The sequence below is a fragment of the Medicago sativa genome, chromosome 6 (genome assembly GCF_051527215.1).
Source record: "Medicago sativa cultivar Bolivia chromosome 6, Bolivia_mono, whole genome shotgun sequence".
Lineage (NCBI taxonomy): Eukaryota > Viridiplantae > Streptophyta > Magnoliopsida > Fabales > Fabaceae > Medicago > Medicago sativa.
The window spans coordinates 87,077,731-87,212,867 of record NC_140754.1 but is presented as its reverse complement, the minus strand read 5'-3'; the positions used below and the strand labels follow the sequence as shown (position 1 = coordinate 87,212,867).

At 34.5% G+C, this 135,137-nt stretch overlaps 4 protein-coding genes, 4 long non-coding RNA genes and 5 pseudogenes across 13 annotated transcripts; 9 read left to right on the top strand and 4 right to left on the bottom strand.

Moving 5' to 3' along the window:
- Positions 1–8,242: 8,242 nt before the first annotated feature.
- Positions 8,243–10,402, top strand: LOC146917808 (uncharacterized). Its single transcript, XM_085719579.1, has 3 exons — positions 8,243–8,939; positions 9,657–9,780; positions 10,124–10,402. The coding sequence occupies exons 1-3, from the start codon at positions 8,871–8,873 to the stop codon at positions 10,243–10,245; spliced, it is 315 nt and encodes a 104-aa protein (XP_085575705.1). The 5' UTR covers positions 8,243–8,870; the 3' UTR covers positions 10,246–10,402.
- A 3,377-nt stretch (positions 10,403–13,779) lies between these two features.
- On the top strand, positions 13,780–18,314 carry LOC146917807 (TMV resistance protein N-like; annotated as a pseudogene). The gene is made up of 3 exons (XR_015015884.1): positions 13,780–14,261; positions 15,756–16,385; positions 17,572–18,314. The product of XR_015015884.1 is annotated as a TMV resistance protein N-like (transcript).
- Positions 18,315–18,458: 144 nt separating this feature from the next.
- Positions 18,459–20,532, top strand: LOC146917806 (uncharacterized). Its single transcript, XM_085721935.1, has one exon. It carries the CDS (start codon positions 18,979–18,981, stop codon positions 20,530–20,532), a length of 1,554 nt encoding a protein of 517 aa, XP_085578061.1. The 5' UTR covers positions 18,459–18,978.
- A 17,393-nt stretch (positions 20,533–37,925) lies between these two features.
- On the top strand, positions 37,926–47,256 carry LOC146917805 (uncharacterized; annotated as a pseudogene). The gene is made up of 8 exons (XR_015016689.1): positions 37,926–41,075; positions 41,163–41,617; positions 42,646–42,931; positions 43,018–43,114; positions 43,780–45,034; positions 45,666–46,357; positions 46,569–46,731; positions 46,850–47,256. The product of XR_015016689.1 is annotated as an uncharacterized LOC146917805 (transcript).
- A 2,433-nt stretch (positions 47,257–49,689) lies between these two features.
- LOC146917804 (uncharacterized) lies at positions 49,690–54,319 on the top strand. The gene is made up of 6 exons (XR_015015888.1): positions 49,690–49,824; positions 51,100–51,935; positions 52,129–52,684; positions 52,831–52,952; positions 53,037–53,113; positions 53,369–54,319. It is a non-coding gene; the product is annotated as an uncharacterized LOC146917804 (long non-coding RNA).
- Positions 54,320–56,725: 2,406 nt separating this feature from the next.
- LOC146917803 (uncharacterized) lies at positions 56,726–70,512 on the bottom strand. Its single transcript, XM_085721934.1, has 10 exons — positions 70,449–70,512; positions 70,149–70,349; positions 69,959–70,024; positions 69,730–69,849; positions 69,581–69,625; positions 69,097–69,450; positions 61,142–61,250; positions 60,127–61,052; positions 58,822–60,024; positions 56,726–58,389 (listed from the first exon to the last, which is right to left on the bottom strand). The coding sequence occupies exons 1-10, from the start codon at positions 70,510–70,512 to the stop codon at positions 56,726–56,728; spliced, it is 4,752 nt and encodes a 1,583-aa protein (XP_085578060.1).
- A 238-nt stretch (positions 70,513–70,750) lies between these two features.
- Positions 70,751–71,819, bottom strand: LOC146917802 (uncharacterized). The gene is made up of 4 exons (XM_085719576.1): positions 71,771–71,819; positions 71,595–71,692; positions 71,090–71,509; positions 70,751–71,005 (listed from the first exon to the last, which is right to left on the bottom strand). The coding sequence occupies exons 1-4, from the start codon at positions 71,817–71,819 to the stop codon at positions 70,751–70,753; spliced, it is 822 nt and encodes a 273-aa protein (XP_085575702.1).
- Positions 71,820–72,338: 519 nt separating this feature from the next.
- On the top strand, positions 72,339–101,667 carry LOC146917800 (uncharacterized; annotated as a pseudogene). Its single transcript, XR_015016688.1, has 9 exons — positions 72,339–73,060; positions 75,918–77,040; positions 91,046–91,198; positions 91,837–93,823; positions 93,911–94,105; positions 97,752–98,025; positions 98,928–99,116; positions 100,441–100,689; positions 101,174–101,667. The product of XR_015016688.1 is annotated as an uncharacterized LOC146917800 (transcript).
- LOC146917801 (uncharacterized) lies at positions 95,298–97,142 on the top strand. Its single transcript, XR_015015891.1, has 3 exons — positions 95,298–95,559; positions 95,734–95,827; positions 96,116–97,142. It is a non-coding gene; the product is annotated as an uncharacterized LOC146917801 (long non-coding RNA).
- Positions 101,668–102,282: 615 nt separating the features above from the next.
- On the bottom strand, positions 102,283–103,876 carry LOC146917799 (uncharacterized). Its single transcript, XR_015014205.1, has 2 exons — positions 103,747–103,876; positions 102,283–102,582 (listed from the first exon to the last, which is right to left on the bottom strand). It is a non-coding gene; the product is annotated as an uncharacterized LOC146917799 (long non-coding RNA).
- A 14,630-nt stretch (positions 103,877–118,506) lies between these two features.
- Positions 118,507–129,454, top strand: LOC146917798 (TMV resistance protein N-like; annotated as a pseudogene). The gene is made up of 8 exons (XR_015015870.1): positions 118,507–119,220; positions 120,177–121,377; positions 123,632–123,886; positions 124,466–126,434; positions 126,522–126,738; positions 126,841–126,986; positions 127,254–128,562; positions 129,127–129,454. The product of XR_015015870.1 is annotated as a TMV resistance protein N-like (transcript).
- Positions 129,455–130,060: 606 nt separating this feature from the next.
- LOC146917797 (uncharacterized) lies at positions 130,061–130,813 on the bottom strand (annotated as a pseudogene).
- A 905-nt stretch (positions 130,814–131,718) lies between these two features.
- LOC146917796 (uncharacterized) lies at positions 131,719–134,290 on the top strand. Of its 2 annotated transcripts, XR_015015890.1 has the most exons (3): positions 131,719–131,806; positions 131,923–132,941; positions 133,479–134,290. It is a non-coding gene; the product is annotated as an uncharacterized LOC146917796 (long non-coding RNA). The 2 variants fall into 2 exon arrangements; XR_015015889.1 differs by having other exon boundaries at positions 131,719–132,941.
- The last annotated feature ends 847 nt before the right edge of the window (positions 134,291–135,137 follow it).

Below are 135,137 nucleotides of genomic sequence, written 5' to 3'. Positions count from 1 at the left end.
CATCGGTCCAGTGATAGTCCTTTTAATAACAAGATGGAGACACTCTCCTAATCTTAAGAATCAACTCGTGCTTACAAGCTTTGAGTGATTTCTAAGAATTACAACTCAACTACAAAGTTTATCTCAATGTATCAACATGATACAAGAGTGGCTCACAAATAACAAAGAACAGACTAAAACCCTAAATGACTCTATTTGAAATGACGACTTCAGTGAGCAATTAGGTCTTGAGTCTTCCTTTATATAGCCTGATTGTGAAATGAACTTGATGCACAAATCCAGCTAATCATAAGCTAAATCAAGAGATTTTCAACACAAGATATTCTGAAGCAAATCCGATGTTTCCTTAAATGTTTTAACAACATTCTTAATGATTAAGCTAAGTATAAACCGCCTATATTTGCTTCTAGAACTAGCTTCTTGGTCAACTCTTCGTGAATTAAATCTTCAGAGAATATTCAGGAAATCTTCATGTTTAAAATGAATACCCAAGAAAGAAGAACAAGGCACACTATGATGTTGTGCCAACATGTTTAAGACATCTTGCCCGACATCTTGCTAGAACTATTGTTTTAACAAAATGTAGCCAGCACGTGTCTACAAACTCAACATTCACCAAATCTCACCAATGCATATAATCACCAAATCACATAGTCAAATTTGATACGTTTCACAAATCTCAAGTGCATGCTATATTCTAGACACCTCTACATGCATGTGGTACCATGTTTTGGATTCAGAGATAATTTTACCAAGATTTCACCAACATAAACCCTTACGGAAAGTGTTCTTCACCATAACCAACGTCATTCTTTACGGAAAGTGTTATTCACCATAACCAACGTCATTCCTTACGGAAAGCGTTCTTCACCATAGACTCGATATGACTATGAATGCATGGACCTTCAAGTAAAGACTGAACAATGCACAAATCACCAATTCTATATTATATAATTTTCACCATAATATAATATCTTCAACAAATTCACCATTAAATTATCAACTATTTACATCCATACAATCACCAAGTCATAATCAACAAAAGAGTCATCATCAACATTCATCACGTCAAGGAAAGCAACATCGTCTTCAAAAAGCAAAATTCACATAATAGACGACATTTAACAACATCGTGATAACCAACATTTATACGCCCATCATTCATTTGATTCATTCTTATATCATCATATTATCATGATTTTAAAGCCACCTACAAGTTTTCCATTCATAAAACCTCAAGTTCGTCTATTTACACAAAATCGCCTATTTTCAATTTTTACAACAAAAGTAGGATATCGTTCTATTATTCATCATCAAAACATCCCTACATATCACCTAACATCTCATTTAATAAATAATAGCAAATTCATTTAACAAAGTTTCTCCTTTTTCTCAAAATCTCAAAGTTCGTCTCCTTTTTGACATTTTTCTTAAAATCCAAGTTCATGTTCATACCAATCCTATTTGGTTATTCTAAGTCCATAGTTACAGAAAAATAAGTCATAGCCTCATCAATTCAATCAATAAAACCAAGTTTCGGAAAATTCCAAGTTCATGAGCATTTTCACTCAAAGTTCGTCTCAAAATCATAAAACCAATTTTATCCAAATCAAATGATGTTCCAGTAGTTTTATGAGTTGGCAGCACTTAAACACATCAAAAGAAACACTTGGAGATGTCCAGAAACAACTCCAACTGCCCGGAACGCCCAAAACTATGGGTAATGTTCTTTCCAGCTCGCCATGGTGCACATACTCTCTACCGGCGAGCCTAACAGTAACAGGAACCTAGATTTTTGGGTTCATCTCGAGATCTCACACAAAATCCTCCCCAAAACCCCAATTTTGATCCCACTTGACCGAAAAACATTGCACAAACTTCTCCAACAGTTAACATATATCAAAATAACATTAAAGTGAATCCAAGGAATCTTCGCTCTCTCTCACTCTCTCTCCCCCTCCCTCCCCCCTCTCTCTCTCCCTTCCCTCCCTCCTCTCTCTCTCTCTCTCTCTCTCTCTCTCTCTCTCTCTCTCTCTCTCTCTCTCTCGCTATAAGTTACTACAATTATCAAAACTCTTAGCACTTAATTCTAAAAAGTTACTACTCACTTAACTTACTAAAACATCGATTAATTACCACTTCAAAATAATTACTGCAACTTACTACTAACTTAGTAAAAATAATAATTCACCTTAAAACACTAAAATATTCTATATTCTAAAATTACTAATTTACCCTCGCTCCTCAAATTACTAAAATACTCTTAGTCCTAAAAATGACCAAAATACCCTTATCGCCTATAAATCCACTAATCCCAAAACAAACACACAAATAAGCAAATAAACATATATAAACACATATACTCCCTCCGTCCCTTAATGTAACCCCCCTTTACATTTTTCACATTTCTTAAGAAAAGTTGTCAGTGTAATTAATGTGCCTGTTTTGTGTATTAATATTACCAAATTGTCCTTTGTTTGTATGTGTATTAAATTTGACTATTCATATTTCAAGACAAGTTAGTAGTATTAATTAGGGGTATGTTTAGGGAAAAAGTAATAAATGCATCTAGTAATTTGAAAAGGAGGTTACATTTAGGGACAAAAATAAAATCAAATGGGTGGTTACATTAAGGGACGGAGGGAGTATAATAAATAAGATAATCCTAGCGAAAACTTGCTGTTACACATATAAAGTGGAACGGAGGTAGTAGTAACCATGTAATAAATTAAGTTAACCAAATATTTACTTGTCATTAACCATTACTCTATCTGTTATAAGAGTATTCTACAAAATGATACTCCCTCCGGTCCTTATTATAAGAAACAATTGACTTTTTTGGTTCATAGAATAATTAATGTATCTTGTTATAAATATAGACTAGATACATCACTTACACAATGAACCTAAAAAGTCAACTTTTTCTTATAATAAGGACCGGAGGGAGCATAACACAACTCTCTTTATAAAAACATCCATCTGAATAAATGAAAGGCTTAAATATGTTAGGTAATAAATTTGTCTGAAAAGTGTGTGATAAATGACGATATTCATGGATAAACACTTTTTTTAAATAATAGGACAAACACTTTCTTGTAAGTGGTTTTATAATTTGGGTGCAAACAATAAACATGGGAAAATGCGATTTAAAAATTACTCCCTCCGTTCCTTTTTAAGTGTCATTTTTGAAGAATTTTTTTGTTCTTATTTAACTGTCACTTTCAAAGTTCAATGCAACAATAAATGTTGTTTTACCAACATTACCCTTAGTTATTTATTGTGGGGAGAGAAATATATGAAATAAGATATTAAATGACTAAGGCTATTATAGTAAAAGTATAGATTATTGTATAAGAAAAAGTAACATTTATTGAGTGTCTTGGTTTGTGTAAAATGTTAAAAAGTGACACTTAAAAAGGAACGGAGGTAGTAACATAAAGGGTGATTTATTTCTTTGGGGACAATTTAATTAGAGTAATAAATTATTATTATATTTAAGGACAAACACTTTCAGTAGTGGTTTTATAATTACAGATGAAAAAAATAGTATTTTCTTTTAACCAAATGATTGAGTTCAAATGGTTAATCGTCACTTGTCAAAAAAAAAAACAAGGGTGGTTAACCATCTCCCATTTAGACTAAATTGGAGAAAATATAGAGAAAAAATTAGAGTTGACTTGTTGTGTGTATCAAATATGTAGTTTGTTAGTTCCTTCAAAAAAAGAAAAAAATACGTAGTTATTTATGTTTAATTTTTTTGACTAACTTAGTTATTTTTAATAGATGGTTAATAAAAGTATTTTATATTTGAACATTGTTTTGACAATAGCGTTGATCATTTTTATTTTATTTTATGGTTAACACAGTTTGAAGATGTAGTTAATTATATTTAATTAACAATCAATGAATATAACATGTTTCCATAAAAAAAAAAATATGTCCTCGTGAGCTTAGCTCAGTTGTTATGGACAATGCATAAAATATGTAAGATCTGGAGTTCAAACCCCGACCACCACAAAAAAAAAATATATAACATGTTGTAATTTATTAACCATGTAATGAATTGAATTAACCATATATTTTTTTAACCAAATGATTGAGCTCAAGTGTTTAATCAGCTCCTATTAAAACGAATTGTTCTAGAGAACCTAAGTTCCATTCCTGTTTGAACTTTAGATTATTGAGTCCATTCTATTATAAATCAGAAAGTTAGCAAAAAAAAAAAAATAAGGAAAATGCTATTTATCTAGAAAAATAACATCAAGAATTTTTCAAGACACATGTGGCAAGTTTTAATTGCATGATTTAATTGTCTAATTCCTATTTTTCAGCCACACCTCCTTGAATTGTGGCAAATAGTGCATTGTGATTGGTTGCTCTTTATTCTTGAAGAATTTTTGATGTTTTTTTTTTCTAGAAATATAGCATTGCTCAAAAAATAAACATATGATTTTCCATGGTTGTAAGAAGAAAAAAACTAATTTTGTAAAAGGTATATAAAATAACTTATTAACCACATCTCTCTTAAGAAAAAACTTTTTAACGACATACTAAACTGAACTAATCATAAGTCGTTAACCACAATACATTTGATGAAGAATGAACAGTACCATATGCCATATCTTCTCTTCTTGCCATCGTGTGAACAGTAAATATGATGTGATGTATTTGTGTCAAAAGGATTGGGTTTGTGTGTAGTCACAACATGCATTCATGCAAGCCATATGAAAGAGTCTGATTGAGATCGGATGGTCCAAATTTAAACTCGAAAATTGAGTTAGAAAATAAAAATATGCTAATTTTTAGAACCGTCTGATCTTGATCAGATGCTTAGAGATCATCTAATTGCATGAGTGCACTCAGTACGAATTTGTGTCAAAATGGTATTTCTGGAATGAAAAAGTGTTAAAAATATCATCTGAAAAAGGTCCACTAAGATGACTTCATTTCTAATATTGGGCAGGCATGAATATGAATACAAGTTTATTAATAAGATTGTTAGAGACGTCTCAAGAGCAATCCTACCTTTTTCCTTACCTATTCCTGATTACCTAGTTGGGTTGAAGGACCAAATACAAGATGTATTACGGCTTTTGAATGTTGGCTCTGATGATCAAGTCTATATGGTCGGAATCCACGGAACCGGTGGAATAGGGAAAACAACTCTTGCTCTTGCAGTTTATAATTTAATTGTCGATCAATTTGATGGTTCGTGTTATCTTGAAGATGTAAGAGGAAATCCAGGGAAACAGGGGTTGATACATCTCCAAAACATCCTTCTTTCAAAAATATTTGGAGAAAATAAAATTGTGGTAACAAGTGTTAGGGAGGGAATTAAAGAACTTCAAATTAGGCTCAAACAAAAGAAGGTTCTTTTGCTTATTGACAATGTTGACAAGTTGGATCAACTACGTGCTATTGTTGGAGAACCCAAATGGTTTGGTAATGGAAGTAGAGTTATCATCACGACCCGTGACACACAAGTGCTAAGAAGTCATGGGGTTGAAAGAACACATGAAGTGGAAATGTTGAACAGGGATGAAGCTTACAATTTTCTTAGATGGAAAACTTTTGGAACTAATGAAGTTAGTCCAAGCTTTGAAGATGTTTTCAATCGTGCTTTAACCTATACTAGTTGCCTTCCATTAGCTATTGAAATAATCGGTTCTCACTTATTTCCAAAAAAAACAACAGAAGAATGGAAATCTGCACTAGATCGGTACGAAAAGATTCCTAAGCAAGAGATCTTTGACATTCTTAAAGTGAGCTTCGATGCTTTGGTCCAAGAAGAGAAAGATGTTTTTCTTGACATAGCTTGTTTTTTCAAAGGAGATAAATTGGAAGATGTCGAAGCAATACTTCATGCTCATTATGGTGACGAAAGGAAAGATCACATCAATGTGTTAATTGAAAAATCTCTGATAAAGATAAGCTGGCTTAATTTGTTGACATTACATGATCTGATAGAAGATATGGGAAAAGAAATTGTCAGACAAGAATCACCAGATCAGCCTGGAGAACGCAGTAGATTATGGTCTGTTAAAGACATAGTTGAAGTTTTAGAAGAAAATACGGTTAGTAAAATTGATATGAATGATCGAACTTTTCATCTCTAACCTTGATTTAGACCCCTTCATTAATGCTTATATTACTAATTTTTCCTTTATGTATAATTTTGTAATGTTATTTAAATATGTGTAACTAAATTCTAACGTATATACATATATTTTGATTCATTTTTACGCTGTTTTTGTTAACAGGGAACAAGTAAAATTGGAATCATGATGTGTCCAAATTCGAAATACGACATTGAAGTAAATTGGGATGGAGAGGCTTTTAAGAATATGACAAAGCTTAGAACACTTTTTATTCAAAGAGTTTATTTTTCTGAAAGACCAAAGCATTTTCCAAATAGTTTAAGAGTTCTGCTCTTGTGGAAATATCCATCAGAGAGTTTACCAGTTGATTTTTTTCCGAGGCAACTCACAGTATGCAAATTGAACTCTACATTTAATAGTCCACAGGAAGTCTTTTTCAAGAAGGCAAGTGTGATGAATTTATATCCAGTTTATATTAACAAGGTTTAAGTATCTAACTAAATGGGATGTTTTTGTCCTATAGAATTACCACCCAGTTTTCATTTTTTTTCTTATTTCGTAACAAAATGACATTTTTGTGTTCTTATAATTCTCCAATACGTAGTTTTACTGTCTACTTCATTTATACATCATTAAATTTTACATTTTACAGTTGAATAATTAGTTGAGATCACTCGCTCACTCATTTATTTGTTTTCTTGTTTTTGTTTTGCAGCACTTCAAGAATATGAGAATTTTACAGTTTCACGATTGTGATTCTTTGGGATCGATACCTGATGTGTCAGGTCTTCAAAATTTAGAAGAGTTTTCATGCTTGAGGTGTAATGATTTAATTACATTTGATGACTACATTGGGTTGCTCAGTAAACTTAAATTTTTGAGGGTCGTCAGTTGTCCAAAGATCGAAACTATTCCACCTTTCAAATTAGCTTCATTGGAGGAACTCTTTCTTTCAGGTTTACATAGTATTAAAAGTCTTTCTCCAATGTTGGATGAGTCATTGGATAAACTTAAATTTTTGAGTGTCCTCGATTGTCCAAAGATCGAAACTATTCCACCTCTCAAATATGCTTCATTAGAGGAACTCTCTCTTTCAAAATTACATAGCATTGTGAGTTTTTCTCCCATGTTGGATGAGTCATTGGATAAACTTAAAATTTTGAAGGTTGAAGAATGTAACACTCTCATATATATTCCACTTCTCAAATTATCTTCATTGGTGGTACTCAATCTTCTAAATTTATCCAGCATTGAGAGTCTTTCTCCCATGTTGGATGAGTCATTGGATAAACTTAAAATTTTGAATGTCATAGGTTGTCCTTGTCTCAAATATATTCCACCTCTTAAATTAGCTTCAATGGAGGAACTCTATCTTGCAAATTTAAATAGCATTGAGAGTCTTTCTCCCATGTTTGATGAGCCAATGGATAAACTTAAAATTTTGACTTTCCGCTGTTGTCCAAAGATCGAAACAGTTCCACTTCTTAAATTAGCTTCATTGGAGAAACTCTCTCTTTCAGTATTAAATAACATTAAGAGTCTTTCTCCCATGTTGGATGGGGCATTGGATAAACTTAAAATTTTGAGTGTCCACTATTGTCCAAAGATCGAAACTATTCCACCTCTCAAATTATCTTCATTGGAGGAACTTATTCTTTCAAGTTTACATAGCATTAAGAGTCTTTCTCCCTTGTTGGATGGATCCTTGGATAAACTTGAAGTCTTCTATATTAATGGTCTGCATGAGCTGTGGAGTTTTCCACCTGTCATGTTGCCTTCATTGGCAGAACTCGAGCTTTCATATTGTGAATGTCTCGAGAGTTTTCCACGTATGGTTAGTCGGTCAATGCCTAAACTTAAAATATTGAGATTTAAAGATTGTAAAAAGCTCAGGAATATTCAAGCTATCAATGTGGATTCCCTAGATGAATTCGATCATTCAGAATGTGAGAGTCTCGAGTTTACCATCTCTGACTGATGGAAGATATTAATGCAGTTTACTCCATTTCATTCTGTCAACTCAAGAGCACACTCCCATTACTAGGTAGCTCTTTAAAAAGATAATTATGAACCCTTTTTCTTTTCTTTTATAAGACTTGTATATCGTTGAAAACGTTGTTGATGATTATGATTTGAGATTTTTTGGCTACTGGTTATGCTTACCTTTTGACAACTCCTTTTCTTTGGGTCTGGATTGACTATATTTATTTTTGTTCTTAGAAGTATGCAAAAGAATTGATTTCATCACTTTAATTTTGATTTTGATTTTTTGTTTTTGCTTTTTGTTGTGGATGTCAGGGGACTTATATTCCAGAGGCCACACCACCAGATCCCTTTAGCCAAAGACCTTATAACTTGATTTTCAAAGATGGAACTGTAAATTTGTCAACAGAACTTTCATCAACTTCCAATGAAATTGAACTGTCACTGAACAACTTACATCTGAGTCCATCTTTTAAAAGACACTCTTAATTCTCAGAAGAATGTTGCCAACGACACTGAGCAAGTTCCGAGCTTTTCATCATCTGAAAACTCTCTCATCCCACGAATCTTAACGCAGAAGGAATCATTGTCCATGGGTACATAAGATCTCCCTTCCACATTCTGTTAGCCGCTTGAAAGCCCTGACTTGAAAATTGTTTCTTGTATGGATAGTTTGTTGACACACACTCCTGCACAGTCATCACCTGAGAGATTGTTGCTCGGTTCTGATGTTAAACTTCAGAAAATGACTGCCCAAAAGGCAGTGATGATTTGGACAATATAGTTTACATGTCTAAACCTAGCAGAGGATGTTCTGAGGACTTCAAATCTTTTGATTCTGTTTCCCCACCTCAGAAGGTATGTGCCTGCTATCTAGTTTTGGTTTAATTTTCGATTTATCCCTAAAATCAATACCTTGATATTCACTTATTATTCTATTTTGTACTTTTCAATCTATCCTTGCCGGAGAGCTTGCAAAGAAAGTAATTTAGTTTCCTAACATTTAGTAGTTTATGTTAAATTCTAACTAGTAAGTGGGGTACTCATCATATATTCATGCACGAAAAAGTGGAGCTTTAGGGATTGTTATAAGATAATGAACATATTGGGTGAGAAACTTGTTGAAGATTTAGAGTAAGTAAAACATCGAGGATGGTTATACAAAAACAGTAATGTTTTTATTTATAACACACTTGTAATATCATAGTTTAGTCGATATCTTAGATTGGCTGTGTCAAATAGTTTGTTTAATAGTTTTATAGTGGAGATGGTTTAAATTTTTAGAATAATCCTTTTTCTAGATTGACGACAAAAAAGGGATATACTATTCTCCCATGTTCTTGCTCCATTCGTATCTCTTGTTTATTCACAGTTCAGAAGTATATGCTTGTGCTCTGTGTTTACTTAAGCATATTCTTGATATCTAATATCCCTTACTTCCACACTTTGCATCTGATTAACATTATTTTCCTTAATTTTTTTTATTGTTAGTTTTTTTTTTTTTGAGGGAATTGTTAAAGTAATTTTTTTCTTGTGAAAGTAATCGATTTCTTGTAAATTGCTTTCTCGATGCAGGTAGATGAAAACCTTGGTCATTCCTTTCAGAAAATCAATGTAGATCAACATTGTTTGGATGCATCGGATAACAATCCTTCATCATTTGCAAGAAGTCGGTATCTTCTGGAGACACTATGTACTGGTGGGTCTCTTTCTTTTTTTCACTGATGAAACCTTTGTTCTTTTAGAGTAGCAGTCTCTTTTAGAGATGTGAAAATTTGTGTCTGACTTAACATGAAATTTCAGCCTTCTATGGGCTATTAAAAATCATAATTTTACGTATGTCATGGATATAATGGAATAATAGAACTTAGCAGTTTGATGGAATAGCAGAACTTTTGATGTTATTGGTTAGTGTTGTTTCCCTCAAAAAAGAAAAATTGGTTAGTGTTGTTGTGAGCCAAAATCCTCTGGTGTTGACTTCAAACTATTAATTTTCTCTGTGTTCTTATGCTTGTAGTTTATAAAACCTGTTATATTTGCAGTGTCAAGAATGCGTCAGATTTGGACTCAGTTCGATCGAGGCTTCTCAGCAATGCGAACAAAGGAGATGAGTGAAAGGCTTTTGTTGAATGATAGGGAGTGTTATTTGCGTTGTTGCAAATGATTGTTGGTAATGCTCTGCATTGCTTGGTAATTGTTGGTTGGATTTTTGCACTTACTGTTTTGGTTACAACAACCAGCTATAATGAATATCTTGGCTGGCACATAAGGGATTGTAAGAATAGGTTTTATAAATTGTTCTTAAGCTTTTTAGTTCCACATATTGTATTCTCTGTCTGTCTCAGTTTCTTTTTTGGTTGCTTTCTGTCTCACTGTTCGTGAAACGCTTATTTCACAGAGATTAATGAATATTATAAATGGAAAACGGGATAGTAATTTTTTAAGCCAATGGTAATTTTATTAAATAAACGTTACTTATTATTGGTGTATTAATACTATCAATAGTATATATATAAAGTAAGGTTTTTTATGCCACATGTCACTTCCACATTCATTCTCAATATTTTTATTTTTTTTTCTATTTTATTTAACATAAATATCTCAACAAACTTTTGATCTTATGCACTCAGTATTTTTTATCTCAACAAACTACACATCAATCAATCAATCAATCAATCAATAGTATCAATAGTATATATATAAAGTAAGGTTTTTATGCCACATGTCGCTTCCACGTTTATTCTTAATATTTTTATATTTTTTCTATATTTTATATGACATAAAAATCTTAGCAAACTTTTGATCTTATCCACTAAATATTTTATTTAATTTTATATTTAATTCCTAATATTTTGTGTAGCCAAAATATCTCAACAACCTATATATAATACATTCAACACTATCCATTAAATCTTCCTTTATTTTTTTCTTTCTTTTTTTTAGGAAAAGAAGTTTCTATTAGTTTTTTTCATTGAGGAAGAAAAGGCTTCGATTTATTTTTTTTTTAACTATAAATAAAGGAGAATTTTTTAATCACGTAAACACATATTTTGAGCAGAAACTGAAACTCAAACCTTCTTTTGATCTTAGCTTTTTCTTTCTTTAGGTTTGACAAACACATATACTATTGTTTCTTTTACTCATGCTTAAATTTTTGTTTTTATATATAATATGAGAGGGAACTAACACCTACGAGTGAGTTTTCCGATTGTTTTTTTTTTCTTTCAGGTCCTTGAACTATTGTTGCTGACATCCATTACAAACACCTACGAGTTTCAGGTCCTTAACCAACACCTATACTATTGTTTCTGTTTCAAGTCCTTGGACTAACACCTATACTATTTTTTTTCTTTTTGTTTCAACAGTAGCGTTTTTATATTATAAATCACCTATACTATTTTTTCAGGTCCTTTTCGTTTTAATATTATTAATCAGTAGCATTTTGATTTTAATAATAATATTTCAGGACCTGAAATATTTTTATTTAATTTTATATTTAATTCCTAATATTTTATGTAGCCAAAATGTCTCAACAAACTATATATAATACTTTCAATACTATCCATTAAATATTTCTTTTTTTTAGGAAAAGAAGTTTCAATTAGTTACTATCTAATCTTTTAACACCATATTATTCAATTAGTTTTTTTCATTGAGGAAAAAAAGGCTTCGGTTTTTTTTTGTTAACTATAAATAAAGGAGAATTTTTTTAATCACGTAATCACATATTTTGAGCAGAAACTGAAACTCAAACCTTCTTTTGATCTAAGCTTTTTCTTTCTTCAGGTTTGACAAACACCTATACTATTGTTTCTTTTACTTATGCTTAGATTTTTATTTTTATATATAATATAAGAGGGAACTAACACCCATGAGTGAGTTTACTGATTTTTTTTTCCAGGTCCTTGAACTATTGTTGTTGGCATCCATTACAAACACCTAAGAGTTTCAGGTGCTTGAACTAATACCTATACTATTGTTTCTCTTTCACGTCCTTGAACTAACACCTATACTATTTTTTTTTTCTCTTTTCGATTCAACAGTAGCGTTTTAATATTATTAATCACCTATACTATTATCACATATATTATTTTTCAGGTCCTTTTCGTTTCAATATTATTAATCAATAGCGTTTTGATTTTAATAATAATATTTCAGGTCCTAAAATATTATTATTTCACCAGTAGCGTTTCAATATTATTAATCACCTATACTATCATTTTTATTCGTCTTTTTGATTTTTTTATCTCAATATTTTATGTAGCAGAAATATTTCAACAAATTACACAATACTTTCAACAAAGTTTACATGTACGATCTTATTTTATGATTAAAAGACTTCAATTTGTTTATTTGTTTTTAGGAAAAGAAGCTTCAATTAGTTATTACTAATCTTTCAACACTATGTCATTCAATTAGTTTTTATGTTTGGGGAAAAAAATGTTCGTTTAGTTTTTTTTTTATAAAAAAAAAATTCGATTAGTTATTATGTTATCTTTTAACAGCATATTCTAATGCAAATGTTAACTATAAGTAAATAAATTTTCGTTAATCACATATTTACATATTTTGAGCACAAGCAGAAACCCCAAACCTTCTTTTCAACTAACATTTTTCCTTCTTCAGGTTTGCGAAACACCAATTTTATTATTTCTCATACATATACTTTGATATATATATATATATATATATATATATATATATATATATCAATAGATTTTTCTCTCTCATACGCATGGGCCACGAAACAAACTCATGACCACATGTTTAAGGAGACCCAAAACTCTTACCACTTGGACTAATTCATTATTGATTTTGTTACACTTTTTATTCTTGCATTGGACATTCATCTCATCATTTATATTTATTTTTATGATATTATTATAATATAAATTTAAATAAATTCAATCTAATATACTGACACGTGTATTCGTGCACACAAACTTATAAAACTTTTTTAATATCTAACCCGGGCAACGCCGGGTCTCTAAACTAGTTAATATATAAAATGAAAGATATGAGTAGACTTATATTGATTTCCTTATGAGAGTGTGCATAATGCTGATTTAGAAATTGTTCACTAGAGAGGATAAAATAGATAATGTGACTAAACAAAAATAAGAATTATGTAATTGTTTAAAATCAATAATGATACAATAACATCCACATTTTATAAATCGATCTACATGACATCTTATTAATCAGATATAAAAATATAATTATTCAATTGAGTAAACGATTGATTCAATTCACTGTTTTACGGTGTATGGAAAAATAGGTATCTCACAGTGTAATGATATTTAAATGTAATGATATATTTAAACAATATAACGTTTAGTACATTTTGTTTTTCTCTATTCTTATTAGACAAAAACAACAAGAAAGAAAAAAAAGGAGAGAAATGAAGTAAGAAAATAATAAAAGTATGAGAGAGAATTATCACGTGGTACAAATGTCATCTCCAAACATTTTTGCTTAATCCATACCGGGAAATTGCTGCTCATTATTACGAAATTTCAATTTTCCTCCAAACATTTTAATCATGCGAGCACTATTTCTTGACTTTAGATATCCAAAGTCTTTCTTAAGTTCAGCAGTACAGTCATTCACTCATCCTAGCTCAATTTTATCCAAACAACTGTTCCCTCATTTGAATCTGAATCTAAATACTAATATTCATCAAACCACACTCTTATCACTCATCATGGCTTCCCTCACAGTCACAAATCAATTCAAGTATGATGTTTTTCTCAGTTTTAGAGGCGAAGATACTCGCCATGGTTTCACCGGTTATCTCAAGAAAGCTCTTGATGACAAAGGAGTCCGAACTTTCATCGATGATGAGAAGCTTAAAAAAGGAGATGAAATCACACCATCACTTCTCAAAGCAATTGAAGACTCCATGATGGCCATCATTGTCCTCTCTGAAAATTATGCTTCTTCATCCTTTTGCTTACAAGAACTTTCAAAGATCCTTGATACCATGAAAGATACGGAGGGTCGTTACGTTTTACCGGTATTTTATAAGGTGGATCCTTCTGATTTAAGAAAGTTGAAAAGGAGTTATGGAGAAGCAATGGCTAAACATGATAAGGCCAGCTCCTCAAGTATTGACATCAATAACAAATTCAAGGCGTCTCTTCACCAAGTTGCTAGCTTGTCCGGACATCATTACAAAGGGTATATCCATATCTTTAGTTTTTATTTCATTGGTAGTGAAATATTCTCTCCGTCCTTAATTATAGAACGACTTACAAAAAATATAAGATCATATATAAATTTTTAAATGCATTCATTACTCTTTTCCCAACCATAAAATTTATCAATACTATTAATTATTCTAGAATATGAAAAATTAACATTAAATTCATTCATACGCCGAGGAAAATTTAGTAATAGTTACATACTTTTCGGATAAATTTATTACTCCAACAACTTATTTTAATACTAATGATTTTTATAAAATACTCTTATATTAAGGGATGGATGTAGTAGTCACTTGAATTGAAATGCAATAAACAATACTCCCTCCGTCCCTTAATGTAACCATCCTTTGCTTTTTTCACATTTCTTAAGAAAAGCTGTCAGTGTAATTATTATGTCTGTTTTGTGTGTTAATATTACCATATTGTCCTTTGTTTGTATATGTATTAAATTTGACTTTTTAAATTTTAAGATAAGTTAGTAGTATTAATTAGGGGTATGTTTAGGAAAATAATAATAAATGCATCTAGTAATTTGAAAAGGGGTTTAGATTTAGGGACAAAAATAAAGTCAAATGGGTGGTTAGATATAGGGACGGAAGGAGTAGTATTTTGTTTTAGATATATGAAACAACAATATTTATTGAAAACTCTCGGTTATAAAAAATAAATTTATTTAAATTGATTTATGCTTTGGATAAATTTAAGTAAAATTGATTCTTATCCATCAATGTTGTATGAATAGATTGAATTAAAATTGATTTTGAATGTATAATAACCAAAATAGATTTTAATGATAGACCATAAAATGAAAATGTTTCATCGATAAAAGGCAATTTATGAGGACAATAACAGTAATAAAGACATTTTTTATCAAAGAGAATATATATATTTTTTTTTACAGAAGATAGTAAACATAATGATAAGAAACTAAACAATAACCTTTTCTATTAAAAAAATTTACGATAAATAAATTTCTTAATTAACTTTTCAAAACCTTAAACGACAAATTTTGACCTTTCATATATCGAATTGTACGATTTTAGCCTCTTATCTTTTTTTGAACGATTTGGATCCGTTATGTTTTCCTCCTTTTTATGATTTGATAGTCTCATATTTTTTTCTCCAAATTTACATTGTGACACCATGATTTATTGACGTGACACTCAACTAATGACTTTTATTTAAAATTAAAAAATGCCAAAATGATTCACACCTTAATTAAAAGTTCCATTCGCTCTCAAGGGTACAAGCTGAACTTTGGTAAATATTTTTTACTTTGAAGAAAAATGACACAATTATGAGAGTTGAATGTTAATCAATAAGTGATTTTACACCAAGGTAAATTTTGGGTTTCCCAAAACATGGGGAGAACATAAGGGGGAAAATTCCTATAAAATACGTGGAGAGCGAAAAACACAATTAAGCCGAATATATGTACTTAAATGACCTCTTTTATTTTATTGGACAGGGATAGGCCTGAACATAAATTTATCAGAGAGATTGTTGAACAAGTCTTAGGAAATATAAAACCTATTGCCTTGCCTGTTGGTGATTACCTGGTTGGACTAGAGCACCAAAAGCAACATGTGATTTCCCTTTTGAATGTTGGGTCTTATGATGCAATCCATATGGTAGGGATCCATGGGATTGGTGGAATAGGGAAGACAACTCTTGCTCTATCCATTTATAATTTGATTGCCCACCAATTTGAAGTTTCATGTTTCCTTGAAAATGTTAGAGAAAATTCAGAGAAACATGGGTTGACATATCTCCAAAGGATCATTCTTTCTAAAGTAGTTGGGGAGAAAAATGAGTTAACAGGAGTTCTAGAAGGAATTTCAATATTGCAGCAGAGGCTCCAACAAAAGAAATTGCTTTTGATTCTAGACGATGTTAACGAGCTAGAGCAATTAGAAGCTCTAGCCGGAAAACACGAATGGTTTGGTCCCTCAAGTAGAATCATCATAACAACTAGGGGCAAAAGGCTGCTAACATGTCGTGGGGTTGAACGTACATATGAGGTGAAGGGGTTGAATGACAAAGATGCTTTTGAGTTGGTTAGATGGAATGCTTTTAAAAATGAATTTAGTCCTGATGAGTCATAGATAGTCTTATTTATTGCCTTATTTAGTTTAGTTTTATTTTAGATTTGATTTTATTTTATTGCATTTTATTTTAGTTTAGAATATTTTACTTCAAATTGTGTTTTATTTTATTTTAGGAATAAATATATGGTGGAAGGTGTCTTGGAGCAAAAGAAAGAGGACTGGAGCAAATACAATACAAGAATACGAAGATACGAGACAAAAATATGTCTCTACCAAGTCAGAAGCTTGGCACGGCCCGTGCCAACATGTGGCACGGCCGTGCCACCCTCCGGATGCTCTTTTGCTGCTTTTTCTTCGGGCCCAAGTTACCCTGTTGCAGCTTTACTGTTTTACCCTTTTAGTTGCTTAGTTTCTAAGTCAATTGTAAAGCTATAAATAGAGTAGCACTCCATCATAAACATTCATCTTTTGTTCTTGGAATAAAAGTTCACTTTTATATTATTGCTCTTTTATATTACTGTTTTCTCTCTTCTTCCCCCATGTCTACAATGAACGTTAGTGAGTAGACTTCTTCGTCTTAGGATTATTGGGGAGTCTAATGACTCAATCCTAAACAAAACAAGCCTAAACCCTAATTTCTATGTAACCCTAATTTCTAATCTAGATTCACCGTCTTAACGTGGATTAACAATTATCAAACTGTGGAAGCGAAAGCGGAGGGTTTGATAATCGTTAATCCATCATCCCAAACATCAATTCATAAAGCGAGAGCGGAGTCTTGATGTTGGAACAAGTGGACCTAGACAATAATTGCAAAACAGTGAAATAGTCTTTGCAATTATTGAGACAAAGAGTAGTTTCAATCCTCTATGCATCTTCTAGTAATCATGTCAGCGAAATAGGCTTGGTTGCTAGAAGTAAACTCTCACCGGACTTTCATCGGAAAGGTGAGGGGCTAAGGGAAACCGGTCTTTAGAAGTTAGTGTGTAAACCATGAAATTAGATGTTTAAGTCTTGTCTAGTGAAGGATTTGTTATTATGGCAAACCAATAATCCCAAGGCTCTTTTATATTATTGTTATTTACTTTCAGCAATTAAGCCCCCTTTTTTATAAACTTCTCTATCTTCTAATCATTCTCTAAAAGTTAATTGAATTCACAACTCCCTAGCCGAACGATACTCTTCTTACTACTATTACTTCGATAGGCCGTGCACTTGCGGTTTGGCTCTATCAAGTCCAAGCTATAACAATGTTTCATTAGCACAAGTGCATGTTTTAGAACGTGTTGTAGCATATGCTTGTGGTCATCCACTTGCTTTGGAAGTCATGGGTTCTCACTTTTATAATAAAACATTAGAACAATGCATAGATGCACTAGATCGTTATGAAAGGGTTCCTCATAAAAAGATCCAAACGACACTAGAGTTGAGCTATAATGCTTTGCAGGAAGAAGAGAAGACTGTTTTTCTTGACATTGCTTGTTGCTTCAAAGGATATAAATTGAAAAGGGTCGAACAAATACTTCATGCTCATCATGGTGATATCATGAAAGAATACATTAATGTGTTAGTGGAAAAATCTCTCATAAAAATAAGTGAGTCTGGTAATGTGGCATTTCACGATTTGATAGAGGATATGGGGAAAGAAATTGTTAGACAAGAATCACCAAAATATCCTGAGAACGCAGTAGGTTATGGTCCTCTAAAGATATAAAAGAAGTTTTAGAAGAAAATAAGGTGAGCTATAATGATATGAATGGTTTGACTTTTCATCTTTAACTTATGAAGCCGATGCATGCTCAAGTTACCCTTTTGGCTTTCTTCATTATTAATATTATTTATGGTCACAATATTTCAAATTTTTATCCTTGTATCAGTTTAATTTACATGTATTGTCAATGCAATTTTTTTCATACATTTAACGATGTATTTCTATATCATTTCATGAATTAAAAACACATAGTTTATCATATCATAAATTGACGTGATAACACTTTTTAACACAGACGTTGACGTTGTATATAAATTATACTTTTATATTATGTAAAAATCTTTACTATGTGGTATAAAGTTCTACCATATATTCATTTCATTGATTTGTTCTTGTTTGTTTACATGGAGCAAGTAAAATCGAAATCATACATTTCGACCGTCGGATCAGAGTAGAATGGGATGGAAAAGCTTTCAAGAAGATGGAAAATCTCAAAACACTAATTTTTAGTAATGATGTTTTTTTTTTCCAAAAATCCTAAACATCTTCCAAATACTCTGAGAGTGCTGAAATGTCGCAAACATCCTTCATCGGATTTCCATCTTCTCATTCGCAAACGCAATATCAATTGCAAGCATCCTTCATCAAATCCATTTGAGTGGAAGGCATTTCTCACAAAGGCAAGTGTAACATATTTATATCTTTGATCTTATGTTAATAAATCCTGTTTAATATTATTCATATATTAACCCACTTGGTCGGAGTGATGTTAGCTTGGGACATTGAAGTATACTCGTATAAAGATCTTAGGATTCATATATTATTCAATGCCAATTTTAGTCGATTAATTTGTCTTAAAATAATATTATTCATACATTTCTTATTTATTTACAAGTTTTTCTATTTCCATTATTTTGCAGAAATTCCAGAATATGAGAGTTTTAAATCTTTATTGTAGTGACAACTTAGAACAAATACCTGATATATCTAGTCTCCCAAATTTGGAAGAATTTACAATTAAAAATTGTTGGGATCTAATTACAATAGATAAATTGGTTGGTTTTTTGCGTCAACTTAAAATCTTGAGATTTATAGGTTGCGATAGAATCCAGAGTGTTCCGCCTCTCAGTTTGGCATCTCTAGAAGAACTTGATCTTTCATATTGTACCAGTCTTGAGAGTTTTCCACAACTGGAAGATGGGTTTGGGGATAAGCTTAAAACCATGAGTGTTAGAAATTGCATCAAGCTGAGGAGTATTCCACTTCTCAAGTTGGATTTATTAGAAGAACTCGATCTTTCAGATTGTATTAGTCTTGAGAGTTTTCCACTTGTGGTGGACGGGTTTCTTGGAAAACTTAAAACCCTTAACGTTAAAAGTTGTCGTGATCTCAGGAGCATTCCACCTCTCAAGTTGGATTTGCTAGAAACACTTGACATTTCACATTGTCACAGTCTTGAGAATTTTCCAATTGTGGTGGATGGGTTTCTTGGAAAACTTAAAACACTATATGTTAATAGTTGTCGCAATCTCAAGAGTATCCCACCTCTCAAGTTGGATTCACTAGAAACACTCGACCTTTCGCATTGTCATAGTCTTGAAAGTTTTCCAATTGTGGTGGACAAGTTTCTTGGAAAGCTTAAAACCCTGAATGTTAATCGTTGTAACAATCTGAGGAGCATCCCACCTCTCAAGTTGGATTCACTAGAAACATTTGACCTAACACATTGTCATAGTCTTGAGAGTTTTCCAATTGTGGTGGACGGGGATCTTGGGAAACTTAAAACCCTCACTGTTAATAATTGTCTCAATCTCAGGAGTATTCCTCCTCTCAAGTTAAATTCATTAGAAACACTTGATCTTTCACATTGTCATAGTCTTCAGAGTTTTCCAATTGTGGTGGACGGGTTTCTTGGGAAACTTAAAACCCTAAATGTTAATAGCTGTCGCAATCTCCGGAGTATTCCTTCTCTGAAGTTGGATTCACTAGAAACACTTGACCTTTCATATTGTCATAGTCTTGAGAATTTTCCAATTGTCGAGGACGAGTTTCTTCGAAAACTTAAAACCCTGCATGTTATTAGTTGTTGCAATTTTAAGAGCATTCCAACCCTCAAGTCTTATTTATTAGAAACACTTGACCTTTCACATTGTCATAGTCTTGAGAGTTTTCCAATTGTGGCGGACGGATTTCTTCCAAAACTTAAAACCCTGAACATTAATAGTTGTCGAAATCTCAAAAGTATTCCACCTCTCAAGTTGGATTCACTAGAAACATTTGACCTTCCACATTGCCATAGCCTTGAGAGCTTTCCAATTGTGGTGGACGGGTTTCTTGGAAAAGTGAAAACCTTGAATGTTAATAGTTGTTGCAGTCTCAAGAGTATTCCACCTCTCAGGTTGGATTCACTAGAAACACTTGACCTTTCACATTGTCATAGTCTTGAGTGTAACACCCCGTTTTCCCAACATAAAAATTTCATTTAAAATCAGAGTATTTTATTCCAAACGGAATGTCACACACTACTTTAACATCTCAAAACAGATAATAATAATTATCCTTCAAATTCAACATCATGAAAATCTTAAAATTGTTGCAGCGGAAAATAGTTCAACATTTAAAAGTCTTGGCACGCAGGCCTTATTGGAAAATCTCATAAATTAGTTCATAAAAGAGACACGTAAGGAATAGAAGTAAAAGCAAGCCCCCATCCCGTTACGTATCAGAGCACCTAGACACCAAGTGAGGAGTTCACTCACGAACGCCTCTAATCTTTATTACCTGCACATTACCCACGGTCGAGGCAACATATACGCAGAAGGGGTGAGATTTCATAATCAATACATTAAGCATATAATCCAATAAAATGCATTTAACAACTTAAACATTAATAACATATCAACAATTAACAATTAGCATATTTTTCATTTCATAACAAATACAATCATCAAATACCATTACTAATTTTCATCACAAATCATAATCAACTTAACACTCAACTTGACGACACAACTCACCTTTGACCATGCAACTCTATCAACTCAACAACAACTTGACAACACAACTCATCTTTGACCATGCAACTCTATCAACTCAACAACAACTTGACAACTTAAACATCATGAAACTTCTTGATATGCAAATGCATGTGGTACCAATCAACAACAAAATGAGCATAATAGGCTCTTCAACGTGTGAGCACAAAGGCTGCCGGGCCTAAAGCCCCCAACTTTAATGAGCACAAAGGCTGCCGGGCCTAAAGCCCCCAACTTTAATGAGCACAAAGGCTGCCGGGCCTAAAGCCCCCAACTTTAATGAGTATGCAATGAACTCAACTCTCAACAACTTAGACAACGACGTGTACAACTCATACGACTCATAATCATGGACAACTTCTTAAATTCCAACAACATAGACCGACTCATGCACCCTCAAGACACTACAGTCGACAACAGAAAACAGCAGCAACATACAACAATTGACAACACTGGAATGTGTTAACATTCGCATAAAGAGTTAATTACATCAATATAAATAGCACAAAACATCATTATAGCATTCATGTAGCAACACTTCTAATTTCAGTCACCATAACAGACTTCTGAAGCTTATGAAAGCATCCTAAACAGCTCTCTAACTTACTTCTAAGGTCATCTCAAGACTACACGTGCGAAAGGATCGCATCGGGACAATTTTGGGCAACTAACAGCCTAACTCGCAGTGGCGAGTAACTTCACTCGCAATGGCGAGCAAAGTGTGCATTCTGGGTTCCTACGCATTTACTCGCAGTGGCGAGTTATTCTGCTCGCAGTTGCGAGCTCACATGACACTCGCAGTTGCGAGTTGTGTTGCTCGCAGTTGCGAGTTCTGGGTTCTAGCTCGCAGATGCGAGTGTTCTTGCTCGCAGGTGCGAGCGATGAATGTCAGTACGGCCAGAAACCTAAAAATTCCAACTTTTCACTTAATCTCCTAATTCTATCCTCAATTCAACATCTAATTATCATCTTATGGTGTATCTAAGTTCTGTACACTAATTTAACATCAACCTAACATCTTTTCATGAATCAATCATCAAATTCGGTCTTAAACCTAATTCCCAATTCTCGCCAAAACTTAATCTAATCATGCTAAATTCATCCTATAGAATCATACTCTTAATAATATTGAGAATTAGTCTCACCCTTACCTTGTAATTGCAGAATCGATAGCCTCTCCCTCTGGTTCTCCTCTTCTGACTTTTCTCCCTTTTTTCCAAAAGCGTTTCACGTAAAAACGTTTCCCACTTATGTCTGTATTATTTATTTACCCTTATTACTCATCTCACCTATAAACTTACTCTTTCCACCTCACAGCCCAACTTCTAATATTTTTATTTTATTTCTAATATCTTATTTTATTTAATAATAAAATAAGTCACACTAACACAACAACTTCACAACATCATATACTCCACATAATTTATTCATAAATCATATAACCTACTCAAATCATAAATCATATAAATTACTCAAATCATAAATCATATAAGCATATATTTATAAATATATTCTAAACTTCATTAAATTAATTAAATAATTAAGACGGGCGTTACAACTCTCCCCAACTTATAGAATTTTCGTCCTCGAAAATTTACCTCAAGAAAACAACTCTGGATAAGACTCCATCATCTTACTCTCTAACTCCCATGTCAGGCTTTCACCAGTCGTCCCACTCCAAACAACTCTCACTAGAGGAATCTCCTTGCCTCTCAACGTCTTCATCTTGCGATCATCAATCCTCAAGGGCAAGGTCTCTACCGTAAGGTTGTCTCTAACTTGCACATCATCACTCTGAATCACATGGGACGGGTCTGGAACATACTTCCTCAATTGCGACACATGGAACACATCATGCAAATTTGATAAATGCGGTGGTAAGCCAACTCTGTAAGCCACCGTGCCAATTCTCTCTGATATCTGATAAGGACCAATAAACTTTGGAGTCAACTTCTTTGACTTCAATGCACGGCCAACCCCGGTCGTTGGAGTAACTCTCAAGAACACATGGTCTCCCTCTTGAAACTCAAGGTCTTTCTTACGCTTATCATGGTAACTCTTCTGTCGACTCTGCGATGCTTTCATCTTCTCTTGAATCATTTTCACCTTCTCAGTAGTCTGTTGAACAATTTCTGGTCCTAAAACCACACTTTCACCGGTCTCAAACCAACACAACGGAGTCCTACACCTCCGACCATACAAAGCCTCGAAAGGTGCCATTCCAATACTTGAATGATAGCTGTTATTATAAGTGAACTCTATCAACGGAAGATGACTATCCCAAGTTCCACCTTGCTCAAGCACACATACTCTCAACAAATCCTCAAGTGACTGAATCGTTCTTTCCGACTGACCATCTGTCTGAGGATGATAAGCCGAACTCAATCTCAACTTAGAACCTAAAGCCTCTTGCAAACTCTTCCAAAATCTAGAAGTAAATCGTGGGTCTCTATCTGACACAATGCTCGAAGGAACACCATGCAGCTTCACAATGTCTCGAATATAAATATCTGCCAACTGAGCCACAGGAAAACTAATATTAATCGGAAGGAAGTGTGCCGACTTCGTCAATCTGTCAACAATCACCCAAATTGCGTCATTCCCTTTAGGAGTATTTGGCAAACTCGTCACAAAATCCATGGATATACTATCCCATTTCCATTCTGGTACATCTAACGGTGTCATCAACCCAGCAGGTTTCTGATGCTCTACCTTCGACTTCTGACAAATCAAACAAGAGTACACAAATTGTGCCACATCACGTTTCAATCCAGACCACCAAAACAACTTCTTTAAGTCATGATACATCTTTGTAGCTCCGAGATGAATAATTAAGCTACTCCTATGACTCTCTTCAAGAATCATCTTCTTTATCTTGTCATTGTCTGGAATACAAATCCTACCTCGAAACCTCAACACACCCTGATCATCGACCCTAAAGTCACTATCTTCAGTTTGATTACTAGCAACCAACAAGTCCACAAACTTAACATCAGCTTTCTGCGCATCATTAATATCTTTTAAGAAATCATTATCAATTTTCAGCATTCCTAACTTAACGCTCCGAGACGACATCTCACAAACTAAGCTCATATCTCTAAACTGTTCAAGCAATTCAAATTCCTTCACCATCATAGCAGACATATGTAAACTCTTCCTACTTAAGGCATCCGCAACAACATTAGCTTTACCCGGATGGTAATTCAAACTAAAGTCATAATCCTTCAACAATTCGAGCCACCGCCGCTGTCGCATATTCAATTCTTTCTGATCAAACAAGTACTTCAAGCTCTTGTGATCACTAAACACCTCAAATCTCGAACCATACAAGTAATGCCTCCAGATCTTAAGGACAAATACGACTGCAGCTAATTCAAGGTCATGAGTAGGATAATTTCGTTCATGAGTTCTCAACTGTCTTGATGCATAAGCAAAAACTTTACCATCTTGCATAAGCACACCGCCTAAGCCCAGTTTGGACGCATCACAATACACCGCAAAAGGTTCCTCAGGTTTTGGCAAAATCAAAACTGGAGCCGTCGTCAAACGCTTCTTCAATTCATTAAAACTGTTCTCACAATGAACATCCCACACAAAGGTTTTACCTTTACACGTCAACTGTGTTAACGGAAGTGCCAACTTAGAAAATCCTTCTATAAATCTTCGATAGTATCCTGCCAAACCCAAAAAGCTTCTAATCTCTGTAACTGACTTAGGAGTCTCCCATTGTGATACTGCTTCAACTTTAGATGGATCGACTGCAATACCACTACCAGAAATAACATGGCCCAGAAAACTTACCTCGTTCAACCAGAATTCACACTTAGACAATTTAGCATACAACTTCTTCTCCTTCAGCACTTGCAAAACGATTTTCAAATGTTCTGCATGTTCCTCTTCTGTCTTAGAGTAAATCAAAATATCATCGATGAACACAACCACAAAGCGATCCAAAAATGCATGGAAAATGCGATTCATATACTCCATAAACACACCAGGCGCGTTACTCACACCAAAAGGCATTACCTTATATTCATAATGGCCATATCGCGTCCTAAAGGCCGTCTTCTGCATATCTTCATCCTTTACTTTAATCTGGTGATAACCCGATCTCAAGTCAATCTTGCTAAACGCACGTGCACCCACTTACAACCTATCAATTACTGTTTGATTCTCCATGGACAAAGACGCCATCGATGAAACATCAAGATTCTGTCACGTTCTAACTGCTTCAGCTTCTTAGTAGTCAAAAACTCTGCTCCACTTTCTTCCTCGACAGCAGAAAAATACGCCGACTTACTAAGACAATTAATATGGACATGGTTGTACTCAAACCAGTCCATACAAAGGGTTACATAACAAACAATATCAAACATGACAACTCAAATACAGTACAAAACTGTAATACGACACAACACGACTCTACTACTTGGCCAGATGGACCGACCTGCTCTGATACCAATTGTAACACCCCGTTTTCCCAACATAAAAATTTCATTTAAAATCAGAGTATTTTATTCCAAACGGAATGTCACACACTACTTTAACATCTCAAAACAGATAATAATAATTATCCTTCAAATTCAACATCATGAAAATCTTAAAATTGTTGCAGCGGAAAATAGTTCAACATTTAAAAGTCTTGGCACGCAGGCCTTATTGGAAAATCTCATAAATTAGTTCATAAAAGAGACACGTAAGGAATAGAAGTAAAAGCAAGCCCCCATCCCGTTACGTATCAGAGCACCTAGACACCAAGTGAGGAGTTCACTCACGAACGCCTCTAATCTTTATTACCTGTACATTACCCACGGTCGAGGCAACATATACGCAGAAGGGGTGAGATTTCATAATCAATACATTAAGCATATAATCCAATAAAATGCATTTAACAACTTAAACATTAATAACATATCAACAATTAACAATTAGCATATTTTTCATTTCATAACAAATACAATCATCAAATACCATTACTAATTTTCATCACAAATCATAATCAACTTAACACTCAACTTGACGACACAACTCACCTTTGACCATGCAACTCTATCAACTCAACAACAACTTGACAACACAACTCATCTTTGACCATGCAACTCTATCAACTCAACAACAACTTGACAACTTAAACATCATGAAACTTCTTGATATGCAAATGCATGTGGTACCAATCAACAACAAAATGAGCATAATAGGCTCTTCAACGTGTGAGCACAAAGGTTGCCGGGCCTAAAGCCCCCAACTTTAATGAGCACAAAGGCTGCCGGGCCTAAAGCCCCCAACTTTAATGAGTATGCAATGAACTCAACTCTCAACAACTTAGACAACGACGTGTACAACTCATACGACTCATAATCATGGACAACTTCTTAAATTCCAACAACATAGACCGACTCATGCACCCTCAAGACACTACAGTCGACAACAGAAAACAGCAGCAACATACAACAATTGACAACACTGGAATGTGTTAACATTCGCATAAAGAGTTAATTACATCAATATAAATAGCACAAAACATCATTATAGCATTCATGTAGCAACACTTCTAATTTCAGTCACCATAACAGACTTCTGAAGCTTATGAAAGCATCCTAAACAGCTCTCTAACTTACTTCTAAGGTCATCTCAAGACTACACGTGCGAAAGGATCGCATCGGGACAATTTTGGGCAACTAACAGCCTAACTCGCAGTGGCGAGTAACTTCACTCGCAATGGCGAGCAAAGTGTGCATTCTGGGTTCCTACGCATTTACTCGCAGTGGCGAGTTATTCTGCTCGCAGTTGCGAGCTCACATGACACTCGCAGTTGCGAGTTGTGTTGCTCGCAGTTGCGAGTTCTGGGTTCTAGCTCGCAGATGCGAGTGTTCTTGCTCGCAGGTGCGAGCGATGAATGTCAGTACGGCCAGAAACCTAAAAATTCCAACTTTTCACTTAATCTCCTAATTCTATCCTCAATTCAACATCTAATTATCATCTTATGGTGTATCTAAGTTCTGTACACTAATTTAACATCAACCTAACATCTTTTCATGAATCAATCATCAAATTCGGTCTTAAACCTAATTCCCAATTCTCGCCAAAACTTAATCTAATCATGCTAAATTCATCCTATAGAATCATACTCTTAATAATATTGAGAATTAGTCTCACCCTTACCTTGTAATTGCAGAATCGATAGCCTCTCCCTCTGGTTCTCCTCTTCTGACTTTTCTCCCTTTTTTCCAAAAGCGTTTCACGTAAAAACGTTTCCCACTTATGTCTGTATTATTTATTTACCCTTATTACTCATCTCACCTATAAACTTACTCTTTCCACCTCACAGCCCAACTTCTAATATTTTTATTTTATTTCTAATATCTTATTTTATTTAATAATAAAATAAGTCACACTAACACAACAACTTCACAACATCATATACTCCACATAATTTATTCATAAATCATATAACCTACTCAAATCATAAATCATATAAATTACTCAAATCATAAATCATATAAGCATATATTTATAAATATATTCTAAACTTCATCAAATTAATTAAATAATTAAGACGGGCGTTACAACTCTCCCCAACTTATAGAATTTTCGTCCTCAAAAATTTACCTCAAGAAAACAACTCTGGATAAGACTCCATCATCTTACTCTCTAACTCCCATGTCAGGCTTTCACCAGTCGTCCCACTCCAAACAACTCTCACTAGAGGAATCTCCTTGCCTCTCAACGTCTTCATCTTGCGATCATCAATCCTCAAGGGCAAGGTCTCTACCGTAAGGTTGTCTCTAACTTGCACATCATCACTCTGAATCACATGGGACGGGTCTGGAACATACTTCCTCAATTGCGACACATGGAACACATCATGCAAATTTGATAAATGCGGTGGTAAGCCAACTCTGTAAGCCACCGTGCCAATTCTCTCTGATATCTGATAAGGACCAATAAACTTTGGAGTCAACTTCTTTGACTTCAATGCACGGCCAACCCCGGTCGTTGGAGTAACTCTCAAGAACACATGGTCTCCCTCTTGAAACTCAAGGTCTTTCTTACGCTTATCATGGTAACTCTTCTGTCGACTCTGCGATGCTTTCATCTTCTCTTGAATCATTTTCACCTTCTCAGTAGTCTGTTGAACAATTTCTGGTCCTAAAACCACACTTTCACCGGTCTCAAACCAACACAACGGAGTCCTACACCTCCGACCATACAAAGCCTCGAAAGGTGCCATTCCAATACTTGAATGATAGCTGTTATTATAAGTGAACTCTATCAACGGAAGATGACTATCCCAAGTTCCACCTTGCTCAAGCACACATACTCTCAACAAATCCTCAAGTGACTGAATCGTTCTTTCCGACTGACCATCTGTCTGAGGATGATAAGCCGAACTCAATCTCAACTTAGAACCTAAAGCCTCTTGCAAACTCTTCCAAAATCTAGAAGTAAATCGTGGGTCTCTATCTGACACAATGCTCGAAGGAACACCATGCAGCTTCACAATGTCTCGAATATAAATATCTGCCAACTGAGCCACAGGAAAACTAATATTAATCGGAAGGAAGTGTGCCGACTTCGTCAATCTGTCAACAATCACCCAAATTGCGTCATTCCCTTTAGGAGTATTTGGCAAACTCGTCACAAAATCCATGGATATACTATCCCATTTCCATTCGAGTACATCTAACGGTGTCATCAACCCAGCAGGTTTCTGATGCTCTACCTTCGACTTCTGACAAATCAAACAAGAGTACACAAATTGTGCCACATCACGTTTCAATCCAGACCACCAAAACAACTTCTTTAAGTCATGATACATCTTTGTAGCTCCGGGATGAATACTTAAGCTACTCCTATGACTCTCTTCAAGAATCATCTTCTTTATCTTGTCATTGTCTGGAATACAAATCCTACCTCGAAACCTCAACACACCCTGATCATCGACCCTAAAGTCACTATCTTCAGTTTGATTACTAGCAACCAACAAGTCCACAAACTTAACATCAGCTTTCTGCGCATCATTAATATCTTTTAAGAAATCATTATCAATTTTCAGTATTCCTAACTTAACGCTCCGAGACGACATCTCACAAACTAAGCTCATATCTCTAAACTGTTCAAGCAATTCAAATTCCTTCACCATCATAGCAGACATATGTAAACTCTTCCTACTTAAGGCATCCGCAACAACAGTAGCTTTACCCGGATGGTAATTCAAACTAAAGTCATAATCCTTCAACAATTCGAGCCATCGCCGCTGTCGCATATTCAATTCTTTCTGATCAAACAAGTACTTCAAGCTCTTGTGATCACTAAACACCTCAAATCTCGAACCATACAAGTAATGCCTCCAGATCTTAAGGACAAATACGACTGCAGCTAATTCAAGGTCATGAGTAGGATAATTTCGTTCATGAGTTCTCAACTGTCTTGATGCATAAGCAACAACTTTACCATCTTGCATAAGCACACCGCCTAAGCCCAGTTTGGACGCATCACAATACACCGCAAAAGGTTCCTCAGGTTTTGGCAAAATCAAAACTGGAGCCGTCGTCAAACGCTTCTTCAATTCATTAAAACTGTTCTCACAATGAACATCCCACACAAAGGTTTTACCTTTACACGTCAACTGTGTTAACGGAAGTGCCAACTTAGAAAATCCTTCTATAAATCTTCGATAGTATCCTGCCAAACCCAAAAAGCTTCTAATCTCTGTAACTGACTTAGGAGTCTCCCATTGTGATACTGCTTCAACTTTAGATGGATCGACTGCAATACCACTACCAGAAATAACATGGCCCAGAAAACTTACCTCGTTCAACCAGAATTCACACTTAGACAATTTAGCATACAGCTTCTTCTCCTTCAGCACTTGCAAAACGATTTTCAAATGTTCTGCATGTTCCTCTTCTGTCTTAGAGTAAATCAAAATATCATCGATGAACACAACCACAAAGCGATCCAAAAATGCATGGAAAATGCGATTCATATACTCCATAAACACACCAGGCGCGTTACTCACACCAAAAGGCATTACCTTATATTCATAATGGCCATATCGCGTCCTAAAGGCCGTCTTCTGCATATCTTCATCCTTTACTTTAATCTGGTGATAACCCGATCTCAAGTCAATCTTGCTAAACGCACGTGCACCCACTTACAACCTATCAATTACTGTTTGATTCTTCATGGACAAAGACGCCATCGATGAAACATCAAGATTCTGTCACGTTCTAACTGCTTCAGCTTCTTAGTAGTCAAAAACTCTGCTCCACTTTCTTCCTCGACAGCAGAAAAATACGCCGACTTACTAAGACAATTAATATGGACATGGTTGTACTCAAACCAGTCCATACAAAGGGTTACATAACAAACAATATCAAACATGACAACTCAAATACAGTACAAAACTGTAATACGACACAACACGACTCTACTACTTGGCCGGATGGACCGACCTGCTCTGATACCAATTGTAACACCCCGTTTTCCCAACATAAAAATTTCATTTAAAATCAGAGTATTTTATTCCAAACGGAATGTCACACACTACTTTAACATCTCAAAACAGATAATAATAATTATCCTTCAAATTCAACATCATGAAAATCTTAAAATTGTTGCAGCGGAAAATAGTTCAACATTTAAAAGTCTTGGCACGCAGGCCTTATTGGAAAATCTCATAAATTAGTTCATAAAAGAGACACGTAAGGAATAGAAGTAAAAGCAAGCCCCCATCCCGTTACGTATCAGAGCACCTAGACACCAAGTGAGGAGTTCACTCACGAACGCCTCTAATCTTTATTACCTGTACATTACCCACGGTCGAGGCAACATATACGCAGAAGGGGTGAGATTTCATAATCAATACATTAAGCATATAATCCAATAAAATGCATTTAACAACTTAAACATTAATAACATATCAACAATTAACAATTAGCATATTTTTCATTTCATAACAAATACAATCATCAAATACCATTACTAATTTTCATCACAAATCATAATCAACTTAACACTCAACTTGACGACACAACTCACCTTTGACCATGCAACTCTATCAACTCAACAACAACTTGACAACACAACTCATCTTTGACCATGCAACTCTATCAACTCAACAACAACTTGACAACTTAAACATCATGAAACTTCTTGATATGCAAATGCATGTGGTACCAATCAACAACAAAATGAGCATAATAGGCTCTTCAACGTGTGAGCACAAAGGCTGCCGGGCCTAAAGCCCCCAACTTTAATGAGCACAAAGGCTGCCGGGCCTAAAGCCCCCAACTTTAATGAGTATGCAATGAACTCAACTCTCAACAACTTAGACAACGACGTGTACAACTCATACGACTCATAATCATGGACAACTTCTTAAATTCCAACAACATAGACCGACTCATGCACCCTCAAGACACTACAGTCGACAACAGAAAACAGCAGCAACATACAACAATTGACAACACTGGAATGTGTTAACATTCGCATAAAGAGTTAATTACATCAATATAAATAGCACAAAACATCATTATAGCATTCATGTAGCAACACTTCTAATTTCAGTCACCATAACAGACTTCTGAAGCTTATGAAAGCATCCTAAACAGCTCTCTAACTTACTTCTAAGGTCATCTCAAGACTACACGTGCGAAAGGATCGCATCGGGACAATTTTGGGCAACTAACAGCCTAACTCGCAGTGGCGAGTAACTTCACTCGCAATGGCGAGCAAAGTGTGCATTCTGGGTTCCTACGCATTTACTCGCAGTGGCGAGTTATTCTGCTCGCAGTTGCGAGCTCACATGACACTCGCAGTTGCGAGTTGTGTTGCTCGCAGTTGCGAGTTCTGGGTTCTAGCTCGCAGATGCGAGTGTTCTTGCTCGCAGGTGCGAGCGATGAATGTCAGTACGGCCAGAAACCTAAAAATTCCAACTTTTCACTTAATCTCCTAATTCTATCCTCAATTCAACATCTAATTATCATCTTATGGTGTATCTAAGTTCTGTACACTAATTTAACATCAACCTAACATCTTTTCATGAATCAATCATCAAATTCGGTCTTAAACCTAATTCCCAATTCTCGCCAAAACTTAATCTAATCATGCTAAATTCATCCTATAGAATCATACTCTTAATAATATTGAGAATTAGTCTCACCCTTACCTTGTAATTGCAGAATCGATAGCCTCTCCCTCTGGTTCTCCTCTTCTGACTTTTCTCCCTTTTTTCCAAAAGCGTTTCACGTAAAAACGTTTCCCACTTATGTCTGTATTATTTATTTACCCTTATTACTCATCTCACCTATAAACTTACTCTTTCCACCTCACAGCCCAACTTCTAATATTTTTATTTTATTTCTAATATCTTATTTTATTTAATAATAAAATAAGTCACACTAACACAACAACTTCACAACATCATATACTCCACATAATTTATTCATAAATCATATAACCTACTCAAATCATAAATCATATAAATTACTCAAATCATAAATCATATAAGCATATATTTATAAATATATTCTAAACTTCATCAAATTAATTAAATAATTAAGACGGGCGTTACAACTCTCCCCAACTTATAGAATTTTCGTCCTCAAAAATTTACCTCAAGAAAACAACTCTGGATAAGACTCCATCATCTTACTCTCTAACTCCCATGTCAGGCTTTCACCAGTCGTCCCACTCCAAACAACTCTCACTAGAGGAATCTCCTTGCCTCTCAACGTCTTCATCTTGCGATCATCAATCCTCAAGGGCAAGGTCTCTACCGTAAGGTTGTCTCTAACTTGCACATCATCACTCTGAATCACATGGGACGGGTCTGGAACATACTTCCTCAATTGCGACACATGGAACACATCATGCAAATTTGATAAATGCGGTGGTAAGCCAACTCTGTAAGCCACCGTGCCAATTCTCTCTGATATCTGATAAGGACCAATAAACTTTGGAGTCAACTTCTTTGACTTCAATGCACGGCCAACCCCGGTCGTTGGAGTAACTCTCAAGAACACATGGTCTCCCTCTTGAAACTCAAGGTCTTTCTTACGCTTATCATGGTAACTCTTCTGTCGACTCTGCGATGCTTTCATCTTCTCTTGAATCATTTTCACCTTCTCAGTAGTCTGTTGAACAATTTCTGGTCCTAAAACCACACTTTCACCGGTCTCAAACCAACACAACGGAGTCCTACACCTCCGACCATACAAAGCCTCGAAAGGTGCCATTCCAATACTTGAATGATAGCTGTTATTATAAGTGAACTCTATCAACGGAAGATGACTATCCCAAGTTCCACCTTGCTCAAGCACACATACTCTCAACAAATCCTCAAGTGACTGAATCGTTCTTTCCGACTGACCATCTGTCTGAGGATGATAAGCCGAACTCAATCTCAACTTAGAACCTAAAGCCTCTTGCAAACTCTTCCAAAATCTAGAAGTAAATCGTGGGTCTCTATCTGACACAATGCTCAAAGGAACACCATGCAGCTTCACAATGTCTCGAATATAAATATCTGCCAACTGAGCCACAGGAAAACTAATATTAATCGGAAGGAAGTGTGCCGACTTCGTCAATCTGTCAACAATCACCCAAATTGCGTCATTCCCTTTAGGAGTATTTGGCAAACTCGTCACAAAATCCATGGATATACTATCCCATTTCCATTCTGGTACATCTAACGGTGTCATCAACCCAGCAGGTTTCTGATGCTCTACCTTCGACTTCTGACAAATCAAACAAGAGTACACAAATTGTGCCACATCACGTTTCAATCCAGACCACCAAAACAACTTCTTTAAGTCATGATACATCTTTGTAGCTCCGGGATGAATACTTAAGCTACTCCTATGACTCTCTTCAAGAATCATCTTCTTTATCTTGTCATTGTCTGGAATACAAATCCTACCTCGAAACCTCAACACACCCTGATCATCGACCCTAAAGTCACTATCTTCAGTTTGATTACTAGCAACCAACAAGTCCACAAACTTAACATCAGCTTTCTGCGCATCATTAATATCTTTTAAGAAATCATTATCAATTTTCAGCATTCCTAACTTAACGCTCCGAGACGACATCTCACAAACTAAGCTCATATCTCTAAACTGTTCAAGCAATTCAAATTCCTTCACCATCATAGCAGACATATGTAAACTCTTCCTACTTAAGGCATCCGCAACAACATTAGCTTTACCCGGATGGTAATTCAAACTAAAGTCATAATCCTTCAACAATTCGAGCCATCGCCGCTGTCGCATATTCAATTCTTTCTGATCAAACAAGTACTTCAAGCTCTTGTGATCACTAAACACCTCAAATCTCGAACCATACAAGTAATGCCTCCAGATCTTAAGGACAAATACGACTGCAGCTAATTCAAGGTCATGAGTAGGATAATTTCGTTCATGAGTTCTCAACTGTCTTGATGCATAAGCAACAACTTTACCATCTTGCATAAGCACACCGCCTAAGCCCAGTTTGGACGCATCACAATACACCGCAAAAGGTTCCTCAGGTTTTGGCAAAATCAAAACTGGAGCCGTCGTCAAACGCTTCTTCAATTCATTAAAACTGTTCTCACAATGAACATCCCACACAAAGGTTTTACCTTTACACGTCAACTGTGTTAACGGAAGTGCCAACTTAGAAAATCCTTCTATAAATCTTCGATAGTATCCTGCCAAACCCAAAAAGCTTCTAATCTCTGTAACTGACTTAGGAGTCTCCCATTGTGATACTGCTTCAACTTTAGATGGATCGACTGCAATACCACTACCAGAAATAACATGGCCCAGAAAACTTACCTCGTTCAACCAGAATTCACACTTAGACAATTTAGCATACAGCTTCTTCTCCTTCAGCACTTGCAAAACGATTTTCAAATGTTCTGCATGTTCCTCTTCTGTCTTAGAGTAAATCAAAATATCATCGATGAACACAACCACAAAGCGATCCAAAAATGCATGGAAAATGCGATTCATATACTCCATAAACACACCAGGCGCGTTACTCACACCAAAAGGCATTACCTTATATTCATAATGGCCATATCGCGTCCTAAAGGCCGTCTTCTGCATATCTTCATCCTTTACTTTAATCTGGTGATAACCCGATCTCAAGTCAATCTTGCTAAACGCACGTGCACCCACTTACAACCTATCAATTACTGTTTGATTCTTCATGGACAAAGACGCCATCGATGAAACATCAAGATTCTGTCACGTTCTAACTGCTTCAGCTTCTTAGTAGTCAAAAACTCTGCTCCACTTTCTTCCTCGACAGCAGAAAAATACGCCGACTTACTAAGACAATTAATATGGACATGGTTGTACTCAAACCAGTCCATACAAAGGGTTACATAACAAACAATATCAAACATGACAACTCAAATACAGTACAAAACTGTAATACGACACAACACGACTCTACTACTTGGCCGGATGGACCGACCTGCTCTGATACCAATTGTAACACCCCGTTTTCCCAACATAAAAATTTCATTTAAAATCAGAGTATTTTATTCCAAACGGAATGTCACACACTACTTTAACATCTCAAAACAGATAATAATAATCATCCTTCAAATTCAACATCATGAAAATCTTAAAATTGTTGCAGCGGAAAATAGTTCAACATTTAAAAGTCTTGGCACGCAGGCCTTATTGGAAAATCTCATAAATTAGTTCATAAAAGAGACACGTAAGGAATAGAAGTAAAAGCAAGCCCCCATCCCGTTACGTATCAGAGCACCTAGACACCAAGTGAGGAGTTCACTCACGAACGCCTCTAATCTTTATTACCTGTACATTACCCACGGTCGAGGCAACATATACGCAGAAGGGGTGAGATTTCATAATCAATACATTAAGCATATAATCCAATAAAATGCATTTAACAACTTAAACATTAATAACATATCAACAATTAACAATTAGCATATTTTTCATTTCATAACAAATACAATCATCAAATACCATTACTAATTTTCATCACAAATCATAATCAACTTAACACTCAACTTGACGACACAACTCACCTTTGACCATGCAACTCTATCAACTCAACAACAACTTGACAACACAACTCATCTTTGACCATGCAACTCTATCAACTCAACAACAACTTGACAACTTAAACATCATGAAACTTCTTGATATGCAAATGCATGTGGTACCAATCAACAACAAAATGAGCATAATAGGCTCTTCAACGTGTGAGCACAAAGGCTGCCGGGCCTAAAGCCCCCAACTTTAATGAGCACAAAGGCTGCCGGGCCTAAAGCCCCCAACTTTAATGAGTATGCAATGAACTCAACTCTCAACAACTTAGACAACGACGTGTACAACTCATACGACTCATAATCATGGACAACTTCTTAAATTCCAACAACATAGACCGACTCATGCACCCTCAAGACACTACAGTCGACAACAGAAAACAGCAGCAACATACAACAATTGACAACACTGGAATGTGTTAACATTCGCATAAAGAGTTAATTACATCAATATAAATAGCACAAAACATCATTATAGCATTCATGTAGCAACACTTCTAATTTCAGTCACCATAACAGACTTCTGAAGCTTATGAAAGCATCCTAAACAGCTCTCTAACTTACTTCTAAGGTCATCTCAAGACTACACGTGCGAAAGGATCGCATCGGGACAATTTTGGGCAACTAACAGCCTAACTCGCAGTGGCGAGTAACTTCACTCGCAATGGCGAGCAAAGTGTGCATTCTGGGTTCCTACGCATTTACTCGCAGTGGCGAGTTATTCTGCTCGCAGTTGCGAGCTCACATGACACTCGCAGTTGCGAGTTGTGTTGCTCGCAGTTGCGAGTTCTGGGTTCTAGCTCGCAGATGCGAGTGTTCTTGCTCGCAGGTGCGAGCGATGAATGTCAGTACGGCCAGAAACCTAAAAATTCCAACTTTTCACTTAATCTCCTAATTCTATCCTCAATTCAACATCTAATTATCATCTTATGGTGTATCTAAGTTCTGTACACTAATTTAACATCAACCTAACATCTTTTCATGAATCAATCATCAAATTCGGTCTTAAACCTAATTCCCAATTCTCGCCAAAACTTAATCTAATCATGCTAAATTCATCCTATAGAATCATACTCTTAATAATATTGAGAATTAGTCTCACCCTTACCTTGTAATTGCAGAATCGATAGCCTCTCCCTCTGGTTCTCCTCTTCTGACTTTTCTCCCTTTTTTCCAAAAGCGTTTCATGTAAAAACGTTTCCCACTTATGTCTGTATTATTTATTTACCCTTATTACTCATCTCACCTATAAACTTACTCTTTCCACCTCACAGCCCAACTTCTAATATTTTTATTTTATTTCTAATATCTTATTTTATTTAATAATAAAATAAGTCACACTAACACAACAACTTCACAACATCATATACTCCACATAATTTATTCATAAATCATATAACCTACTCAAATCATAAATCATATAAATTACTCAAATCATAAATCATATAAGCATATATTTATAAATATATTCTAAACTTCATCAAATTAATTAAATAATTAAGACGGGTGTTACATTGAGAGTTTTCCAAATGTGGTAAACGGGTTTCTTGGAAAACTTAAAACTCTGAATGTGAATTATTGTCACAATCTCAAGAGTATTCCACCTCTTAAGTCTGCTTCCCTAGAAACACTGGACATTTCAAATTGTCATAATCTTGAGAGCTTTCCAATTGTGGTGGACGGATTTCTTGGAAAACTTAAAACCCTGAATGTTAACAATAGTTGCAATCTCAGGAGTATTCCACCTCTCAAGTTGGATTTACTATAAACACTTGACCTTTCACATTGTCATAGTCTTGAGAATTTTCCAACGGTGGGAGACGAGTTTCTTAGAAAACTTAAAACCTTGAATGTTAATAATTGTCGCAATCTCAAGCGTATTCCACATCTCAAGTTGGATTCACTAGAAACATTTGACCTTTCACATTGTCATAGTCTTGAGAGTTTTCCAATTGTGGTGGACGGGTTTCTTGGAAAACTTAAATCCCTGAATGTTAACAATTGTTGCAATCTCAAGGGTATTCCACCTCTCAAGTTGGATTCATTAGAAACACTTGACATTTCACATTGTCATAGTCTTGAGAGTTTTCCAATTGTGGTGGATGAGTTTCTTGGAAAACTTAAAACCTTGAAAGTTAATAGTTGTCGAAATCTCAGGAGTATTCCACCTCTCAAGTTGGATTCACTAGAATTATTTGACCTTTCACATTGCCATAGCCTTGAGAGCTTTCCAATTGTGGTGGACGGGTTTCTTGGAAAAGTTAAAACCTTGAATATTAATAGTTGTGGCAGTCTCAAGAGTATTCCACCTCTCAAGTTGGATTCACTAGAAACACTTGACCTTTCACATTGTCATAGTCTTGAGAGTTTTCCAACTGTGGTAAACGGGTTTCTTGTAAAACTTAAAACTCTGAATGTGAATTATTGTCACAATCTCAAGAGTATTCCTCCTCTCAAGTCTGATTTCCTAGAAACACTTGACATTTCAAATTGTCATAATCTTGAGAGCTTTCCAATTGTGGTGGACGGATTTCCTGGAAAACTTAAAACCTTGAATGTTAACAATAGTTGCAATCTCAGGAGTATTCCACCTCTCAAGTTGGATTTACTAGAAACGCTTGACCTTTCACATTGTCATAGTCTTGAGAATTTTCCAACTGTGGGAGACGAGTTTCTTAGAAAACATAAAACCCTGAATGTTAATAATTGTTCCAATCTCAAGAGTATTCCACCTCTCAAGTTGGATTCACTAGAAACATTTGACCTTTCACATTGTCATAATCTTGAGAGTTTTCCAATTGTTGTGGACGGGTTTCTTGGAAAACTTAAATCCCTGAATGTTAACAATTGTTGCAATCTCAAGAGTATTCCACCTCTCAAGTTGGATTCGCTCGAAATACTTAACCTTTCACATTGTCATAGTCTTCAGAGTTTTCCAATTGTGGTGGATGCGTTTCTTGGAAAACTTAAAACCTTGAATGTTAATAGTTGTCGAAGTCTCTGGAGTATTCCACCTCTCATGTTGGATTCACTAGAAACACTTGACCTTTCATATTGTCATAGTCTTGAAAGTTTTCCAATTGTGGTGGACAAGTGTCTTGAAAAACTTAAAACCTTTAATGTTAGTAGTTGTTGCAATCTCAGGAGTATTCCACCTATCAAGTTGTATTCATTGGAAACACTTGACCTTTCTCATTGTCATAATCTTCAGAGTTTTCCATTTATAGAAGACGGGTTTCTTGGAAAACTTAAAACCCTGAATGTTAGTAGTTGCCGCATTCTAAGGACTATTCCACCTCTCAAGTTGGATTTACTAGAAACACTTGATCTTTCACATTGTCAGAGTCTTGAAAGTTTTCCAACCGTGGTGGACAATTTTCTTGGAAATCTTAAAATCTTGAATGTTAGTAGTTGTTGCTATCTCAAGAGTATCCCACCTCTAAAGTTGTATTCATTAGAAACACTTGACCTCTCACATTGTCACAGTCTTGAAAGTTTTCCAATTGTGGTGGATGACTTACTTGGAAAACTTAAAATTCTGAATGTTAATAGTTGTCGCAATCTCAGGAGCATGCCACCTCTTAAGCTAGATTCATTGGAAACGCTTGATCTTTCATATTGTCATAGTCTTGAAAGATTTCCCATTGTGGTGGATGAGTTTCTTGGAAAACTTAAAACCTTGAATGTTAGTAGTTGCTGCAATCTAAGGACTATTCCACCACTCAAGTTGGATTCACTAGAAACCCTTGACTTTTCTCATTGTCATAATCTTGAGAGTTTTCCAATTATTGTGGACGGGTGTCTTGGAAAACTTAAAACCCTGAATGTTAATAGTTGCCGCATACTAAGGAGTATTCCACCTCTCAAGTTAGATTCACTAGAAACACTCGACTTTTCACATTGTCATATTCTTGAAAGTTTTCCAATTGTGTTGGATGAGTGTCTTAGAAACCTTAAAACCTTGAATGCTAGTAGTTGTTGCTATCTCAGGAGTATTCCACCTCTTAAGTTGTATTCACTAGAAGCACTTGACCTTTCACATTGTCATAGTCTTGAGAGTTTTCCAATTATGGTGGATGGGTTTCTTGGAAAGCTTAAAACCCTTAATGTTAGTTGTTGTAGCAATCTCAGAAGTATTCCAACTCTCAAGTTTGATTCACTAGAAACCCTAAACTTTTCACATTGTCATAGTCTTGAAAGTTTTCCTACTGTGGTGGACGGGTTTCTTGGAAAACTTAAAACCCTGAATGTTAGTAGTTTTGACAACCTAAGGAGTATTCCACCTCTGAAGTTGGATTCTCTAGAAACACTTGACCTTTCACATTGTCATAGTCTTGAGAGATTTCCAATTGTGGAGGACGGGTTTTTTGGAAAACTTAAAACCCTAAATGTTAGTAGTTGTCGCAATCTCAGGAGTATTCCACCCCTCAAGTTGGATTCATTAGAAACTCTTGACTTTTCACATTGTCACGGTCTTGAGAGTTTTCCAATTGTGGTGGACGGGTTTCTTGGAAAACTTAAAACCCTCAATGTTAATAGTTGTCGGAATCTCAGGAGTATTCCACCTCTCAAGTTGGATTCACTGGAGACATTTGACCTTTCATATTGTCATAGTCTTGAGAGTTTTCCAATTGTGATGGACGGGTTTCTTGGGAAACTTAAAACCTTGCTTGTTGAAGGTTGTCACAATCTCAGAAATATTCCACCTCTCAAGTTGGATTTGCTAGAAACACTTAACCTTTCATGTTGTTATAGTCTTAAGAGTTTTTCACTTGTGGTGGATGGGTTATGGAAACTCGTCTTGGATGATTGTAAGGAACTTCAGGAAATTAAAGTGATTCCTCCATGCTTAAGAATGTTATCTGCAGTAAACTGCATGTCGTTGACTTCGTCGTGCAAAAGCAAATTACTAAATCAGGTTATGATTTATTTTATTTTTATTTGTAATGTATTTTATATTCTTTTTGATATAGTTAAACTTAAATTAATTATTTATTATTGACAGGAATTACATAAGGCAGGAAACACTTGGTTTTGTTTGCCACGGGTGCCAAAAATTCCGGAGTGGTTCGACCACATATACGAGGCAGGATTGTCAATTTCCTTCTGGTTTCGTAACAAGTTTCCTGACATAGCTCTCTGTGTTGTTTCTCCATTCACATGGGATGATTCACACTATCGTGCTGTAAGATTGATCATCAACGGCAATACATTTTTCTATACAGATGATACAAAACCACAGCCAAATACGTATCATTTGCATCTTTTTCATTTGCAAATGGAAAATTTCAATGATAATATCGACAAAGCACTTTTAGAAAATAAGTGGAACCATGCAGAGGTTGACTTTGGATTCCCTTTTCAGAATAGTGGAATCCATGTATTGAAAGAGAAAATTAACATGAAAGATATTCAATTCACCAGAGAATGATGCTATTGTGTTACACTCGGGATGTTGAAGTAAGTATATTATTCATTGTCATAAAGGTTTCCGTAGTGTTGTAGGATGTTAATTTGTTTCATGATTTTATTTTAGATTTGTCTATGTATTTACCAAATCACAATTATAGGTTTGTATGTTTATGCTGAAATATTGAATTTTTGCCCTCCTCTCCCTAGAGAGCTCTTTCAAAAGATAATGGTGGAAGCTTTGATTACTCTTTTGGGATTTCCTTACAATTATTGAAGACCTCACATTATTTCCCTTAATTGTTTTTGGAGACTGTAACAGCAACAACTTATGGCACAAACATTTATGATTGAAGGTGTGTTTGGTGTTCGAACTGTGTTAGTGTCTGATACAACACCGACACATGTGGTTATAATGAATGATGTCATTTTCTCAAATTATTATCGATGTCGATGCATGAGTGTCCATGCTTCATAGGTTAAAATAATTTTACACCGACACATGAGTGTCATTTTCTCAAATTATTTTAGACTGAGTTTTGTCAAATATGGATTGCGCTGGCATACTTTTGACAACTGCCATGGCCAATTTGTGAAAGATGGGGGTGCCATGACATTTTGTGTCGATTACGGCCGTTCTAAACGGTATTTTTTGGATTTCTGTAATCGATGATACTGTTTTGTGTATGTATGGATTCATTGTAAGTTTGACAGAATGACGTTGTGCCACCGTGATTTTGCATAAGTTACGCTTTGGAGCTTTTACAAAATCACGGTGCCACCTTGATTTCGGCCAACTCACCGTGAAACCAAATATGCACTTAGACTATAAACGATCCATTTCCTAGCTCATCTACTCTATGCTGGAATGTCAGTCCCCTTTTAATGATAGATTAAGGAAGGGACTGATATTTGGAATACCGGTACTCTATGCTGGAATGTCTGCCCCCTTTCATTTTTATGGCTAATTTGAGGCTTCTTTTTAATGTTTAATTTTTGTTTATTATTTAAATTATATTTTCGTTCTTACTTATTTAACGGGAAATAACCTCTGTGCATTGTTAATGTACTTTGTTTAGGTATGCAAACACTTTTTGGATGCGGTAGAGAGGAAGCAATATGGTTGGTTTTGGTCATGTCCAAATGGTGGTAAGAATTGTATCTATAGACATGCACTTCCCAAATGAAGGCTTTGCTAGAGGAAGAATCTGATAAAATGCCAATTGAGGAAGAGATTGAAAAGCAGGTGAACTGTTTTTTCCCCTTACAAGAAGCATCGCCACTTGATTATTGCATCAGGACTATGGAAGAAGAAAAAAATGGACGAGAGTGATGCCAGTTTGGCTGCCCAACAGACTGTATGAGGTATGTCTGTTATCTGTTCCCGATCATTCACATATCAATGGTTTTTGAACGTGTTTTGAAAATGGGTATTATCTTCTTAAATGCAGAAGTCGCGAGCTGTTTTTGTCCAATACTAGCTTGTTTGTGCATGATGCTGAAGCATATGACAACTACCAAAGACAACCTGATGAAACTGAACAGAATGTAAGTTTCTCATAGTTTATGTCTCTTTGTAATTTTCCAGTTTTATACAAAATGAAAATTTAACAGTTGCGAATTTGGAAAATTTTAAGGCCAAACTGCCATTTTTTTGTTATGATGCTGTAAATAAACTAATCCTTTTTTTACAAGTTTTATGCAATTTTGTACCGTTCATCTTTGTTTCTTGTCCCATTGGATCTTAGTTTAGACAAGGGGTGTAGCTCATCCTGATTTGAATAATATGATTTGGACTTAGATGATAGTGTTTTTTTCTTTTTGGAATACCGGTAGTGTGTTTTATTTTCAGAAACTTCTCCTATGCTCATGTACTCTATGCTGTGATTTGTGATTCCATATGGTAGGTAGATGTAAACATGTCATAATTAATTAAAAATGTTTTAATGATAGTAATAAGGTATTATATGATATTTAGTTGAAAATATATTGATGATTATGTAAGCGTTAAGCATGTTATACTTGATTGAAAATGTTGTTGACAATTATGAGAAATTAAATGTGATTTTTTGGCAACTGGCTGTGCTTACCTTTTGACAACTGCTATTCTTTGGGCCTGGTTCTGCTATATTTATTTTTGTTCTTAGAAGTATGTAATTTTTTTTTTTCTTCATCACTTTAATTTTGATTTTCCATTTGAATGTTGATATAAGGGGACAGATATTCCAAGATGTACCTTCTAACTTGATTTTCAAAGATGGACCTGTAAATTTGTCAACGGAACGTTCATCAACTTCCAATGAAATTGAACTGTCTACTGAACAACTTACATCTGCTGAGTCCATCTTTTAAAAGAAACTTTTCTCATAAGAATGTTGCTAGCGAGACTGAGCAAGTTCAGAGCTTTTCATCATGTGAAAACTCTCTATCATCCCATGAATCTTTTTTTGATCAAAGCACTAAAATATAAAAGACAGGAGAGGCCTGAACCAATACAACAGAGTCACATAGTGAAGAATCTGTGAAAAGAAAATTCAGATCTATCCCCAGAAAGATGGTACAAAAAGTATTGATATTCCTAGCTATTCTTTGGCAAATGAACCAACTATTTCGTAGCTGCCAAGGCAACTTTGGAGGTACACTTTTGGGCACTGGTCCTCACTCCGGCTGAGTTAAAGTTAGCAGGCTTCACTTTGTTCACATGCTTCTTCGTCTTTTTCTCCTCCTTAGTACTCTCTGATAGACTTAGATAGTGCTGCTCAAAGTCTGATACGATGGTTTCAACATTGTCCTCTTCCATCTCCGGTCTCTTGTCATGGCTGAGAGTTTCCTCCATCACTGTGACCGGTATAACCATAGGAGGGATGGATGAGCACCAGCGTGTTAGCCCACTTTTGAATAACCTGTGGATCCACAATCTTGTTGGAAGACACAGGTGCCTCTGAGATGTGATCCTCACCCTCTTCTACTTCATCCCCCTAAAATTTGGAAAGAATCTGGACAATCTTGAATCTGACTGGCTGGTAAACAAGAAAGTGAAAGCACATGGCAGAAAGAATGTACACCATTGTCTAATTGTGTGAGTAACAATGTAAAAAGAGGCAAGCAGAAGGAATCACTGTCCATGTGTATTCAACGAAATGTTATTAATACACAAGTACATAAGATCTCCCCTCCACATTCTGTTAGCCACGTTGAAAGCCCTGATGAAAATTGTTTCTTGTATGGATAGTTTGTTGACATACACTCCTGCACAATCAGCACCTGATAGATTGTTGCTGGCTTCTGATGTTAAGCTTCAGCAAATGACTGCCTAAAAGTCTGCGCCGTGTTTTAAGCCTACAAAAGGAGGGCTCAACATTACACTCACAGAAGGCAGTGATGATAATAGAGTATACATGTCTAAACCTAGCAGAGGATGTTCTGAGGACATCAAATCTTTTTGATTCTGTTTGTTCACCTTAGGAGGTATGCGCCTGCTATCTAGTTTTGGTTTTAATTTTTGACTTATCCCTAAAGTCATAATCTGATATTCACTTGTTATTCTATTTTGTTCCTTTCAATCTATCCTTGCCGGAGAACATGCAAAGAAAGCAATTTATTTTCCTGATATTTAGTAGTTCATGTTAAATTCTAACTAGTAAATGGGGTACTCATCATATATTCATGCATGAAAAAGAGGAGCTTTAGAGATTGTTATAAGATAATGAACATATTGGGTGAGAAACAATTCGATGATTTAGAGTAAAACATCAAGGATGGTTATACAAAAATTATAGAAGTGATGGTTTTTATTTCTAACACACTTGTATTATTGGTTTAGTCAATTTATTCGATTGGCTGCATCAAATAGTTTGTTTAATGGGTTTACAAGAAATGGATTTAATAACAACTATATGCTTGTGCTGTGTGTTTATAATTGTTCTCACATGTTCTTATTATTCTCACATGTTCTTGCTCCATTCAAATATCTTGTTCATTCACATTTCACAACTATATGCTTGTGCTGTGTGTTTATAATTGTTCATACTTACCATATTCTTGATGTCGAATATCCCTTACTTCCAAACTTTGCATCTGATGCACTTTACCTTTCCAGGAGTTTGTGTATCGATGCCGAGAATACACTGCTAAGCCATTTTCTCACTAATGAGCAAGGATCTGCACTGGTGGATATGAATCACACAATCGTGTAGTGATTGTGGACTCGTACAAGGATATTGAGTAGACGGTTGATGTTTCAGACTCAACCCTATCTTTCGTAGCATGCATTCCCATCGGTGTCGCAACTGATTCGGTAAGCTACGTGTCCCATCCGCCGCTTACAGTTCTGGCACTAAGCCAAGGTTTCTATGGATTCAGCAGTTAAGAGACAGAGGGAAGGTGACGAAGGTAATCCTACTACGGCACTAAGACTAATTCAGTCTATTTGGCGACTATTCCCACAGCTACTACTACAGCTACTGCTGTAAGGAAGGCGATAATGTTCAATTTTCATAAGGTCTTCTTGACTCTTATTCACGCAACTGTTGTTGCAAAAACTGGGATTTTAGTAGTAGCTCTCGAACCTGTTCCGAAGTCAGTTGAGGATTCGGTTGGTGTTCCGAATCGAGGTTTTCTGGTAGCGCAGTGGATTTAGTCTTGAATCTGGTGCTGCTTTGGTCCCTATTCGTCACGATCTCTTGAGTGGCTCTCTATTCCGTCTCTATCATCGTTATAGAAGAAGGGGCCAGGATTCATCACTCCAACTTATGATGATTTGACGTTCTCTAGAGCTTAGCGGAATCTCTTGTAAGCGCAGCAATTAAAATTATTTTCCTTAAAACTTTTTTATTGTAAAAGAAATTTTTTCACAGTTCATACTTAAGCATATTCTTGATATCTAATATCCCTTACTTCCACACTTCGCATCTGATCGACATTATTTTCCTTAAATATATTTTTTTTATTTTGAAAGCATTTTTTTCTCTCATGAAAGTAATTGATTTCTCCAAACAAATAGGCGAGAACTTTACTCGTTCTTTTGTGAAAGCCAACATAGATCAAACTGGTCCGGATGCATCGGATAACAATCTTCATCAATGGTGGAACTGGTTAATGTGAATGACTCTATATTTGGCTCTGTCAAAAGAATTTCAATCACAAAAGAGGAGCTCTTGCTAAAGGTAATGATAAACTGTTTAGATTTTGTCGAGATTAGTATGTTCTAATTATATTTTATTATGATGTACACGATTTCTTAGTAATAAACAATTTAGCTAACTAATCTTGTCCTCCAAATAGGAGAAGCTGAAGAACAGATTGAGATTTTGGAAAAGATTGTGCCAGACTGGCTTTGCAAGAAGGTGGTTTCTTCTGGAGACACTATGTACTGGTGGGTCCATTTATTTTTTTTTACTGATTAAACCTTTGTCTTTTAGAGTATCATGGAGATAATGGAATAGTAGAACTTAGCAGTTTGATGGAATAGCAAAACTATTGATGTTATTAGTATGTTCTAATTCTCTTTATGTTCTTCTGCTTGTAGTTTATAAAACCTTTTATATTTCCAGTGTTACGAATGCATTAGATTTGGACTCAGTTCGACCGAGGCTTCTCAGCAATGTGATCAAAGGAGATTAATGAATGGCTTTTGTTGAATGATAAGGTATGTTATTTGTGGCATTGCAAATCAATATTGGTAATGCTTTGCATTGCATGGTATTTGTTGGTTGGATTTGTGTTGCTAATGTTATTCACTAATAGTGATATGGATGTTTTAGTTTTTCATCTTTAACTTTGATTCCTGTTGTTAATTCTAGAGTTCCCTTTTGGCTTTCTGCATTATTAATGTTACTAATTGTCATAAGATCACAATTATTTACCTTTGTATGAATTTAATTTATATTCATTGTCAGTGTAATTTTTTCACACACACACACACACACACACACACACACACACACACACACACATATATATATATATATATCCTCACTATAACAACTCCTCTCACTTGATATGCCCTCTATATTATACGAGGGTGTATCAAATGAGAGCACTACTTATAATGAGAGGTGAGAGGAATTAATATTGACCATTGGATTAAATCGTAAGGTGCAGATTCAAAAGCTTAACACAAGAGTAATTGCACATGATTCTATTTCCTTTCCCCTTTCTCTCACACGGCCTCTTCATCTCTTTCCTGCAGTGATCTCTAAACTTCCACATCTCTTCATCTCTTTGTTCATATGACATTTTCTTTTTTACATTTCTCAACCTTCTGAATCTAGATCAATAGCATGCATAACCTTTTCATGTTCCATTCAATTTTGCAAAACCATGTGTAATTGACCTAAAATACCAATTCTTCTTTAACCTAAAACACCAAAAAGGGGTTATTATTATTATTATTCTTTTGAACAAGAAAATGGGTTATATTTCTGAACAACGATTTGCCTCCTATGAGTGTTGCTGTTCTTACTTCCCAAGAATTATGATTTCCAGTTTTGTACCATTTATGCAGCTATAAGAATCGTTGTTGCTGTCGTCAATCTCTTCCCAAACAAAAATCAAATTAAAGACATAAACTTTTTTTCAAAAATCAATCGCAAAGCTTAGATATTCAACAATGGCGGCTTGCTATTCATGCTTTTCAATGGAACAGATCTCTTCTTGAAATAACATTAAATTCTCTTCTTTCATAATTTTTTTTTTTTTTGTAATTTCATAAATTATATATATATAATTATGTGTTGTCATATTATTTAATGAATTAAAAACACATGACTTATCATATCTCATTAACTCATGTGACAACACATCATGGAATTCATGTGTATAACGTTTTAACACTGACAATTTATATAAATTAGACTCTTAAAAATATTTAACGATCTTTAAATACGTGGTATAAAGTTCTACCATATCTGTTAAAAAAAGTTCTAGCATATATTCATTTCATTGATTTGTCCTTTTTTGTTTACAGGGAACAGGTAAAATTAAAATCATACTTTTCGACTGTCGGGTTAGAGTAGAATGGGAAGCTTCAAAAAAATGGTAAATCTGAAAAACACTCATTTTTAGTAATGATGTTTGCTTTTCTAAAATCACAAACATCTTCCAAATACTCTAAGAGTGCTGAAATGTCGCAAACATCCTTCATCAGATTTCCATCTTCTCATTCACAAACGCAATATCAATTGCAAGCATCCTTCATCAAATCCATTTGAGTGGAAGGGATTTCTCACAATGGCAAGTGTAACATATTTATATCTCTGATCTTATATTAATAAATCTGATTTAATATTATTCATATATTTCTTACTTATTTGCATGTTTTTCTATTTTCATTTTGGTTTTGTTGCAGAAGTTCCGGAATATGAGTTTTAAATCTTGATAATAGTGATCTTTTAGCACAAATACCTGATATATCTGGTCTCCCAAACATAGAAGCATTTTCAATTCAAAGTTGTAAGAAACTAATTGCAATTGATAAATCGATTGGTTGTTTTGGTAATTTCAAATCTTGAGACTTGTACATTGCGCCCAAATCTGAAGTTTTCCACCCTTCCGTTTGGCTTCACCAGAAGAATTCGATCTTTCATACTTTGACGCTCCAGAAAGCTTTGCTCTCATGGTGAATAGATATGTTGGAGAACTTAAAATCTTAAGGGTTATAAAATGCACAAAAATCAAAATTATTCCATCTCTCATGTTCCCTTCTACAGAAGAACCGGATCTTTCAGATTGTACAGGTCTTGAGAGTTTTGCAACCTATGGTAGATGGGTTTGGTAATAAGCTTAAAACCATGAATGTTAGAGGCTGTACCGATCTAAGGAGTATTCCACCTCTGAAGTTAGATTCACTAGAAACACTTGACCTTTCATGTTGTTGTAGTCTTGAGAGTTTGCCACTTGTTACAAGTTGTAGCGCTCTTAGGAGTATTCTACCTCTCAAGTTGGATTCCTTTGAAATACTTGACCTTTTACACTGCTGTAGGCTCGAGAGTTTTCCATGTGTGGTGGATGAGTTGTTGGATAAACTTAAATTCTTGAATATTGAATATTGCACCATGCTTCGGAGTATCCCACCGCCTTGGTTGGCTTCGTTGGAACAATTCAATCTTTCATATTGAATTTGCCATAGAGTATAGAACAAATGTGAGCCCAATGCAGTCTTCACATGTATTGAAAGAGAAAAGTAACATGAAGGATATTTGATTCAGTAACCCAGAAAATTAACGACGCTAACATTGCGTTACACCCAAGATGTTGAAGTAAGTATATCATTCATTTTTCCCAAATTGTCATAAATCTTTCTTCCTAATGTAGAATGTTAATTTGTTTAGCTATTTTATGATAGATCTTTCTATGTATTCACAATTATAGGTTGGACTATGCAATTTTTTTATGACAACTTGACATTTTTCAAGAAATCTTTAGTTTTTGGCTAGTTTTAATAATTGTTAAAATTCAACATAAGCTTGCGTATAGTATTTTCTTTTCACCTACACACTTCAGAAAATTATGGAAGAGTTTTAAATTATGTTTCTCAATGCAGGTAGAAGAGAGCATTGGTCACTCTTTTGGAAAACCAATCCAAACAATGCTAGTTTAAATGCAAGGCATGAAAAATCTCCATCATTGAAGGGTTAGATTAATGTGGTTTTACTCTATTACATTCTGTCAAAAACACTATGAACAGTTTGTGTTTTGATAAGATTAGTATGTTTGGATTCTTGTTATTAATAAATTGAGTAGCTAACTAATCATGTTTAGCTGTCATCTCTCTGTAGAAGAACTGAAAACTGGTTGAGTTTTTGGAGAAGTTTGTGCCAGACTTGATCTGTAAGTGGTAAGATTCTACTGGAGATGTACTATATATTGTAGATCTTTATATGCTTATGTCAAAACTGAATAATAACTTTTTTCAAGTTATAAATAATGTACAACCTCCTTCAAAAATAAAAAAATGCACAACCAATAGCGTGTTTATATAGAGTATTCTAACCTAATGAGCTAATGGGCGGAATACAGCTTACCGATAAAAATAAAATATTAATCCTACTAAAAAAATATTAACGATGCTAACATTGCGTTACACGAAGGACATGAAGGATATTCAATTCAGTAACATGAAGGATATTCAATTCAGTAACCCAAAAAATTAACGATGCTAACATTGCGTTACACGCAAGATGTTGAAGTAAGTATATCATTCATTTTACCCAAATTGTCACAAGTCTTTCTTCCTGTAATGTAGAATGTTAATCTGTTTCACTATTTTATGATAGATCTTTCTATGCATTCGCAAATTATAGGTTGGACTATGCATTTTTTTAATGACAAGTTGACATTTTTCCAGAAATCTTTAGTTTTTGGCTAGTTTTAATAATTGTTAAAATTCAACATAAGCTTGTGTATAATTTTTTTTTTCACATACGCACTTCAGAAAATCATGGAAGAGTTTTAAAATATGTTTCTCACAAATTATTATAGACATTTTTCTCTTGGAAATGATTTCGTTCATGTAACTTGGTTTCTCAATGCAGGTAGAAGAGAGCATTGGTCACTCTTTTGGAAAACCAATGCAAAACAATGCTAGTTTAAATGCAAGGCATGAAAAATCTCCATCGTTGCAGGGTGAGATTAAAGTGGTTTTACTCTATTAAATTCTGTCAAAAACACTATGAACAGTTTGTGTTTTTGTGCCATACTTGATCTGTCAAAGGTAAGATTCTACTGGAGATGTACTATATGTCGTAAATCTCTATAAGTTATGTGAAAACTGAATAATAACTTATTTCATGTTATAAATAATGTACAACCTCCTTCAAAAAAAAAAAATGCACAACCAATAACATGCATGTTTATATAGACTATTCTAACCTAATGAGCTAATGAGTCGAATTCAACTTACTAATAAAAATAAAAGATTTCTCGTAATAAAAAAATATTACCCCTAATAATAGTAAAAATACACTATTTTGTTAAAACAGTTTAAAATATGTAGCGCAAAGAAATTTGAACGAAATGCTATTTTCCGCGATCCAAGATTGTTAACATTAAAATGCACCATATTCAATTGAATTTTAGACTATAGAGGATCTTTTTCCTTTGATTGATGGTTTAAGGAAGTGACTGCGTCTGTAGTGTGTTTTATTCAGTTAAATTCTAGAGCAGAAGAAGTATATACTCCCTGAAGGAATAGAAATTGAAATGGTTATTTATGTTGATAAGAAGAGCTTATGTTTGAAGCCGGATTTGAAGATCAACTTGTTATTTGAAGTTGTACAAGATCACTCTGAAGTCGGAACAATCTGCTTACATGGCTATTAGACGATATTTTAATTCCAGGCTGATTAATTTCTATTATCTACATCCTAAGGTAACATTCTGATTAATTTTTATTGTGAGAAAGTATATGAGATTTTATGGCTACTGATTTTCAACTGCTTTTCTTTGTGTATTACTCAGATTTTTTTTTTCTTCAAGTAGAGAAGTTTGAAAGTATGATTTCTGAAAAAGAATTGATTTCATCAATTTAATTTTGATAATTTTTTTTTTTGTGTGGATATAAGGGTTCTGATATTCCAACACATCCTTATAGCCAAAGAGCTTGTAACTTTCATCAACATCCATTGAAATTGAACTGTCGGTGAACAACTTAGATTTGAGTTAGACTTCCTAGATAGCACAGAAAGTGAAAGCATGCGGTAGAAAGAATGTACAACATTGTCTGATTGTGAGAGTAAAATCTTAAGCCAGAAAGCGGTAAGCAGAACGAATCATTGTCCATGAGTATTTAACCAAATGTTACGAATACACCAGTATACCCTCCACATTCTGTTAGTCGCGCTGAAAGCCCTGATTTGAAAGTTGTCTCTTTTACGGATAGTATGTTGACACATACTCCTGCACAGTCAGCACCTGAGAGATTGTTGCTTGGCTCTGATGTTAACCTTCAGAAAATGACTTCCCAAAAGTCTGCGTCATGTTTTAAGCCTGCAAAAAGAGTGCTCGACTTTACACTCACAAAAGGCAGTGATGATATGGACAACCGTAGACATGTCTAAACCTAGCAAAGGATGTTCTGACGACTGCAGATCTTTTGATTCCGTTTCCCTAATTCAAGAGGTATACCTGCCATCTTGTTTTTGTTTTAATTTTGGACTTGGTCTTAAAACCATACATTGATATCCACTTATTATTTTATTTGTAAAAGCAATTTTTTTCCTCTCGTTTAAGTAATTTCTTTCTTGTTAATTGGTTTCTCAATGCAGGTAAAAGAAAGCCTTAGCCATTCCTTTGAGGAAACCACTGTGGATAAAACTGGTTTGGATGCATCGGATAACGATCCTTCATCATTGGTGGAACATGGTTAATGTGATTGACTCTATATTTGGTATGTTCTAATTCTATTTTATTATAATTCTCACGATTTCTTAGTAATAAACAATTTAGCTATCTAATCTTATCCTCCGAATAGGAGAAGGTGAAGAACAGATTGAGATTTTGGAAAAGATCGTGCAAGAAGGTAGTTTCTTCTGGAGACACTATGTACTGGTGAGTCTCTTTCTTTTTCTTCACTGATAAACCTTTGTTCTTTTAGAGTATCAGTCTTTTAGGGACGTGAAAATACGAGTCAGAATTCTGAATTTATGCTTGTTATTTATTATGGAATAGCAGAACCTAGCAGTTTGATAGAACGTCAGAACTTTTGATTGCAGAACCTCTGGCATTTACTTCAAAGTAGTTATTTATTAATTTTCTTTATGAAATTCTTATTCTTTTAGTTTCTATAACATGTTATATTTGCAGCATCAAGAATGCGTCAGATTCTCAGCCATGTGACCAAAGAAGATGAGTGTTAACTTCATTGTTGCAAATGATTGCGTTGTAATGTTGTGCATAGCAAGGGAATTTTTGTGTAAGAAAATTAAAGAGAGAGGGGGTGGGGATTAGAACACCATACACACAGCCAAGTGTGAAAAGTTCCTATCCCTCATTATATGGTGGAAGGCTATTAACTCGTTGGACGGGAGGATAGTGGTGTTGTACGTGGATGGTTATCAAACCCAATATCGAAGTTGGTCGAGAACTGAGGGGAAACATATCTCTGGTATAATAGTTGGAATGACGGTGGTTCATTGGCTTCAAGATTTAGTCGGCTTATATCAGTTTCAAATATTTGAAATGCATACGTGGAGGAGATGGGGGAGTGGATTGAGGGGAAGTGGGCAGGGTCATGGTGGAGGGAGTTATTTCAGTGAGAGATGAATATGTTCACTAAGTTAAACATGGTTGTGAATCAAGGTGTTAGGGATAGATGGATATGGAAGCATTACAATGGAGGAAAGTATTCTGCAAGTCATGCTTGTTCAGTAATTATACATGACGGCCTTCTTTTCAAAAATTTGGAACAAGTTGTTTGGGGATAGATGTTGAATAAAATCTCCCCGGTTTGCGCACGTCTGATTGGCAAACAACATGGTTTTTTTTTTTTTTTTTGAGGTATTATTCAATATAAGATTTGGTTTTATTCTATGTTTAATGTTTTTTCGACGTGCACTCCAAAAATGATCATTTGATTTTTTTCTTTTATGAGGGAAAATGATCATTTGACTTAGCAAGTGTGAGACATCGTCTTGTTATATAAGGGATTTGTTTTAACTCATGTATAAATGCTAATGCCTAGACACATGGTTAGTTTTATATTCATATTCAACTATCTGGTCATATGTCATTGAATCAATCGTTTATTTTGCTCAACATCTAAAGTTGAATGATACAATGAATTTCACGTCGTTAGACACAGGGGCGTAGCCCTTCATATGGGAGGGGTAGCCTTGGCTACCCCAAAAAAAATATTATTCTTGAATTAGTCGGTATGTATTTATATCCGGCTACCGCAAATAATAAACATTGAGCTACCCCAAACAAGTTTAATTGCAAAAATTAGCATAAATAATAAAGTAAAAAAACTACTACAAAATTGATAGATTTATTTGTATTGGTTTGATACTTTCGGTCTCAATAACAACAATGAGAAACCTTTTTCAACAATAAAAATTATCAAGACAATAGTCGTATACAAATTAAATGGACAATGAGTATCTTGCAAATAACCTATTTATTTACATTTGAAAAGACATTACTAATCTATTATTAAACATGCAGTTATTGATGAAATTGAGTTCTTCAAATGCATTTTGCCCAACGTTTTAAAATAGCGATTTTTATGTTAAGTTTCTAAGATTTGTTAATTTTAGTCCTTAATTTTTTGTTATAGATTAAATTCAAGACTAAAAACACTTTTTTTTTTGTAAAATTTTAAAAAACTGAGACAAAAATTGAATAATTTTTTTATGGACTAAACCTAAAAAATTATAATTTATAGGACTTAAAATATATTTTATCCTTAAATTTAATACGTATGTTTTCAAAAAAAATTCTTCTTTATAGTTGGCCCCTGCATAAATTTTTTGCGAACTTCGCCGCTGGTTAGACAGACATGTCAACGTACGATGAGGGGTAAAGAGTTATATCTCAATATGAACCATTGAATGAGAAGTTACGGATGTCTAATCCTAACACAACTCTCCTTTATATTGTCAAATCTGTTATTTACATATATCTATTAAACAAACAACTTGCTTTTCAACTTTGATTCAGAATTCTATTAAAAAAAAAAAAGAAAAAAAGAATGATCTAAACTAATGCACTGTATCTATGAATTGATACAATATTTTTTTTATAAATTGGCACAATACATACCGATGTACAAGAGAGTATACAAAACCACCACTTATCACTATCTGTACGAGAAACGCACCAAACCCCACTATAATGACCATTTTAGCCTCCTCAACACCCACACAATCATACCCTTCACAATCCCAGAACTCATAGAAGAAGACAAAGTGGTATAAACACGGACAAGATCATATGCCATCATTTACTCCAAACAATTAATAGAATACTAAAATTATATTATTTTATGTATAATTTTTTCAAGATATATGTCAACATTTATGGCCAAAAAAATCATTCCACAATTAATCTTTTATACCATTTTAATTGTTTCGGTTACTGGAGACAACATAAAATCTTTTATACCATTTTAATTGTTTCGGTTACTGGAGACAACATAAAAACTGATTATATAACTAAATATACATTTGAATGTGCAATATACGTTTTAACTTTACTTGCATTTCCCTTCTAATAAATCGTTAATTTAGTGGACGTACTTTTTTAATAGAGATAAAAACTAAAACGATTAAACTCTTGCTCATATTAAAAAAACTAGACTTTTCACCCGTGCTACCGCACGGGTCATATATAGTAAGAACCATGAACATCTTGATCTATATAACAGAGATAAATTATATTATAAATTACGTTGATCGAACGAACTATTGTCTCGTATCACGTTGACTTGGTATAAATATAAGAAATTATCAATGGTAAATAAAAATGCAAATGTTTAGAAGGTCTATAACAATAGCAAACATTCACAGTGACCAAAATGGGCGTGCACCATTGCATCAACAATGTCATAACATATGTAACCAAAAGATTTCGTGACTCATAACTGCTGCAACAAATTTAGTACTCATTGGTGTAGTCCTCTCAAATCAGGTGTAGCAGCTTTAAGTAGTATGAGAAAGGGTATGCAATAATGATTGAACTATGCAATAGCACGTATCATGAACGATCACAGCCAGGCAAGAAATGCAGTCGACGAATCTGCGTGAACAACAGCATGGCTGATCAATTGGCAACCAATCTGAAAAGGAATAAAAAAGTCAGAAAGTTTCATAGGCATCTGCGACAATTCCAGCGGACATGACTTCATTTAAAAGTGGTGGAAACTTACGTATGAAGAGCACAGCTGAACATACCTATGGAATTCATGATTATTTAGATTGACAACAGAACAGTGCAGCCATGATTGTTAATCTGTTGTTAATAAGGTGACAATTGACAAAACTGCAAACAAAAATAGGTAGATACTAAAAATACCCTGAAAAAACATAGATATCGGAATAGGTAAGAAAACACTTTATCAGTATCAATTGTTAACATTGAACATACTTAAAAAACTTACCAACGCAATTGCAGGATAAATTGTTGAACCATATTCCACATCAAATGCGCAAGGTTAATTGTATGTCACAAATTGCGGAAAACTTCTTTGTATACCACATTTGTTGTGGTTGTCATGCAATTTCCGTCTTCGTCTAACATTAGAATTTTCAGACCGTTCCTAGACGTTACCCTTGAGACCGCAACATACAGTTGACCGTGCGAAAACACCGGTTGAGGCAGATATATTCCAACCTTCTGAAGAGACTGGCCTTGGCTTTTATTTATGGTCATAGCGAACGACACAGAAATTGGGAATTGCCTACGCTGAAACTTAAATGGAATCCTTGTGTCAGAAGGAGTGAGTGACAACCTCGGTATATAAACTATGTCCCCAATATTGCTCCCCGTTATTACCTTGCCCTCAAGCACATATCTGCTCATTTTTGTGACTATTAAGCGAGTTCCATTGCAAAGTCCAGCAGTTGGGTCCAAATTTCTCAACAACATCACAGGTACTCCGACTTTTAACTTGATTTTGTGGTTTGGGACGCCAGAAGCAGTTATCGTGTTCAAAAACTCGGGGGTGTGTATGTCATCCGGCCTACTGTCTGCTGAGTTGTTTGAAAGAGGAGTATCGCAACTCAAATACGTGGTTTCTTCACCGGGTATTAGAGACATAATATAATCATTTATTTCCTCTACCGTCACATTTTTTGGAGTAAGAATAGCTCTATCTTGGAAAAATGATGGAATATGCATGTTATCTAGGAGAGATGGATAAATATTGTCAACAATTGAAGCGATATGATCACCTGTGCTTTCAATGAGCAGATCGTCAGGAATATCCAACTTGATATCTTCATCATTAGCTTCTCCAACACTGCCATCCCCGATACCCAACACCCATTCGCTAAATTTTTTTCTTTCATAGAGATCAGAATCTAAAGAACCATGCAAAAGACGCATGTTAGTCGACAATGTTAATACTTCGCAAAATTTCCATAAGTATGAAGAGTTAATGCTCGCATTGACAATATCTTGTCTTGTTGCTTTAGGCATGACTGGAAGGACCTGCCTGAAATCACCACCAAGTACCACAACTTTTCCACCAAAAGGGATGTCAGTCCGGCCATTGTTATGAACGCGAAGTATATCCCTCAAACTACGGTCGAGTGCTTCAAAACAGTGCTTATGCATCATTGGTGCTTCATCCCATATAATGAGCTTAGCTTTATAAACTAACTCAGCTAACGGGCTCTTAGGATGTATTCCGCACGTTGAAATTTCATCAACAATGATTGGTATACCAAACCTTGAATGCGCTGTTCTTCCCCCGGGTATAAGCAGAGCCGTAATTCCGCTAGATGCAACCGTCAACACAATTTCTCTTCTTGAGCGTATTGCAGACGACAATGCCCTCCAAATAAATGTCTTCCCGGTTCCACCGTATCCATAAAGGAAGAAAATACCAGGCTGGTTAGCATCAATTCTCTGTATTATCTTGTCATATACACTTTTCTGTTCTGATGTCATAGTTGACATTAGTCTACGATGTTCATCCTCAAGAACCTTCTGATTGTAGTTCAACTCGTCATATATCAACCTATTACGCGACTCATGTATTAGTGAAAAGTCTGGCCTAGGCATGGTTGGGTAATCTTCCTTCATGCTCTTTCCGTGGCTCTGCACCAATCTTTCAATCTCCGCAAGTGTGTAATTCTTGAGTTGCTCATCATCCAAAACCAAATCTGCACGGAAATGAATCAACAGAACAAAAAGCATTATATATAGCATATAAATTATAAACATGTGCTGCTTGAACTCCTCTTCAGGACAAACGATTTGAATATTATCACGTAGACATCTGATTCAAAAACTAATTATAATAACACAAATTCAGTGAAGCTACATATAACAATTACATTGTTATTTTCGCAACAATAAAAATGTACTATGATTTAGTTATTATTAGGCATTATCTTTTGAACTTAGCAGACAAATTCATTCACCCCCACTTGATAACAAAATGATCATAAGAAAACAACCCCAGGGAAGCCACACATAACATAGAGTAATATAACAGCCCTTTCATACGGATATTAAATAGTATATAAGAATGAACTATATCAATTATCAGCAAAATAATTAAAAAAGTTAGAGTCTTTTTGATATAAATTTACCCGGAACACGCAGCGCCATTCTTTGACGATGTAAAATATCATCGCTCAAATTCTGCCAAGTCTTGCTCCACACCTCTTCAGGTCTTGAAAATTGGTTCGACACCAATAGTATGACAAATAAGCGACGCATATAGCTGGCAGATGCCCATACAGAAACTTGGTTAATGGCAGTCACAAACTCTTTATCATCGTCTAATAGACCCAATGCAAAACATGCCTCTTTGAATGAGTTATATTTTACTTCTCCAACTGTCTTAATGTCATCATAGGAAACTGGCCCCTTTACATGGTTCAACATTGTTCTAAGATAGAATTTTTCACCACTTCCAGGAGCCGCGAAATGCACCCGTCCAATTGAAAGACCCCTTTGTCGCGGTGACCATTTGCGCTCATTTGCTTTCCAAACAAATTTCAATGGAAACTCGCCGTAGGTTAGCTCCCTTGCCTCAGGATACTTTTGGTTTGCTTCAAACCATGCAAGGAACTTAGTGTCTCGAATGTGCAGTTTCTTGATAACATCGGAAATGTCTTCGTGATCTTCAAAAACAATCGGCTCTTCACCCTCAAGGTGGAAATTGAGGCGTTCCACTGAAGGCTCCCTGTAATTTATATCAAATGAAAAAATCCTCCACACTGCCTCACATGCGGAAAGATATCTGCAATCATAGTACATTTTTATTTCGTCATAGCATTCATCTCCACCTTGGTAGAAAGTTGCAGTGACACGATCATGGCCCTTATTAACATATTTGAACAAATACTTTATTGACCGCGATTGATTGCACCATTCGACGTTTATGTGAGCATTATACTTCAACAGTAGCTTGCGGTTGTAAGGAACGACGTATCTGTTGTCCACGAATGATTCACCCTTTTTGATATATACACCATTATCCCTTCTTTTATATACCGGGTAACCATCTGAATCGATGACTGTGGTGTCAACAAATTTTTTCGGAAAGCGCTTGCTGCACTTGTTATTCACCATGCATGGTGAATGCGTGTTTTGATCACCACATGGACCATGTATCATAAGGGAGGTAACAATGGAGTATAGGTTTGGATCGATATGTTTATCTGGAATCTCGGCTGATATAATTTTGTCGATTTGATTAGGATGGAGGCATCGGAACTCAGGCCGCAAGAACACTAAGATGTGGGCATGTGGTAGACCTCGCTTTTGAAACTCAATAGTGTAGATAACTGCACAAATTAACAAACAATACAACAACACCGAGTCAATAAACATTTCTGTCAATAACATGTTTTAAAATGGGCATACAAAACTTAAACAATGATGAATACCTGCTTTAATCTTGCCAAAAATATTGCCCTTTTTGATATCCTTTATCAGATGATCCAACTTAATCTTGAAAATGCGGCTAACCAAATCTGGTCGATCCTCAGGTTTAAGATTATGCTTTTTAAGAAAAGCAACCAACTCCGGCCACTTATGGTTACATGTGAAGGTGATGAACAAATCAGGGTAACCAACCCATCCACATATGGCCATGGCATCCTGATAGTTTTGAATCATATAACGTGCACCTCCGACGAATTTCGATGGCAATACGATTCGCTTTCCTGCACTTGCTGGACTTGTCTCCCCTCTAAGAACAGCTTCAGCCAAACCCTTGTACATATCGGCTCGAACCTCTTTTTGGTGGTCTCTGTACCACTTCAATCGCCAAGACTCTATCATACTGAATCCATCAACACAAAATTGTTGTAGCAAACGCCTGGCATATAGTAATTGTGATTGGTATATGTCTCGCTGTTGAATCTTGTAGGCAAACCACTCTTTCATTGAAACATATGTTCGCTTTATTGGTTTCTTTGTAGGTATATCAGCAAACTTGATGTCTCTTCGGAAACCATCCTCGCCTCTTGAAAAAATCAAAGGATATTGGAGTGGCAAGTATGACGGTTCAAACACGGATATACGCTTGAGAAGCCCTGATCGCTTTTCAACCACGACATCTCTTTCGAAATCAGCGGCATCATAGTCTCCTACAACCAAAGCTGCAACCTCAGAAGCAGTAGGCAAGTTGTAACGCCTGCCATCGTAACCCCTCTTTCCCAAAATTCGTAGCCTTATGTTAGGAGCATTGTCTTGTATCAACTTGTCTCTGACCATTCTATATGATTTCACATATTGATTTGAGTGATCAAGGACATGTCGTATCTCCTTTACAATATCTTTCTTCAGTGAGTTTTTGTCGTCTTCCATTCTGTCAAATCAATTTAAGTTTCATAAGACACAATATTATGGGAAAATAAGTGTGCATGAAATGTTAGTTATACATGCCAATAAATATACCTGACTGATGCCATACGGTTTTTCATTTCGTTGTCCGTATCATAGATATACAATTGAGCGAACCTAGGCTGCTCTCCATCTTTGGGAAGCATGTAACGCCCGTCGTAAACTATTTAATTATTTAGAAATATATTTATATATATATATATATATATATTTATATGATTTATGAATTTAAGTGATTTATGAGGTTTACGTGATTTTAGGAGAGATATGTGATTTATTTGGAAATTATGTGATATATGCGATGTTATGATTTTTAGAGATGTTATGAGGTGTTGAGACTTATTTTATTATTTAATAAAATAAGATATGAAAGTAAAATAAAAATATTAGAATTTGGGCTGTGATGTGAAAAGAGCATTTTTAGAGGTGTAAAGAGAAATTAGAAGTGAGGTTATAAATAGAAGGAGTTAGGTTGAGAAAAGTTTTTAGACAGAACGTACGTTTTCGGAGAAAAGGGAGAAAAAGTCAGAAAGAGAGAATAACAAGAGGAGGTTGTCGATTTTCTGCAATAACCAAGTAAGGGTGAGACTAACTCTCAATATTATTAAGGGTATGATTCTGAAAAATGAATTTAGCATGATTAGGTTGATTTTGGTGATAATTGAGAATTAGGGTTTGAGTGAGAATTGATGATTAGGTGATGAAAAATCGTTGAATTGACGTAAGGGGGGAGTCTCTATTCACCATAAGGGTTGCATGAACATATGGGTAGTGAAGGGTTTTGTTTTCATTGTTTTTCATGATCTTTTAAGAAATTGATGTTAAAATCGTGCTCTAATTTGTTGCTGTGATTTTTTTGTATGTTTATTACCTCTGAATCCATGATTTTGATGTGCTAAATTTATTCTTTAATTGTGGTTATGTTCTGTTTTAAATTCGTATGTGTCATAATGCTTGTACTGTTTATACATCCTGTATACGATGTTGTGTCTGCGATAGTTGCAATATTTGTGATATCACTGTTATGTGTATACTCATGTCTGTCGTGCCTAAATAAACCTTGTAGATACAGAATAGTAATTCTAGTTACTGACATTTCACGTGAAGGGCATGCGTGTTGTTCTAAGTTGATAGTGATCATATAAGTTGCAATATAAGAGCATATACTAGAAAGAAATACTTTGTTATTATAATTACCTCATTCACTGATAGTAAAGTGGCATAACTTCATATTTCTATGCTCTAATTGTCCACCAATTTTGGTTTGGAAATAATTGCCAATTGCCTCCTCTATATTGAGATTATCCCTTTCGGTTACTAAGAAATTTATCCAAATTATTTTTGAGTAAATTCTTTCGTAAAGAGGCTACCGATAATTCAAAAAAAATATTTTGAATTAGTCACTTTTGATCTATGTGTTTAATGTATTCATGCACTAAATCCTTTTTGCCTTGTCCATATTCTAATCGTGTAGCTTTTAATAAAGATTAATTAAAAATCGACATTCCCCTTTTTATTGGGTATATATCTAATTGAAATATTTGGTTCCAATTCATGAGTAGATTTTAGGTTGTGCTCATGTTTGATCTAGTGCAATTATTCTGAATAATGAATTATTTGATGATGTGTATTGATGTGCTATTTAGAAGATGTGTGATTTAAATATGTGTTATTTATGATGCTTATGTTGATGCGATGTTTAAGATGTTGATGTTTATCGTTTGATGTTGTTGACCATTAATGTCATAAAGTTGTAAGTGTCGGTCTAAGTTGTGAAGTCGTAAGAAGTTGTCCAAATTATTGGAATCATATAAGTTGTTTAAGAAGTTCAAGATGTCTAAGTTGTAGGAGTTGAGTCCATTGCATGCTCATTAAAGTTGGGGGCTTTAGGCCCAGCAGCCTTTGTGCTCATTAAAGTTGGGGGCTTTAGGCCCGGCAGCCTTTGTGCTCATTAAAGTTGGGGGCTTTAGGCCCGGCAGCCTTTGTGCTCATTAAAGTTGGGGGCTTTAGGCCCGGCAGCCTTTGTGCTCATTAAAGTTGGGGGCTTTAGGCCCGGCAGCCCTTGTGCTCATTAAAGTTGGGGGCTTTAGGCCCGGCAGCCTTTGTGCTCATTTATGTTGTTGGCTGGTACCACATGCATATGTACGATGTTAAGTTGAAGTTGTTGTCGTTGCATTTGTCGTTGATGTTGAAGTTGTTGTCGTTGCATTTGTCGTTGATGTTATAAGTTGTTAAGTTGATAAGAGTTGTATTGTCAAGTTGGGTCGTGTTGTTGAGTCAAGTGTTAAGTTGAACATGATGTCTTATGATGATTATTAGGTGATAAATGATAATTGTTGTTGATGTTCATGATGCCCTGATGATGATGTTTGAATATGATTTGATATAATGCTAAATGATAAATGTTTTATATGTAAATGATGGTTTATGTTGTTAAATGCACTTTGATGAATTATATGTTTAATTTATTGACTGTGAAATCTCACCCCTTCTGCGTATATGTTGCCTCGACCGTGGGTAATGTGCAGGTAATAAAGATTAGAGGCGTTCGTAAGTGGACTCCTCACTTGGTGTCTAGGTGCTCTGATACGTAACGGGATGGGGGCTTGCTTTTACTTCTATTCCTTACGTGTCTCTTTTATGAACTAATTTGTGAGATTTTCCAATAAGGCCTGCGTGCCAAGACTTTTCAAATGTTGAACTATTTTCCGCTGCAACAGTTTTAAGATTTTCATGATGTTGAATTTGAAGGATAATTATTATTATTATCCATTTTATGATTTAAATGAAGTATGTGACATTCCGTTTGTGATCAAAATACTCTGATTTTATGATGAAATTTTTATGTTGGGAAAACGGGGTGTTACAATTGGTATCAGAGCAGGTCGGTCCGTCCGGCCAAGTAGTAGAGTCGCGTTGTGTCGTATTACAGTTTTGTACTGTATTTGAGTTGTCCTGTTTGTTGTTTGTTGTGTAATCCCTAGTATGAACTGGTTAGAGTACAACCATGTTCTCATTAATTGTTTTAGTAAGTCGGTGCATTTCTCTTCTGCTGAAGAGGAAAGTGGAGCAGAATTTTTGTCTACTAAGCAGCTGAAGCAATTAGAACGCGATGGGATCTTGATGTTTTCCTTGATGGCATCCTTATCTTTGGAGAATCAAGCAGTGATTGATAAGTTGCAAGTGGTGTGTGATTTTCCTGAAGTTTTCCCTGATGAAATTCCTGATGTACCACCGGAGAGAGAAGTTGAATTTTCTATTGATCTTGTTCCGGGAACGAAGCATGTGTCTATGACACCTTATCGTATGTCAGCTTCTGAGTTGGCAGAATTGAAGAAACAGTTGGAAGATTTACTTGATAAGAAGTTTATAAGACCGAGTGTTTCACCTTGGGGAGCGCCGGTACTGTTGGTTAAGAAGAAGGATGGTAGTATGAGGTTATGTATTGACTATCGATAGTTGAACAAAGTAACTATAAAGAATAGGTATCCACTTCCTAGAATTGATGACTTGATGGATCAGTTAGTGGGTGCACGTGTGTTCAGCAAGATTGACTTGAGGTCGGGTTATCACCAGATTAAAGTAAAAGATGAAGATATGCAGAAGACGGCTTTTAGGACGCGATATGGACATTATGAATATAAGGTGGCTTGAATTGTTGAAAGATTATGACTTTAGTTTGAATTACCATCCGGAAAAAGCCAATGTTATTGCGGATGCCTTAAGCAGGAAGACTTTACATATGTCTGCTATGATGGTTAAAGAGTTTGAATTGCTTGAACAGTTTAGAGATTTGGGCTTAGTTTGTGAAATGTCGTGTCGGATTGTTAAGCTAGGTATGCTGAAAATTGATAATGATTTCTTGAAAAGATATTAAGGATGCGCAGAAAGCTGATGTTAAGTTTGTGGACTTGTTGGTTGCTAGTAACCAAACTGAAGATAGTGACTTTAAGGTCAATGATCAAGGTGTGTTGAGGTTTCGAGGTAGGATTTGTATTCCAGACAATGATGAGATGAAAAAATGATTCTTGAAGAGAGTCACAGGAGTAGCTTGAGTATCCATCCGGGAGCTACGAAAATGTATCATGACTTGAAGAAGTTGTTTTGTGGTCTGGACTGAAACGCGATGTGGCACAGTTTGTGTACTCTTGTTTGATTTGTCAGAAGTCGAAGGTAGAACATCAGAAACCTGCTGGGTTGATGACACCGTTAGATGTACCGGAATGGAATTGGGATAGTATATCCATGGATTTTGTGACGAGTTTGCCGAATACTCCTAAAGGGAATGACGCTATTTGGGTGATTGTTGATAGATTGACGAAGTTGGCACACTTCATTCCGATTAATATTAGTTTTCTTGTAGCTCAGTTGGCGGGAATTTATGTTCGAGACATTGTGAAGCTGCATGGTGTTCCTTCAAGCATTGTGTCAGATAGAGATCCAAGATTTACTTCGAGATTTTGGAAGGGTTTGCAAGAAGCTTTAGGCTCTAAGTTGAGATTGAGTTCGGCTTATCATCCCCAAACAGATGGTCAGTCGGAAAGGACAATTCAGTCACTCGAAGATTTGTTGAGAGTATGTGTACTTGAGCAAGGTGGAAGTTGGGATAGTCATCTTCCGTTGATAGAGTTCACTTATAATAACAGCTATCATTCAAGTATTGGGATGGCACCTTTCGAGGCTTTGTATGGTCGAAGGTGTAGGACTCCGTTGTGTTGGTTTGAGACAGGTGAAAGTGTGGTATTAGGACCAGAAATTGTTCAACAGACTACTGAGAAGGTGAAAATGATTCAAGAGAAGATGAAAGCGTCGCAGAGTCGACAGAAGAGTTACCATGATAAGCGTAAGAAAGACCTTGAGTTTCAAGAGGGAGACCATGTGTTCTTGAGAGTTACTCTGACGACCGGCGTTGGTCGTGCATTGAAGTCAAAGGAGTTGACTCCGAAGTTTATTGGTCCTTATCAGATATCTGAGAGAATTGGCACGGTGGCTTATAGAGTTGGCTTACCACCGCATTTATCGAATTTGCATGATGTGTTTCATGTGTCGCAGCTGAGGAAGTATGTTCCAGATCCGTCCCATGTGATTCAGAGTGATGATGTACAAGTTAGGGAACAACCTTACGGTGGAGACTTTACCTTTGAGGATTGATGACCGCAAAATGAAGACGTTGAGAGGCAAAGAAATACCTCTAGTGAGAGTTGTTTGGAGTGGCACTACTGGTGAAAGCTTGACGTGGGAGCTAGAGAGTAAGATGAAAGAGTCTTATCCAGAGTTGTTTGCTTGAGGTAAATTTTCGAGGACGAAAATTCTTTAAGTTGGGGAGAGTTGTAACGCTCGTCGTAAACTATTTAATTATTTAGAAATATATTTATATATATATATATATATATATATATATATATATATATTTATATGATTTATGAATTTAAGTGATTTATGAGGTTTACGTGATTTTAGGAGAGATATGTGATCTGGAAATTATGTGATATATGCGATGTTATGATTTTTAGAGATGTTATGAGGTGTTGAGACTTATTTTATTATTTAATAAAATAAGATATGAAAGTAAAATAAAAATATTAGAATTTGGGCTGTGATGTGAAAAGAGCATTTTTAGAGGTGTAAAGAGAAATTAGAAGTGAGGTTATAAATAGAAGGAGTTAGGTTGAGAAAAGTTTTTAGACAGAACGTACGTTTTCGGAGAAAAGGGAGAAAAAGTCAGAAAGAGAGAATAACAAGAGGAGGTTGTCGATTTTCTGCAATAACCAGGTAAGGGTGAGACTAACTCTCAATATTATTAAGGGTATGATTCTGAAAAATGAATTTAGCATGATTAGGTTGATTTTGGTGATAATTGAGAATTAGGGTTTGAGTGAGAATTGATGATTAGGTGATGAAAAATCGTTGAATTGACGTAAGGGGGGAGTCTTTATTCACCATAAGGGTTGCATGAACATATGGGTAGTGAAGGGTTTTGTTTTCATTGTTTTTCATGATCTTTTAAGAAATTGATGTTAAAATCGTGCTCTAATTTGTTGCTGTGATTTTTTTGTATGTTTATTACCTCTGAATCCATGATTTTGATGTGCTAAATTTATTCTTTAATTGTGGTTATGTTCTGTTTTAAATTCGTATGTGTCATAATGCTTGTACTGTTTATACATCCTGTATACGATGTTGTGTCTGCGATAGTTGCAATATTTGTGATATCACTGTTATGTGTATACTCATGTCTGTCGTGCCTAAATAAACCTTGTAGATACAGGATAGTAATTCTAGTTACTGACATTTCACGTGAAGGGCATGCGTGTTGTTCTAAGTTGATAGTGATCATATAAGTTGCAATATAAGAGCATATACTAGAAAGAAATACTTTGTTATTATAATTACCTCATTCACTGATAGTAAAGTGGCATAACTTCATATTTCTATGCTCTAATTGTCCACCAATTTTGGTTTGGAAATAATTGCCAATTGCCTCCTCTATATTGAGATTATCCCTTTCAGTTACTAAGAAATTTATCCGAATTATTTTTGAGTAAATTCTTTCGTAAAGAGGCTACCGATAATTCAAAAAAAATATTTTGAATTAGTCACTTTTGATCTATGTGTTTAATGTATTCATGCACTAAATCCTTTTTGCCTTGTCCATATTCTAATCGTGTAGCTTTTAATAAAGATTAATTAAAAATCGACATTCCCCTTTTTATTGGGTATATATCTAATTGAAATATTTGGTTCCAATTCATGAGTAGATTTTAGGTTGTGCTCATGTTTGATCTAGTGCAATTATTCTGAATAATGAATTATTTGATGATGTGTATTGATGTGCTATTTAGAAGATGTGTGATTTAAATATGTGTTATTTATGATGCTTATGTTGATGCGATGTTTAAGATGTTGATGTTTATCGTTTGATGTTGTTGACCATTAATGTCATAAAGTTGTAAGTGTCGGTCTAAGTTGTGAAGTCGTAAGAAGTTGTCCAAATTATTGGAATCATATAAGTTGTTTAAGAAGTTCAAGATGTCTAAGTTGTAGGAGTTGAGTCCATTGCATGCTCATTAAAGTTGGGGGCTTTAGGCCCGGCAGCCTTTGTGCTCATTAAAGTTGGGGGCTTTAGACCCGGCAGCCTTTGTGCTCATTAAAGTTGGGGGCTTTAGGCCCGGCAGCCCTTGTGCTCATTAAAGTTGGGGGCTTTAGGCCCGGCAGCCTTTGTGCTCACACGTTGAAGAGCCTAATTACGCTCATTTATGTTGTTGGCTGGTACCACATGCATATGTACGATGTTAAGTTGAAGTTGTTGTCGTTGCATTTGTCGTTGATGTTGAAGTTGTTGTCGTTGCATTTGTCGTTGATGTTATAAGTTGTTAAGTTGATAAGAGTTGTATTGTCAAGTTGGGTCGTGTTGTTGAGTCAAGTGTTAAGTTGAACATGATGTCTTATGATGATTATTAGGTGATAAATGATAATTGTTGTTGTTGTTCATGATGCCCTGATGATGATGTTTGAATATGATTTGATATAATGCTAAATGATAAATGTTTTATATGTAAATGATGGTTTATGTTGTTAAATGCACTTTGATGAATTATATGTTTAATTTATTGACTGTGAAATCTCACCCCTTCTGCGTATATGTTGCCTCGACCGTGGGTAATGTGCAGGTAATAAAGATTAGAGGCGTTCGTAAGTGGACTCCTCACTTGGTGTCTAGGTGCTCTGATACGTAACGGGATGGGGGCTTGCTTTTACTTCTATTCCTTACGTGTCTCTTTTATGAACTAATTTGTGAGATTTTCCAATAAGGCCTGCGTGCCAAGACTTTTCAAATGTTGAACTATTTTCCGCTGCAACAGTTTTAAGATTTTCATGATGTTGAATTTGAAGGATAATTATTATTATTATCCATTTTATGATTTAAATGAAGTATGTGACATTCCGTTTGTGATCAAAATACTCTGATTTTATGATGAAATTTTTATGTTGGGAAAACGGGGTGTTACAAAGCAAACTACCAATTTGGTGGTAGTTCTCTCCATTCAAGACAAATACAGGCGGAGCATTACCCTTGTTTCTGGTTTTGTCAATAGTGGCTCCCATAGACGTAAAAGCAAACATGGAATTGAATGATCTTATGTTCTCCAAAAAATATTTGCTTTTCCTATCGTTGTTATGGTATAAATCATACAATTGTCGCGGAAGGTGTTTAAAAGGGGCAATTTCTATTCTCCCTTGCATGCAACACATAGAAAATTCGGGATTTGATGTATTACGGTTTTTTGAAACTCTCTCCTCATACCACATGAGAGCACCACATGATTGACAGATAAAACGCGGTTCGCCGATATCAAAATAACCTGTTTAGATGGCATACCATAAGAACTAAGATATAAGATAATAACAATTTTGCACTATATAGAAAACAATTGCAACAATGGGCAACAAATTGGTGCTTTACATAAACAAATTTCAAGTGATAATACTAACCTGTGTCATTGGAGCCTTCCGTTTCATCCATATCTTCTGCACTATCTTCTAACATGATTAAAAAGGAACAAACTTAGATCAGTATATACAATAGAATTTAGTTGGGCATTAAACCACGATGTAAATAACAAAAATGATATTTAGCATACCATAATCGTTAAAGGGGATTTCATCGCCTTCATAATTTTGATCACACTCTTCTTCGAAATCATGGTTCTCATAAAAACTGAATCCGTTATTCACCAAAATAGGTGGTTGTACTTCGATGTCTGTAAGAAATCAATTGCATTGTAACCATGCAAATGTCAAATACTTGCACGTACATATTCATGGTAATATTTTTAACATTTCAAGGTGAACTTTGACAAACACCATTACCTGATTCGTTGTCGGGTACGTCGGAGGCTTCACCATTCTCATTGCATTCACCTTGAAAATCTTGCACTTTTGAAGAATAAGTTTACTCTTCATGTAGTTCTGGTTTGCAGAATAATAAATCACAATTAACTAAATGCACAACCTATATAATAAGTTACAGACATTCACAAACGTTACCATGAATATTTACCGTGAACATTGTCCGGAATGTCAGAATCTGAACCATTCTCAAAGCATTTCATATGAACCGCATTTATCTCGCTGTTTGCTAAGTAATTTTCCATACCATTTCTGCTGGTGAAATTTTGCTTAAGAATATATCTTCCGGGTCTAACAGGTGTAAGCTTCCTTGCTCCAATTGGTCCAGATGCGCCAGCTGATCTGTTGGTATCTGAAACAAATGTTATGAATGGAAAAAACGAAAACATCAGCAATACATATAAAATTCTCCAAACTGAAATGGCTGGCAAAAATAGCGTGCAAGGTGTACCATTGGTGATGTCAGAAAATGCAATGCGTCCATCTTGCACCTTGCGCCTCTTATTAGGAACCATATCTCCCAACAAACTATCTGAGCACAAACGTCTAGACTTATGCAACGAACAGAAATGGAAAAACCCAGCTTATATTTTGTTGGTTCAACAAATGGTTACTCATTCTAAACTATTTAATTAAAGCACATCTTGAAAATAAGGGAATGATGTTGATTAACGTAAATGAATGATGGTGAGAAAACACAGCATTGATAGAAGGAATTAGTACTATGAAAGTGTAACAGTCAAAGCTAGTAACCTAATGGCGAACAACCCTAAAATAAAGTGTCTGATTCATTCCATCAGCAGGAGCACCTATCATAACATGGCAACCTCCAGTAATTCCCCGTGCATCCACCATCCGCTTCCAGCCACCACCAATCTTATAGTGCTTGTAAGGTACGGTACCATAGACCAGGGTACACATCCACATGTTCCCACATTCGTCCACCAGCTTCAGCGAAGTAGTGCTTTTGTCCAAGGTCAGCTCACCAAACCCACCAAAAGCAAGAACCTGAAAAAAAAAACTCTGTCAGTTTCTAATATACACCAAAACAGCGTATTAGCATCAATCAAAATGGTATGGTAATTAACTCACCATCCAGCCAGACTTAACCTCATAACCGGTTAGCTTCTTATCATATGAGAATTGGAAACTCATTTCATCATGAGCATAAGGTGTAGGAACATCATCCATCATCTGAAAAGGCAGCCAAGAGCGATCAATCACGAACTTCATTGATGGCGTGAACAAAGGATTACGGATCTTCTGCCCAAACCTATCTTTCAAACTTATTTCAAACCTTCCATGGCCAACAAAAACCATTGATATCCAAGAACCCAGAGTAAGTTTGTAAAAATCCCGAAGGGCATGCCACCCCCTAGTTAGGTACACACCACTTTTGTGTTTCTCGACATAAACCTCAAATTCGTTACCGTTACCATCAACCAAAGTAGCCAGACGATCCAGCTGGTCACCAAAGTCATGACAGAACATGCTTGGTAGAAGAACAGCACCCTACATATTGAAGGGAAACAGAAAAGTCAGTAATACAACCACATGCAGATAGGTAAAATTATGACCACCAAAGCAACAAACTCACATGCTCAACGTCAAAACCAACAACATATGTTCGGTATTTCCGGCGAAGATCGTTAACAATCTTAGCAAATTCATCGACAGGATTGGGATCCAGTGGCTCTGCAAAATAAAAAACCAATTCAGAATACTAATAACAATACATATATAACTTGGATCGTTTTGGTTTGATGATTTTACCGATCAGAGCGTGGTAGGATAGCAGGGTCTCAACGTCTCTGTTAGGCATGGTTGAAACTCTTAGAAGTAAACCAAATGTAATGTGTTTTGTTGATTGAATTACATCATGTATATATACTAAGCAGGCACGCGATTAATGGACACTGGATATTTATTGCATGGAAAACCAAAAAGAAGATTGATAGTTAACAACTGCATGGAAACCATACTCGGCAGTTTAATTTCCATAGTAAGCTGAACGGGTAGAGTTTACCAATGCCACGCAATTAAGGCTTCCTAGAGAGTAAGTCTGATTTGAATTTTCAAATTGTTGGAGCCAAAAAAGTAGGGTTAGGGTTTTGCAATTAGGGTTAGCATGTCTGCTTGGATTAGATATAAAAGATAGGGTCTTTGTCTTTATGACACTTTTTAAGAATTCTAAATAAATCAATTATTTCAATGTATTTATTTAAAAAGTTTAATAATTTAATTTCCAATGCATTTAATGAACTCAGTTTCATAAAATCTTACTATTTTAAACTTTTAAAGAGTACCCTTAGAGCATTCGTTAACCTTTTCCTAAAAAATAATAGACTCTTCATTATTAGCTCCACTATGAAAAGTGGTGGGTCTCCTCCCTTTACTTTTGCTCTTGACAACTTTTTTGCTTTATCAATACTGGAAATTGCCGGGAAATTGCTCTTTCATGACTCCAAAGTAATTTAAGTTCACACTCTGCAATTTATATTCATCACTACCAACAAAAGTGTGTCTTCCTCCCACATTTATCATTTGACTCTAGATACTCTAAACTCTGCAATTCATAATCATCAAACCAATTCATTCACTCATCATGGCTTCCCTCATAGATCAATTCAAGTACGATGTTTTTCTCAGCTTTCGAGGTGAGGATACTCGTCATGGTTTCACAAGCTATCTCAAGAAAGCTCTAGATGACAATGGAGTCAGAACTTTCATGGATGACGAGGACCTTCAAAAAGGCGAAGAAATCACACCATCACTTCTCAGAGCAATTGAAGACTCCAACATGGCCATAGTTGTCCTCTCTAAGAATTATGCTTCTTCCTCCTTTTGCTTACAAGAACTTTCTCATATCCTTGATTCCATCAAAGATAAAGGACGTTCCGTTTTGCCGGTATTTTATAAGGTGGATCCCTCTATTGTACGGAAGTTAGAAAAGAGTTATGGAGAAGCAATGGATAAACACAAGGCCAACTCAAATCTTGATAAATGGAAGGTGTGTCTTCACCAAGTGGCTGATTTGTCTGGATTTCACTACAAGAAGAAAGGGTATATTCCTATCTTCTGTTTTTTATTTCATTTGTCCATGGAAATAGTCACTTGAGTTTAAAACAATAAACTCTCTAATAAATAATTAATGATAATTTAGTTACAAATAATTTAAGATTTTTAAATATAAAAAAAGGATACTTACAATTTGACGGATAGTTCAAATGAATTGAAAATTTATAGAGGTTTTTATAATTTATATTAAATATATAACTTTTTAATATATAGCCGTTGTTTTTCAATAAAAACTTACTACTTCTTTAAAAAAAAAAAAAAACTTACTACTTTTAATAGCTTTAACATATGCAATATTAGTCCAGTGAGCATAGCTCAGTTGGTAGGACAATGCATTATTATATGTAGGGGCCGGGGTTCGAATCCCGGACACCTCACTTAATTCTAGCCACTAGGCTACCTGACCAAAAAAAAAAACCTAGCCACTAGGCTACCTGATAAAAAAAAAACGACAAAAAAAAAAAAACTTAGCTACTAGGCTACCTAACCAAAAAAAAAAATGCAATATTACAAATGTCAGACAAACCATTTATAAATTATCTGCCTACGTTGTCTTTACCACTTAAACCCAGATCATGTGAGTTAATCTTTACCACTTACACCAACTACCATATAAAAATAGAGTAAGGTTAGCAATATTTTTTTTTCAACACTTTCTCCTCCACTCATTTTCTTATTAGCTTAAATAAAAGTAGTCTTATATTTTAGATATGGATTCGATTTGAACTGATGAGCCATACATAGATTTTATCCAGTAAAAGAATGAATGATATGAGAGTGTCATTAGCATTCCTCTAGGAAAAACTATATTGGTTCTATTTGGTTATGATTTTATACCTTAAACAAATTTGACTATAAAAATGTTATTTTGTTGATTTCATTCAAAAAGATAAGAATTTATATTATACTGTATTTGTTAAGGTTAAATATTGGTCCCTATAAATATATCTACTTTTCCTTTTAGTCCCTCTAAAAAATTTCTTCGACTTTTAGTCCCTAGAAAAATTTCAATAACTACTTTTGGTCCTTATTTTTAAGTCAACTCATGTGTAGGCTTTATATTTTTTAGGGTTAATTATGTTTCTAGTCCCTATAAAATAGCGATCTTGTAAGTTTAGTCCCTACTAAATTTTAATAGCATTTTTAGTCCCTATAAAAAAAAAATTTACTTATAATTTTAGTCCCTGCTAAAACAAAGTTTGATTAATTATCCTTAAACTCTTAAATTTTTGAACGATTTTTTTGAGACAAGATTAGAACACTATGAAAGGTTCGTTTACTAAAATTTAGAATTTTCTGACATGAAATGAATTAAATATGAATTTTTTAAAACGACAAAAGTTAAAGATAAAAAGTAATAAAATCTGGATGTAGAAATCAAATTTTGCGATAATTTTTTACGGACGAACTTTTAGTAATGTTCTAAACATGTCTGCAAAAAATTGTTCAAAAATTTAAGAGTTGAAGCATAAATTAAACAAATTTGAATTGAGTATGGACTAATACTCAGTGCAGAAAAACAAAATTAGGGACTAAAAATGCTATTAAAATTAAGTAGGGACTAAACTTACAAGGTCGCTATTTTATAGGGACTAGAAACATAATTAACCCTATTTTTTAATGAAATGTGCAGAAATGTATATAATATTGTGAAAATCTTCAAAAAAAATTAATTTTATTAAGAAAACATTAATTTTTAACCGCAAAAAATATAAAAATTCATATTTAATTCATTTCAGTTAAAAATTTCTAATTTTTTTAGATATTATATTATAAATTGTTCTGCAACATTTTATTCAAAAATATAAATTATACATATGAGTTTATTTTAAAGGATGGACCAAAAGTGAAAATGGAAAACTTTTGGGGACTAAAAGTTGAATAAAAATTTTAGGGACCAAAAATATATTTAACCCTATTTGTTATTTTTTTTTTTGTCTCTGAAAAATTTGTCATATTGTTGATATATTTGTTTTTGAAAAATTTGTTATATTGTTGATAACGTTGAAAAATATAAATATAGTTTGTTGCAATATGAAAGTGCAAAATATGTATTATATATACCAATAATTTTAATAAAATATTCATAAAAAATATTGGTCATAATTTAAACGCTAATAGTAGTAAAGAGAATGATAAGAAACAAAACAATGTTTTTTTTTTTTTTGTTAAAACATCTATGGTAATTATATTTCTTAATTCATTTTTCAAAACCTCAAACGACGAACAAAGCATAGCACAATTTGAACGATTTGCCCCCAATTTCATCCAAATATATATTATTGTGACATCATTTATTAACCTGACACTCAATTAATGACTTTCCTTTAAAATTTAAAAATAAAACTCAAAAAATGTCAAAATGTTTGACACCCTAATTAAAAGTTTCATTTGCTCCAAGTGTACAAGCTACTATTTTGGCATTTTTTTAATTTTAAAGAAAAATCATACGGTTATGAAAGTTAAATGTTACATTAGTGTAAATTTTGGGAGGGAGACTACTAAATCATGGGGAAAACATAAGCAGGAAAAACTCGTAAATAAATGGGGACTGAAATTGTACAATCACGGTAGATAGAGGATAAAAAACACAATTAAGCCGTCCCCGTGAGCTTAGCTCACTTGGTAATGGATAATGCATTATGTATGCAGGGGCCGGGGTTCGAACCCCAGACACCCTACTATTTCACCTTTAAGGTGAATTTCTCCAGCCGCTAGGCTACTTGACCAAAAAAAAAACCTTTAAGGTGAATTTCTCCAGCCGCTAGGCTACTTGACCAAAAAAAAACACAATTAAGCCTAATATATGCACTTGAATGACCTCTTTTCTCATATTGGACAGGGATATGCCTGAGCATAAGTTTATTGGGGAGATTGTTGAAAAAGTCTTAGAAAATATAGAACCTGTTGCCTTACCTGTTGGTGATTACAAAGTTGGACTGGAGCACCAAAAGCAACATGTGATTTCCCTTTTGAATGTTGGGTCGGATGATATAGTCCGTATGGTAGGGATCCACGGGATTGGTGGAATAGGGAAAACAACTCTTGCTATATCTGTTTATAATTTGATTGCCAATGAATTTGATGTTTCATGTTTTGTTGAAAATGTTAGAGAAAGTCATGAAAAACATGGGTTACCATATCTCCAAAAAATCATTCTTTCTAAATTAGTTAAGAAGAAAATGGAGTTAACAGGTGTTCTAAATGGGATTTCAAAATTGGAGCAGATGCTCAAGCAAAAGAAGATACTTTTGGTTCTAGACGATGTTAATGAGTTAGAGCAATTAGAAGCTCTGGCTGGAAAACTTGAATGGTTTAATCGCTCAAGTCGAATCATCATCACAACTCGGTACAAAAGGTTGCTAACATGTCATAGAATTGAACATACATATGAGGTGAAGGGGTTGAATGATATAGACGCTGCTGAGTTGGTTAGACGGAAAGCTTTTAAAGATGAAGTTAGTCCAAGCTATAACAATGTTTCAACAGAAAAAATGCATGTTTTAGAGCGTGTTGTAGCATATGCTTCTGGTCATCCACTCGCTTTGGAAGTAATGGGTTCTGACTTTTCTAACAAGACAATAGAGCAATGTAAAGATGCACTAGATCGTTACGAAAAAATTCCTCATAAAAAGATCCAAAGGACACTACAACTGAGCTTTGATGCTTTGGAGGATAAAGAGAAGTTTGTTTTTCTTGACATTGCTTGTTGCTTCAAAGGATGGAAATTAACAAGGGTCAAAGAAATACTTCATGTCCATCATGGTGATAACATTAAAGATCACATTAATGTGTTAGTGGAAAAATCTCTCATAAAAATAAATGAGCATGGTTATGTAACATTACATGATTTGCTAGAAGATATGGGGAAAGAAATTGTTAGACAAGAGTCACCAAATGATCCTGGAGAACGCACTAGGTTATGGGACCCTAAAGATATACAAAAAGTTTTAGAAGAAAATAAGGTGAGTTACTGTTGCTAATGCTAACTGCTAAGTTACCTTTTTATAATGTTATTAATTGTCACAATTTTTTTCTTCCTTTATACGAGTTTAATTTATATGCAGCGTTAGTGTAATTGTTTTTTATACATACATTCAAATAATATGTTGCTACATCATTTCATTTAATGGATTAAAAGCACATGATTTATCATATCTCATTAATTGATGTGAAAACATATCATTAGATATATGTGTAAAATTTTTTAACATTGATGATGAAGATGTATATAACTTAAACTCTTAGTGCATGTTTGATGCGTATGATATGATAAAGAAATGATATGATAAGTTGGATAATGATATGATAATGTATTAATGATATAATATATATATATATATATATATATATATATATATATATATATATATATATATATATATATACTTATCCTATAGTATATTTGGTGCGCATCTGATAAAAAAATATGATAACAATATTATATCTTATAATGTTTTGGTGCACACTTTCTAATTACGTAAGAAATGTCTTTTTATTTAACTATAGGACCATGATTAAAAAAAAAATAACTATAGGACCAAAATAGAAGAACAAAGCCAATAACAAAAACTCCTTCTACGAAAATTTGATAAAAACAATTTAAAAGATTTTGTTAATTAATTTCGAAAGTTTTAAAAAATTGAATAAATTTGTAAAAAAATCAGTTTTTTTTTGAACTAATAAGATTTTTTTCTAAAAAAAGTAAAAAATTCAGGAAATTTACTTTCAAACTAAAAACAAAACAAATTCGAAATTAAAAATGTAATACCCACACTAAACGTATCTAGAAAGTTTAGCGTGCGCATTAGTTTAGTACTGGATACATTAAAAATTACAACATTAAAACTTCGAATGAATATCTTATACAACAATATGCGTTCGTACAATAATAATACTACTCAACTTTTCTAAAACATACTAAACACGTCCTTGCATATCCATATCATCCTGCAGCGGGTACGAACGAACACTTGCTGAAACATCCATTCGGCTACTAGCTTGCCATCCAACCTGTTAATCTGTAACAATTAAGGATTGGGATGAGACATAATGTCTCAGTGAGTTCTACCTAATCCTAGGCTATAGGTAACCTCGGGGGAAACCTACGGTCACCACGTGTCTACAATACAACCTGCGGGTTGATTATACGTGTGTGGGGACTTGCATACTTAGACGGTCGTGCATAATAGGGCCATCATAAGATTCTTCTTACCTTGTTATAGGCTTCACTTCTTATACGTGTCATGACGGTCAAGGGGAAACTAAAACCGCATTGCCAAGAATACGCTCTACGTATCGAGGCATAAGCATAACATAATCATGACACGATTCTAAACCGGACGATTAGGGGAAACCTAAGATCGTCATCGGCATAACTTTCTCTACATGCTCTAATGCATAAGTACGTTGTATCTAACAACATATCATATCTTGCTATCTTATTAGTTCTTGATGATCTACGTCAATGTTCTACTAGTTCTCGTGTAACACCCACACTAGACGTATCTAGAAAGTCTAGCATGTGCGCTAGTTTAGTACTGGATACATTAAAATTTACAACATAAAAACTTCGTATGAATATATTATACAACAAAATGCGTTCGTACATTATCAATACAATTCATCTTTTCTAAAGTATCATAAATACGTCCTTGAATCCATAATCATCACGCTGCGAGTACGAACGAGCTCTTGCTGAAATATCCATCCGGCTACTACCTTGATGTCCAACCTGTTTATCTGCAACAAATAAGGATTGGGATGAGACATAATGTCTTAGTGAGTTCCCCTAAATCCAAGGCTACAGGTAACCTCAGGGGAAACCTACAGTCACCACGTGTCTACAATACAACCTGACGGTTGATTATACGTGTGTGGTCATGCTTTCCTAGATGGTAGCACATGCTAGACCCGTCATAGGTTCTTCTTACTTGCCATAGGTTTTTACTAACATCATACGTGTCATGGCGGTCGAGGGAACCTAAGACCACTATGCCAAGATACGGTAAACGCATCGAGGTCTACTTGTAACATGTTCATGACACGATCCTAAACTGGACGATTAGAGAAAACTAAGATCGTCATCAGCATTACATTCTTTACTTGTTCAATTCATAACTTGTACTTAACTCTAAGCATCTCGTGCACTTGATCATTAACATATTCGTGCATGAAATCATTCTTCATAAACATAATCATAATCATATATAACATACATGATCGTACATAAGTTCATTCATTATGTTAGCGTTGAACAAACATTCTTTATCTTGATTCATTTTACGGAGAGCCCCGGGTGGAGTAACCCCGAGTACAATCCAAACATGACCGATGAAAACATAGTTAAGGCACATCGGACTCCCTCGGTGTCGTGCGGGTCCCTTACGGCTTGAATCGTTCCCATCATGAGACACGAACACCTACATCTTGATTACTCAGTGACATGTGGGCCCCTTGCGGCTTGAACCGTTCCCATCATGAGAACCCCTTGTATCCAACCTAATGTGGATAGCAAGAGACATGACACTTACTTCTTTAAAAGTCTTAGTCTTATGCATGTATGAAGGTTAAACCTATTCATACTATCTCTTTTACCTCGGATCCTTAAACAATCCCATTAGAGGTAAACTATATGCTTGCTTAACTTACTTTGTGAATTGATGTCTAATCAATCCACGTCTTGCCATACTCGTTTGGTCACTTAGCTCCTATGCGAAGATAATACTCTACATCACCTCGCATCTTATCTAGAATATCACTAATGCATAGCATTCTATTTCTTTACTAATTATTCTAGTTCTCAACAAGCTATGTCGAGGCTCTATATTCTTTCCCTTTCTTAGTTTATCACTACCCGAACATATTGCATATCCTATCATAACATCTCATGTGCTATTCGTCATTGGAATTCTTGATGTTGTTCATGCATTTCTTTATCAATATCTTTAGGTGTAATGTGCAATGATAACTTGACTTTGAGGGTTTTTTAAAGTTATAAGAGACTGGAGGGGAAAGCTTTGTCGAAACCACTGCATTTCATGAATTTTCTTGTTAAAAAGTGCTGTGCTGTGGAATCTCGTGTAAGCGCGATTCATCTTGCTTGAGCGAGATTCATCTCGCGTAAGCGAGATTATCAGTTTTGATTCGACATTCATTTCGCTTGAGCGAGATTTTCTCGCTTAATCGAGGTTATTCAGTATCAGACCTGCAAAATTCGTGATTTTGACCTCTAAACCTCAAAATTGAGTTTCCAATGCACATAAAACACCCAGAACACAAAGAAAACAGTTTAGAACAATTACATAACAACAAACAACATAATTTGAATGATTAATGGCAAAAAGGGTACTAATTCTCATCATGACTAAACTAACATAAATCAAGTTTTCTTACTAAAATTGCACAACCCTAAGGAAGGTTAAGCTATCTACGAACTCACTTAGTGATTGCAACAATCTCCAAGCTTCAATCACCAAACCCTACCTCTTGATCTACTAGCATCCATGATTCTTGCTCACTAATCCAAACCATGCTTTAACCCTTTCATTCTAATTGTTTCTTGCTTGTTGAATTTCTAGCATCCATACTTGATACATCAATTACATAAACTTGGAAGGATTGATGGAGAGAAGGAGAGTGAGGGGCGATGGAGAAGAGAGGGAAGAAGAAGAAAGTCTTTGCCAACAATTTAGAGAGAGAAAGGATAAGGAAGAATGAGATATTTTGGATCAAAACCAAATAAATATCTCTTTCGTGTGAAGTTACCAAAATGCCCTTGTCTTAAACGTGTTAAATCTGACTCTGATACTTAACCCGTATTTAGCTGACATCATGTAATAAACATTTTCGTCAAACTTTCTTTCTGTAACATTAATCCTCTGGCACGATCGACTGGTAATATTCCGATACTGATAGGTGGGATATTACATCTCGACGATCTACGTCAAGGCTCTATGAAATAACATATACATGTCTAATAAATATGCATAGTCAGATTCATTCATTAGGTTAGCGTTGAACAAATAAACAATTATCTGAGTTCATTTTACGGAGAGCCCCGGGGTGGAGTAAACCCGAGCACAATCCCTTCTAACCGATGGAAACCTATTTAAGGTATAACCAACGGCACTCCTGCAGTGACGCGCGGCTCCCTTACGGCTAAACCATTCCCCATGGAGAACCCCTTGAGTCCAACCTAGTGTGGATCACAAGAGACACGACAACTACATCTTGCTTACTACGTGACATGCGGGTTCATTACGGCTAACCCCGTTCCCATCATGAGAACCCCTTGTATCCAACCTTGGAAGGAATACAAGTGACATGGCACTTTTAACTTTTAAAGTATTGGTGTATGCATGCATGAAAATTCTATCTACACTTGCTATCTCTTTACCTCGGATCCTTAAATGATCCTACTAAAGGTAAACTATATGCTTGCTTAACTTACTATGTGAAGAGATATCTAATCAATTCACGTCTTGCCATACTCGTATGGTCACTCTAGCTCCTATGCGAAGAGAATACTCTATATCACTTCGCGTCTTATCAAGCATATTGCTCATGCGCAGCATTCTATTTCTTTTCAAGCTATTCTAGTTCTTGACAAGCTATGTCAAGGCTCTACTTTAATTCCCTTTCATGAATGATTAAAGTGCTACCCGATTCTTAACGTAGCATCTCTCGTTTGCCATGCTTTGTTAACTTGTCCAATACTTGCGTCTTTCTCAAGAAAACCTTGCTCAAGATTATCAAATAGGACCTTGGTTTGAGGGGTTTACTTTTATAAAAAGACTACTCGAAGAAAAACTGAGCTGGAGCATACCAACAACGCCTGAAGTGAGCAAAAAGTGCATTGCTACACTCTCTACTCGCCTAGGCGAGTAAGCTTGCTCACTGTGGCGAGATGTGGGCGAGCAAGACCCCCTGTTCTGTTGTCTAGCTGGCCTAGCAAGCTATCTGCTCGCTGTGGCGAGTTGTGACAGTCCAGCACTTGTAAAAATGGTGTTTTTGACCCAAAAACCTCAAAACCAAGTGTCTCTATGTATATTATGACTCTAGTGATCATTTAAAACCTGTAAAACAGCCTCAAGACAAGTATTCACAAGTATAGCAAGCTTGGCAAGAAAAGGGCAACTAATCTTAATACTTTAAAACCCTAGAATGTATATCATCCTTACGAGTAAATCACATAACCCAAGGGTGGAAAACTATCTAAGGAACTCACCTAAACATGATTCTTGTGACAGCTCCAAGTCCCAAGCTCAAACAAGCCAAAACCCTAGCTTTTGATCCACTTGCTTCCTTTGCTCAAACCATTCAATCTTGTTGTTCTTTCTTGCAATCTAAGCACCATGATTCTTGCTTGCTCATCTCTATTCCTACCCAAAGCTTCCTTCACCAAAACCCTAATCTCAAGGAAATCTCTCGGTAGGGAAAAGTAGTGATAACAACCCCAAACCAAGCTTTCAACACCATAAACTCTTGAGGAAAACTTGCACAACATCAATCTTGTTTTGGAAGAAATTTTGGAAAGGATTGAGGAAGAGAGGGAGGCCGATGGAGAAGAGAGAAGGGAGAGCAATACTCTTTCTCTAACCTAGAGAGAGAAAGAAGATGGGGAAATGAGATATTTGTGTCCAAAACCAAATAAATATCCTTTAGCATGTAATTACCATTATACCCTTGCCTCAAGCGTGTTAAATCCGACACTGATACTTAACCCATATTGAGCTGACATCACGTAATAAACATTATTCATTACGCTTACTTTCCTTAAACTTTTGTCCTCTAGTACGCTTGAATGGGAATATTCCGATACTGACAAACGGGATATTACAAAAAAAGTTTAGATTTTTTTCGAATTTTTTTTTTATTTTTTGTAGAAAAATAATAATTATGGAAAATATTTTTTGTGATTAAAAAAAACAAAAACTTAGATAATACTTTTCGAAAATAAAAAATTGATCTTCAAGTTTTTCTTTTGAAATTGAATTTTTTTTTTGATTTTTTTTGTAAAAATATAAAAATCTAGAAATTAATTTTCAGAATTAAAAAAAAGTCGCAAATTTAAATCTTTTTTTTTCTAATTCATTTAAATGCGCTAAGTGTCTTCGTGAGCTTAGCTCAGTTGGTATGGACAATGCATAAAATATGAAAGGTCTGGGGTTCAAACCTCGGCCGAAGCACTTCCAGATCCTGATGTTGGCGAGGCATTGGGTGTAAGGCTAGCGATTCAGTTTGCTCTCGATATGGGGTTTTTCCGGGTGATGTTTGAAAGCGACTCCCTTAACGTGGTCCGTGGTTTTCACAAATTTTCAAATAATCAATCTTACCTTGGTATGGTAGTTGCTGATTGTAATCGTCTTAGTTCCCATTTTAATTCCTTTTCATTGAGTCATATTAAACGTAGTGCTAATATGGCATCTCATTCTTTAGCTAAATTTGCTTTAACTTCCTCGGGTACTGTTTGGATTGAGGAATTTCCTCCTTCTATTGTTTCTTCTATTGCAGCCGATTTGGTTGCTTAATGAAATCCTTTTTTCCGTCAAAAAAAATTATTTAATATGCTAAGATATATAAATATATATTAAGACTTTGCAACTTACGTAGAATTTTTACTCCCAGTTTAACATTCATTTAAATTATTTTATCATTTTTATGTTGTTATTTAAATTATAATTTATAATTTAAATTTCACTTAAATATGAACAACATCGCTACACAAGAAATAAAGTGATTGACGATTTTTTACGATTAATACATATGTTATTATTTGTGTTATTTATTTAACCAAAACTTTAGATCTTACATCCTTCAAAAAAATAAAGATTAGCCCCACTAATAATTCAATCCTAGATCCGCCCATGCATATGCTTCTGGTCATCCACTCACTTTGGAAGTCATGGGTTCCCACTTTTCTACAAAGACAATAGAACAATTTAAAGAAGCACTAAATCGTTATGAAAAAGTTCCTCATAAAAAGATCCAAATGACACTACAAATGAGTTATGATGCCTTGCAGGCAGAAGAGAAGGTTGTTTTTCTTAACATTGCATGTAGCTTCAAAGGATATCAATTGAGAACGGTCGAACAAATGTCCATGCTCATCATGTTGATATCATGAAAGATCACATGAATGTGTTAGTGGAAAAATATCATAAAAATAAGTGAGATGTAATGTGACATTACATGATTTAGTAGAGGATATGGGGAAATAAATTGTTAGACAAGAATCACCTAAAGATCCTATGAAACTTAGTAGGTTATGGTCCTTTAAAAATAAAATTCAAGTTTTAGAAGAAAATACACTGAGTAATAACGATATGGATGGTTTGGCTTGTCATCTTGAACTTTAACTTGTTACTAGCTATAGCTAATGCTTAACTTACCTTTTTAGCTTTCTACATCATTAATGTTATTAGGAAAATGTTATTTCTCTAGAAAAATAGCATCAAGAATTTTTCAAGACACAACTGCCAAGTTTCAATTGCATGATTTATTTGTTCACTTCCTATTTTTCAGCCACACCTCCTTGAATTATGGCAAATAGTGCATTGTAATTGGCTGCTCTTTATTCTTGAACAATTTTTTATGTTATTTTTCTAGAGATGTAGCATTGCTCATGTTATTAATTGTCACAATATCACAATTTTTTTTACCTTTATATGAGTTTAATATATATGTAGACGAGTCTAATTTTTTTTACTCATACCTTCAATGATATGTTGTCACATACATTTAATGATGAGTTGTCATATTAATTGATGTGACAATACATCATTAAATGTATGTGTAAAAAAATTTAACATACAATTTTCAAGATTTTTTTTTTTTTTTGTGGTAAAGGTTTGAACCTCAAACCTTGCATATATATTATGCATTATACCTACCAACTGAGCTAAATGACATATTTCAAGATCTTTAAATATGTGGTATAACATCTCAAATTCATGATTAAAACATCTAAAAAAAAACATACGTAGTGTAAAGTTTTATAAGTTAAACTCTAAATAATATTTAAAGATCTTTAAATATGTGTTATATAGTTCTACCATATATTTCTGCTGATCGACTCCGCTCAAAGTGGTTGAAAGCAATGAGCTCTGGTTTTGTCTTCTCCGCTCAAAGTGACTCTAACCTACTCCACACAAAGAAACCTCCCGATCCAACCCCTAAGCTATCATTCCGAGACAAACTCTTGGGATCCTCCCATGAAATTCCTATCCGAGAAAAACAAGACATGATTGAGAAAAAGCTTGTTCGCATCGAACATGAAAATGGAAACCGGCTTCTTCCCAAAGTCTATGTCGACCCTTCAACCTTTCAAGATCTGTGTACACCTTGGAGGGATGCGCTAGTAGTGAAGCTCTTAGGGAAAAATCTTGGTTACAACACCATGAAGGACCGTCTCCACAAAGCTTGGAAAACTCAAGGCAGCTTCGAAATTATGGACAACGATAATGGCTTCTACATGGTTAAATTTGATCAAGCCGCAGACAAGGAAAAAGTCATCACTGGAGGGCCATGGATGATATTCGACCACTGCTTGGCAGTAACACATTGGTCCCCTGAATTCGCCTCACCAGAAGCCAAAGTGAAAAGTACGGTGGTATGGGTACGTTTCCCCGGGACTGAACTTAGTTTATTATGACGAGAGTTTCCTTCTTGCTATGGCTTCAGCAATTGGTCGCCCAATAAAAGTGGACACAAACACACTGAAAGTAGAAAGAGGAAAATTTGCAAGAGTCTGCGTGGAAGTTGATCTTACAGCACCGGTGGTTGGAAAAATTTGGGTAAACGGCCATTGGTACAAGGTCCAATACGAAGGTCTCCACTTGATCTGCACAAACTGTGGATGCTACGGTCACCTGGGAAGGAATTGCCCTCGAATAGCAACCAACGCTGAAAAGAAGACCCCGAACCACCACAGCCCCGCGGCCAGCCACCAAGAAACCGCCCATCAGCAGCCCGCAACCGCCATGCCTTCCCCATCCATTCCAGCTTCGGGTAACAGTAACGGTAATGACTTAATTTCCAATCAAAATGATTTATCAGCAATTAATGGAAATTTAATTAGTCATGAAGGAGAAATTAATGAATTACATGGTGACTGGCTCCTTGTCACAAGAAGAAAGAAAACAGTTTCTAACCCCCCAATCAATGCCCACAAAAACGTGACCCAAAGAACAAATAAATTCTCTGCCCTTTCCAACTGGACCCCACAAAATAAACCCAGTCCAACTGGTCAAAAACTGCCACCAAGACCCACAAAAAGTGATGTTCCAAGTCGTCCATCTATCCCTAAACGGCCTAGACAGGAAGATAACATGCATGCCCCAATCATTAAGCCATCATTAGCTACTCAAAAAGTCAACACACAAAATGTTTTAACAACCAATCAACAGGACCCCACCTTAACCAACACAAACTCCCACGTGAAGCACACTCTTGGAAATTCAACATCCCATGCGGCCCACAATTTGACCCCACACACTCATGATACTCTCTTCAACCATGACCCCATTCATGAAAGTAACTACAACAATGCCACTAGTCTTTCCACCCCTATCCAAAACCGTTCGACAGACTCTGCTGCCAAAACCAATTCCATACAAACTGATGAAGAATCCATGTTTGCCCAAAGTATGGAGGGAGATGCGAAGATTGACACTACAGCCAGTACTGGAATATATGAATCACCCTCCCAGACTGATGAAGACATGGCTATTTGAAGTGTCCTTCCTTAGACACTTTATTTTTATTAGTTTTGTTATGGAAGCTTTCAAAGATACTTCAATTCTCTCTTGGAATATCAGAGGAGCACAGAACAGCAATGCTAAAAGGAACTTGAGGGACTTAATCCAAAGGTTCAATCCAACCTTTTTATCCATCCTTGAGACTCACACTCCTTATGCTAGACTCTCTGCGTTTTGGAACAACATTGGCTATACTCCTATTCATATCATAGAAGCTTCAGGCCATTCAGGAGGCATATGGCTTCTGAAACACTCAGCCTCGAACATTACATCACCTGTCCTCCATTCCAATCAATACTCCATAACCTTCTCCCTTCACCGTGGAGATGCTACCACTACCTGCACTTGTGTATATGCCAGCCCAAACTACACTATGCGCCCCAACCTTTGGACCTACCTAACAAACATCAGCCACACCATCAATAACCCTTGGATGCTAATTGGTGACTTCAATGAAACTCTTCTTCCGAGTGATCAAAAAGGGGGAATCTTTAACCACAATAGAGCTGCCATCTTCTACAACTTCATGAATAATTGCAACCTCCTTGACCTCACAACTACAGGTGGTCGTTTTACTTGGCATCGCAATCAAAATGGTATTCGAATTCTTTCCAAAAAGCTCGACAGAGGAATAGCAAATGTTGACTGGCGCGTATCCTTTCCAGAAGCTTCTGTTGAAGTTCTTTGCAGAATGCACTCTGATCATAATCCCCTCCTTCTCCGTTTTGGTGGCCTCCCACTCGTTAGAGGGCCTCGGCCATTCCGTTTCGAAGCTGCCTGGATAGACCACAAGGATTATGCAGATTTGGTAAGTCAATCTTGGACCTCTTCCAACCATGACACTATTACTGCCTTGAAAAATGTCATGAAAAATTCTATCACTTTCAATCAAGAAGTTTTCGGAAACATTTTCAAAAGGAAGAAACAGGTGGAAAAAAGACTTAAGGGGGTCCAACACTACCTTGAGAGAGTTGATTCAGCTAGACATACTATTCTTGAAAAGGAATTGCAGAGTGAATATAACCATATCCTTTTTCAAGAAGAGATGTTGTGGTACCAAAAATCTAGAGAAAAATGGATTAAATTTGGTGATAAAAATAGCTCCTTCTTCCATGCTCAAACTATTATTCGAAGAAGGAAAAATAGAATCCATAGACTTCAGCTCCCTAATGGTACTTGGACAACTGACAGCATCGTTCTCCAAGAAGAAGCCCAAAAATATTTCAAAAACCTTTTCACCAACACCCAACCTCCCAATAACCGCACTTTCTCTACCGGCCACCAACCAACCATTGACGACCTCGGCAAGCTTTCCCTCACCAAACCCATTACTAAGAGTGAAGTCTTCGCTGCCCTTAACACCATGAAGCCATACAAAGCCCCTGGTCCTGACGGTTTCCAATGCATCTTCTTCAAACAGTATTGGCACATAGTTGGAGATGATATTTTTCGTTTAGTTCACTCAGCCTTCCAAACAGGTCACTTTGATCCGGAGATCTCAAACACGCTCATTGCTCTCATTCCCAAGGTGGATCATCCTAATACATTCAAAGACTTTCGACCCATCAGTTTGTGTAACATTGTCTACAAAATCATTACTAAAGTTTTGGTTCAGCGTCTCAGACCTATTCTTAATAATATTATTGGCCCTTACCAAAGCAGTTTTCTGCCTGGTAGGGGAACTTCTGATAACACCATTGTTTTGCAGGAAATTATTCATCACATGAGACGATCCAAGAAGAAAAAGGGCTTTGTGGCTTTCAAGCTTGACCTCGAGAAAGCTTTTGATAATGTCAATTGGGAGTTTCTTAATTCTTGCCTGCAGGATTTTGGTTTTCCAGACATCACCATCAAGCTCATCATGCATTGTGTTACCTCCTCTACTTTCTCTATCTTGTGGAATGGAAACAAAATGCCTCCCTTCAAGTCATCACATGGTCTCAGGCAGGGGGATCCTCTATCGCCATATCTCTTTATTCTTTGTATGGAGAAACTCTCTCTTGCTATCAACAACGCCGTTTTTCAAGGAGAATGGGAACCGATCCAAATAACTGGCACAGGGCCCCAAGTTTCTCACCTTCTCTTTGCAGATGACGTCCTTCTCTTCATCAAAGCAAGAAACTCTCAGTTTAGATTTGTTACTGATTTATTTGACAGGTTCAGCAAAGCGTCCGGGTTGAAGATAAATCTTTCCAAGTCCAGAGCCTTTTATTCCACAGGTATTCCTCAAAGGAAGATCAATAGCCTCACCAACATATCCGGCATCCGGAGCACTACCTCTCTCGATAAGTACCTTGGCTTCCCCATCTTAAAAGGGCGGCCCAAGAGGAGCGATTTCAACTTCATCATAGAAAGAATGCAAAACAGGCTGGCTTCTTGGAAGAATAAGCTTCTCAATAAAACAGGGAGATTGACTTTAGCTAGCTCCGTGTTATCTTCCATTCCTTCCTACTTCATGCAAATTAATTGGCTGCCCCAAAGCATTTGCGATAGCATAGACCAAACCACTAGAAATTTCATCTGGCGTGGCACTAATAATAAGGGAATCCACTTGGTAAGTTGGAAGAAAATTTCTTATCCTAAGAATCTTGGAGGATTGGGCATTCGAACAGCTAGAGAAGCGAATACTAGTCTCCTTGGTAAGCTGGTCTGGGACTTGGTCCAGTCAACTAACAAATTATGGGTGTCTCTCCTTTCGAACAAATACATAGGTGGCCACAACACTCTTCTCGCCAGTGCCAGCAGTATTAGTTCTCCAACTTGGTCTTCTATAATCCGAGCTAAAAATATCCTTAAGGAAGGGTACACTTGTCGTATTGGTTCGGGTTCTTCCTCCTTTTGGTTCAGCTATTGGAACCCTCTCGGGCCTATTGGTAACTATGTTCCTATCATTGATATCCATGACCTCCATTTAACTGTTAGAGATGTCCTTTCCGTTACAGGTAACCGCACTCAGCACCTCTACACTAATCTCCCCTCAGCTATCGGAAATCACATCAACAACATTCACACCCAGTTTAATGATACCATTGAGGATGCTTTAATTTGGTCTCATAACAAAAACGGCACCTACTCTGCAAAAAGTGGGTTCAATTGGCTTCTCAACCTCAGAGACCCGACAGCTGATCCCTTTCCTCATATCTCTTGGTCCTGGATTTGGAGAATAAAGGCTCCGGAAAAGTTTAAGTTCCTCATCTGGCTTGCCTGTCAAAATGCTGTACCAACTCTTTCCCTGCTTCACCATAGAAACATATCTCCATCTCCCACCTGCGCACGCTGCAGTGAAGAAGATGAAACCTTCCTGCATTGTGTCAGGGACTGTCGTTTTTCAAGAATCATATGGCAGAAAATCGGTTTTATGGGTGCTGAATTCGACACAGCCGGTTCAGCTTATGACTGGATCAGGCATGGTTTGTCTGGTGCTCAACCTAATACCTTTTTAGCGGGCCTTTGGTGGGTCTGGAGGCACCGAAACTCAATGTGTCTTAGCAATGAACAATTGTCTCTAGTCCAGATTTGTAACAACATCGCTGCAGAAGCTGCTGCTATCAATTCGGCCTTTTATAGTGCAGAAAATTCGAACCATTCCGACCGGTTGGTGACATGGAACAACAGAAACTACCAGGGCCACATTCTCAACGTTGACGGCAGCTGCATTGGAACCCCTCCCCGCGCTGGTTACGGTGGTGTCCTTCGCAACAACGCAGGTCTGTTCATCTCAGGTTTCTCCGGTTTCATTCCGAACTCGACGGACATTTTGCTGGCTGAGCTTACAGCAATTCAGCAAGGATTGAATATGGTTATTGGTCTGAACATGACTGATGTTATGTGTTACTCGGACTCCCTCTTTGCAGTTAATCTTATCAACAATAACACACCGAGCTTCCACATTTATGCCTCTCAAATCCAGAATATTAAAGAGCTGCTTCTTGGCCAGAACATATCTCTTCATCACACTTTAAGAGAGGGAAACCAATGTGCGGATTTCTTCGCTAAATTAGGTGCTAATTCGGATGCTCTCCATGTCGTACACCAATCGCCTCCAGCTGACCTCCTTCCTCTTATTAGAGCTGATGCGATAGGCACTCTCTTTGTTAGAAGCTAGCAGTCTGTAGTCTTCCTTTTTCTGTTTCTTTTCTCTTTTGTTAGCACTCTTGTAACCAAAAAAAAATATATTCTGCTGATCGATTTGTCCTTTTTTTTTTTACAGGGAACAAATAAAATTGAAATCATACATTTCAACTGTTGGATTAGAGTAGAATGGGATGGAGAAGCTTTCAAGAGAATGAAAAATCTCAAAACACTAGTTTTCAATGATTTTGTTTCTTTTTCTGAAAATCCCAAACATCTTCCAAATAGTCTAAGGGTGCGTTTGATGGTCAGGATAGGGAGACAGGATATGATACATTAATCATATCCTGCTTAAATCTCATGTTTGATGCACCAAAGGGATAGGATAAAATAAACCATTTTTCTATCCTATCCTGACTTTCCTTTGTAATTTCTATCCTGAGTATAGGCTGGGTTAGAAATTATCCTAATGAGATTAGAAGATCATTCCTTATTTATTATCCAGATATTTTGCCATTTTTAAAATATTGTCATTTTTAAAATAATAATAGCATGCATTTTTTATTATAATTAATAACATTCCATTTTTATAATATTTAATTAATTATGAGAGCAATTTTTTCATTTAATTATAATGATATCATGTTTGTTATCATGTGCGCATCAAACACATGATAGGATTAATGTTTATCATGTCCTTATCATATCCTATCTCTATCCAACTTTATATCATATCATGCATCTATCCTATCCTGACCATCAAACGAGCCCTTAAGAGTGCTGGAATGTAGCAATCTCAATCCATTGGAGTGGGAGGTCTTTCTCACAAAGGCAAGTGTAACATATTTATATCTCTTATCTTAAATTAATAAATATGGTTTAATATTAGTTATTTATTTGCAATGTTTTTATGTTTCCATTTTTTTGCAGAAATTCCAGAATATGAGAGTTTTAAATCTCAATAAAAGTGAAGCTTTAGCACAAATACCTGATATATCTGGTCTCCCAAATTTAGAAGAATTTTCAATACAATATTGTGAGACACTAACTGCAATTGATAAATCAATAGGTTTTCTAGGTAACCTTAAAATCTTGAGAATTGTAAAATGCATCGAAATCAAAATTATTCCACCTCTCATGTTACCTTTTCTAGAAGAACTCTATCTTTCAGAGTGTAGTAATCTTGAGAATTTTTCACCTGTGATAGATGAGTTTGGTGATAAGCTTAAAATAATGAGTGTTAGACATTGCATCAAGCTAAGGAGTATTCCACCTCTCAAGTTGGATTCACTAGAAACACTAGAACTTTCAATTTGTCATAGTCTTGAGAGTTTTCCACTTGTGGTGGACGAGTATCTTGGAAAACTTAAAACCATGCTTGTTAAAAATTGTCACAGTCTCAGGAGTATTCCACCTCTCAAGTTGGATTCACTAGAAACACTAGAACTTTCAGGTTGTGATACTCTTGAGAGTTTTCCACTCGTGGTGGACACATTTCTTGCAAAACTTAAAACCCTGAATGTTAAATGTTGTCGCAATCTCAGAAGTATTCCACCTCTCAAGTTGGATTCACTGGAAACACTAGAACTTTTAGATTGTCATAGTCTTGAGAGTTTTCCACTTGTGGTGGATACATTTCTTGGAAAACTTAAAACCCTGAATGTTAAAAGTTGTCGCAATCTCAGAAGTATTCCCCCTCTCAAGTTGGATTCACTAGAAACACTGGAACTTTCAGATTGTCATAGTCTTGAGGGTTTTCCACTTGTGGTGGATGAATATCTTGGAAAACTTAAAACCATGCTTGTTACAAACTGTCTTAGTCTCAAGAGTATTCCACCTCTCAAGTTGGATTCACTAGAAACACTAGAACTTTCAGGTTGTGATACTCTTGAGAGTTTTCCACTTGTGGTGGACACATTTCTTGCAAAACTTAAAACCCTGAATGTTAAAAGTTGTCGCAATCTCAGAAGTATTCCACCTCTCAAGTTGGATTCACTGGAAACACTAAAACTTTCAAATTGTCATAGTCTTGAGAGTTTTCCACTTGTGGTGGACGAGTATCTTGGAAAACTTAAAACCATGCTTGTTACAAACTGTCTCAGTCTCAGAAGTATTCCACCTCTCAAGTTGGATTCACTAGAAACACTTGACCTTTCATGTTGTTAATAGTCTGGAGAATTTTCCACTTGTGGTGGACGGGTTTCTTGGACAACTTAAAACCCTGCTTGTTAAAAATTGTCACAATCTCAGAAGTATTCCACCTCTTAAGTTGGATTTGCTAGAAGAACTTGACCTTTCAAATTGTTTTATGCTCGAGTGTTTTTCAAGTGTGGGGGATGGGTTGTTGGATAAACTTAAATTCGTGAATATTGAATTATGCATCATGCTTAGGAGTATGCCACAACTTAGTTTGACTTCATTGGAAAATTTCAATCTTTCATGTTGTTATAGTCTCGAGAGTTTTCCAGGACTCCTCTTGGATGTCACTCCCGGTAAAGAATCACCATTTCCATTTCACAATCTTACTCAGCCTCCAACATTTCACCCATGTGGTTGTGAGTATTATGACCGATATGATGGAAATGATCCTAAGCTTACCATCATGAATGAAGAAAAAGTGAATTCAATGCAATCTTCAAATGTAAAGTATATTTGTGTCAAGAACGCTAAACTTTCAGATGAATTATTGTCAAAAATTCTTATGTTGTTTGCCAATGTGAAAGAATTACACCTAACTAACAATCAACTCACAATTATTCCTAAATCTATAGAAAAGTGTCAATTTTTATGGAACCTTGTCTTGGATGATTGTGAGGAACTTAACGAAATTAAAGGGATTCCTTCATGCTTAAGAGAGTTATCTGCACTAAACTGCAAGTCATTGTCTTCATCGTGCAAAAGCAAATTACTAAATCAGGTTATGATTTTTTTTGTTTTTATTTGTAATGCATTTTATATTCTTCTTGATATAGTTAAACTTACACTAATTATTTATGACTAATAGAAATTACATGAGGCTGGAAATACTCGGTTTCGTTTGCCACGGGCAAAGATTCCAGAGTGGTTCGACCACCAATACGAGGCAGGAATGTCAATTTCTTTTTGGTTTTGTGGAAAATTTCCAGCCATAGCTCTCTGTGTTGTTTCTCCACATACATGGAGTTATTCTTACCATCCTGTAAAAGTAATCATCAACGGAATTACATTTTTCGATACACTTGGTTGGACTGTTAACAGACCACGGACATATCATTTGCATCTTTTGCATATGCAAGTGGAAAACTTCAATGATAATATGGACAAAGCACTTTTAGAAAATAAGTGGAACCATGCAGAGGTTGACTTTGGGTTCCCATTCATGTATAGTGGAATCCATGTATTGAAAGAGAAAAGTAACATGAAGGATATTCAATTCATCAACCCAGAGAATGATGCTAACGTTGTGTTCACTCGGGATGAAGTAAGTATATCATTCATTTGACCCAAATTGCCATAAACTTTTCTTCCTGTAATATTTTACGATGTTAGTATGTTTCATAATTTTACGATAGACTTTTTATGTATTCACCAATTCACAATTATACGTTTTTTAATGACAAGTTGGCATCTGCATGCAGAAATATTGATTTTTTTTCCTAGTTTTGATAATTACAAAGTACAATGATTCTTAGTGATTATGTCTATTAAACAGAGATCTAAGTCTTTCTGTTTACGGAAGATTTGAGTTTTTCAGTGCATTTAGAGAGCTAGTCTCTTGTAGTGAAATTAGATAATTCTGTTGGTGGCTAATATTTAAGAGTTAGACCTGTTTATTAAATTTAGAATTCTATCATATGCACATGCATCATAAAAATTATCTTCTTGAGGATACACATCTTTATGGTAACAGGATAAACCACTTATCATAATAAGCGCTTATGTATGAGCTTGCGTATGCTATTTTAGTAACAAAAGATAAAATAACGTTTAATTGCCATTTTATAAACTATATTGGAGAACTTATAAAAATAAGTTGAAAAAAGCCTATGAAATCCAAACATGCCATAGTATTTGTCTTGGGTAGATAAGTTCAACTAATCCAAACAGTGTCATAAAATGTATGCCAGTAGATAAGTTCAACTAATGTAATCCAAACACTCTCATAAAACTTATGTCAGTAGATAAGTTCAACTAATGTAATCCAAACATGCCATAGTGTTTGTCTTGGGTGTCACAAATTTTGAAAAGATCATTAATGTACAAATTTTGTTGGCTAGCTTTACATTAGAGAAAGTATATGAGAATTTGTGGCTACTAGCTAAGCTTACATTTTTGTAACTGATTTGTGTAAAAGAATTGATTTCATTACTTTAATTTTATTTTTCGCTTTTCATTGTTTTCAACCAAATGTGTTTTCAACCAAATGCTATTAATACACAAGTGCATAAGATCTCACCTCCACATTCTGTAGCTGCAATAGTTCGGAAAGCCCTGATTTGAAAATTGTCTCTTGTACTGATAGTTTCTACATCATGTTTTAAGCCTGCAAAGAGTGCTGGACTTTACACTCACAGAAGGCAGCGATGATTTGGCAATAGAGTAGAAATGTCTAAGCCTAGCAGAGGATGTTTTTAGGACTGCAAATCTTTTGATTCTTTTTCCTTACCTCAGGAGGTATACCTGCCATCTTGTTTTGGTTTTAATTTTGGGCTTGTTCTTAGAATCATACTTTGATATTCACTTATTATTTTATTTTGTACCTTTCAAAAGCAATTTTTATTTTAAAATCAATTTTTTCTCTCGTTTAAGTATTTTCATTCTTGTTAATTTGTTTGTTTCTCAATGCAGGTAGAAGAAAGCCTTAGTCATTCCTTTGAGGAAACTAACGTAGATCAAACTGGTTTTGCAAGAAGGTGGTTTCTTCTGGAGACACTATGTAATGGTGGGTCTTTTTCTTTTTACCGCTGAATAAATATTTGTGCTTTTAAAGTATCAGTCTTGTTTAGGGATGTGAAAATTTGAGTCAGGCTTAACATGAAATTCCAGCCTTCTTTGGACTACAAAAAACATAGAATTCTGAATTTATGTTTGATAGAATAGCAGAACTTTTGATGACATTAGTTAGTCTTGTTGTGAGCCAAAATCCTCTGTCGTTTACTTCAAAGTAGTTATTTATTAATTTTCTTTATGTTCTTATTCTTATAGTTCATGAAACCTGTAACATTTGTAGCATCAAGAATGTGTTGGATCCGTACTCTGTTCAATCAAAACTTCTCAGCCATGTGATCAAACAAGATGAGTGAAGAGTTTTTGTCGAATGGTTAATGAGTGTTAATTGCTGTGTTGCAAATGATTGTTGGCAATGTTGTGCATAGCAAGGGAATTGTTTTGGTTACAACAACCAGCTATGGTGAAGGTCTTGGCTGGCACATAAAGGGACTGCAAGAAAAGTAAACACAGATTTTTATTCTTTTACTTTTATATATTATATTTCCATTTTTCCATCTCTATTGGTGATGGAAACTGAAAACCAATCGAGCCATTAGAGCAAATGTCATGGTGATGTTTTATTCATGCTTGATTTTCTGTTTATTTAGAAATAATTGAATTGATTTGGATTCTTAGTTTCGATGACATTGTGGTCAGTTACCCTGAATGTTCTCTCCATCTCTCTATCATTTTTATCTCTCCTCATTATCTTTCCATTTTCTCTCCAGTTCTCTCTCATCACACCATTGGTATGAGTTTATCTCAAACTTTCATATTTTTTTTTCTCTTACACAATTTTGTTGGTCAAAACAATCAAAGATCGAAGCCTGTCATGCATCATAAACTACCCAAAACATCACAGTCAAGAAAAGTAGCGTTACACAATAGGTAATAGGCGCTGAACACTGAAAAATTTCCCTAAACGAACACCTGACCATATACAGATATCATCCTGACCATCATCATGCGGAGGTAAAATCACACAAATACAATTTAGTGCTTGGCGACAGGATTGTGGAATTGCAGTGAAAACGCACGACAAGGCCAAAGCGCCAAATTGTAGCGTCATAAATACCATGGAAAAAGTGCATTGGGAGATATGACGTTGCTGGCTGAGATTAATGTGGTTCACTTTATTTCATTCTTCCAAAATCACTCCAATTACTACAAAGCTCTTTCAAAAGATAATTATGAACAATTTAGTTTTTCCTTTTATGATTTGTATGTTATGATTCTAATTTTAAAAATATTATGTGTTTTCTCGTTAATTGTTACTCCCTCCGTTTCAAAATGAGTGTCGCTTTAGCCAAAAAAAATTGTTTCAAAATGAGTGTCGCTTTCAGTTTCCAATGCAATAATAACTTTTTCTTTTCAATTGTACCCTCCAATTAATACTCAGCACACTACTTCCAAAGTATTACTTTTAAAACTAACCAATAGTTAATAAGGATAATTTGGTAAAATAACCATTCTCTTTCTCTTAATCATTGCATTTCTTAATATGTGTGTAAACACCTAAAACGACACTCATTTTGAAACGGAGGGAGTATTAATTAATGGAGTAGCTAACAAATAATTAAAGTCCAATTGATATTTGATAGTTACAATTTTGTTTATGTGGCGTTTTGATGGATACATTGTTATAAAGTGAAACCCTTCTTTTATATGAATAACAGAAATTACATGAGGACGGAAACACTTTGTTCCGTTTTCCGTTTTCCACGGACAAATATTCCAGTGGTTTAACCACCAATGCGAGGCAGGATTGTCGATTTCTTTCTGGTATAGTAACATGTTTCCTGCAATTACTCTGTGTCATTTCTCCAATAACATGGTATGGTTCTCGACTTTGTGTTGTAAGAGTGATCATCAACGACAATACATTTTTCTATACAAATAGTTTGAAGATGGCTACGAAATCACAGCCGAATACGTATCATTTGCATCTTTTTCATTTGAAAATGGAAAACTTCAATGATAACATTGACAAAGCACTTTCAGAAAATTTGTGGAACCATGCAGAGGTTGATTTTGGATTACCATGCCAGAAAAGTGGAATCCATGTATTGAAAGAGAAAAGTAGCATGAAGGATATTCGCTTCACCAACCCAGAGTATGATGCTAACATTGTGTTACACTCGCGATGTTGAAGTAAGTATATCATTCATTTTACCCAAAAGTCATAAAATTTTCTTCCTATAGTGTTGTAGGATGTTAATTTGTTTCATAATTTTGTGATATATTTTTCTATGTATTCACCAAATCACAATTATTGGTTGAACTATCCATGTTTTAATAATTGTTAAAAGCCCTCCTATCACTAGACTGTTGCATCGGGGTAAAAAGTCTCCAACTTTTCAAATATTTGACACAAGGTTGATGTTCTTGCTAAGAGGTGATTATTATTTTAACTCCCCCAAATTAATTTATGGAATATAAAGATACTATCCATTTTAAGGTTGTATTTTGATATTTTCCTTGGTTAAAACTTTGTAGCACCGACATTTCTGATCGAAGGTGTGTTCGAACAGTGTTGACACCGACACATGTGGTTACATTGAATTATGTCATATTCTCAAATTATTATCAATGTCGATGCGTGAGTGTTTGTGCTTCATAAGTTTAAAGAATCTTTATACGTGTATGTGTTTGTGTGTAAGTGCACCATGTGCAGGTAAATTTTAGACATAGTGTTGTCAAATATGGATTGTGTTGGTAAACTTTTTGACAACTTTCATGACCAATTTGTGAAATATGGATTGTGTCAATTACGGCCACTTTAAATGGTGATTTTTTGGATTTCTTCAATCGATGATATTGTTTAGTGTATGTTTAGATTCACAGTGAGTTTGACTGAATGACGTTGTGCCACCATGATTTTGCATAAGCTACGCTTTGGATCTTTTACAAACTCATGGTTCCACCTTGGTTTCGGCAAACTGACCGTGAAACCAGATATTCACTTATAGAGGATCCATTTCCTTTTAATAATAGATTAAGAAAGGGACTGTAGTGTTTGTTTTTGGAATAACGGTAGTTTGTTTTATTTTCAGAAAGTTCTCCAATGCTCATCTCGCGCAAATGAAGAATATACTTCCCGAAGGTATAGAAATTGAAAAGGTGGTTGTTGTTGATAAGAAGAGCTTGTGTATGAAGTCAGATTTGAAGATCACTCCGAACAGTCTTCTGATTTGCCTCTTTGATGTTAATTCCAGATTAGTTTTTTTAATATGCACCCTGAGGTAACATTTTTTTAAGGTGTTTCTCTTCTTAATTGTATTTTCTGTATTTGCAGGGGCGTAGCCCTTCATATGGGAGGGGTAGCCTTGGCTACCCCAAAAAAAATATTATTCTTGAATTAGTCGGTATGTATTTATATCCGGCTACCGCAAATAATAAACATTGAGCTACCCCAAACAAGTTTAATTGCAAAAATTAGCATAAATAATAAAGTAAAAAAACTACTACAAAATTGATAGATTTATTTGTATTGGTTTGATACTTTCGGTCTCAATAACAACAATGAGAAACCTTTTTCAACAATAAAAATTATCAAGACAATAGTCGTATACAAATTAAATGGACAATGAGTATCTTGCAAATAACCTATTTATTTACATTTGAAAAGACATTACTAATCTATTATTAAACATGCAGTTATTGATGAAATTGAGTTCTTCAAATGCATTTTGCCCAACGTTTTAAAATAGCGATTTTTATGTTAAGTTTCTAAGATTTGTTAATTTTAGTCCTTAATTTTTTGTTATAGATTAAATTCAAGACTAAAAACACTTTTTTTTTGTAAAATTTTAAAAAACTGAGACAAAAGTTGAATAATTTTTTTATGGACTAAACCTAAAAAATTATAATTTATAGGACTTAAAATATATTTTATCCTTAAATTTAATACGTATGTTTTCAAAAAAAATTCTTCTTTATAGTTGGCCCCTGCATAAATTTTTTGCGAACTTCGCCGCTGTGTATTTGACGGAGTAATTTATGCTATCTTAACAGTGGTATATGGGATCTTTTTCGGTCGTTTGCTTTGATTTGAATTGTTATTTTAGATGCTAAAAGTTTGGAATTTTAAATCTAGCCTGAGGGATTTCTGGAACTTCATTGGTTATGTGACTTGTGTCTGAGTTATATATCTGTAAGCATGTTATACTTGGTTTAAAATTGGTTGATGATTGTGTAAGCATGTTATACTTGGTTGAAAATGTATTGATGATAATGAAAAATTATTTAATGAGATTTAGTTGAAAATGTTGTTGATGATTGTCAGATTTTGTGGCAACTGGTTACACTTGAGTTTTTTTTTTTTTTTTAACTGTTCTTTGGTATAGCTCAGATATTTTTATTTGTGTTCTTCTAGTTAAGTAAAGAAGTTTGAAAGTACGAGTGCTGCAAAAGAATTGATTTCATCAATTTAATTTTGATTTTAATTTTTCTGTGTCGATATAAATGCTTGTCACTTGATTTTGAAAGATGGATCTGTAAATTTGTCAACATAACTTTCATCAACTTCCAATGAAATTAAACTTACATTTGAGTCTGACTTCCTAGATACCCCAGAATGTGAAAGCACATGGCAGAAAGAATGTACACCATCTGATTGTGAGTAATGGTTGTCCATGAGTATTCAACCAAATGTTATTAATACTCTGGTACATAAAAGTCATATTCTCAGGATTGCCTGGCTTTACACTCACAAAAGGCAGTGATGATTTGGACAACAGAGTGGTCATGTCTAAACCAAGCAGAGGATGTTCTGAGGATCTCAAATCTTTTGATTCTGTTTCCCTACCTCTGGAGGTATAGCTTCCATCTTGTTTTGGTTTTAATTCTGGACTTACTCTTCAAATCGTACTTTGATATTCGCTTATTATTTTATTTTGTACCTTTTAAAAGTAATTATTTTTATAAAGGCTAAAACCCACTTTTTGCCCCTTAAGTTTGCAAAAGTTGCGATTTTGGCCCCCTATTAAAAAAAATAGCATTTTTGGCCCCCTTCGTACAAAAATTACTGAGAAGAGGCCACGTGTCCCAAAAAAGGGGCATAATTGCAACTTTTTCTAAAGATAAGGGGTCTAAAAAGCATATTTCTCTTATGTTAGAGGGTCAAAAGAGCATATTTCCCTAAACATATGGGGTCACTAATGCTATTTTTTTTAATAGGGGGCCAAAATCGCAACTTTTGCAAACTTAGGGGGCAAAAAGTGAGTTTTAGCCTTTTATAAAAGCAATTTTTTCTCACGTTTATATAATTGCTTTCTTGTTAATTGGTTTCTCAATGAAGGTAGAAGAAAGCCTTGGTCATTCCTTTGAGGAAACCAACGTAGATCAAACTGGTTTGGATGAATCGGATAACAATCTTTCACCATACACACAGCTATAGTGAATTGCTTTGGTCCCTTATGTAGTGCATCAATGAGAAGAGGCGTTCCAACCACACCAGCAATTTCAAACAAAGATTTTCCCCTCCAATATTTTTGCAGTGAAAATGTACGACAAGGCTGAAGTGCCAAATTGCAGCGTCACAAATATTGTGGAAAAAAGTGCATTGGGGCATATGGCATTGCTGGGTATGTTGTGATTCATTTTTCCAAAATCACTGCAATTACTACAGAGCACTTTCAAAAGATGATTGCAAATAATTATGTTTTTTCTTTTATGATTTGTATGTTATGATTCTAGTTATCAAAGTATTACGTGTTGATTGTTATTAATAAACTGAGTAGCTATCAAGTCCAGTTGATAGATACAATTTAGTTCATGTGGCTTTTTGATGAACACATGATTCATATTTTTACAACTTTTGCATATCCACTTACCTGTTATACAATAATCACACACACTAGTGGTTAGGAATTTAACCAAGAATATCTTAGGAATTTAGTTCTTGTGTTTAAACCTATACTATAAAGAGAACTCAAAGAGCAACTACCAATTTTAGTCGGGTATTTTTCTGTATCAATTGGTCCTTAAAACAACAATTTTTTATCTGAGTTTAAATATAAAAACATATGAACGTTAAAACTAAAATTTACAAAAATTCATCTTCATTGGAATTGATATGTTCTTCTAGCTCATCACTTTTCTCCATCAAGGCTAACTCTTTCAAATGAACTCATCTTAGAGAAGGGAATACCTCTCCAAATGCACTACAAAAATCTAATCAACTGTAAACAGAAAGAAACCCACCGATTCTAAACTTCTCATCTCCAATAGAAACCAACTTCTTACAGATCTAGTGAGGTATAACTTCTTATAGTAATCCCTGAAACTTCAGGAAATGATTCCAGCTGTAACGACCCAAAATTTTCGGACGTTAATTAGTAAAATTCATGGTGAAAAGACAATTTTTTCTTTTTTTTTAATAATAAAAGTAACGTAAAACTCATCGAATTTAAAATAAATCAATAAATAAGTTTCTCTTTAAATTTTCAAAATAGTCAATCAGAGTTGTCTTACATCAAAAATATAAATTTTCCTACGAACAAGGCACTTGACCTTTTTCTACCCAAGAGTACCCCTAACTGGTCAAAGTTCTGGATGCTTGTGAAAAGTTTCTCAACAAGGCTAATACCGGTGTCGGAATATATCAAGCCTCCAAATGTGCACCACCATTTACTTGCGTCTTCATCTACTAGATCACTTTACCTCCTCGGCGTCATCGCCAAGGAGGAAAGACGGATTGACGGTCATCTGTCCAAAAATAAGGGTCATCTCCAACTAACAAACATAGTACAAATATGCATGCAGATATAAATTTAAACAAAAGATAACCAAAAATTCGATGTTCAGTGCCCCCACCATTGGACATTATTCTGAATCACCTAATGCATATGAATCGCCACTACCCCACCATTGGGTAGTAACTCCTAAAACTCGATGGTCAGTGCCCCACCATTGGGCATTTGTCTGAGTCATCTAATGCATGAATGTCTCCGTAAATACCCCACCGTTGGGTAATCTCCTAAAATCAAAATTCTAATATCCCACCTTTGGATATAGTTTTGAATCACCATTTAGTTACATAAGGTTATTTACCCATAAACAAATAGTATTTATATTAAAACAACACGGAAATAATACACATAATATTCATGCCAAAACAACACCACCAAGATAATTATCACATCACCAATATATAACACATAACATTCATTCCCAAAACAACATCACTATGATAATCATCACAACACAGTGGAGTGATGCCCTTGCCTTCGCAACGACAATTCTTAAGCAGCGGTCTTGGTTCTACTACCTCTATACCTTCACAATTGATTCAACACTAATTTTTCAGTGCTAAGACTAACTAAACTACAAAATTAATTTCGACAGTAATTATCACTAATATGTATATTTTATTTTTAATCCAAAGTTTTTGCTTCTTTCAGCCTATGACTCGATTCTAATCAAAACAATATGTTTTTCTTTTCTTTTCAAAATAGAGAGTAACACTATGACGACAAGATTTATCAAACATTGAGATTCATGAACCCTACATATTTCTAATAGTTAAGAAAATAAATTCAACTCATTTGAATACTTGATTTTATGTTTTCGGGCTACATTAAAATGGTTCAAGGAACTCGTATACGTATCACCCTTCATATACAAAATTCTATCATTTCTACCGCAAGAATTTCTCCTCTATGAATTACAAGATCCTAAATAAAAAACTTCTAGAACTTAACACTATAAGGTCAATAAGGTTTGCTTCTAAACAACTTAAATTCATCGACATAAACATTCTAATCGATCACAGGTTTAACTTTTCTCCAGCCTAATATTTTTCAGAAGGAAAAAGAATCTAGACTTGGAATGGAATTGTAAAGTTTGAGAAAAGAGTGGAATGGTTCTTACTTGGTGATGATGAATTTCTTAAAGTGGACTCTAATCTCTCTTGGCCCTTCTTCCATCTTCCAAAGTGTTCTTCTTTTTCACTCTCTTCTCTCTGTCTTTCTCTATTTTCTAAGTTCCAAATTCAACAAATGATGAGGAATAAAAGTGAGTGGTTTTGGGTTAAGTGAGGGAAAACTGATCGTGGAATGCATGTGTGAGGGAATAATGGATAGTTGTTATAAATAATAACTCCTCTGTTAACTCCTTTTCCTAAAAATGGGACTAGAATGTGGAATAGAAGAAAGTGGGATTCTATTTCAACTAGGAATGGAAGTTGCAATTTAGGGTGTGTTTGGTAAAAATAAGCTATAAGCTAGCTGATAGCTGATAAGCTAGCTGATAGCTGAAAAGCTAGCTTATAGCTGATGGTTGATAGCTGATAGCCGATAGCTGAAAAAACTAGCTTATTAAAATTAAAGTGTTTGGTAAAGGTAGTTGTCGAAGTAGCTGATAGATATAAAATAACATAAAAGGATATGTTTGTTTATTTATTTTTTTATAAAATATATATGTAATTTTTTTTACTTAATGTATTTGTTTTTATTTATTTAATTTTATTTGAAAATATTTTCATCTTCACAATAATAAATGTGTTTTATGAATTCAATTGACATTTTTTATTCGACGAATTTTCATTTTTTAACGAATTTTATTTAACTAATTCACTATTTATTTATTTATTTATTACATGTTTTATTTAAAATTTAATATTATATGAATTGAATGCAAGCTCATTAAAAAATAGTGAACAATAAAACACTACCAATATATAACTAGGAAGTTGTGAGGCGGGATGCCGTAAGTTATAAAACGTGGAACGTGTGGGTGGTTTTTTTTTTTATTTTAAAAAAATAAAATGAAATAAACAAGGTCAAAATTGGAAGAAATTATAAGAAGCTATCAGCTATAAGCTAAAAAGCTACTTGAAATAGCTTTTCAAAAACAGCTATAAGTTCACGAGAAAAGCTTGTTACCAAACACGACACATTTTGATCCAACAAGCCATAAGCTAGCTTTTTTTTGTTACTAAACACAGCCTTAGGGTGTGTTTGGTAAAAATAAGCTATAAGCTAGCTGATAGCTGATAAGCTAGCTGATAGCTGAAAAGCTAGCTTATAGCTGAAAAGCTAGCTTATAGCTGATGGCTGATAGCTGGTAGCTTATAGCTGAAAAGTTAGCTTATTAAAATAAAAATGTGTTTGGTAAAATTAGTTGTTGAAGTGCTGATAAATATAAAATGACGTAAAAGGACATGTTTATTTATTTTTTTTATAAATCTTTTATACAATTTTTATTACTTGATGTATTTCTTTTTAAATGTTTAAATTTATTTTAAAATATTTTCATCTTCACAGTAATAAATGTACTTTATGAATTCAATTGACATTTTTTGTTCGACAAATTTTCATTTTTTGACGAGTTTTATTTAACTATACTTGCTTCACTTTTTATTTATTATATATTTTATTTAAAATTAAATATTATGTGAATTAAATGGAAGGTCATAAAAAAAAAAGAGAACAAAAAAATATAGAAAACCATACATAACTAGCTGTGAGTGAGGTTGGTTGTCGTAAGCAATTAGTGGGAACGTGGGTGGTTTATTTCTATATAAAAATAATAAAATTAAATTAACAAGGTTAAAATTGGAAGAAATTATAAGAAGCTACAAGCTATAAGCTCAAAAGCTACTTGAAATAGCTTCTCAAAAAAAGCTATAAGCTAACGAAAAAAGCTTGTTACCAAACACATCACATTTTGATCTAACAAGCTTATAAGCTAATTCAACAAGCTATAAGCTAGCTTTTTGTTGTTACCAAACACAGCCTTACTTTTGAATATAAACACCACTTATTCTAAACTAAAAACGTGTCCCCCTTCTTTTTTTTCCTATTTTATTAATAGATAAAGGGATAATGATAATGGTAAATGGAAATAAGCCATGTACATGAAAATCTGGTACGCAAGTCAATATCTCTTCCTAAGGCTTTGTTTGGTAAAATTAAGCTATAAGCTAGCTGATAGCTGAAAAGCTAGCTGATAGCTGAAAAGCTAGCTGTTAGCTGATAGCTGATAACTTATAGCTGAAAAGCTGGTTGATTCAAATTATAGTGTTTGGTAAATTTAGCTGTTGCAAATATAAAATGACATAAAAGTACACATTGTTTAATTTTTTTAGAAATTGTATTTTATTTTTTTTTACATAATACATGCTCTATTTTATTTTAAATTATTTTTGATCTTTAGAATCATAAATACGTTATATAAGCGTGAGATTTTTTATTTAACTAACCGTTTTTAACTTCTACTATTGCATATTTTTATTTACAATTATAAATTTTGTTTCCATTTAGAAAAAAACATATATTCCACTACCAAAAAAAGAAAAAACATATATTTTATGAATCCCAAGGTCATAAAAAGTGCATAATGATAATGCATGCTGATACAATGGAAAAATAAGAGCAAGCAAATGGAAAAATAAGTGCAAGCACTAACGCGGATGGTATTAGTAGAAAAGAGAACATGGGTAGTAACTTTGAATGTGGGTAGTTACAAAGGTTAAAAATGGAAGAAAATATAAAAAGCTACAAGCTATAAGCTCAAAAGCTACTTGAAATAGCTTCTCATAAAAAGCTATAAGCTCATGAAAAAAGCTTGTTACCAAACACGTCACGTTTTCATCCAACGAGCTTATAAGCTAATCCAACGAGCTTATATTCCTAATGTTTTGTACTTCAAATGTTCATAGTCTTGAATGAACATTGAAGATGCCCTTTTTGACTTTAATCAAATAAATGCCTTTATTCTTTGATTGATCTTAGTCAATGTACTTTACTGGGCTTTTATTTAAGTCATGTGAACCTTGCATGTTCTTCATTTGGTTCATGAATTTCTGGGCTTGGTTCTTGATGTTCATCATGAACAACTTTCTGAACTCTGTTCAACCTTCTGAACTCTTTTAACTTTCTGAACTCTAACTGAGTTCTTAAGTCTTTATGTCCTTTGATTTCTTGTTTCTTGGTATGATTTAAACTTTGTTTGTGTCTTGGTCAATCATTCAAGAACGCACAAATACCAAGAACTATCAAAGTCCATTAATCCTTTAATCACCATATATGCCTTTAATGATTTCTTGATCCAAAGTCAAAATCATTGTATGCATAAGATATGTTCATGTCACATCTGTTCTTGCATGTTCTTGGTGTGGACATTGATTTATGGGTTTGCTCTAATGAACCTTCTGAGCAACCTTCTGACCAGCCTTATGAACTTCTTATGGGTTCATACATATGAACTTCAGAATGTTTCTTCTGGGTTCATTCCTTTATGACGGTTGTACTTTGTGCTGAACTATTTGATGTTCATAATCATACTAATGTTCTTCAACACTTTGAACCTTATGAAGGTTATTCCTTTATTCCCTTCAAAAACTACTTGAAGCATATAAAAGAGAGATCATTTGTTTTGACAAACAAGATGATTCTTTCTTTGAAGTCCAAAAGAATATTTCTTTGCATCATTGCTTGTAACCGATGACTTGAAATATTCTTGTTTGTCCATGAAGTAATCCTTTAAGATTTCTGGAAATATTCTGGTTTATGTTCATGATCATTATGAACTCCATTCATATGAACATTATGAACTCTATTCATATGAATATTTTGAACTTTGAACTTCTTATCCTTAGAAGCTTTGGAAGTGTGATACTTTGAGGAGGTTCTGAGAATCTTCCTAACTTGTATGCATATTTCCTTTTATCTTGTTTACCCGTGGAGGATCTTCAAATCATATAACACAAAACTCAATGTGAGTTTTGTCACATAAATTCAAGCACATTCTTGTGTAGCTTGTGATGTAAGTTCTTCCATCATGTTTCAAGTTCTTCCATCATGATTCTTGAGCTATGAATCTTCATGGAGATATGATCTTGTTGTTTCAACTGATGATATACTCATTCTTCATTGTTGAGTAGATATGATGCACTTATCAATGTAGGTGGCTTCTATCTTATCCACTTATGTGATTCATGTTCTTATCACAAAAACTCAAGTGCAATCATCAGTAGAACACCATTTATAAAACTTATTATTTATTCCACGAGGTTTGTTATCATTAAAACATTCATCAAAAAAAAATTTGCTTCAACAATCTCCCCTTTTTTGATGATGACAAACCTTTTGAATAAATATTAAGTTTTATGATGGATATAATAATAAATGTAAGAATGTTCATGGATATGCAATTAAACTCCCCCTAAACACATGCAAGAGTTTAATTCTTATCAAACTGATTAAACTCCCCCTCAACATATGGAAAAGGTTAATTCATAACATTCATCATTAATTAAATCCATTTTAGATTTCTCTCTCCCATAATACGTATGTCTCCCCATCCTAGGTTTTTCTCCCATCATATATATCTCTCCCCCTTTTGTCATCTATCAAAAAGTAGTAGGGGTGATATGAAGGAAAAGTGACATAATTTTGGAAGGTAAGAATCACAGGACATTGTATGTAATTCACAAGTGCATTCATATATCAAACTCATGGTTTAATTAAAACACATTGCAGGTATCATGATCAATCATTATTTCAATCAGTTGTATAAACAAAACATGAAAAATGATAACATATGCAACCATTTCAACATATTCAAAATATGAGAAATTTTTCTCAAGATTTAAGAAAATGTTTTTGTCCTTGGTTTCAATGTTTTCGAAAAGATTGATATTTTCAAGTATAGAAAACTCCCCCTAAGTTTTAGAGATGAATATCCTATTACATTTCAAATATTTTGATTTTCTAAGAAAATAATTATTTTCTTTTACTTATTGTCATAGCAGATAAGTTTTTCATTTTGACAAAGTCATGCTCATAATTTAGAAAATGATTATCTAATCTAAATTGAGTTTTTAAAAGAGAAAAGATCAATTGATCTTATTCAGCAATTTTTTGAAATTGAGAGAAAGTGAAGTATTTGTGGAAGCGGTGAAATCAGAGTTTAGAAAAGATCTTTCTCTCTTTACAATATTCTCATGTTGGAAAATATTGTTGAATTTTTTCAAAAGATGAAATGCTTCAAAGTATCATTTGATGCAAGATAGTTTCTTTAAAAGAAAACAATTACAAGCAACAATTTTTGACACAATTTGTGGAAAACACATATGTTCACAATTTTGTGGAAAACACACATATGTAGGTGTGTGTGTGTGTGACTTCAAGTTTACATGCTTCAAAAATATGTTAAACACGTAAGGTCAAATTGCAAGATAGTCTTATGCAACAAATTTATGCACAAACACATATTGATATGCCATTGATGTTTACAACTCTATCTTTGTCTTCAATTTTTGCAATTAAAGTAAGATAATTATTCAACAATGCTTAAAACAAATTTGTATGCTCAAAGCAAGGCCAATATATGTTTAAGAACAAAAAATGCAAACCTTAGAGCAATTTTTGAAGATTATAACAAGATCACACACAACATCAACATGAAGATCAAGTATATAAAAAATCTTCTAATGCTAATTCAAACATAAGATTCATTTAAAATCATGTTTGAGGAATGATATTTTCATAAACTACATCAAAATCAAGTGAATATCTTCACGTTTCAGATTATTCTGAAGTTTGACAAATTAAGACATTTTTTATGTTTCAAATCAATGAACAATCATGATTCAACATTTATGATCAAACATAAATCTTCCTATCAATTATTTAACAATAATGATGATTTAGTTTGCAACTCATGTTAATAACTCAGATAGAAATGCATCAGAATCATTTATTTCAAGTGTGAAAAGATAAGTATTCACAAAATGATGTAACACATTTAACATTTAACATGATAATTAAGAAGGAATTTGGGGCAAATAATGAGAGAATATTATGCATGAATTTATACATAACAGAACCAACCCCTTGTTTAATTCTAAGAACACTAATTTTTTTTAAATGCACCCTGAATGTATCTTGTTAAAGCATAAGACATCATGCAATGATTTTAATAATCAATTACCATCATGAAAGGAGCATGAACAAAGAGTGAAAAAGAATTATTGCATTTAGGGTTAAACATTTGATATAAGCACATATTAAACATGATATAATTTGATGCATTCAATCATCATATTTATTATAGTGCAAATAAATGTGTACCTTATAGGATGATGTCTCTTACTTTGAGATTCAATGAATAGAGCATGTTTCTCTTTCTTTGAAATACTTTTTCATCTGGATGGAGAACTCCAAGCATCAATAAGCATAACCTTCTGAAGCATCTTAATCATCAATAGCTTTCTCTTCTTCTTAGTCTTTGCATCTTTCTGATCTGAGTGTCTTTTAACATATCCAAATGTTTATGGATCTGCAGACATATGATCAACAGATGGAATGCTTTGTTCATGAAGAATGTTTTCTTGAACATTCTGAACTTGAGTTGAAGGAATTGTTCCATCATTTTCCATCTGAGAATCCTCAAAGATACTTGTATTGAAGTCTGAGCTGAATTCCTCCATATTCAGATCAAAAATAGCTTGATTTCCAGCTAGCTTATCCTCATCAGATTCCTTTGTGGTAGTGCAACATCATGCATATGTTGATCTTTTAATGACACAAGATCATTTCCCATATCAGATTCTAGAACAATTTCTTGTTCATCAAACTGGAGTTCACTCATGATGTTAGTAACGTCACTTCAGATTTTGAAATTGTTTCAGCAGTAGAAGATTTAAAGGATCCTTCTCCAATAAAAGCTTCCAGCTTTGTTAGCTTTCTGAGGTATTTTTCAGAAGCTTCTTCAATTTCATTAACCTTCTGAAGTTGTTATGCAGGAACTTCAACATCTTTCTGAGTTCCATCTTTTAGTAGCTGCATCAACTTTCTGAACAGCTTCTTTAGCAGTGTCTGCAACTTCTTGGAAGTTTCTTCAGGGATGTCTTGATCCATTGTTGGAGGATCCTCATTGTTGTCAAATTCTTTATGTCAAAGATTTGACAATCCTTCTCATACACTTCACAATTTCAGAGGCATCTTAAAATGCTTGAATATGAGTGTGAAAGCCAATTCATATCGAATATGAGAAGTCTTCTTGTTCTTCAATCATATGTTGCAAAAACATATAGTTGAGATTGAAAGACAATATGTTGAGAACTTGGTATATGATCAACATTAATGACATACTCAAACACTTTCACTTATTGTAGCAAGTGAATGCAGAGATTGTTTAGACAAATCTTTTGATCAGACCATCTTCTTCAATCTTGAGCATGCAAAAATAATTCTCTTATTTGCATCATATGAATGCAGATGACCAGTAAGGTCCTTGATGTTTGATCCAACATTCTCTAACCTTCCAAAGTTATTGAATGTTCTTTGAGTAATAGCTCTTGCTGACTAATTTTCTCAAAGTATAAGATTTCTACCTTGCTTGAAAACAGAGGAATGAACTTTGAAGCTTTCAATTTTTTGGATTGAGTAGCTTCAGCATCAGGAGCATTTTCCTGAACATACTGATCTGCAGACACCTTAACATTCTGATCTTCAATTTCAGATGTTTCTTGAACATTCTGATCTTCAGTTTCAGATGTTTTTTTGAACAATCTGGACTGTATCCTGAGCATCTTAAAACACATCAGTGTTGAAGTATGAGTTTAGATCTTCTATGTTGAGATCAAAACCAGATGAAAATTCCATGTATTCATCTTTTTGTACTTGCGTATTTCCTTGACTCATTATTTGTGAAGCCAAGATTTATGCATCTTCCTGAGTGTCTTTATCAACTTTGTGAGAAGCTTGCTCAGTATTTTCTTCAACTTTTTGATCTTGGTAAGAAGGGTTTTCTTCAACATTCTGAGGTGTGTCAACCTTCTGATGTTCTTCTTCAGCAGCATTTACTGGAGTTTCTACAACAATTTCATCTTTCTTCTGAAGAGATACATCATCAACCTTCTGAGTATCATCTTCTGTGATTGAAGCAGCCATATGAGCTTCTTGAGGTATCTCATTATCTTCCATTCGAGATACAACCTCATCTTGTACATTTTCTTCTTTAACAACTTCATCTTCTTTCTGAAGATGTTCTTCATTCTCACCAGCAACAATCTGAACTTCTTTTCTTGCAAGCTCAGCAACTTGTTAAAACATATCCAGGGCTGGAGGAGAATGAGCTTCATCATCTTCCATACTTTCAGGGGATCCATCTCCTTCTTACTTCTGTATGCTGGATAGGTTTTTAACCTTCTCAACTCTTCTTTTCTTCCTAGCTTTCTGAACTTTCTGATCTGCATATCTTTTCACAGATCCAGATGTTCCTGAAGTTGGAGGAGTTGGCATGTTTGAAGTGGTGATGTGAAGTTGTCCTAAGGTTTTGATTGTGAATCTCATGAAGGTGTATTTACTTTCTTCACCTTCTAGGGATACTTGTGCAACCTTAAAGATGGGAGTCATATGGATCCCATATGGAAACTCAACAACTTTTTGTTTGACAGCCAAACAAGAATCAATCATGTATTGAAGGATTATGAAGCAGATGTTGAGTTTTGTTTTGGTCATGAGATGATACATAAATCAGTATCAACATCAAAGATTCCATATCTAGGGAGTAAAGTGTGCCTAATCATATTATGGAAGATTTTAGGGACATCTTTAAGATTTGTGGAATCATGGTGTATTCTAGGATAGGTTGTGGCTCATGTTTAGGTGATGACAGATGATAACTTCTTAGAGGTGTGCAAATAAATGAAGTTTTGGTTCTTTGACTTGAACTCATTTTAAATTGTTCCATTGTTCTAGAACAACTCAGCATCATCTTGAGAAGTTTCAGAATCTTCATCATTTTGATCTCCACATATTTCTTGAACATAATTTGTCCATGATCAAGCTTTTCCTAGAAATTTAGAAGACATTCCTGCATCACAAGTTGGTAAAGCTCTTGGTACCCGTATTACTTTGGGTCCTTGGAGGTTAGTGTTTCTCTTCTTGAGAGATTCTTTCTTATGACCACATTCTGATTTAAGATGATCAGATTTGTTGAAACAAGAAAACTATATTTTACCAATCTCAACCTTTTGACCTCATTCTATTTTAGGATATAATGTCTTTTTGAAATGAGGATTTTTCTCAAGTTTCTTTTTAAAAAGAAACATACAGGTTCAGAATTTTAAATTCTTTTTCAAAATGAACATTTTTCAATTACCTTCTCACTTTTGTTTGTGATAGGTTATGAATCCTAAACCAACATTTTTGAAAGGTTTAACAGACTTTAGAAAGTTGGTTATGTCCTTTTTCAAAATATTACTTCCCTTTTCAAAATAACATTTTGTTTCAAAAATTCAGACTTTTCTAAATCTTACAAATTTTTGTTCATTGAGGATCTTATGTTTCTCAAATATTTTAAAATGAGAGTGCTACAATTTTTGAATGGTTTTAAGATATATATCATTCAGGATTAGTAGTTTCACATTTTCTTTCTTTATACAAGAAAAGTTATTATTTTAAAAGTTCATACTTTTAAGATAAAATGCATGAGTCATATGAGATATTATTAAACACTTTATATAAAAGATAAAGATTAGAATTTCTTACCTCTTCACTTCTTGTGTTTCTTTACTCATGTGTTGATTTCTTCTTTTTCTTCAAAATCATCTCTGGTTGCCATCTTTGCATCTTCTTCTTCAGAGGGCATTGGGTTTTGAAGTATCCCACATTGTTGCATATGTGACACGCACTTTGATTTGCAGGTTTAGACATCACTTCCTTCTGGATCTTTTCCTCATACACTGTTAAGTGCTCAAACCATAGAACCAGGCTCTGATACCAATTGAAGTGGATAAAATAGTCACAAGGAAGGGGGGGTTTGAATTGTGACCCTTTAAAAATTAACCTGTAACTTAAAAAGTAATTCTCAAGTTGAAACTTGGAATGGTTAAGTTAATAACAGACTTCAGAACGTTCTGATGTCTGAGTGCATAAACACTTTAACAAGATAAATGTGTATGTGTGTGTTTGTGTTTGCAGTAAATAAAGAGTATAGGGAAGAGAGAATAAACACACAGAGATTTATAGTGGTTCCCCCAATGTGGGTAAGTCCACTCCTCACAATCTTGTGAGAGTTTCCACTATGATGTTTGAGATAACTTCTCAAATCCTGCACCTTACAATCTTTGTTCACCTGAACAGTTACAACCTTGTATTCTCTAAGCCTCAGCAGGCATGCACCTTCTTGCTAAGTTACCCACTTAGACTTTTACACCTTCTGCTCAAACTAACACTTTAGTACCCCTAAAGCTAGATGAGACTTTCTTTTCTTCTTGGTAACAAGTTACCCACTTAGACTTTTACATCTTCTGCTCAAACTAACACTTTAGTACCCCTAAAGCTAGATGAGACTTTCTTTTCTTCTTGCTAAGTTACCCACTTAGACTTTTACACCTTCAACTCAAACTACACTTTAGTACCCCTAAAGCTAGATTAGACTTTACAAGATGTTTGGAGTTTGAATGTTTGTGAAACAAACAGAAGAAGAAGAAGAAGAACTTATCTTTGAAAAGATAAGAGAAAGAGAATTGATTTACACTTAAAAAGACTTCTTGGAATCTTTGTGATGATCAATTTTTTGCTAAAGCTTCACAACAATGTTCATGTTGTTTTTCTTGTTGCTTTGCAATGGTGCATGTTATGCTGAGCCTTTGATCTCTATTTATAGAGTTTTTGGGCTCATATAGCCGTTGTAGGGTGTCCAATGGTCTTGTGCCATGTGTCCTGGGCCCCACTAACTTTTACTTGAAAATCTGGGCAAACTGAAATACTTCAGAATGTTGTTGTGTTCTTGAGAATACTTCAGAATGTTGTTGTGTTCATCATGATCTTCATCTGGGTTCATGTGGATGAAGGGCCAGATGTGTTTCTGGGTTTCATCATATGAATATCACATGAATTTCTGGGTTGTACTATGAAGATTGTTCTTGGACGTACTTCAGAATGTTCCTGGATCAGATCTTCTTTGAAATCTGTCTTGGAACTAGTGCAGAATTGATAAAGTGGAACTGTCACTTCAAGCCCATGCTTTAGGGGATTTGGTTTGCTTTGTACAGTACCAACTCCCTTATGTGTCGAAATTCTGTTGAATCAGACTTGATCTTGCTTTTGGATTTGCTTTTTACTTTTCAACCATTGTACTGTTCATGTTAGAAAAAGCATGGAGCAGGATCGAACTTTCTGAACTCAGGGGACTTCAGAATGTTCCTTTTGTTTCACTTAGGATGATTTGTAAGACTCTTATTTGATGTAATCAAATCCTAATAGTGAAACATCTATGAAGTGCAGTATGAAAAACATCTAGGATGATATTCTTAATGGAATATTCCTAATGTTTTGTACTTCAAATGTTCATAGTCTTGAATGAACATTGAAGATGCCCTTTTTGACTTTAATCAAATAAATGCCTTTATTCTTTGATTGATCTTAGTCAATGTACTTTACTGGGCTTTTATTTAAGTCACGTGAACCTTGCATGTTCTTCATTTGGTTCATGAATTTCTGGGCTTGGTTCTTGATGTTCATCATGAACAACTTTCTGAACTCTGTTCAACCTTCTGAACTCTTTTAACTTTCTGAACTCTAACTGAGTTCTTAAGTCTTTATGTCCTTTGATTTCTTGTTTCTTGGTATGATTTAAACTTTGTTTGTGTCTTGGTCAATCATTCAAGAACGCACAAATACCAAGAACTATCAAAGTCCATTAATCCTTTAATCACCATATATGCCTTTAATGATTTCTTGATCCAAAGTCAAAATCATTGTATGCATAAGATATGTTCATGTCACATCTGTTCTTGCATGTTCTTGGTGTGGACATTGATTTATGGGTTTGCTCTAATGAACCTTCTGAGCAACCTTCTGACCAGCCTTATGAACTTCTTATGGGTTCATACATATGAACTTCAGAATGTTTCTTCTGGGTTCATTCCTTTATGACGGTTGTACTTTGTGCTGAACTATTTGATGTTCATAATCATACTAATGTTCTTCAACACTTTGAACCTTATGAAGGTTATTCCTTTATTCCCTTCAAAAACTACTTGAAGCATATAAAAGAGAGATCATTTGTTTTGACAAACAAGATGATTCTTTCTTTGAAGTCCAAAAGAATATTTCTTTGCATCATTGCTTGTAACCGATGACTTGAAATATTCTTGTTTGTCCATGAAGTAATCCTTTAAGATTTCTGGAAATATTCTGGTTTATGTTCATGATCATTATGAACTCCATTCATATGAACATTATGAACTCTATTCATATGAATATTTTGAACTTTGAACTTCTTATCCTTAGAAGCTTTGGAAGTGTGATACTTTGAGGAGGTTCTGAGAATCTTCCTAACTTGTATGCATATTTCCTTTTATCTTGTTTACCCGTGGAGGATCTTCAAATCATATAACACAAAACTCAATGTGAGTTTTGTCACATAAATCCAAGCACATTCTTGTGTAGCTTGTGATGTAAGTTCTTCCATCATGTTTCAAGTTCTTCCATCATGATTCTTGAGCTATGAATCTTCATGGAGATATGATCTTGTTGTTTCAACTGATGATATACTCATTCTTCATTGTTGAGTAGATATGATGCACTTATCAATGTGGGTCGCTTCTATCTTATCCACTTATGTGATTCCTGTTCTTATGACAAAAACTCAAGTGCAATCATCAGTAGAACACCATTTATAAAACTTATTATTTATTCCACGAGGTTTGTTATCATTAAAACATTCATCAAAAAGATTTTTGCTTCAACATAATAGAGTTATTGTCAACTTGAATGGTTCAAATTAGAGATGTAAATGAATATCCATGGATGTGAATAGTGGGGTATCCGTGTCCGCCCCGTTGGATAAATATGAAATATGTATCCTACCCATATCCGCGCAGATAGCCATTTAGCGGCTAATCCATGGATTTTGAGGTATCCACGGGTTTATACAGATATCTATGGATACCATTTATAAAAAAAAAAAATGTTTCTTTTTAGCAAAACATAATATTCATAGTAAAATAACAACAAAGATTCTTACATTTAATAAAAATAAAGTTTTTTGATTTAACAAAAGCATAAATAAAACTCATCATATTGAACAAAAACAAAGCTTCTTGCTTCAACAATCTCGGCCACTTTCACTTCTTTTTAAAAGAGTGTAATACAAATTTGAACAGTCGCGTAATAACTAATAACATTCACATTACCGATGTTTTTTGCTTAGGAAGTTGAAAGTTTTAATGTTATTATCTATGTAATTTACTCAGTTTAATAGCGAATATGGATATTCGCGGGTCCAGATATCATTAAATCAGCATCCTTATCTATTAATTAGTGGGTAGTTAAAATATCAGTTTATTTTATTAGTGGGATACCCATTAAGGTATGCGCTCTGTGTCCGTGGCGGATTTTATATGCGGATATCCACGTGTGCAGATTTTTTTGCCATCCCTAGTTCAAATGCTCCAAATAAGGAAGGTAGGAAGTAATGACAGCCACGCGGCTACTTTTAATGCTGAAACCAGCAGTCATATGACCCGTATGATTGCAGATAGTTTCTCAATAAACCCTTTAATTTAGCTCCCGATTGAATCATAACTTTTGATCGATTATTTTTGTGTGTAAAATTTGATTGGGTCAAAATTTTCGATCAACTTTTTTCACAATTATAACCATCATGATTGCGTGTATTGTGGTTGATTTACTATCATTTAGGGTGTCTTTGAATTGCTAAAAATAGATGAATTGCCAATAATGCTGGATTTATTGTCAATTTGAATGGTTCAAATGCTCCAAATAAGGAAGGTAGGAAGTAATGACAGTCACCCAGCTAGTTTTAATGCGGAAACAAACAGTCATATGACTTGTATTATTGCAGATAGTTGCTTAATAGACCCTTTAATTTAGCTCCCGATCGAATCATAACTTCTGATCGATTATTTTTGTGTGTAAAATTTGATTGAGTCATAATTCGATTGTTAACTTAAATTTGTTTTTGTGTTTTTGATTAATTTTGAAGGGTATGTTGAGCAACCCCGATTTTCAACATTTAGGCGTCTTTCAATTGCTAAAAATATAGTTATGTGAACTAAACAATTTTTTATTTGACAATTTTTCTTTCTTTTTCTTTTTATCTATTTGATTTAAAAATTGTTCAGGAGACTGGATAAAAATGGATAATTAATATGACCAAACAAAAACAAGAATTCATGTGACTGTTTAGAAACAATAATGGTAACACCCGCAATTTATGCATCTGCATGACATCTATTTAATCACATATGAAAATATGATTATTTAATTGAGTAAATGATTGATTTAATTCACAGTTTCATATGAAAAAATAGGTTGCCATTCAAAAAAAAAAATGAAAAAATAGGTATCTGAAAGTGTAATGATATTTAAATAATTATTTGGTGATAAATGTTTTTTTTTGAAAAAATCAAAATGGAATATATTGTTAGTACAAGGCGTACTAAAAAGGCCACTTCAAAAACATATTTGGTGATAAATGTTGTTATACTTTGTTTTTCTCTCTTGTTATTAGACTAAAACAAAATAGAAAGAAAAGAAAAAACGGAGAGATGAAGTAAGAAAATAACAAAAGTATGGAAGAAAATTATGACAAAAATTGTCTTAAAATTACCATATTAATATAATCTCCAAACATTTTTGTTTAATCAATACCGGAAAATTGCAGCCGATTATTACGAGAATTTCAATATTCCTCCGTACTGACACAAGCGCGTCCCAACAGTTTAACATTTTTGACAAGCGTGTCCCACTTTCTTGACTTTAGATTCTCCAAAGTCTTTTTAAAGTTCAGCACACTCATCCACTCATCCTTGCTCAATTTTATCCAAACAACTGTTTTTTCATGTGAATACTAATATTCATCAAACCACACTCATTCACTCGTCATGGCTTCCCTCACAGTCACAAATCAATTCAAGTATGATGTTTTTCTCAGTTTTAGAGGAGAAGATACTCGCCATGGTTTCACCGGTTATCTCAAGAAAGCTCTTGATGACAAAGGAGTTCGAACTTTCATGGATGCCAAGGAGCTACAAAAAGGGGAAGAAATCACACCATCACTTCTCAAAGCAATTGAAGAGTCCATGATGGCCATCGTTGTCCTCTCTGAGAATTATGCTTCTTCATCCTTTTGCTTACAAGAACTTTCTAAGATTTTTGATACCATGAAAGATAAGGTGGGTCGTTCCGTTTTGCCGGTATTTTATAAGGTGGATCCTTCTGATGTACGAAAGTTGAAAAGGAGTTATGGTGAAGCCATGAAAAAACATGATGTGGCCAGCTCCTCAAGTCATGACATGAATAATAAATGGAAGGCTTCTCTTCACCAAGTTGCTAATTTGTCTGGCTCTCATTACAAAGGGTACACTTCTATCTTTGTTTTTAGGGCAGTGTTAACTTGTGCCCTTAAAGCACAAGTTAAGAATCTAAAAATGGAATTAAATCATAAATTATGTCTTGAAAAGATAAAATTTTAAATATCTAAACTATTGAATGCACAAGTTAACATTTCCCTATTTTTAATATCAACTAACTAATAATTTATTTCTTTTCTTATTTTATCTTTTACCATATTATTAATTTATTTGTTTCTTTCTTTATCACATTTTTTTTAAAAGCTTAATTGATATGCTAGACTGTAAAGAGAAATTACTCACAAAAAAAAAAAGTAAAGAGAATGAATTTTTTATTTTTTACATAAAATAGTAAAGGGGATGATAAGAAGCTAAATAATTTTTTTCTTAAAAAATATACGATAATTGTATTTCTTAATTCATTTTTCAAAAACTTAAACAACAAACATGGCAGATGACAATTTTAGTTATAACATAGACTTACGTGTACTTTTGATCCCCATCTATCATAATTGTGTGATTTTAACCTCCTATGTTTTTGAGCGATTTTGGACCCTTATATTTTCATTCTTTATGATTTTATAGTCTCTTATAATTTTCCTCCAAATTTATGTTGTGGCGATATGATTTATTGATGTGACACTCAACCCATGACCTTTCTTAAAATTAAAAAATATAACTCTAAAAAATGCCAAAATGTTTGTTACCCTAATTAAAAGTTTGTTCCGCTCTTAAGTGTACAAGCTGATTTTTGGCATTTTTAAATTTTAAAGAAAAATCACAACTATGAAAGTTGAGTGTTACGTCAATAAAAGATGCCACAACATCAGTGTAAATTTTGGGGGAGTAAACTACCAAATCATGGGGAAAACATAAGGGGACGTAATTCCTGAAGGAGGGATTTATAATTAATGTTAAAAACATATACATACACTTGAATGACCACTTTTCTCTTATTGGATAGGGATGAGTATGAATATGAGTTTATTGAGAAGATTGTTGAACAAGTCTTAAGAAATATAAAACCTATTGTCTTACCTGTTGGTGATTACCTAGTTGGACTAGAGCACCAAAAGCAACATGTGACTTCACTTTTGAATGTTGGGTCTAATGATACAATCCACATGGTCGGGATCCATGGGATTGGTGGAATAGGGAAAACTACCCTTGCTCTAGAAGTTTATAATTCGATTGTCCATCAATTTCAATGTTCCTGTTTTTTTGAAAAAGTCAGAGACTTTAAGGAAAATGGGTTGATATATCTCCAAAAGATCCTTCTGTCTCGAATTGTTGGAGAGACGAACATGGAGATAACAAGTGTTAGACAGGGAGTTTCAATATTACAACAAAGGCTTCACCAAAAGAAGGTTCTTTTACTTCTGGATGATGTTGACAAGGATGAGCAATTAAAGGCTATTGTTGGAAGTTCCGATTGGTTTGGTCTAGGAAGTAGAGTCATCATCACGACTCGGGACAAAAGGTTGCTAACATATCATGGGATTGAAAGAACATATGAGGTGAAGGGATTGAACGATGCAGATGCTTTTGACTTGGTGGGATGGAAAGCTTTAAAAAATGATTATAGTCCAAGCTATAAAGATGTTTTATTAGAACAAAAGCAGGGAAGAGAATTGAATGCGAATGAATTGTGTAGACTGAAATATTTGAAGAACGACGTACGTTTTTCAAGTTATGCGAATGTTGTAAAACGCGTTGTAGCATATGCTTCTGGCCTTCCACTTGCTTTGGAAGTCATAGGTTCTCACTTTTTTAACAAGACAATAGAACAATGTAATTATGTACTAGATCGTTGTGAAAGGGTTCCTGATAAAAAGATCCAAACAACACTACAAGTGAGCTTTGATGCTTTGCAGGATGAAGACAAATTTGTTTTTCTTGACATTGCTTGTTGCCTGAAAGGATGGAATTTGACAAGAGTCGAAGAAATACTTCATGCTCATTATGGTAATATCATGAAAGATCACATTGACGTGTTAGTGGAAAAATCTCTCATAAAAATAAGCGATTCCGGTAATGTAACATTACATGATTTGATAGAGGATATGGGAAAAGAAATTGTTAGACGAGAATCACCTGAAGATCCTGGAAAACGCACTAGGTTATGGGCCTACGAAGATATAAAGAAAGTTTTTAAAGAAAATACGGTGAGTTGTTATAATGATACGAATGGTTTGACTTTTCATCTTTAACGTAGATTTATGTTACTAATAAGAAAATTGTTGTTGACACATATGATAGGGCTGAAAAACACATGTAAAAGACGAAAATGCCCCTGCGACAGTTAACTCCCGAAGTAAGGAACCGACTGCAGTTAACTACCGAAGTTCCTTCAGCAGTTAACTGCCGGCGAAAAAAGGAAAAAAAAAAAAGAAAAAAGAAGAAAACCTCGGCACTTAAGTGCCGAAGAACTCATCAATTTTTTTTAATAAAATGAATCTCATGTTCCATTGCTTTATATTTCATGTTTCCATTGCTTTATATTCATGCATGAGTATGGCTTTATATACAAGTAATAGTATGATATTACTTAAACTGGAAAGGGTTATTTTACTTTAAGTTTTAACTATAGTTAATAATTTTAATAGTCCTCTTATTCTTGTGCTAGAATTTAGTTTGTCTTTGACATCTGATATTGCTGTTTGGTTTTAAAAAAAATTGATGAAATCTTCAGACCTTAAGTGCCGAGGTTTTTTTTTTTCTTCCTTTTTTTGTCGGCAGTTAACTGCCGAAGGAACTTCGGTAGTTAACTGCAGCCGGTTCCTTACTTCGGTAGTTAACTGTCGCTGGGACATTTTCGTCTTTTACATGTGTTTTTCAGCCCTATCATATGTGCCAACAACAATTTTCTACTAATAATGCTCATGTTACCCTTTTGGCTTAATGCATTATTTAATGTCACTATATCACAAATTTTTATACTCCATTTATGGGAAATTCTAATAAGTCTACTTATGACGATAGTTAAAAAAATTAAAGTAGAAACTTTATCTTGAAAATTGTGTATTCAACATATTAAAATATGGGTCTTGTTATCTTGTGTCCTAAGGACACAAGTTAAGAAATCTAAAATTAGAAGTTTTTCATAGAAAAGAACAAAATGTTGACTTTAAAAAGTTAAATAAAATTGAATGCACAACTTTTAAGATATTTATTTCTATTTTAAATTCCTTAACGTGTGCCCTTGGGGCACATGTTAACATTTGCCTTAAAATATTAGTAAAAAACAATTTTTTTCTACATAAAATTTAACAATTTTTTACTTTTTTGAACCCTTAACGAGTGCAATTAGCACTTATTAGCATGACTCATAATTTATATATACCCTCAATGTATTACATATACATCAGTTAATGAATGCATGTGTAATTTGTAATAATTTGTCATATCTTCTTAATTGATATGCCAACACATTCTGGAATGCATATGTAATTTTTTTTAACACATGTAATTTTTTTTAACACTAACGGTGTATGTAAATTAAACTTTTGTAATATTTAAAAAGGTCATGCTAACTTGTGCCATAAATGCACAAGTTAATGAGCTTAAAATAGAGCTAGAAAGATAAGTTTTTACTCTCTCTGTTTCAAAATACATGTCGTAGTCAATCACTTCACATATGTTAATGCACAACTTTGACCGTTAATATCTTTAATCATTTAAAGTAAAAAAAATTTAACTAAAATAATTCTTAGAAAAATAAATTAACAAAATGATAAATGATTATGTAATACTTCGAAAACACTTAATTTGTTTTTTTTACATTTGTTTGTAATTTAAAAATTAAAAGTGAGCTATCCCCTCCATTCCTTTCCTAAACCCTCAATCCAAAATCGCCTAAATTATTTAATCGTAACATTTAGACCCCGAATAACTTACATTTTTAAGATCTAAAATCGCCTAAATTATTACAGTTCAATAACTTAATGATCCTAATTAATATAAAAAAAAAACCAATTTATTACAATTAAATAACTTAGAAGATCTCTGATGTAATTTTACCCTATATTGAAAATACAACATTTGAAACTTTTAATTCAAGATATTGAATGTATAACTCCAAAAAATAAAAAAAATTTAAGGTGTGTTTTCAATGAAGGGTTTATGAGAAGAATAGAGGGGAAGAGTTACTTTTCTTTTTTAAATTACAGACATTATAAAATAATTCTTAGAAAAATAAATTAACAAAATGATAAATGATCATGTAATACTTCAAAAACACTTAATTTTATTTTTTTTATATTTTTCGTAATTTAAAATTTAAAAGTGAACTATCCCCTCCATTCAATTTCTTGTCTCAAGGATACAATCTAGTTTGTTGTCCACATATAAAAATCACAGTGAAACTTTGAATCAGCGAGATCTTTAAATATCGGTTGATTTGTCCTTTTTTGTTTACAGGGAACAAGTACCATTAAAATGATACATTTCCAATTTGACCCTTGGATTGAAAAAAAGAAGGATGCCTCGGATGGAAAAGCTTTCAAGAAGATGAAAAATCTCAGAACACTAATTTTTAGTACTCCTGTTTGTTTTTCTGAAACTTCTGAACATATTCCAAATAGTTTACGAGTGCTGGAATATTCCAATCGCAATCGCAATTATTACCATAGCCGTGGATCAAATCTATTTGAGTGGGACGGCTTTCTCAAAAAGGCAAGTGTAGCCTATTCATATCTATTTTCCTATATAATATGTTTTTGGTCTCTATAAAATTGGAACCTTTTAAGTTTAGTCTTACTTGATTTTAATAATTCTTTTAGTCCCTAATAAAATTTTCTGCACTCAGTATTAGTCTCTGCTCAATTCAAATTTGTTTAATATTACAAAAAGTTCCTCTGCAAAAAATTTTCGCAAAATTTGATTTCAACGTTCATATTTTGTTACTTTTATCTTTAACTTTTGTCGTTTTGAAAATTTCATATTTAATTCTTTTCATGTTAATAAATTCTAAATTTTAGTAAATGAACCTTTCATAATGTTTTAAGTTTGTCTCACAAAAATCGTTCATAAATTTAAGAGTTTAAGGATAATTAAACAGACTTTGTTGTAGTAGGGACTAAAATTAGAAGTAATTTTTTTTTGTAGGGACTAAAAAACCTATTAAAATTATGGAAGGACTAAACTTATAAGCTCTTAATTTTATAGGGACCAAAAACATATTTAACCCTATTAATAAATCCGGTTTAATATTATTAATTAATTTCTTATTTATTTTCATTTTTTTTCGCGCAGAAGTTTGAGAATATGAAAGTTTTAAATTATGATTGCGATGCACTGTTAACAAGAATGCCTGATATCTCTAATCTCCCAAATTTAGAACAATTTTCAATTCAAGATTGTCCTAGTTTAATTACAATTGATGAATCTATTGGCTTTTTGAGTAAACTTAAAATCTTGAGATTTATAGGTTGCAATAACCTCCAGAGTGTTCCACCACTCAATTCAGCTTCACTGGTAGAACTCAATCTTTCACACTGTCATAGTCTAGAAAGTTTTCCTCCCGTGGTGAGTGGATTTCTTGGAGAACTTAAAATCTTGAGGGTTATAGGTTGCAGCAAAATCAGACTTATTCCATCTCTCGTGTTACCTTCTCTAGAAGAACTTGATCTTTTAGATTGTACTAGAACTTGAAAAACTTTACCTATCATATTGTCCCAATCTCGTGAGTATATCGCCTCTCAAGTTGGATTCACTAGAAAAACTTGTCCTTTCAAATTGTTACAAGCTCGAGAGCTTTCCAAGTGTGGTGGATGGGTTTCTTGGAAAACTTAAAACCTTGTTTGTTCAAAATTGTCACAATCTTAGGAGTATTCCAGCTCTCAAGTTAGATTCACTTGAAAAACTTGACCTATCAAATTGTCACAATCTTTTGAGTATTTCACCTCTCAAGTTGGATTCACTGGAAAGACTTGAACTATCAAATTGTTATAAGCTCGAGAGCTTTCCAAGTGTGGTGGATGGGTTTCTTGGAAAACTTAAAACCATGTTTGTTCAAAATTGTCACAATCTCAGGAGTATTCCATCTCTCAAGTTAGATTCACTTGAAAAACTTGACCTATCACATTGTCGCAATCTCGTGAGTATCTCACCTCTCAAGTTGGATTCACTAGAAAAACTTTACCTTTCAAGTTGTTATAAGCTCGAGAGTTTTCCAAGTGTGGTGGATGGGTTTCTTAGAAAACTTAAAACCCTATTTGTTAAAAGTTGTCACAATCTCAGGAGTATTCCAGCTCTCAAGTTGGATTCACTTGAAAAACTTTACCTATCACATTGTCACAATCTCGTGAGTATTTCACCTCTCAAGTTGGATTCACTAGAAAAACTTGTCCTTTCAAATTGTTATAAGCTCGAGAGCTTTCCAAGCGTGGTGGATGGGTTGTTGGATAAACTTAAAACCCTGTTTGTTAAAAATTGTCACAATCTCAGGAGTATTCCAGCTCTCAAGTTGAATTCACTTGAAAAACTTGACCTATCACATTGTCACAATCTTGTGAGTATTCCATCTCTCAAGTTGGATTCACTAGAAACACTTGACCTTTCAGATTGTTATAAGCTCGAGAGCTTTCCAAGTGTGGTGGATGGGTTGTTGGATAAATTGAAATCCTTGAATATTGAAAACTGCATCATGCTTAGGAATATCCCACGGCTCAGCCTGAATTCGTTGGAACATTTCAATCTTTCATGTTGTTATAGGCTTGAGAGTTTTCCAGAAATATTGGGAGAGATGAGAAATATACCAAGACTCCACTTGGATGAAACTCCCATAAAAGAATTACCGTTTCCATTTCAAAATCTTACACAGCCCCAAACATATTATCCATGTAACTGTGGTCATTCTTGCTTTCCAAATAAAGCTTCTTTGATGTCAAAAATGGCTGAACTCTCCATCCAGGCCGAGGAAAAAATGAGCCCAATACAATCTTCACATGTAAAGTATATTTGTGTCATGAACTGCAAACTTTCAGATGAATATTTGTCAAAAAGTCTCATGTTGTTTGCTAATGTGAAAGAATTACACCTAACTAACAGTAAATTCACAGTTATTCCTAAATCTATTGAAAAATGTCATTTTCTATGGAAACTTGTCTTGGATGATTGTAAGGAACTTGAGGAAATTAAAGGGATTCCTCCATGCTTAAGAGAGTTATCTGCACTAAACTGCAAATTGACTTCGTCATGCAAAAGCAATTTACTAAATCAGGTTATATTTATTTATTTTTTAATTTGTAATGTATTTTCTATTCTTCTTGATATAGTTAAACTTACATTAATTATTTATGACTAATAGAAATTACATGAGGCTGGAAATACTCGGTTTCGTTTGCCACGTGCAAAAATTCCAGAGTGGTTCGACCACCAATGCGAGGCAGGAATGTCAATTTCTTTCTGGTTTTGTGGCAAGTTTCCTGCCATAGCTCTCTGTGTTGTTTCTCCACATACATGGGGTTATCTTGAACATCCTGTAAGAGTGATCATCAACGACAATACATTTTTCTATACACATGGTAGGAAGATTGATAGGTGTTCACAACCGGACACATATCATTTGCATCTTTTTCATATGCAAGTGGAATACTTCAATGGTAATATTGACAAAGTACTTTTAGAAAATAAATGGAACCATGCAGAGGTTGACTTTGGATTCCCATTCATGTTTAGTGGAATCCATGTATTGAAAGAGAAGAGTAACATGAAGGATATTCGATTCACTAACCCAGAGAATGATGCTAACATTGTAATTACTCAGGATGAAGTAAGTATATATCATTCATTTTACCCAAATAGTTGTAAAATTTTCTTCTTGTAGTGTTGTAGGATGTTAATTTGTTTCATAATTTTATGATAGATTTTTCAATTTATTCACCAAATCACAATTATAGGTTGGACTATCCATGTTTTAACGACAATTTGGCATGTTTATGCAGACGTATTGAATTTTTTCCCTTAATTTTTTTTGGATACGGTAACAGAACAACTTATGGCAGAAATAATGAGTTCGACTATCTTCTTTTTCTATTAGGCTGAAGAATGGATCCAATAGTATGTGATGAATCAGTGAAAGATGCTTCAGATTTCAAATGAGAAGAAGATTCTCCCCACAGTTGATAAATGAATTGCATGTCCCACTCCAGAGAAGATCTGACCATTATTTCCCATCAATTTCAAGGATCCACAAACCAAGCTTCCGGAAAAGTATGAACCCTAATTAAAATCAACATTTTTCCAATTTTTATAGAAAAATTTTGATTTTTGATTTTTTTTAATGTTTTGTAGAGAAAAATGTGATTTATGAATTTTTTAAGACAGGTACAAGACTGTTACTGATTTGTTTAGTGATATGAGTTGTTCGCTTAGATCGTTGCATCTGCATAAAAAATCTCCAATTTTTTCGAAATATTTGCAACAAGGTTGAAGTTCTTGATAAGAGGTGATTTTTTTTAATCCTCCCAAATTAATTTATGGATGATAAAGATATGTTCCATTTTACGGTTGTATACTGATAGTTTCCTTCTAGTTAAAATAATCTTTATACATCTGACGTGGTCCAGTGTAAATGTGTAATCAATGTCAATATGTCACACTATCATTTTTTGGTAACATAGTCCCAGGATTTTGGAATTCAAGATCACTAATGTGGTGGCAGTTAGGTTTTCATTATCTGCATATTACTCTGCTGTGATTTGTGATTCCATATGTAAGTTATACTTAGTTAAAAATGTATTGATGATAATAAGAAAGTATTGTATGAGATTTCGTAAAAAATGGTTTGACACTTTGATGGTTATCTAGGCATTCTATACTTAGTTGAAAATATGTGGATAATTACGAGAAAGAAAGGATATGAGATTTTGTGGCTATTACTTACACTTGCGTTTTTCAACTGATTTTCTTTGGGTCTGGCGCAGCTATATTTTGTTATTCGGAGTTAACTAGACAAATTGGAAAGTATGACTGCTGAAAAGAATTGATTTCATTACTTTAATTTTCTTTGGTCCATGAGTATTCAACCAAATGTTATTAATACACCAGTACATAAGACCTCCTCTCCATATTCTGTTAGCCGTGTTGAAAGCTCTGATTTGAAAATTGTCTCTTGTTCGGATTGTTTGATGACACACACACCGGCACAGTCAGCACCTGAGAGATTGTTACATGGCTCTGATGTTAAGCTTCAGAAAATGACTGCCCAAAAGTCTGCATCGTGTTTTAAGCCTGCAAAAAGAGTGCTCAACTTTACACTCACGGAAGGCAGTGATGATTTGGACAATAGGCAGATGATGTTCTGAGGACTGCAAAAATCTTTTGGTTCTGTTTCCCTACCTCAGCAGGTATGCCATCTTGTTTTGGTCTCAATTTTGATTCTAAAAATCATACTTTGATATTCACTTATTCTATATTGCATTTTGCCAAAACAAAAAAGTATATCCTTGCCGGAGAACTTGCAAAGAAAACAAGTTTTTCCCGACATATTAGTAGTTCATGTTAAATTCTAACTAATTAGTACGACAGTCATCAATCATATATTCATGCATAAAAAGTTGAACTTTGGAGATGGTTATAAGTTATAACTTATAAGATAGATATTGGGTGAGAAAAATGTTGATTTTGAGTGAAACATCGGGGATAGTTATAATGAAAACATTAATGTTTTTATTCACAACACATTTATAAAATCACAGTTTAGTTGATATGTTAAATTGTGTGCATCAGATAGGGTGTTCAATGGGTATAAGAATATAGCTAGGTTCATACTTAGCATATCTTTGATCTAATATCCCGTACTTTCACACTTTGCATCTGATAAAATTTATTTTCGTTAAAACTTTTTATCATAAAACAAATTTTTCTCTCGTGGAAGAATTGCTTTTGTGTAAATTGGTATTTCTATGCAGGTTGAGGAGAACCTTAGTCATTCTTTTCAAAAAATCAACATTGATCAACATTGTTTGGATGCATCTGATAACAATCCTTCATCATTGGTGGAACTGGTTAATGTGATTGACTCCATATTTGACTCTGTGAAAAGAACTTCATTCACAAAAGAGGAGCTCTTGCAAAAGATAATGATGAAATGTCACTGATTCATTCAAAGGTGAATCAGTGAGTAATTCTAAATTTATTCATGGATATAATGGAACAGCAGAACTTACTAGTTTGAATGAATATCAAACTTTTGATGGCATGAGTTAGTGATGTTGTTAGCCAAAATCTTGTGGCATTTACTTAAAGTAGTTATTTAATATTTCTTTATGAATTTCATAGGAAAACTTGTCCCATCTACAGCGTCAAGAATGCGTTAAATTTGGACTCAGTTCAGTCAAGGGTGAACAAAGGAGATGAGTGAAGGGTTTTTGTTGAATGATAATGAATGTAAATTTTGGTGTTGTAAATGATTGTTGGTAAGTAATGCTATGCATTGAATCACAATTCTCTGATGGAGAATACAGTGTGAAAAGTGCATGTTTTACATACGATATGCAGTGTAATTTTGTTATTCCTCTGTTATTTTTTACTTGTCATTCTTGTAATACAATTTTGTTTCAATTTGCTTGTCTTTTTTAAATTCAACGAAATATAGGCTATTGTTTTGTCAATAATAGCTTTCGTATGCTTTTAGCTCCACGTATTATACCAACAATTATTAACGATACTAATATTAATCGTTTAAAAAAAGCACCAATATAAAGTTCAACTTGATTTGGTAATTCAATTTGCTATTAAGCAATATGCTTCCATTGTTATCTACAATATGAATAACAAAATGATGCATGATATCTATCAGGAAAATCTATCATGCATCATAAAAGATGCCAAACATTGCAATGTCTAGAAGACAAAATACGCTACAAAATACGCTACAAAATACGCTTCATGACTATCTTCTTCTTCAGAAGCTTCATGTATCTCCCCTTTGATGATGGTGATGGTTTTGCGATTTGGACAATCAGAAGCAATATGTCCAAACCCTTGACATTTAAAGCATTTAGGTGTCTTAGAAATGTTCTCTTTGGTGGTCTTTTGTGGCGGCTTGCTTGAGGAGCTAGGTTCTTGGGTTGGTGGTTTATTGCGATGGGAATAATTTCTGGTAGAGGAAAAAGGTTGGTATGATGATTTTTTTAGGTAGTTGTTTCTCAACCTGGATGGCTAGACGAATAACCTCGTCCAAGCTCCAATATTGTTGAAGTTGGACTGGGTGTGCAATGTCAGTGTTTAGCCCTCCAAGGTATCGAGCAATTGTTTGCTCTTCCTTTTCTTGGATATCACATTTCATCATCAACTTCTCAAATTCTCTAGTATATTCTTCTACCGACAGAGATTTTTGGCGAAGATTTTGTAATTGAATAAAATTGTCTTGATAATAATGAGGAGGTAAAAACTTACGGGTGAGTTCTCGACGCATCTTCTCCCATGTCTTGATTTTGCTTTTCCCTTCACGCTCTCGTCTCCTTTTAACATTTTCCCACCAAATTGAAGCGTGTTTCTTTAGCTTGACAGCAACAATCTTTACCTTTTGCTCCTCTGGAATCTCCTTGTACTCAAATACACGTTCAACAGTTTGTAGCCAATCCACAAACTCATCAGGTTGTAGCTTCCCTTCAAAATCTGGAATGTCTACTTTGATATCATTCATCCGAGTTTGACGTCGATGTGAGCGACTACTTCTTGAAGATGAAGAGTCACTACCAGAGCCGTCATCATCATTTCTTCTTCGTTGTGCTTCCAATAATGCTTGCTGGGCGTTGACAGTTTCCTGGAGTAGTTGAATTTGTCGCCTCATTTCTTCCATCTCCATCTCTTGCAAACCTCTTGCATTCTGTCTTCGAGGTGGCATTTTGACGATATTAGTTCAACAAATTATTTGGTGATGATTGTGGTGGTGAGTGGTGGTTTTGTTGGTGGTGAAGACTTGTAAACCAAGGGTTTTCTTCACTTCCCAAACAAAATGGCGGTGTTAGTTTTGCGAACAAAATGGCCGCAAAGTGAAGTTTTACAAAGGCAACTCCCTGCTCACTTGAAAACTCACTTTCCGTTGATTTTTTCGCACAAACTCAACTCCGAGGTATCGTAACCAGCTCTGATGCCAAATCTGGCTCAGGGACAAAAGGAAAAGTAGAGAAAATAGAGAAATTCTCTAATATTCTCAAAGAAAGTTGTTATTATTGGAATTCTTCAATGCTTGATGATTTGAATGTGTCTAAACACTTGGTGGTGAGCCTTATTTATACTACTCTATGAAGGCTCTCCATTACAAAGTAGAAATATCTAGAAACAAAGAAAAGTCTAGAGATATGGATATTTTAGTACATAAGCCTAGAAGGATCTAGGAAAGTTAAGACTTCCCTAATGCTTATTTATTAGTGTCTAGTAGCTTCCACATTATTCCTTAGTATTCTAAAGTCTTCCATATTATTCTTCACCATTCTAGAGACTTCCATATTATTCTTCATCGTTCTAGAGACTTCCATATTATTCTTCATCAGTTGATAAATGAATTGCATGTCCCACTCCAGAGAAGATCTGACCATTATTTCCCATCAATTTCAAGGATCCACAAACCAAGCTTCCGGAAAAGTATGAACCCTAATTAAATTCAACATTTTTCCAATTTTTATAGAAAAATTTTGATTTTTGATTTTTTTTAGTGTTTTGTTGAAAAAAAATGTGATTTATGAATTTTTTTAAGACAGTTACAAGATTGTTGCTGATTTGTTTAGTGATATGAGTTGTTCGCTTAGATCGTTGCATCTGCATAAAAAATCTCCAAATTTTTCAAAATATTTGCAACAAGGTTGAAGTTCTTGATAAGAGGTGATTTTTTTTAATCCTCCCAAATTAATTTATGGATGATAAAGATATGTTCCATTTTACGGTTGTATACTGATAGTTTCCTTCTAGTTAAAATAATCTTTATACATCTGACGTGGTCCAGTGTAAATGTGTAATCAATGTCAATATGTCACACTATCATTTTTTGGTAACATAGTCCCAGGATTTTGGAATTCAAGATCACTAATGTGGTGGCAGTTAGGTTTTCATTATCTGCATATTACTCTGCTGTGATTTGTGATTCCATATGTAAGTTATACTTAGTTAAAAATGTATTGATGATAATAAGAAAGTATTGTATGAGATTTCGTAAAAAATGGTTTGACACACTTTGATGGTTATCTAGGCATTCTATACTTAGTTGAAAATGTGTGGATGATTACGAGAAAGAAAGTATATGAGATTTTGTGGCTATTAGTTACACTGCGTTTTTCAACTGATTTTCTTTGGGTCTGGTGCAGCTATATTTTGTTATTCGGAGTTAACTAGACAAATTGGAAAGTATGACTGCTGAAAAGAATTTAATTTTCAACTGATTTCATTACTTTAATTTTCATTACCAAATGTTATTAATACACCAGTGCATAAGACCTCCCCTCCATATTCTGTTAGCCGTGTTGAAAGCTCTGATTTGAAAATTGTCTCTTGTTTGGATTGTTTGATGACACACACACCGGCACAGTCAGCACCTGAGAGATTGTTACATGGTTCTGATGTTAAGCTTCAGAAAATGACTGCCCAAAAGTCTGCATCGTGTTTTAAGCCTGCAAAAAGAGTGCTCAACTTTACACTCACGGAAGGCAGTGATGATTTGGACAATAGGCAGATGATGTTCTGAGGACTGCAAAAATCTTTTGGTTCTGTTTCCCTACCTCAGCAGGTATGCCATCTTGTTTTGGTCTCAATTTTGGATTTATTCTAAAAATCATACTTTGATATTCACTTATTCTATTTTGCACCTTTCAATCTATACTGCCTTTTGCCAAAACAAAAAAGTATATCCTTGCCGGAGAACTTGCAAAGAAAACAAGTTTTTCCCGACATATTAGTAGTTCATGTTAAATTCTAACTAATTAGTACGACAGTCATCAATCATATATTCATGCATGAAAAAGTTGAACTTTGGAGATGGTTATAAGTTATAACTTATAAGATAGATATTGGGTGAGAAACATGTTGATTTTGAGTGAAACATTGGGGATAGTTATAATGAAAACATTAATGTTTTTATTCACAACACATTTATAAAATCATAGTTTAGTTGATTTATTAAACTGGGTGCATCAAATAGGGTGTTAAATGGGTATAAGAATATAGCTAGGTTCATACTTAGCATATCATTGATATCTAATATCCCGTACTTTCACACTTTGCATCTGATAAAATTTATTTTCGTTAAATCTTTTTATCATAAAAGCAATTTTTCTCTCGTGGAATTGCTTTTGTGTAAATTGGTATTTCTATGCAGGTAGAGGAGAACCTTAGTCATTATTCTTTTCAGAAAATCAACGTAGATCAACATTGTTTGGATGCATCGGATAACAATCCTTCATCATTGGTGGAACTGGTTAATGTTATTGACTCTATATTTGAATATGTCAAAAGAACTTCAATCACAAAAGAGGAGCTCTTGCAAAAGATAATTGTAAACTGTTTAGATTTTGTCGAGATTAGCAGTAAACAATGTTACTATGTACCTGTGGGTCTTTTTTATGGATGTAAATTTGAGTCTGACTTAACATGAAATTGCAGCCTTCTTTGGACTATGAAATGTCACTGATTCATTCAAAGGTGAATCAGTGAGTAATTCTAAATTTATTCATGGATATAATGGAACAGCAGAAATTACTAGTTTGAATGAATATCAAACTTTTGATGGCATTAGTTAGTGATGTTGTTAGCCTAAATCTTATGGCATTTACTTGTACCATCTGCAGCGTCAAGAATGTGTTAAATTTGGACTCAGTTCAGTCAAGGGTGACCAAAGGAGATGAGTTAATTGCGGTGTTGCAAATGATTGTCGGTAATGCTATGCATTGAATGACAACAATTGTTTTGTTGGATCTTTGCACTCATGTACAGCCAAGTGTGAAAAGTGCATACTCTACATATGATATGTAGTGTTATTCCTCTTTCTTTTTTACTTGTCAATTTTGTAATACAAATTTGTTTCTATTTGCTAGTCTTTTTTGAAATTCAATGCAATATAGACTGTTGTTTTGTCAATAATACCTTCAGTATGCATTTAGGTCCACGTAATATACCAACAATTATTAACGATACTAATATTAAGGGGAGGTGAGTGTAATTTACCCTAATATTAATCGTTAAACAATATGCTTCCATTTTTATATACAAAGTGATTCCAAGCCTAAACTGCCATAGGACAAATATGCATAATATGAATAACATTCCACTCTAGACATAAGCAATATGAGAGACGATTTATCTATTTTGAAAAATTCAATTTTGATGCTCACTGATTCACCTTTAAATGAACGTGACAAGTTAAGGGAGGAAGTAGCAATAACCGATAACTTTATCCATGCATCGCACGGGTGCTTAGACCAGTTAAGTGCATGTCAATTCTATCGTACAAAAGCCATGTAGGTTTTGCACCTTACACACAACATTTCCAATCTACTGCATCTATAGGCTCATCCATTTTTATTGTAGGTCATCTGCATCTGATTCTTTTATCCTTATCCTTCTGAGTGCAATTTTCCAAAATCAATATGCTCAATCCAATGATGTCTTGCACCTCCATTGCCATCTCTGGTGAATTCATGCTGTTCGGAGTTAGAGTTCCATGAAGAAGAGTGTCTGCATGAAGAATATCTCGCAATATGATCAATGTCAATAACGACAGTAGCAAATACGTTCTTGAAGCCGGTTATGTATTAGCCGACAACTCTGTTCCTCATAACTCTGGCATACCGCTAGCGTAAGCCAGGTTCAAATTCGATCAATCTTTTAGATCAATTAACTGTATGAAATGAGAGAGTTGGTATCTATGATAGTAATGAGCTGTCTTTCACATTGTTTCTAGATTTTAACTTCCAGGATGAAAATGATG

Excerpts from the sequence above, each read along its gene's own strand:
- LOC146917806 (XM_085721935.1), top strand. The coding sequence starts at position 18,979 with ATGAGAGTTTTAAATCTTTATTGTAGTGACAACTTAGAACAAATACCT.
- LOC146917802 (XM_085719576.1), bottom strand. The coding sequence starts at position 71,819 with ATGCCTAACAGAGACGTTGAGACCCTGCTATCCTACCACGCTCTGATC. Across the intron at positions 71,510-71,594 it reads TTGGTTTTGACGTTGAGCAT|GGTGCTGTTCTTCTACCAAG; the intron begins GTGAGTTTGTTG and ends TTCAATATGTAG. Across the intron at positions 71,006-71,089 it reads AGGTTAAGTCTGGCTGGATG|GTTCTTGCTTTTGGTGGGTT; the intron begins GTGAGTTAATTA and ends TTTTTTTTTCAG.
- LOC146917808 (XM_085719579.1), top strand. The coding sequence starts at position 8,871 with ATGTCTAAACCTAGCAGAGGATGTTCTGAGGACTTCAAATCTTTTGAT. Across the intron at positions 8,940-9,656 it reads CTGTTTCCCCACCTCAGAAG|GTAGATGAAAACCTTGGTCA; the intron begins GTATGTGCCTGC and ends TTCTCGATGCAG. Across the intron at positions 9,781-10,123 it reads TCTGGAGACACTATGTACTG|TGTCAAGAATGCGTCAGATT; the intron begins GTGGGTCTCTTT and ends TTATATTTGCAG.
- LOC146917803 (XM_085721934.1), bottom strand. The coding sequence starts at position 70,512 with ATGGTTCCTAATAAGAGGCGCAAGGTGCAAGATGGACGCATTGCATTT. Across the intron at positions 69,626-69,729 it reads AATCCCCTTTAACGATTATG|ATAGTGCAGAAGATATGGAT; the intron begins GTATGCTAAATA and ends TCATGTTAGAAG. Across the intron at positions 69,451-69,580 it reads GGAAGGCTCCAATGACACAG|GTTATTTTGATATCGGCGAA; the intron begins GTTAGTATTATC and ends CCATCTAAACAG.